The following is a 138,769-nucleotide window of genomic DNA, read 5'->3' as shown; positions in this document are numbered from 1 at the left end:
GGAAAATATTCCTTTGAAGGATGTTGAACTTGGTGAGTCTAAAGAATAGGTTGGCCCATTTTTGGCCAGCAAAGAGTCGATGAAAGGCTTTGTTTGTGGCTAGGGATTACAGGTATTTTTATGCGTTTCAATTCATTTTAGTTTGTATTTTATTATTATTATTATTTTTTGTTTTTTGGATCTGCCGACAATCATACAAATCCATCTTAGGAATTGCGTTATGTGCCCGTTATTTAATTTTCATGGTATTCTAAATTATTTCTTTTATTACTTGTATGTGCTAAGGTCGGGATAAAATGATTGGACAACTGAAATGTAAACTATATGTTAATTGAAAGCTCTTAATCTATCTATTTATTCATTATTATGTTTCTCTTTCCTGCGTTGAGTTTTGTACCATGTATCGTGGTGTGTGGCGAAGATGGGTTTTAGACCATGCTAACTGCCTAGAAGATTGGAATGGCGACAAGGGTGAGAGAGCATTCCCAATGGTTTATGCAAATTTATATGCAATATGGATAGTTAAAATTCACTTTATCTAGTTTAGTTAACCACTTTTCAATACTTTCTATACAACCGATTATCTAAATTTCTACATGCAAAATGTGGGAAGAATTTTGGAAAAAGAGAGCGGGGGAGATATATTAAAATAGTCATATCCATGTGTGAAACATGTAGCGGATATTGTTTATACATGTCCAAAAAAATGTATTTTACTGAAAGGGGCGAATACATAAGCTATTGTAAATGCTCGGCTTGCCCAAAAGAATTATTTCTGACTCTAGCCGATTTCTACGAAAGGAACTGAACCGAGTGGCCGCAACCTACCAGAAAGGTTCCTCTAGTTTGGGGACCTTTGGTTTCCTCCTGTTTCTAAAGAAGCCAAATCACCATCATTACACCGATTATTTCTAACGCTGGTGTCACTTTCTCTCTCTTGCTCTTTCTTGGTTTTATCCACAGCCCAGACGGTAAATTGTCTTATTCCTACAAAGACCATGAAGATCCCAACTCAGACCTCCAGACCAGATTCATACTCCGGCAGTAACCCACAGGTAAATATTGTTGCATTGCAGCCTGCAAAACTTCCGGATTCAAAGGACTCACTTTGTCAAAGATTCAATACAAATTGTTGTCCACTTGGCCAAAGAAAGAATGCAACTCATAACACTCATTGCGGTTGCGCCCATAAAGAAAATAATTCATAGTCAAAATCAAAGGCCTAAATCCATACGAATTTTCTTGGTAAAAGACTGAAATTCGAAAAGAAAAATTTACAAAGCCTGATTGAGTAGTCGAGATCTATATCTATCTCTGGGATAAATGGTGACTTAATTCACCATATTCGGAATTTTGATCAACCACTGAAGTGTATGATGTTTGATCACTATTCTCATCAAAAATTTTGCGAGGGAAACATGGGTGTATCCCTAAAAAAGTGTGTGCCACAAGCGTACAATTCAGGGGAAGCACTCACTACATTTGTATTATAACTAAAAAGGCTAGTTAAAATAACAATTTGAATTCCTTAGACTCACTTCTATAAACAAGTTGTACCTAGTATGTAACTAATGTGGGACTTGAAACATATATGTCTTCATAACCTGTTTGAAAATTTGACTTTCACAATTCAAGTATTACAATCTCTCCCACTATCCTCGCTAGGATCTATGTCATGCAACAGACGTGGCATTACTAGGTTGGCATTAATACCATCTATCACGACTAAAAGAAAAAATAAGCACATCCATGTTGTTGCCTCATAAGGATTAATTGAAGTTACAATTGGAGTTTCACAAATTCACTTAAATAAGCCACACATTTATGTTGTCTTCATAAAGTCACTTATATAACTTAGTTTCGTATAGTATACAAACAATGTAAGACTTGACATATACATGCTTTTATAATCTACGTACTGAATATGAAACTTAACTTTACACCCTAAAATATCTTAGTGAGAATTTGCAAATGTGGTCAAGTTGAGGTTCATGGTCTTTGTAGGAATAAAAGATTTTGTAATTTGGACCTGGCTTCTACGCGGTACTCCCAACAACTGCATATCTATAGTAGTTTAGTTCGAGGGCCCAGATTTAAGGGGGGTTTAACACAAAAAAACTAATAGTGTACTCCCAAAAAAATCACCAATTTCATCCGTTAACCCCAATCAATAGACCTCTCGATGTGTTTATGAGAAGTCTATTTCGGGTAGAAAAAATATCTGTGAACCCTAATCCAAAACAGAGAGTTGAAGAATAAGCAAAAACGAAAACTAAAAGAGAAATAAGCTTGGGAGAGAAAGAGAGAAAGCCAGAGATAAGCCCTCAGAGAGATTCATAAATCTCCATACTTGAAGATTCTCAACTAATATCAACTGAGTCTTCTTTAGTTATTCAAAGTAAACCAAAGCACATCAGGGAGAGGTACATGAATCTCCTTGATGTGCCGCTATTACTTCTACCAAGCGAGTATTGCTGAGTGAGTTAGAAAAAGAGAGAGTCTCAAATCTCATATGGGAACCCCACCAACATAGGAGCTTCTGAGGAAGATCCAAGAGCTTAAAGCCGGTCAAGCCGACCTCAGGCAAGAGATGTCAAAGCTCAAGCTCTCCAACGATGCCAAATCTGAGAAACAACATGCCCACAACACTCGACCTTGGCCGCCTCTAGTTCGCGAAGAAGAGGTGGCACCACTGGATTAGACCTACCATGAATTTTACTAATAAATAGTATTTGCATATTTTGTAGTCTATGGGACACCATTAGTTTTTGTGTTAAGAAATTGACGGCTTTTTTTTTTTTTTTTTTTTTTTTTTTGGGAGTATACCGTTAGTTTTTGGGTTAAAAGCCTCTTAAAAAATTTGGGTCCTCCAACCAAACTAAAAGAGAAATGTTTAGTTTTCATTTTTAGGCCATCTTTTGTCTATCTTTTTATAAGAGACTCACATTTTAAAAAAATAAAATAAAATAAACAAAAGATATGTAGAAAAATTACACTAAGCACATCTCTTACTCAAATGAACTCGTATAGGCTATTTGAGCCTTTGGGGGCATGACAATATATATATATATATATATTGTCATGCCCCCAAAGGCTCAAATAGCCTAAATTAGTCTTTTAACTTAAGGTTTAATTTAAATTTGTATCATATCGATTCGTGCAATTCCTTACATCAAATTAAAAAAACTAATTTAATTTAAATTTAAATTTATATAATTCTAAGTTCTAACCATAACTATAAAATTATAAAAAAACTAAAAAAGCCTCTAATATAAAATTACATCAAATTAAAAACAAATAAATAAATAACAAAATTAAAACAAAAAAGAGGGCATGAGGGGCGGCCGCCCTCTCAAATATATTTTTAACAGTCTGTTTTTCCCTAAACTAGAAACAGCTAGGAAACAGTTTCAAATTCAAATTTAATGGATCCATTGGAATATAGGACTTTTTCATATTGGATTTGATATGTTTTTGTTATTGAAGTATTTACCATAATTATGTGATGTAATCAAATTTCTAGCACTTGATTACATATCTTAATTGTATTCGTTACACTTACACCAACACCATTTCTTCTATAGATATATATGTAACTCAGAGACGGAGGGAGGGGAGGACCGGGGTAGGCCATGGTTCCCCCCAAAATAAGGAAAAAAAATATAAGTAAAAAAAAAAATATTGTAATGTTTTAATTTTAGTCATCCTCCCAAAAAAAATTTGGCCCTATTTTTAGATTTTTTGGCCATATCCAATAAAAACTTTTGGCCATATTCTTAATTTTTTGGGCCATGCCCATTAAGTTTTTTTATTTTTGGTCCTTACTTTCAAATGTCCATTTCTTTGCCCTTACTTTCAAATGCTCACTTTTTTTGACCCTTACGGTAATCTTTAGTTCATAAAAAATAACCAAAATAAATTTTGTTAATAAAAAAATTCTAAAGAACCGAAAAAAAAATTTTGGTTGGCCCCCTCCCATAAGATTTCCTAGCTCCATCCCTGTATATGTTCATTTGTAGCACCAATTTATTAAGTCAATATAAAAGTAAAATATAGTCCTAAAATAGATGTAGGAGGCGGAACCACCCAAAATTATTGTGTCCTTTCACTATTGATTCCACTGTTTTCTTCTATATTTTATAGTTTATTTCAAATTTCTATTTCTCCCTGCATCATTTGCACCTTTGATTAGCAATATCTCAGGCATCTTCAGCGTGTCTTAAGAGTACTTAAGTTAACGAAAAAGTAATATCTCAGGCATCTTCATCGATCCCTCATGAGGGATCGATGAAATATATATCCATGCCTTTCGATTCTTCATTTATCCATAATGCGAAAAGAGAAGCGAGCTTGTGTTTGTTTGCTCATAATTATCTTCCAAGTATTACATTACATGTCAAAGACCATAGCAAGAATGGAGGATGTTCAAGAAAGAATGCCATGGAAGCTACCTACAGAGTAGGAAAAAAAGGGAAAAGAAGAAACGAGAATGACAATGCATATGCATGGTGATTAAAAGAATTAAAGAAAAGGAGAAGAAAGAGAAAGAGAAAGCGAATATTTAATTAGTTATATAATGTAATTAAATGTGTGTAATCGGCAGGCGATAAATGTGTGGCGTTGGCACTATAGAAGTTGGAAACGAGATCGGGAAGTTGCATGTAATGGGCGGAGGGATTACAGATTACTAGTCTTGAGAAGTTGTAAAAGGTATTGGAAGAGATCGATCTCGCAGGCTATCCTCAGGGCTCCATCATAGGAATACCCGAACTCTTCCTCGGAGAGCCGAAGCAGGTTCTCAAACAGAGGGTGGTTGAGGTAATTGGCTTCCATCTCAAACTTGCAAACAATGTCGTCTTTACCAACAATATTCACGCGCACGAGACCTTCTGGGACAGCATCTGAGTCTGATGGGAAGCTTTTTGCTCCGCAGCACAACAGCTTCTTCACAATGCAACTCCTCATGTTTCTAATTCCTTTCTTATATATGCTTCTTGATCTTCTTCTTCAGCTATTAAATTGTACGTCTATTCGAATGAGAATTTCGTATCCTCTAGCTTGCTAATTAATTTCTCTCTAAGTGTGATGTACCTCGAGTCGATCGTGCTTCGCTTCGATATGCCTCTTATATATCTTTGCCAGATATATATATATATATATATATAGAGAGAGAGAGAGAGAGAGAGAGAGAGAGAGGAACAGGCAATTAAGCCACGGACGGTTGGCTGGCTGGCTTGGCCTTTCGGGGAAATGGGGACGGGAGGAAGCTGCTTATTAATTAATTAATTAATTAGAAACAAAGGAAACAACTAAGACTGGAAATGGCAGGGGAAGGAGCCGAGCTGATGGAGCGGCTGAACAGGCTGCGGCCTCAAGTGATGGAGCTAATCATTGTTCGCATAAGGAAGCAGATCCATGCATGATAAAAAAAAAAAAAAAATCAATTAACAAGTATTTTCGGGGAAGAAATGGGAAGGCCCAATGTGTGAACTCTTAAGTTCAGAGTTAGTTAAGGAACACAAGGTACAAGTCAATTAAGTCAGCTATAGAAACCGCGTGTTAAGGGCGAACCCCAATTATTATCACCGCAACCATCTCATCTTCACGCCACAAGGCGGTGAGAGCACATTGAGGCCCCCCAATCACCATTAGTATACTAATTAACAATGAGAAATGCTAAAGGCCCAACTTTTTTGCCCAACAAAAGTCCAATTTTTACCTTTTATTTTTTTTCTAAAAAAACCAAAATGAAAAATGGAAAAAATGTCTGAAGCAACCCTATCTATTTTTGGCATTTCTTTTATTTAGTGTTTTTTTAAAAATGAAAAATAGTATTTTTCTTCATAATAATGACATTTTCTTAAAAAAAAATGACATTATTATGAAAAAAATATCATTTTTCATTTTTAAAAAAATACCAAATAAAAGAAAGACAAAAAATAGATAGGGTTGCTTTAAACATTTTTTCCATTTTTTATTTTATTTTATTTTTAAAAAATAAATAAGGCAAAAGTTGAACTTTTGTTGGACAAAAAAGTTGAGTCCCTATCATTCCTTATTAACAATATATACTACTACTAGAGAGTAGAGAGCAGAGAGCGTATTAACTAATTAATAATTCCCCATTTCCCTGACCTCTCCCATATTGAATAGAAAATTAAAAAAAATAAAAATAATAAAATACTAGAGCGCGTATTAATGGATCTAATATACGGACGCGCGTATGCATTCATGTTTATATTTAGAACCTGTTTAGGATTGCATTTGAGAATTAGAGCTTTTAAGTAAAAAAAAAGCTTTTGGACAAAAACTTCATTTTTAAGCTTTTGCCAAAAGTGCGTTTTTACCATTTTTAAGCTTTTTTGGACCCTTAAAAGCACTTTTAATTTTTTTACCAAACGAATACTTTTTTCTTCAAACAAACTTTTTGAGTATTAAAAGCATTTTTAGGCTCCTCAAATGCAATCTCAAACAGATCCTTAATTCAATAGTTAGAAAAGCCATTATGATGACATCATCATCACCCATGTGATGCAGAGTCCTGGAACCATTAGAGTCAAAGAAAATCATTTTTTTTTTTTATTCTCAAATCATTTGTTTGATCCGTTAAAGCTGTCTTATTAATTTGTACATATTTTGTGGGAATACCATGACCATTACTCAATAATGAAACAGTCTGTTGATCTGCATCTATCACGCATGTGTATAACATGCACAGGAATTATTTAAATAGCAAATGTATATGACTGACTACTTAATTGGTCTGTTGGTCATACAAAATTGAACACACTGCAAAGTAAGTTTTTAGCGAAAAGTCAATTTTCCCCACAAGCAAGAGTTATAAAAAATATCCCAGGAGAAAAAAAAACACTTCTTCTTTCTTTTCTTTTTAAAGTAAAGAAAAAACACTTCTTCATTTCCTTGATTTTTGTGAACAAGGGTTCTCTTAATTTCACTTCATAAACCATTTATGGAGTAGACTATAGAGCCACTTCACTGATAAGTGAAATAGAGAGAAGTTATTTTATAGTCAATATTTTATTTTATTGTATTTAACATCTAAATAATGCCAAATAATTTTAAAAAAATTAAATATCATCATCACATGGTAACACATGCCTCACTAAATATGTGGAAAGGTGATATTGATTATAAAATAGCTCTTTTATATGAATTAGGCTTAGGTTTAGATATTGCCCAGTCCAAAACGAAGGTCAATAGCCCATTACAGGATTTGTAGTTGGGCCTAGAAATGCGGGGAGCAGAGAGCTTTGGGTATTGATTGTTTTAAGCTAGAAATTCAAAGGTGGCTGGGGGAAACAGCCTTCCACAATTCGGCCCTATTGTTCATAGTGGATTCCGTAGAAGAAGCGAGTGCTTTGCTTAGAGTTAAAAAAAAAAAAAAAAAAAAACAAAACAAAACAAAACAAAACAAAAAAAAAAAAAAAAGGCGATCTCTAACCCGAAATTCCAGAAAAATGGAGGAAAAGGGAAGAGATGTGGAGATGGATTCGCTGTTCGAGGGAATGGTACTCTTTGACCCTTCCCAATTGGCTGCAGACCAACAACACAAAGAAGAAGAAAAAGCGGGAGGAGGAGGAGAGGAAGAAGATGAAGAAAAAGAAGAAGAAGAAGAAGCAGAAGAAGAAGAAGAAGATCATCACGGTCCTCCGATTCCAATTGATGCTCCAAGTGCAGCATCGACGTCATCTTCATATTCGTCATCTCAGCCCCTTGATGAGAACCTCTTCTCTGACCTCACCATCGTTACTCCACTTGAAACCCAATCCCGATCCCATTCATCCCCGACTTCCTCTTCTTCTACTGCTATCGATGCTTCAATTCCAACAACAGCGTCGACGACACAAGTAATCCCCCTTCTCTCCCGACAGATTTCCAGAAAGAAAAAGCGAGCTGGCTTGAGAATCGGATATGCTAGGGATGCCCCTCCGCTTCCACTCTACAACGCTGTTGATGATCATATTCATACTAGTAATGGATCCCATGCCCATGATGCTTTGGTCGCTGAGGATGGAAAAACGTCAAAACACGATGATCATATTCAGCAACGACAACAACAGCAACAACAACAACAACAACAAGAGCAAGAAGAAGAAGAGGAGCAAGTTGTTGCCGTTGATGACCAAAAGTCTAGCCCTTCCTCAGAGTTAAGTTTCGAGCATGTTAATGCCCAAATCTCGGAGAAGCTCAACCACGCTCGAGAGTTGGTGGCCTCTGTATCTACAGCCAGAAAGGACTCCATTAGGAGGAGAAGAAAAGCCGCTGAGAATGTAAATCTTGCATCTATCAAGCACCGGGAACTGGAGAAGGATTTAGAAGAAGCCTGTGAGGCCGAAGATTTTGAGAAGGCAGAGCGGGTTAGCGAGAGCCTTGCCGCTGCCGAGAGAGAGAAACAAGCTTTTCTCATTGCCTTGAGAGATGCAGAAGCCGACTCTAATGATATTGATTCCGAGATGCACGAGGCTCTGCAGGCCCAGATAGCTGCTGAGGAACAATGCGTCTCACTGCTCGACCATTTCGCGAAGGTGAGTACCCATTGCTTCTTTCTTTTTTAAAGAATTTAAGAAAAGTTTGTGCATCATCTTCTCCTCCATTGTGAAATTGCTTGTGCGTAAGGAATACTATTTTCAGTCGTGTTGGCTGTCTTGGGTTGTGCTAGATGAGTAGCAGACTTGCTTGTTGAAAGGGATTATTTGGTAGTGTGTGGAAGATTTCTTGCCTTTTGTAGTGTTTTTGGAGGGAAAGAAATGATAGAAATTTTGAGGACCGCTAGAGGATAGAGGTGTAACGTTAATTATTTTTTCTTCAATACCTCTACCTTTGGACAGTTGCATTTGTCTTTCTTAATCTTAATGTGTTTAGTTTTCATGATTTTTTTTTTCTCCTTCTAGGTACATGTTTCTCTGGTATGCTTCATGTGTTGCGCTTTTCACTTTTTAATAATATTTTAATTCATTAATAAAAATAAAAAATAAAATAAAATAAAATAAAATAAAGGAAAAGAAATTAAGAATGTCATGTTTGTAAAGCATTCTACTGCTCTCCTAAAGTGAATTGATCGCAGGCTACAATTAAAATTATCAAGCAAGTAATCTATTTATATCATAAATGATTTTGGTTAAACCTTGTGTCAGCTCTCACCATTATTTTGTATTTGCTTATCTGTACCAATATCCATCTGTAACAATTGGCCTTTATTTATATGAGATGCTTCATAAATTATCAAATCCTAATTCGTTAAAACCTTAGTTTAGTATCTTCTTTGCAGGATGCTGCAAATAATGCAGATTTAGTCTTGAAGACAGCCCAAGTATCATCGTCCAAAGGGATGGACAACTGGCTTTCATCAACTGAAGCCTTGGAGGTCAGGAAGATGGAGTTAGAAATTGAATCATACATAATAAATGAAGCTCGACAAGTATTGAATGGTTCAATTGAGCATTCAATTGAAGATGACAGAAGGAAGAAAGAACTTCTATGTAGGAAAAAGGATGTATTAACCGATGAACTGGAAAAACTACTTGAACTAGTGAAACAAAAGGAAAAAGAGATTGCTGAAAATGACTCTAACATCCAAGCAGTTGACAAAAGGATTTCTGATGTGGTCTCTGGTTTTCAGGAGATGCAATCAAATGTTGATGCAAAGTATGATAACTTGCAATCATGTCTTTCTCAGATGGACTTGGAAAGTGAAGCTCTATCAGTGAAAAAGAAGGAAATTGATGAGTTTAGTACTCAGGAAGAAGAAAAGGGTGCACGGCTGAGGGAACTTGCCAGGGTTTCTGCAGAGGAAGCAAAAGCATACCAGGAAGCTGTTGGGCTGAGGAAAAGTCTAATGTCCTCCATTTTGAGGTCCAGTGAAAACAAACTGACGCTTGTAAAGACTGAGGAGAAGCTTTCTGAGGATGTCCAAATGCTCCAACAGGAAGTTTCCGCTGCAAGAGCTTCCCTACAGGTTAAATTTGCTGGCTAACTCTCTAATGAGTTTACTTTTAGGTTACTATAAAACCCTAGAAGATGTGGTTTCCTATTGAAATATCAATGGAAGACTTCTCACCATAAGAAACCTACAAGTTAATTAAGGTCTTCATAGATCTATGTGTTTTTTTAGACCAGCTAACATGTAAAACTCTGATCCCATACTCATTATTTTGGAATATGCTTTTTCTTGAATATGCAGAGTATTGAGAAACAACGTCTAATGGTCCTATGTTGTTGATCAGATCCCTAATAAACCCTAGAATTATTACATTTTTGTCATTGGTGTTTGTTTTTATTTGTGTTCATCCTTTCTTGCCTTCTTTGTTCTTATTCTCCGTCTTGTTTCGGCTGGAGATTGTGCTTGTGCATTTGCAAGAGCATCAGAAGCCATAGATATTCGTTTTCACTTGGTTATTAGCTTGCTGATAAATGAACATATGCTAATCCCCTTAACCCTTATTCTTTCGTTCTCTTTCACTCCCCATTTTCCCCTACTCAGCACGTCATTTGTTGAACAGATCTCTTTTGCTCTGTCTTTAGGAACTATCATCAAGAAAGTCAAACATCAAGCAAGATATAACATCCTTCAAGCAGCGGATTCTTTTCATAGACAAAAGAGTCCCAGAACTGGAAGCAGAAAAGAAAGTTGCTGCTGCTGCAAGAAATTTTAAGGAAGCTGCACGAATAGCTGCTGAGGCAAAGTCATCTAGTGTTGAAAAGGAAGGGATACAGATTGAGATGGAAAGAGCTATCTCGGGGCTTGAGAAGCTGGAGGAAGAGATTAAAGACACTGTTAACAGGTTGCAGGAGACAGAGAGCCTGATTTTATCCAAGGAAAAGGAGGTAGCAATGTCTAGATTCCAGAGGTTGCTTCTGATAGCTGGTGCTGCTACAGCAGAAAGAATTGCTGCTCTAGAGTTGGGTGACCTTGAAGAAGCTAACCTTCTACTTGCTGAGGCTGAAGCAGCAGATTCTGAAGCTAAAAAACTTCAACCAATATATAATTTCAAGGTGGAAGAGTTTGGAAATCTACCAAAGCACTTCATCTCCATGGAACTTGTATCTAATCTTGGCAGGAAGCAGTTAGCAGAACTGGCAGCAGATGTTTCTCCTTCACTACCATGACGATTGGAAGGAAGATAGTTGGATGTTTTGTTGATAATCAATTGAAGAGTTACGATAGTAATTGCCATCTTTTTTTTTCTTCTTTTTTTTTAATGTCGGGAAACCTCTCAAAGGCAGGGCCCTTCGGACCCACCTCTGCAGAGTAAACCCTGGTCCCGTGCACCACACCCTCGGAAGTTTTCCTACACGGAACTGGTTAAATTGCTGGCTTTTCACTAGGGGGTGTGGCCCTAAATAATTGTTTGCATCCATGAGGTGTTGAACTTTGAACCTTGAAGGGAATGATATCTCAAGACCAAGGCCTCCACCACTTGGGCCAACCCCTTGGAGTTTTGTCATCTTTTTTTTTTTTTTTTCTGTCATATATGATTTATCCAACCCTCAGATGCCTTGAAACGTGATATCTTGTGGATCGCTACAATTTTGATGATTACAGGTTTGGGATCTAGATCCTCTATATCCTCTATGTATTGTCATCTTTTGCTTCTTCTGTTTTTTTTTTATATTTCCTGGGCTATTGTCCTCTTTATTTTTGAATGATCTTGAGTTCTTACAATGTGATTTGTTCTTCATACAAAGTCATTTCTAACATGAAACATCTAAATTTATTTGGTGAATGCCATTGGCTAACCAGACAAGTTTGTGAATCTTAATTTATTCAAGTCAACTTGTATTTCCTTCTTTCTTTAATCTTTTCTAACAGTTCTTTTGCACACGTCTCACCTAATCCCTGGTTGAATTACTAGCTTTAAGGTGCATAAACGTGTTATCAAATTTTATAGCAATACCAGAATTTTAGTATTCTTTTGATTCAGCCAGAATTTTAATTTTGCAAGTGATGGTTCCTCAGGTCGGCTTCATCAGATCTGCATCATGAAATAGGAATCTCCACCCAGTAGTCTTGGTTAAGATATTAACTTATAATTAACCACTTCGTCAGATCTGCATGAACTAGGAATCTCCACCTTGTAGTCTTGGTTAAGATATTAACTTATAATTAACCACTCCTACAAGGTTTATTCCAATGTATTACCTATCCAGGAAAAAAAAAAAAAGGTTTATTCCAATGTATTGTAAGCTTTAGAACACAAGCACTGTCTTCTCTTTTTGAGATTCTTTCAAGCTGGCTAGATGGTGGTTTGTTTTTGTGTGCATGTCACCGCATTTGTACGTAACTAGCTTGTTATTTTTTTTATAAAAAAATCTTTTAAGAGCAATGCTATACTTTCACACTTTTATTCCTACTTTGCTAATGTGACACTCTTTGTAATCCTTGAATCTTTTTTTATTTTTTTGAAATAAGGGTTGATCCAAAAGCTGATTGGTAGTTTCACATTAGCAAGGTGAAATAAAAGTATAGTATTTCTCTTATTGTAATTTTTTGTTTCCTCGTATTATAATGTTATTAGGTGGGAGGAGAGCTGGACGATGTTGATGGTATTGAATCTTTTGAGACCAAGAGCTACTAGGGTCTATAGTGGTCAACAGTGACGATGGTGTTAAATTGTTAATAGCAACTACAACTATAATGGTCAGGGTTGGACGTGAACAAAGAGGAAAATGGGTGTGGTAAGTGATGAGAGAGTACATAATTCAGTGTTCTTGAAGATAATAACTTCAGTGTGGTCCTGCAAAACAGAAGGCTTTTTTGCTCACCATTCAAACCTTGCCACGTCAACTTGGAACAAAATAAACCTATACTAACAAAACACAGGATTATATGAGAAAACAAAACTTCAAAATTAATTAAAAAAAAAAAAAATTAGAAGGGGTGGCTGCCAACCTACAACTACCACAAGTGGGGTGGGGGTGGGTGGCCGCGTGCCACCCCTGGGCCCGAGGTGGCTCGCACAGCCACCCCAAATCTGGTCAAGGGTGGTCACGCGGCTGATATTGTTTTCAAGCGAAGAAAGTCCACCACAATTCCAGGAAAAACCGGTTCTTGGATGCTGATAATGATGAAAAAGACATTAGCCCGAGAAAAAGATGTGGGTTTTGGTTGTTTCTCTACTTCTCTTCTTCTTCTTCCACTTCTTCATCTTCTTCAAAGCCCAGTGCTCCCAAGGCTATGGACAAGAGCTTCAGAGAAAACACCCATATCAGAACTTTGACAGTAAATGGTACAGTGGGGAAGCAGAAGGAAAAGTGTCTGGGGTCCTCTTTGGGAAAGAAAACTTAAATTTAGGAAGAAGATGAAGATAGTCGCAATAGCCAAGGTGTCACCGCTTCAACCTCGTCTTTCAAGCGGAAGGTTTCAAGATCCAAATCTGTTGGGTGTGGAAGCAAGCCACCCCCAGCCCAGGGGTGGCTCGTGCGAGCCACCCTTCTAATTTGTTTTTTTGAAAAATTAATTTTTTAAGTTATTTTTTTCCTCAAACCTGGTATAACTCAGTGTAGTTGTGTTTATTTCCTAAACTTAAGTCTAGTAAGATTGGCATAGGTGTCACTTTTTGATTGGTAGCACAAAACCCCTCCTTCATGCCACGACCAAACAGAAAATGCTCTCGTTCTTGAATCTCAAATCAATAACAAAAGTTGTTGCATGAGCAAGCGAAAGCAGTCTTAGGCCGAGCAATGTAGGCCTACAACCGAAATGCACGCTAAAGAAAAGCCACTTCAAATAAGTTGAATTTGGGCCACATGAAGAACTTGCTATTATGAAGACCCAAATGGTTATATTTTTTTTGATAAGTAATAATCAAGTTTTATTAAAAGCATAAGGCGCCCCTACGTACACTAGAAAAAAGGAGCCGAACACCCAATTTAACCAGACAAGAACCCCAACAAACCCACCCAAAGCCCTTGGTTATATTTACAAGGGCAAAATTGTCTTTTCATATTTTTTGGACAATTTACCTTTCAAATAAAATTAACTGGATCCCTTCCAGTTCATTTGAATTGAAGAGGATCCAAATTCCCTGGTGGGAGCTGGTGTTGAGGAGGGAATAAAAATACAGTTTCTTTATTGTCAGCTTTGTGATAAAAGGGATTGAGTTTCGATACAATAGTTTTTATTTATATAAACTGTTGACTTAATTTGACAATTTAGATCGCGATAACACAAAAAAAAAAAAAAATGGGGCTGAAGCATCACCCTTGACCACAATGGTGGTTCCCTCTCCCTTTCCTAAAAAGCTGCTATGCCAACCAAATCCGTTATTGGGGTGGCTGAATTAATCCCTATGGCTAAATGGGTTGGTTATCCACCCTAACCGCCACCCCTTTTTTTTTTGATCGAAGAGTTATCGCAGTCAAGCAAGTAAAATGCAACTCAAATTTTTGCAATAGCAAAAATGGTTTTACCCCTACCCTTATTACAGTTGGTTGGGGTAGAGTCTAAAAAAAAAAAAACTTCAAAATCCAGAGAAGAACCAAATTGAGAAACCCGTAGCTACATACAACTTACAAGAGAAGCTTTTTTACAGACCAAGTAGTTCTTGAGTGGTTGAAATGCCACCACGGGGTGAGTTGACCCAAAAAAAAATAATAAGTAAAGGAAAGTGGGTCTTGAGACGAGGGAGATCCTAGTCTAAGAGAAAAAAGAAAGTTCAAGAGAGAGGGAAAAGAAACAGTGGAGAAGTGAGAAAAAGAGAGAAATCACAAGGAAGGAGCACGAAAGAAAGAAGCTGAGCGAGATAGAGAAAGTGTTGTAAGCACATAGAGAAGAAGAGGAAGAAAGAAGAAGGAGAAGAAGGAAGAAAAAGAGGAGGGTCAAGGCATAAGAAAACTGAAAAAACTACGAGGTGTAATTTTTTTCTAAGATTTTTGCAGGGGTAGGCGCCCCTGCTCGCCTCTACCTATATCCACCACCGACTAAGAGGGACTAACTACACATGCCATTTGAAAAGAGAACACGCACTGACTAAAATGGACTAACTACACATGCCATTTGAAAAGAGAACACATGCTCACCACAGGCCGAACCTAAGAACACCGCTTTCAAACGAGTGCATCTACACTTTGTTGCCCTTTTAATTGGGCTTGGTAAGTTGGTCATTTCAGAGCGTTAATGCTCTTCTCAATAAATTTGCTCTCCATTTAAGCTAAAAAAAATTATCTTTGACTATTTTAGCTACTCATTTTTTTCAAAAAACTTACATTCCACTTTTTATTTTAATTATTCACTTTCATTACTACGTTTAAATACTTTCTAAAAAAAAAAAAATTATTCTTTATTACAACTAGAGAATATTAGAGATTAAAAATGCTTTGTTTTTACATTAGTGAGTAAAAAGTGCTCACCAAATTTGGTGAGCATTATAACAACTCATCAATTGTTTTTCTAAATTGCTGAACTAAATGCAACTCCTTTTGCTCCCATTTTAACAACTCGACTAACCAAACTTTGGCTAGCCATATGAAAATGCTACCAAATCTAAAGCTGATGTGCCAAGTGATCAAAGAAAAGAACTAGTTATAATTGATTGAGCTCGGTCAGACATTGGGATCTGATCCAATCAAATTCGATTACCATTTCAATCTATATCTACTATGGCTGGACCGAATTCAGAGTAAGATAGATTCATATAAAAAATCAGTAAATAAACATATTACTTTCTAGAGAATGGTGGTAATGGTCATGAACCTATTTGTGGTGAAATCTATGCCAGAAAACAAAACAAAATAAAACGGTATTTCAATTGAACCCAAATGAAATTTTTTCAGTTTTTCTTATACCCTTTCGTACAATAAGATAGCTACATTTAGTGGCAAAAACAACATAAAGGGCAAACAATTAGCCCCAGCACTTGGTATGTCCCAGAAGTTTGCCTCTGCAGTTACAAGCAGCAGGACACAAGCCACTTTTATTGCGAATCAAATAGAGAGAGAGAGAGAGAGAGAGAGAGAGAGAGACCCGTGACAATAAATATTACACAGCAGCGGCAGTGTGAATTACCTACCTCCTCTTCCCCGTATGTATCATGCAGAAAAAGAATGAAAGAGAGCTCTGTTGCAGCTGCTCCCAACAGTCTCTCACCTCCGACAAAAGCTTACAAACAGCAGCCAGCTAGCTCATGTTTGAGACCCTTTGGAATTTCCCTCCACCAAAGCGACGAAACGAGGAGTCGAAAAGAGGTATCCACACCCATCACACGCAATTAATCTACAGTTGGCAGACCCCATCACACCAAACATATTTCTTGGTTGTATCATCAATCAAAAGATAAATATTCTATAATCTATCACCCGAATCTACTAGCCCAAGGAGTGAATGCGCTGCTAGTTACAGTCCAACCCACATTCTTCTAGAACCGGACCATTTGACTTGGCCAAGAATGGATCAATTCGAACCCACAAAAGGGAGAAGATGGAAGCAAGCAAAATTGACCAAACAATAATAATTGTGGGAGTCCTGTTCTGCCTGCCCAGCAGACCCTTTAGGAAAGGATAGAGGTGAACAATCACCCAGAAGGCGAAGAAGAGTTTACCAAACAGAGGCCCCCAGGACTCGTACCCATTATTTATTGCGTTGGACACTCCGGCGACCACACCAATGAGGTTTATTATTAGCAGTGTTGTTGGTGGGATGAGCAAAGTGGTCCACTTAAATGCGTATAGCTCTGAGAATTCTGCGTCATCCCCTGCTTTTGATGTCACAGTGAAGTTCGTATCGACACCAGCTAAAACCTTTAACAACCCCTGGAATACAGCAAATAAATGTGCTGAAACCCCTCCAATCACCCAAAACTGCTCATTTCTCCACCACTCATCGATTCCGACTCCACTCCATCTCATTTCCAGTATACTTGTCGCAAAGATACAAATGAAAAGAGACAGAAACCACAAGCTAGCAACATTGCTGAGCTGCAATATGAACAAAACTCTATTAAATCTACTACACGTATTTCTCAAGTAACATTATAATAAAAGCAAAATGTCCTGTCAACAATCAAACATATAAAACTCATACCTCAGGAGTGATGAATTTTCCAGTGAGCAAGCACACAGCAGGTAGAGTACAATAGGCAAGCAGAGGAATTGAAGTCCATGGATATATAGTAGCATTTATATAAGACAAGCGCTCTAACCACTTCAGGCCTCCTCCATATCCATACCAGAGAGGGCAGTGCCTGCTCAAAAATATTTCAACAGAACCAAGGGCCCACCTAAGGACTTGATGCAGACGATCAGAGAGATTAATGGGAGCAGATCCTTTAAATGCAGGCCTGTCAGGGATACAATATATTGATCGCCATCCATGGCAATGCATTTTAAAACCTGTCAGTATATCTTCCGTAACCGACCCATAGATCCAGCCAACCTGGGTTGCAACAAAATTTCGGTTGAGACAAATTCAAAGGCCAAAAGGATAATGTCAAGTGAAGATGTGAGGACATGACTCCAAACTTCGCAGTTACCTCTTTTCCCCATTCAGTTTTATCTTCGTAGCCACAGCTAATGACATGGATGGCTTCTTTAAGCAGGGATGCTGGGCTAGCACTTTTCAGTGTCCCTCCGTCCTCTAGCAGAGTAGACGCAACAAACACAGAAGATTGTCCAAACTTCTTTTCTAACTTCTGCTCAGACATCAGAGTATAATTTTCACCTTCGAATCCTGCATACAAGCTCTTCCAAGTTATATAACAAGATAATTAAGCCGGATGGACAATAACGTGGTAATTAATCTTTGAAGAACTTAGCTTAATTCACCTATTACTTAAAGAAAATGATACAGAACGTTTCAGTAAGCCTTCTGTAATCTTACCCTAACACATAAAGTAGGAGCTCTCACATGTCACTTTTCCAATACATCTATCCAACACCTTAGTTTCCCAAAAAAAAAAAAAAATGAAAATCCAAAAAGTTTTCTTTGCTTTGCACCTTGGAATCAGGTGAAGCATTTTTATAGAGCTTAAGCTAACCACTTGGTACTGTTCTTTATTGGGGTTCAAACTACACTATGCAGTAGGCACTGGGTGACAAAGTGAGACCTCATTTTAATAAGCTAAATTACCTTCAATCCCCTCTTCAATACCCTCCAAAGAGCACACAGGCGCAGATGCTCCCACGTCTCCTTTCCTAGAATTTCTCTTCTTTATCTCAGATTTAGGTTTGTTAGTCTTCTTCTTCCTCTTTCCAGAACAACAGCAGCCACAATAGCACCACTTCGGCAAACAGTTACACGTCCTGGTTGGTGGTTTCTTTGCTTTAGGAGCAGCATAACCGTAGAATGCCTGCCTTCTGAAGACACATCCAGTCCCAACATATATAGGTCCTTGGATGCCATCCAAACCTTTCATGTTAATCTGGAATGGAAAGCTTGCGTTTTAATTTTTGCATAAGTAGATGAACAAAGAATATGATGCATGTTTACATGTTAAACTGCATAAGAAATGCATTTGTATGAATGTTTATAAACATGCTTACATCAAAGAACACGGTGTTGCGGTTGGCGTATCGGTCATGCTTGTCAATACCATCAAACCTCTGCGGGAACTGGACATAGCACACCCTCTTTCCAAGCAGTGGATCCATCATGAAACACATTGCCTCTCTAAGAGCCTTACTATTATTGATGTAGTGATCACAATCCAAGTTCAACAGATAAGCAGCATTTGTCAGCACAGCGGAGACTCTAACCTGTTTCACAAAAATAAATATAGATCATGTTCAAGACACATAAGGTTTTGCCCAGAAAGTACATGGAGTAGAAAAAAAAAAGGCTTCTTTCAAATTACTTACCAAAGCATTCATAGCTCCAGCCTTTTTGTGGTGATTAAACCCAGGTCGCTTCTCTCTAGAAACATACACCAGGCGTGGTAATTCATTTCCATCCGTGTCATGCCCTCCACTTTGGCCAAGAAAAACCTATCAAGGATTGCACAAATGTCAGTCACAATGGGCCAATAATGAGAAATGCACAAAACGAAAAACTAAAATTAATGTACCTGAATCATCCCAGGATGATCCCTGACATTATTCCCAGGCCATGGAGTCCCGTCCTGCATTGTCCACCCTTCTTCTGGGACCTTTTGGGCCTTGGCAACCAAAGCATTGATTCGAACTTTAAACTCTTCATACTCTCTCTGCAATATGAATTGAGTAAAAAAATTTAAACATATGTTCGTCAAGGAGTAATAGGATAACTCAACGCATTGCAACTTATTACCTTCATTGCTCTCCGCTCCTTCACAAATGATGGCAGCACCTTATCTTTGAGGTAATCCATCTTTTGCGCAAAATAAAATTCAGGGGCCCGTGGCTCAATGTTGAACTTCTTACAGAAAGGGACCCACTTCTTTGCAAACTCAGATGTTTCAGACAGTGCCTCAAATGTCAGCATAGCAGCACCATCATCAGAAACATAACATGAAACCTTGTCAACAGGGTAGTCCACTGCAAGGATGGAAAGAACAGTGTTTGCAGTCACCAGAGGAGGTTCTTTCAATGGATCAACAGTACTCACAAATATGTCAACTGGACAAAGTTGAGAAGGTTGGCCTTCCTTCTCATACCTGACAAACAGGAAAAGACGCAAGGTGTGTAAACGTGCAAAATCTCTACCATAATCATGGTTGCATGAGTCAAAAGTGGTCAGATCCTTACCTCAGGGACAACCTGTCGAGATAAGTTTCCCTGTCAATAGGGAGCCACTTCGGGAATTGATCAAGAATCCATGAAATTGCAAACCAGATCTCACATATTACAGATATAAGCCACAGTGCATATGCATCATGTACAGGATGCATGACTCGATAATGGAAGAAGAATCCGAGAACCACAAGTCGAATTATGATGATCATCCGGTAAGGGTTGATTCGGCTTGATGGAATAGGCAACTTTCTAGAAAGTGGTTGTCTTGCCTCATCCATGCTGATCCACAAGAAAAAAATAATTGATTTCCCACAATTAGCATTACTCAGGTCTTCGCTATTTAAAACCATCAATTTGATTCAATTATTTGAAATATAGTGCAAGTCTAAAGGGGATTAACGGTAATGCAGTCATTTTAACCATCAGAAGTCAACTTTGAAAACATGTGTCTTAAAAGTTAGTGCAAGGCTCAGAGCCTATTAGAGTTTTAGCAGAAAGCTTGGTCCAAGCGATCATATCAGAAAAATACGGGAGAATAATTCCATTAACTGGATCAGAAAAAAGAAAAGTTTTGGGGGGCACATACAATGGTAGATCTGGGCCATCCCCATCATAGTCCCAATCTTTGCCAGAATTCTCCTTCTTCATCATCTGCAGCTTGTCTTGTTTCTGCTTCCAGCTCTCCATTCTTTCCTTCCAAGCGACACTGCCGTAGCCATAAGCAGCCAAGTCTTTGGAAGGATCCATGGATCTGGGTTGCACTGCCAATTGGGAAGACGACTAATGGTGAATATTCAAGTTTTGAGTCGATGGAAACACGCAACAAGCCAAGAACTAGCAGCTGATGGGAGCATTTGAACAAAAGCGAAAGGCATGGGAGAGCAAAGCTAAATGGGAATTACCAGGAAGGGTGGGATCTGAGAGAGGAAGGGGGTGGATCCTTTTGCCTCCACCAGCACCCCCCATGAATGAAGGGACCAAAGCATGTTGTTCAGGAGGAATATCATCAACCTGCACCAACACAACTCTAGAAGCATTAAAAGCAAAGAACGCAGAGCATACAAGGAAATCAATTAACTGATGAGTGATCAATTGAAGAAAGGCAAAAGGGTGAGAAGCAATTAAGAGTTAATATGGGAATAGCGGGTGGGGCTTACCATTTGACCGTTAGTAAGGAGAGGAACTTGGGGTGTAGAATGAAGGACATGAGGGAGATCGGAGTCGGAGGCACGGCCATAGTGAAGTATTGCGTCGGCGGCAAGAGCATGGTGCATACCCTGTTTAGTCCTCGCATCGAAATTGAATTCGTTCTCCAGGTCATCGATGTCATCTTCCTCTTCGTCCCCCTGCACTCTAGCACACCCTGCAATGTATGCCGTCCATAAGTATGAATTACATAATTTTACACACACCAAAAAAAAAAAAAAAAAAAGTCTCCGAGAGCGGACCCTTGAGACGCTTGAATCTGGTTTTGCACTGAGGACAGACTTGGTTTCCTTCTCTGCGCTCATACTCGTAGCAAGTTCTGCAGATGGGAAAGGCACACTCGTTGCAGGCCACGAACAGCTCTCCGTCCACGGTTAGTCCCACGTCGTCTCCGCATATCTGGCATATTTGTCCACTTAACTGCTGCAATGGCCTTGGCTGCACCACCACAAAATCTATCTAAGTATCTACCCATCTTTCTCTTGCAAAAAGTGTGTTACTATGTGTGTCGGTGGTTACATTTCATAGCTCATTAAACAGCATATACAGCCAAAGGAAATGGCATTTGTAGACAATAGTGAGAATCCAAAAGAAGAAAACGAAAAAGAAAGAAAGAGGGGCTTACGGCAGATTCACCGTCGCGGCGGATGACCACGAGTTCATTCCGGTTGTGAGAGCCTGCCACTAACCCCGCACTAGCTTCCATTGTTACTCTGACAAATCTCGAACCGCTTATTTATTTCCAGGACCTAGATCTGTCGACTCCAGGATCTGCTCTTCCAACTTTATAGTTGAGACTTGAGCGGAACGAAATCCATCAGAAAGGGAGTAATAGATGGCATTTCCGCCACAAAAAAGAAAAGTGCAAAAAATAGGCAGAGACAGTAGTAGTGAAGCTCTACTCCCTCATCTGCAACCTTCTAATTGATGGGCTACAGTAGAAGCTTTCTTTTCCTTTCTGGCTTTCTCTCTGATTTCCTCGCTACAAAAGAGTCACCTTCTTTTTCTTTTTTTGTGGCCCTCTCTCTCTCTCTCTCTCTCTCTTATCATTCCTTGCTTCTCATCTCAATATCAACAACAGCACCTAAAAACAGCGCCTAAAATATCAATCAGGATATTTCTTCTCCTTCCTCAGCTCCTCCAATAATTCAATCTTCCTTGCTTATTTTATTCGGTTGAATTTCGGTACTCTTTCCTAAAACCAATCGACTTCAATTATTATCACACCAGCAAGTTTTACTTAAACAATATGATAAATAATCAATAAATGACACTCCCAGTCCCAGCTCATTAATTATTACGCAGCTGATTTTCTCTCTCTGTCTGCAACTTTCTTTATACCACTCGTTTCTGTTTTCATCTTTTAAATTTTTCTTATCAAAAACATCTCCGCCGACACAGCTAATACGTCAATTAACCAATCCTAAGACATTACCATTGCGTTTAACGGTTAAAACTAACAAGTTAGAAGTCTGTTACGTATTTACTGCCAAGCAAAAAGTTTTTTAAAAAAAACAGTATAATTACAGGCTGGTCAGTACAATCTTTGGGAATATCTTCTTTATCAGTCAAAATAGGATCTTCCGATTTAAACTAGGGCTTAATAAGATTTATCAACAAAAAGAAAAGAAAAATACTGAATGAATTAGATTTCTTAGCGAAAAAGCAGGACTGAATCAGATTTAAATGGACAAAGACGAAGACGATCCACATAATCAACTTTCACTATAAAAAAATAAAAATGAAGCAAGAGTCATAAAGTATGACCCCGTTTAAAATAATAAATATACCAAATTTAATTAATTCAAACTGAACGAGGAGCCATTAACACATTAGTAAGTAATTGCAGTATATAATTAATAAGAGAAAAACAACGCTACACATGTGGATTTAGGCGGTCACGTCGCCAAACGGTCTGCTAGCTGTATTTCTCCGTCCCCACCCCACCACATGCCTCTCTGTCTCTCTCTCTCTCTCTCTACATCTGTTCTCTACTGTAGGTTTGGGTTTGGGCACTTGGGGACTGTTTTTGACTTTACTTTTTATTTTATTTACTATTTCCTCCCTTCTGTTCCGGTGAGAACGGCGATCTCCGATCTTAAAACCCGGTCATCTTTTAGTCAATTATTGCTTTTCATCGTAAACGTTTCTCATAAAATCTTATGTCAATTTTTTCTTTTGGCTAAATTACATTTTACTCCCAAATTTTCACTTCATTTGCATTTATACTTTGACTAATTGTAATTGACTCCTATAAATTATCATTTTGTTTTTAGTTGTATATGGATTAGATTTGGCTATTAATTTTAAGCTCCTGAGCAGCATGTGAGTTCAGGGACTGACCTATAAAGCTAATTTTAGAGGTTAGTTAGGCCTGGCAAAAAGGGTTGGTGGTCGGGTTCAAGTTGGTCTGCTTGACCCGTCACCCGTTTAGCCTCATTTCGAACACAACCCATTTAGAAAAAGTGGTCGAACCATAAAAATTGGGCATGGCACAGTAAATTATTGAATCAGTAACACGACCCATTTGACACGTTTAACTTACACGTCGTATCGGGTTAATATGATCTGTTTGAAGGAATAATATAAGCATAATAACCACCAACAATAGAATCAATATTTCTCATTTGGGGCCAAAAGTTAAATTTGATAAGGACAAATCTAATTTTAAACTTAAAATATATATATATATATATAACTTTAAAAAAATTGGAAAAAAATAAAAGAAGATGAAAATATTGATCAATATATATATATATATATATATATATATATGTCCGCACAAGAGCAGAGAATGATTCGAACTAGTGACTTCTATTTTGTAAGGCGTGATTTCCGGTCGATTGAGTTACCTTTTCGAGACATCTATCCCATATTCTATAACCAAATAAGAGTAACAAAAAGTTTTTTAAAAAAGGGAAAATTATAGTTTACCCTCCCAAAGTTGACAGCGTTTTCAATTCGAACAACAAAGTTTTAATTTTTGCAATCCACCCCCAAAAGTTTCAAATTTTTGCAATTTGACAAATTGTATCCAAAACTTTCCATATTGCCCCTAATTTTTATTTTTTATAAAAAAAAAAATTAAAAATTAAAAATTTGGGGTGGCTCTTTGCCCATCTGGCCATTTTTGCACCCTCAAATTTGTTTTTTTTTTTCATAAAAAAAAAATATAAATAAAAATAAAAATCAGAGGTAGTATGAAAATTTTGGGATAATATTGGTCGAATTGAAAAAAAAAATTGAAACTTTGTGGGGGTGGATAGCAAAAATTGAAATTTTGATGTTCGAATTGAAAAACTTTATCAACTTTAGGGGAGTAAACTATAATTTTCCCTTAAAAAAAATAAAAAATAAAAAAACAAAAAAGAGGGTTTGAAAATTTAGATTGAAGGAGGACAAATTTGTCAAAGATCGCAAAATAAATATGAGCTAAGTTTTATTTAAAAATGAAAAATAGAAAATAGAAAAGAAGTCAATTCTTTTTTCTATTTTTCTATTACCAAGAGGTGAAATGGCGAGCAGGGCAAAGGCAGCCACGATGAGCAACTTCGTGGCAGTGATAGAGAGTGAAGGTTGTAGTGTGCAGCGATGAAGAGTGAAGGCTAACGGGATACGGTTGGATCATATCTGGTCCAAACTTGGTTGCATCTATACCTTGGTTGGGTTCCGACACAGTCTCGGCAGGTCTTTGTGAGGTTCCAGTCAGGTCCCGATAGGTCTTGGTGTGTCCCGAGTGGGTCAAGGTCTCGGTTAAGTCTCGGCGTGGTACTAATTAGGTCTCGATCAAGTCCCAATAAAGTCTCGACTACGTCCCGACGACACTCTAGCTAGGTATGTTGATTTTAGAATGAGATAATTAAACTTGAAAAATAGTTTATGGTTTTAAAAAATGTAAACCATTTTATGAAAATGAAATAGATTTGTTCGGCTAAACCAAAAATATTTTCTGTTGACTATAATATTCTGTCGCACCAAACACAAAAAAATACAAAAAATAATTTATGTAAATCATTTTACGTCGAAACAAACGAAGCCTAAGTATTTATAAAAAGCAAAAATTTAGAAAATATTTTAAAATCATAAAGAAGCAAAACAAGAAAATCAAAAAAATAAGAGTGGGTTGAATAGAAAAAAAAACACACACACACAAAATACTCAGGGTGGTTGTGGGACTACCCTTGTTGGCCGTGTTGGGAGTGGATGCATGGGAACCTCCTCTCTTTTATTTGGTTGGCGTGAAGCTCTTTCTTTATTTTTTTAATTTTTATAAATGATAAATCAACTTTCATACATGAAAAAGTGAGCATATGCTTTCTGAAAAAAAATTATATGAAAGTTTTTGTTTTAAAAAAAAGTATTTGACGTTTTGTATTTTGTTGAGTTTTTTTTAAAATTTTTTTAAAAAGTATTTGACGTTTTATAATTTGTTGTTTGAAAAATATTTGCTTTTATAACATCTTTTTATTTTAATATTTTTTAAAAATGGTATTTTTGTGTTTTTTTTAAGAAAAAACTTCTGAAAGGCATTAAAAGAAAGGAAAAAAAAAAAAAAAAAGAAGTCGCAAGGGCATTGATGCACGGCAGTAGAATTTACTTCTTTTTGTTTTTTCAGGGCGACAGTGGAATTTACTCAACCTCGCTTTATTTGCTGTTTGGACCCCACAATCTGTCAATACTCATACTCAGTCCTGCAGCGTGTAAGATACAGTCGATGCCATTGACAAAGGTGGTTATCGTTTGCATTCCAGCTAGTTGTAAGTAGTCGGCAGAAAGAGGACAAAGGGACGGGTTGGTGGAATGTCCCTTGGAGTAGGCCCTTGGCTGGAAATTACTATTATATTTTTCTCCTTTTCTGTGCATGCGTAGCATCTTTTATTTTACTACTTCATTTGTCATTTTCTGAATATTTTTACGGAATATTACAATTTTTCAGTCGTTTTGACAACCCGAAAAATCAAAGGGCTGGCAATTTTGACACGACCCGCGAATCCGACACGAACACGACACGAAGTTAACAGGTATTAGGTTTGGGCTTATCGGGTTCGGGTCTTAATCGGGTCTACCTGATTAAGACACGATTCAATTCGTGTCTGACGGGTTGACCTGTCGGGTCCGCGGGTCGACCCGCCAGACACGTTTAATAAATGGGTCTGGCGGGTCTGTCGGGTCTGGCGGGGTCAACCGGGTCTAGCGGGTCAGCCGGGTCTCGGGTGACCCGCCAGACCCATTTAATTTTTTATTATTTTTATTATTATTATTATATTTTTTTTATAAAAAAACCTATGTCTAAATTCTAACTAAGTTAACCCTAACACTTACTGACTCACTCACGGCTTCATTTCACTCTTCACTTCACGACTTCACAGTTTTCACTTCACTGACATATTCCTTGTTTTTCCGTTACTTTTTATATGTGGGTCTATATATTAAAACATTATCTTTTAAATCATTATTTATATATTAAAACATTCTTTTTTAAAATTTTTTATTCTTCTTGGATGGTTAGGATAAATTTGACTAGTTCTTTGGCCTAAGAGATCCCTTTATTAAATTATTTTTTCCAATTTTGATTAAGGTTTTTTTTACGGGTCGGGTTGGGTCGTGTCTACCCGATATGACCCGGTTATGCTAAACGGGTTAAGCGGGTCGTGTCGGATTACCCGAATATTTTTCGTGTTATAATCGTGTCAAACCCGCTAACCCGTTTAGCTAAACGGGTCGTGTTCGTGTTTCGGGTAATCGGATCGCGGGTCTTAACGGGTCCTAATCGGGTCTACCCGATTACCCGTTTTGCCAGCCCTTCAAACAAAACCAGCATTATTAACAACGATTTGGTCGGTTGGGTGCGCTTGGTCAATTAATTGCTCTCTCTCTCTCTCTCTCTCTTTCTCTCTACGTACGTATATCACATCATATACTAACCTAATTAGATACATCAATCGCGGAAGCTTAGGATGCAGCCAACTACAACATGACAAGTGGATGGCCAAAACTTGCAGTATTTTGATGCAACGAAGCGTTTTGAAAGATGAAGATGAAGATTGTTTGCAACACCTTCCATCTTTTTTTTTTTTTTTTTTTTTTTCTACTAAAAAAAAATTGATAATATTGACAAATAATTTTTCTCATAAAAAATTTAAAACTACTTTCAATCTTCATGTCAAATTAAAATATTTTCTTTCAACTAAAACACAAAAACAACTCCTAAAACACGTTACCAAACACAACCAAAGTATGAACTTATTTGTCTTCCTCTCTGAAGAAAACGCTAACGTGAAAAGCCCTTTATGGTTTCCTCTTGAATCATCCAAACTTATAAATTGCTGAGGATCACGTTTGCAGCCAAACGAGGTTGAAAAGAGAACAAAATGTTACAAAGGTGTATTGAAGGTCCAGCAAAATACTTATGATATTTAAGTGAGGGTAGAAGGAAAACAAATTGACACGACTATAAGAGTATATGAATGCATGCTTTAGCCTTATATAAGATTCTTGTTCGCGCCTAGGTTTGGATTCACCAGCTCAAATGTTGTTAAAGGTTTTTGACTTGAGAGAGCCGTTATTTGACATCAAGAGAGAGAAAATTGACTGTGGTGCATCATATCCATCGGTATCAACTATCAAGGTATAGGTGCTAATTAATTAGAAAAAAAAAAAAAAAGAAGAGGTATAGGTGCTAATTCTAGAACAAGAATGATCTTCAGCCTGATTCCCCATGACCTTGGTGTCTGTTGATAAGCTGTTGGGCCCTTCGTCAGACAAACCTGATGGGCCAGAGGGGAGCCGGCCTAAAAAGCTTGCAGTGCATTATATCATCCATTCATCCTGATGTCAGGTTCTTTATCCGCATATCTCCCTATAGTATTTAGCAAGCAGGCGCGGACTCCAGGTTCTTTTTCTTCCCTCTTCTTCGGCCCAAGGCTTCTAATGTCTGAGGACCCTAGCAATTGCGTAGTAAGTTGGGCCCAAATAGGGAAATTCCTTTCCTTTCCCAAGCCCAAAATAAAAAGAGAGAAAAAGAAAATACAGAGATTATAGCAGAAACACAAAAAACCAAGAAGAAGTAAATTTCAAGTATATAAGTAGTACTAGTAATAAAGACCTTAAAAGGGCTCGTTTTTTGGCCGCGAGAGAGAGGGAGAGAAGAAACAATTCTCCGTCGTTGCATCCAGGTCAGGTAATAACTATCCATAACCCTAACCCTAACACCACTGGACCTTATCTTGTTACTGCAACGATTAGTAGATTTAATAGATCGCTGTAGTCCTCAATGTTTCTCAAATTACTTAATTTGAAAGCAGGTAAGATAGGGTTTCGACGTTTGACAATTGAAACAGATCAATATCAGAATTAGCTTTGTGAATCAGCCACCTTTTCTCTCTCAGCTAGCGCATTATCTCTGATCATATATGTGCGAATCACACGCACATACACTTTATATTTATTTGATCCTTTTATGAAGAATTTGTTGCAATAACATAGATTGGAATTAGTAGTCTTCTAATAGGGACTGATAGTCGATAGACCATTCCTCCAGTAAATTGTTTAATACATAAGGAAAGAAAAAAATTTCTAAAAAATCTGAATTTGCGTCGGAATATCTTTACTAGAGTGTTTGTATTTTCTGAGACAAAACCGAAAAATTAAAACAAAAAACAAGGAATAAACTTCTGCAATCTGCTCTCACTGAAACATTGCCTTGATGATTCATTTCTATCAGTTATATCCCGCATAATTTGCACATCATGTTTTTCTGTTTCTTGAGTTGAGCAATCTGCATAGGCAATTTATTTACCTCTCTCCTGCCCTCTATCTTCCCTTGGTTCAGGTTATTTCTTGAAGTCATGGTTTCTTCAACAGCCCTTCTTCACGAACTCGACTCTTCTTTTTTCTCCAGAAAAAGGCTAAAGGTTTCAAATTTTGAATACCAACATCAAGATTCACGTATATGTCTTGGCAATCATGATGATATTGCCTCATCCATGCAGCCTACTGCAGAAGGGTACTCTTCTCATGGGTATTATATACATTGCATGACTGCTTCGAATTCCTACCTATTTTACTGCTGTTGTAATCATATTGACAAAACTTCTTCAGGTGTCCGGATCTCGGTCATGTTTCTCCGACTTGCTGTAATTTGGATGAAAAATTTGTTTCAAGTTCTGCAATGGAGATGAACTGCCAGTCAAATGGAAATGGCAGTGAGATTCCACAGCCCTGTAGTTCAGGGGGGACTTCATACCAGGAGAAGAGTTATTCTACATTTGTACCGCCTGCTTTTGTGAGTGGCTGGATGTACCTTAATGAACAAGGGCAAATGTGTGGCCCCTATATTCAGCAGCAGTTGTACGAGGGTTTATCTACTGGTTTCTTGCCGGATGAGCTTCCTGTGTATCCTGTGGTAAATGGGTCGTTGATGAACCCTGTACCATTGAAGTACTTCAAGGAGTTTCCTGATCATGTTGCCACTGGTTTTGCATATCTGAGAATGGGAACCTCAAGCACAACCACTTCAACAAATTGTCTTACCTCTTGCCCTAGTGTTTATTCAGAGTTACAGTCAGTTTCCCAATTACCTGCCAACAGCAGTTATAGGTCAAATCGGCTGATGTTAAACTTTGATGCTGTTAATATTACATCGTATCAGCTACCGGTATTCTTTTGGGTTCTTTGAGCCATTTTTGTTTTGTTTTTCCAAGAAAGGCATTTTGATTTGTGTTCTACCAGATGAAGTACATCTTAATAATTTGCTGGTATATATATATATATATATATATATATATATATATATATATATATATTAATTTAGATCTTCTATTCCAGTCAGGTGATGAGTCTTGTTGGTTGTACGAGGATGATGAGGGGAAGAAACTTGGGCCACATTCTCTTTTAGAACTACATTCTTGGCATCACTATGGATATTTCCCGGATTCATTAATGGTAAAGTATGAATTCATTATATCATGATGTAAGGGGATTGCATTCACTGCAGAGGCCATTGGGTTTTCTATGATATAGTATTATTGCCCTTTGAATGGTTAATTAATGTAATCTAACTTGTTTGTTTGCAAGAATACCTGAAAAGTGAAACTGAACCGGTCGCTAATCTGGTTATATGTTATTGGGAGTGGAAAACCTTGAAGTGTTGATGATGTGTTTTATTGGAACTGAGTGCTTCCAACTGTTGTGTCTTATGCCAATTTGTTTTATGGCATGGATTATCTTTAAACAGCTCTGTCTCATGTCATATTCGGGATAGATTTCCTTTCAGGCCTAGCCTACTGCAATGCCTTTCATGAAAGGTTGGAGATTCTTATGGTGAAAAGTAAAAAGTGGTAAATTGTTATGGAAGGTTGTTATTTGATTGCCTAGAGTATGTGGATGAAGAGAAACATACTATACCTCTCTGCCTAATTGTGGCAACAAACATCCCTCACCTCCCTCCTACTATAAAAACCTTCTGCTTGACTTAATTAGTTAGATAATTCTACTAAAACGGAGAGAAAAAGAAGGGGTGGGGAGTAAAAAGAAAAAGAGTTGAATGCGTTACTCATTTTGTCAGTGATTTCTATCTTCTGGTGTATTGATGGTCTTTTGTTTGCTTGGATCTATTTTTTGCTACCTGTTTAGTATGCTTCTATTTGTTGCTTCTCACTATGGTACTTTGATGACTTCTTTTTGCAGATATATCATATTGAAAATAAGTTTAAACCCTTAACCTTGCTATCTATGATAAATGCATGGAATACTGGTGGACATGAAACTGTCTCCACATCTGTTGCAAAAACCAATGAGACTAGCCCTTCGCTATGCTTCATTTCTGAAATTTCTGAAGGAGTTTCTTCCCAACTGCATTCTGGCATTATGAAAGCGGCTCGTAGAGTTGTGCTAGATGAGATTATCAGCAACGTTATGGGAGAGTTTGTTACTATAAAGAAAGCTCAAAGACGTCTTAAGCTTGACTCGGTTAATCAGGCTGCCCAAACTTGCTCTTTGAATGGCACAATGGTAATGCATACAATTGCTGAAGAGAAAACTGATGCTGCAACTTATATTTTACCTGATAATTTAATATGTTTTGCTTTGGCAGTCTGAAATTGCTGGGGAAATGAAGGATTGTGCTTCGTCTGCATGTGAGGCTGCAGCCTCTATTTCTAATGCTTACCAGACACGAATTGATAAAACGTCAACAAAATGTCCAGCAAACACTAAATCTGTTGGAAGCGTTGAAAACTTTTGGGGTTCTTATACAGTTGTTCGTGGAATGCTCTTTGATTATTGCATGCAAGTCATGTGGAATGCTGTCTTTTATGATACTGTAGCAGAGTATACCTCTGCCTGGAGAAAGAGAAAAGTTTGGTCAGGCTATCCAAAATTTAAGATACCTGTTGGTGAATTTAGGGCTCGTGGCCAGAAGCCTGAAACACAAACTGATGAAGATGTAATTAGAATACTTGAGGTTCCTTTTCTTATTTTTGCAGTGCTTTTGTTGTGCATATTACAATTTTTTTTAATGGTTTTACAGTTGCTGCCCTGGAAAGAATCTGCCTGTGATGTTGATTGCCCTCCTGGTTTTGAACTGGCGGCAATGGTTACGGATGATCATGCCCAGTCAACAACCATCATGTCCTCGTCAGCTCTTGTAGGTGGAAGTTCAACTACAGAGAAATGCTCGTTATCCACTGATCATATATATTCAGACATGACATGTATCTTAAAATGTGTAGAAGATGAGCTTCATTTTTCTGCGAAGGTGTCTTTGGCAGAATATCTTGAAAGTTTTGTGGAGGAGGAAGTGAGGAAATCCTTCAACTCTCGAGAGGATGACAAACTGAATGAGGTACCTTGGCTTTTTCTTGTATTATTCGAACCCCCTCTGCCCCAATGTTGTTACAATTTTAATGGTAGTGGGTGTGTGTGTGTTGAGTTTGTGGTCATTTTCCTTGTATGATTGGGGAAATCCTTCAACTCTGGAGAGGATGACAAATTGAATGAGGTAACTTGGCTTTGTTTTCCCTTGTATTAATCGAACCCCCTCCACCTCAATGTTGTTACAATTTGAATGGTAGTGGGTGTGTGTGTGTGTTGCGTTTGTGGTCATCTTCCTTGTGTTGAAGGAACTTTCTTTTGCTGCAGAATACTGTTGATTCTCTCATTCAGTGCCTTGATACAAGTGAATATGGTTCTCCAGACATTTGTGATGAGTTAAGGACCGGTGGAACTGAAACATCTAACAATTATCTGTCACAAGCCGCAAAACCCATTAATCAGTCTTTATCTGAAAATTGTATGTCAAATTTGTTGGAAAAAGTGTTTAAGGATTTGTGCACACATCTTGATGATATAGTTGATCACAAAGACATTGATGAGCCACCAACCCCTGGATTTGAAGATAATCCAAAAACTCTTGTTCCATCGCATATATGTAAGTTTCGACCCTCGAAGTCGGATGAATGTATCCCCAAGATTGGAGAATATGTTGCAATGGCAATGTGTCGGCAGAAGTTGCATGACGATGTTCTTAGAGAATGGAAATCCTCGTTCATTGATACTTCTCTTCATCAGTGTCTTATATCATGGCATGCTTCAAAGAACCCCTGTGAACCTGATGGCAATGAGGTGACACTCATCAATCTAAGTTTTGTTTATAAGTTCTCCTACACATCTGTTCAACTACCTTTGTTGGTTCCCTCTCTCTATGCATGTTTATTTACTGGAAGTATCCTAATTTCTGTAACTTCGGACTGATGCTTGTACTTTATTTTAGGAAGGAGCATTCGATGCAAGTAAATCACATGCTGGTGATTCTCCTACTTTAATAGGCAAGCACATTCATGGTCCTGGCTCTTCGAAAGTTCCCCAGGTGATTGGAAAATATACATATTTCCGCAAGAAAAAGTTGCCAAGGAAAAAGTTGGGATCTTCTCAGCATCCAGTTCCACTTGATGCTGGAGCAAGGGGTCAATCTGCTGAAAAGTCTAGGAAACATGCTGCTGGTGACGTGTCTGAGACTGTAGAAGTTCAAATTGCTGTTGTGAGCCCTAAAAAGCTGGGACCAAATAAAAGCCGGACTGAATTATCTGTAAATGCTAAGTCCGCACGAGTCATTATTAAAAGTAGTCTGCCTGGTGATCGGTCATCAACCAAGAAGACAAGTGGTCAAAAAGGAATGAAGGTTGCTCGTACAGTTCAAAGTATGTCACTTTGTTTATTACTTATTTTGGTAGCCTCAAGTTTCTGACGATTATGAATTTATCTGATATTAACACTATTAACTATTTTATCAGATAATAAGGTCTCAAAAGATGCTGCTAAACCTAGCAGGGATAGAGCTTCGGCCTTATTTAAGAATTGTAATGATATTGAGAAGTTTGTTGATCGCAATGGCCATGACGTTGCAAGTCAGGAAGAGTTTAGTGGTAATTGCTCCAAAAATAAATATGCTGAAGTGTCAAGAGTGTTCTTATTTTCTATTTTTGTTCATCTTTATCTCGAGTACTGATATAAGGAGGACTAGAGTCCTCCCAAATATGACGTGACTTTTAAAATCACCATTGAATTTGAGATGATCATTGTTGAATTTTGATCTATTGGTGATTTTAAATGCTACATCACATTTGAGAGAATTCTAGTCATCCTTATATTATTACTCATTTGTCTGACTTGACATGCATGTTTCCCCATAAACTTAGAAGTTTATGCATAATCCTAGGCATTTTAAGGATTTCTGTTCATTTGTACAGCAACTAGAGTGTCAAAGATAAAAAGAAAGCATCTAATGGATAGTGTGCCATCGACGCGTCCCACTAAGGTTTCAAAAGCCGCTGAGGGAGCTGCCAAACAAGCAGCATGTAGAGAGGTTGCAGTACAAAAGACCAAGTCCAGTAAATCCAGGACATTAAAGCCCTGCCCTAGATCTGATGGTTGTGCTCGGTCATCAATTAATGGCTGGGAATGGCATAGATGGTCGCTGAGTGCAAGCCCTGCTGAAAGAGCTCGTGTGAGGGGAGTTCAGTCTGTTCATACCAAGTATTTTGGTCCTGAGGTGAACGCTTCTCAGTGGTCAAATGGTAAGGGTCTTTCAGCAAGAACAAACAGGGTGAAGCTGCGCAATCTTCTTGCTGCTGTGGAGGGTGCTGACCTTTTGAAATCCACTCAATTAAAGGTGATTTAAGAATTAATTTTCTTGGAATTTTTTACCACCTTTGATCATTATTAAGCGTCTGTTGTTGCTTGCCAGGCAAGGAAGAAGCGCCTACGGTTCCAGCGCAGCAAGATACATGATTGGGGTCTTGTTGCCCTAGAGGCAATTGAGGCAGATGACTTTGTCATTGAATATGTCGGAGAACTAATTCGTCCCAGGGTAGATTTGACATTATGTTTTCAATTACTATTCGCCTTACTTTTCTATAGAATGCCTTAAGCAATTTTTAACTTATTCACTGGCTAACCTAAGTTCCTTGATTTCGCAGATATCTGATATACGTGAACGTCATTATGAGAAGATGGGAATTGGCAGCAGTTATCTTTTTAGACTTGATGATGGTTATGTGGTTAGTATAGCAATAATGATTCTTGTGTTGAGCTCAATGTGCTTGTTTAGGGTACTTTATATATGGCACGCAGTAGCTGGAATTATTGTGCCAATGTGTGCCTTAAGCTTCTGATCCCCATGCTGAAAAAAAGAAGGAAAAAAAGTGTAAACAGCCTGCTAAAACACTTGCACAAAGAAACACAGGAAAAAAAAAAGGTGTTTTAGCTTCGAACAAACTAATTTTTTATCTTCAAAAGCTTTCAAGAAAGACCTCTCCATGGTCGGGGACCGTCTGTTGGTATATTTTGAGCTTTGCTTGCTGAGTATATGTTGACTTTATGACCTATTAAATTGAGGTGGTTGAGCCCATGGTTTAAATAAATGTTGCTGGCCCTGAACCTGTACGGATTATTTTTGACATGAAAGTACATGTTTAATTATGTAAAGATTTTCTAAAGCACCTTTTTTGCTGTTTTTTAATTGAATTATTATGTTACATTCTTTTATATTATTTGATATTATAATTTAAATGGGCTTGTGCGTTTGTGGCCTTTGTCTGATAAATTCTCTTTTAAACATGTCTAGGTTGATGCTACAAAGCGTGGCGGAATTGCTAGATTTATAAACCATTCTTGTGAGGTATCTTTTGTAAAATATCTGTGAATTTATTTTATCAAATAAAAAATGATTTATTTCCCTCATATTTTGAGTTATATGCTTTTCAGCCTAACTGCTACACCAAGGTCATAACTGTTGAAGGACAAAAAAAGATTTTCATTTATGCAAAACGGCATATAGCTGCTGGTGAAGAAATTACTTACAATTACAAGTTTCCTTTGGAGGAGAAAAAAATCCCCTGCAACTGCGGTTCTAGGAAGTATGATTTAATATTTTCTCTTATTGTGTGCTTTACTGTGCATCATTCTTGAAGGCTTTGGTTGCTACTAAACAAGGGTTACTGTAATGTAAATTTCTTCACAATATAAATCTTACAAGGCTATTGATGCCGATTGTAGTGAGATGTCAGAGAATCTAAAATTTGTAGTTATTTGGGCATACAACTCTTGTGCTGTACTTATTTTAAAAAATTTCTCTTTCTTTCAGGTGCCGTAGATCAATGAATTAGGAAATTGTTTGAGTTGCCAATCCTGGTATGTACTGTGCTTAATAGTTTCTTAAAGTAGGTTTTGTGCTAAGATTCATGGTTTTAACTCTTACCCGTGATTCAGTGATTTTGCAGGCCATTCTTTTGGATTTTGGTTCTGATAATGTTGAGTTGGCTATGATCTTGCCGTAGGTATGCTTTCGTAGTCCTCAATTTATTATCTATTCAAGTGCATCTTACTTCATTATGTGCTGCTGCATGTCATTTTAATCATTGGCCCTTATGTTTTAAAAGTTTAGTTGAGAAAATGTGTTTAGCAGTGAAGATGCTACATTTATGCCTCTGGAGAACTCTTGATACTTGAAATAATCTGACCATGTGCTGATTGGTGGCTGAATGCATCATTGCAGAAATTTCCTGCTGCGGAGAATTTGTATTGTTGGTTGCATGTTATGCATCATGGCATACACTTAAACAGACTCAGCTGGAATTTTAGTGCTCTAATGGGGCACAGAAAGTTCCCATGGTCATGTAGGCATCATGGCATGTACTCAGGAGATTCTTTTGGAATTTTATTGCCGTAGTGAGGCATAGAAGGTGTTTCTGGTGATGTTGGCTAGTTGCTTTTGCTACAAATTTGGGTGAGCTGACCCATGGCCCAAGTTCTTTGTTATATTTATACAAGTTGATGTAATTCTTCTTCTGTAAAATTTAGCGCTGAAGAATTAACTAATAGTAAGAGATAAGAAAGCTACTCATTCCAGCTAATTAGCAAATACATTGACCAAATAGCATGTGGCTACTTTGGGCCTTGAATGGGCCAGATTGTACCACCGTGTGCAATTTGTATATTTGTTATGGTTTGCCATAGCTGGTGAAAGGGAATGATGCAATAATTGAAATTCTGTTCAGTTGGTTTTTGTGCACAGTTACATTTTGTTGACCCTTTGAGATTCATTTTTGTAAATTCACGTACAGGAATTTCTTCTAATAATCTCTTATATGAATTAGAGGGATCTTTTAGGGGAAGATGATCTAATTATCCCTTTCATATATAGCTGAAAAATGTTCTGGCTTCTGAAGAGTTGTTAATATGTTATTTATGTGCAAGAAATATTTTTTTGGTTACTTTTTTCCCCTTTATTTTTAGTTGGATGAGCGAACACACTTTTTAATGGGCATGCAATTTTGTTCTTACTGTAGCTTGGCTCTCTTGGAGGTGTTGGGGTATTCGCCTGCTGTTAGTAGTTTCACACTAACATGATGAATGAGTTGGAGCAGAGTCCTTTGGTAGGGTTTATCATCAGTTGTATGTTTCCTCGTCACTACACTGTTTTAACAGAAGTTGAATATTATAATCTTTCAACTTATATCTTTTTGTACAATCTGTATCATCTTTTAAATATGGGGTTATAATTTTTGTACAATTTCTACCGTCTTTTACATATGGGTTTATACTTTGCATGTAAAGTTGTTTATTCACATAATTAAATGCTTCCATATATTCACCTCCTATTATCAGTCTTCCCCCTGTTATTCCATTCTTTTGGAGTTTATCCATTTGATATCTGTGTTTGACCTGTGTCAGCACCACATTGACTGTCTTCTATGTAATATAGTTCTTCACAAATTTGGAAAACGCTGGGTGCCAAACAATTTCAATTTGCATTGTGTTATATATGTTGTGTCCATGATAGTCGGTACCTTTCCACTTGTTCTACTGTTGCTGCGATAGCATTGCATCACTTTTGCAGTAAGACTAAGAGCGGTACCGTTAACTAGCTCCACCTCAAATTAGCAGTTTTGCCCGAGAGGTTAAGGGGGAAGACTTAAGATCTTCTGCATGTTAAATACTTATCAAAAAAAAAAAAAACTATGTCCACCTCATAAATCTAGTGGTTTACACCTTGAACAGCCAACTTGCCAAAGCTACCAAACTATGTGCACCAGCAGCCATTGAGTGGTATTATATCTTCTAGATGTGCTTTTCGATTATATGGCCACAGGTCTAATGTGTTTTTTTTTCTTCCTTTCTTTTAGATAATGTCTAAGTTTTTTTCTTCTTGGCTTGCCATCTAGGGATTATAAGCCAACCTCTGTTTTTTAATGAAATTACCATAAATCCAATTGAGCTAGCAAGCGGTCTTTTCTTCCCCCATGGACCATACTTATCTTTTGATGGAAGAAATTGGGTTTTCGACTGCTATTGGGCTTGTAAATTATCAAATTGCATGACTTGCGGGCACTGATGCAAGTGTTATGTTGTTTCAGGCGACACAGCTCATAGGTGTAAACAAAAGCTGGATAATGTGATTATGGTGGTCGTTATTGTTTAGACTTCTGCCTACTTGTCGAAGATGAATTACTGACCCATGTGCATTCTTGTAGATATCTCTCTGTTGCAGATGAGTTTCTCCCCTTAGAAACTGTAAATCAGTTTATTGTTTTCTTTGCCACATGACATTTTGGAATATCAATTTTTTGTACAAACATGCATTATTCTTTTTTCTTCCAATATATACAAAAAAAAAAAAATTGTCAAACATTGGAATACCAATGTTATGTTGGTTATTTATAGTTACTAGTAAAAACTGTTCTTTCCATGCAACTCAAAACTGTGTATTGACTTTGCCTCTTGTGTTATATGTTGAAAAAGAAAAAAGAAAAGAAAGGAATTAAACTGGAATTCGTTTCATGTCGATAGCTAATATTAATCACAGGAAGGGCTCAGGCAAAGCCACCGATTATTTGATGTGTTTGATGGTCAGGTTTGCATTTTGAGCAACAATCTCGATTGCTGGAATTGGTCATATTCTGTGTGGTTGATCTAATCCCAAGTCCAGCTTTCATTGAGATGACTATTAATGAAAGCCCTTCAAGCAATTGCGATTTTGTCGTAGCTTTTTGGATCAAATGAGAAAAGAAAAGGAAAAAAAAATAAAAATAAAAAAAATAAAATAAAAGCGTTTTACTTGCTACTGCTAGTTCCTTGGGCTAATGCCCATTTTATACCAGGTAATTGTGGTTTTAAAGATGAGTGGAAAACACACCAGGTGATTTTATGGTTTTAAGGCAGTGGAAGTGGCAGCAAATGAATGGGGTTAGTTATATTTCTTGCATGCAAAAACAACTTATTATCATTGCTAGAGTTTGAACTCTAGTGGTTTTTTTATGACAATCATGTAACCCCAAATCGCCAGTGGTGTTAAATGTGGTCAATTACTTATGCAACTCTAAACCGTTAGTTGGGGATTACGGTTAGCCAGGAGAAGCTGCATGGGAACATTTTGTCTTGTGCTATTTTTCTCTACGAAATCTATAGATTACACCCGAGCTCCCTGTCTTCTTTATTTAGTTTGTTTCCCTTTACGTTAGTTTTTGTGGTTGCAGGAGTAGATCAACTAGGAACACCACCTTACCTGCTGGGCGGAGGTCTGTTTGTGTCCTCTGGCTCTGGTATGTTTCCTTTCCCTTCCTATATCATCGTTGGTGCTGTATATTTCTTGCGACGCCCAAATTTTTTGACTTGAATAAACGATGAAGGTGGGATCCGAAATATTTTACCACATGGCAATTATCAAGCAAGATGCTGACGGTTGATGAAACGTTTTTTTTTTTTTTTTCTTTTTTGAAAAAAGGAAAAGACAGAATGAGTGGCCATTGTGCAGAGGCATTGGACTCGCAAACGAGAATACATTGAACAATATTTATACCTTTGAACCACTGGTCCAGCGTGGCTGTCCTAGACCAGCTTATTTTCCAGTCTCATTGAACTGACAAATATGATTTTGCAAAAAGCTTTAGTAACTGGTGATGACAACCATTAATCAAAAAAGAAAGAAAAAGCTAGCCATGAAAATCAGTTTAACCATAAATTGGTTCTTTACAGATCCTATTTGATGCGACGATTCAAATTTATATATATATATATATATATATATATATATATATATATATATATATTTGTTTATGGGAGCTCGCGACATTGTTCTGGGCTTTCGTGGAAAAACTGATTTTCACTTGGTTGAACTGGCAATATAAATTACCAACTTTTAAATACAGAACTCATTTATATATATATATATTCGTTTCAATTGGTTGAACTGGCACTATAACCTGCACACAATGGCTGTTTTCATATCATTTTTGGTTTTTAGTACCCAATGAACAATTTCCTCTTTTTGCGCATCAGCGTTATAGGATTATTTAACGCACCATCTTTTGAATTTGAATCCCTTGCCCAAAAAGAAGGGAGTGTGAATAATATAGGGGAATTGTAAGAAGGTTTTTTGTCCGAGTAAGAGAGCTCTCTTGCCTTTGCAAAGGGCCCCACAAGTGAGCTCTTTGCTCGGGCAAGGGAGCTTCTCTCACACACCCCTGCCCAAAGATGGAGGCGGATTCTCAATTGTAGGGATCCCTGGGATCCTGCCCCATGTTTTACACCTTCCTTTGCATATCACATTAGACGTGTGCAAGACGTATAACGTTGAAAAAAGAAAAGAAAGGAAAACTTGGTTAAGTGTGCTTAAATGAGGATAGTTTACAACCCCAAAAAATATTATCATTTTTTGGCCTATGAGTGTATTAATTTGGTTGCATGCATGTTACTTTGCTTGTAATAGTCCCTAGCTAAGTTGATTGAGTGAAATGGCTTGCATTGCACAAGTTCTTAATCTTGACATTGCTTAATCATCTTTTCTCAAATTAAGCGTATCAATCTGATGTGCCTCACAATTTTTCTAATTTTTATAAGTAACTCCGCCTGTGTTTTCTTTAATCTCTTGTATTTACACAGCCGGTCCCAAGCCCGGATAAAGGAGGAGGGTTGTGAAAGTTCGTAACACATATGAAAATTGTGTTCGTATATATGAATATAGATTCTAGGAGGCTTTTTGGATGGAATTGAATGTTAAAGAGGATTGGGGTTGGACTTTAGAGTAAGGCTTTGTCCTGTGTCATATGTCCCACCGGACGCAATTAGAAACGCATGGCACTTTCAAATTGTGTCCTTTGCGTATAGACGCATGACACAAACCAAAGCCTAGACTTGATTCTTGACAACCTATATGAGTGGGTGCAAACAATATGCTCAGCTAAAATTAAGATGGAATTCTATGCTTCAACAAAAATTTATAGGATTGAGACGGGTCCTTGTTAATATTGTGAACTTTCCATTTCCAAGATATACCAGAGAAGGAAATGGTTATTACCGGCAAGAAATTGGTGCTTCCAAATGGATTCAGTAGAGGATGTAGGGATACTGGCTTGGTACCAACTAACCTGCTGGAGGGGCAACCCTTTTATCCTCTCTCACTCTCTTAGACGCGCACACACCCACACATGGGGATTATCCATTTTCTTAATCGGGGATAAGGAAAAGCTAATATAATCTTGAGCTATATTTAATAGTTTCCTCGAGCTTTATGTAAGGTTCTATACATCAGCAAATTTAGTCTTTTTTTCTTTCTTTTTTTTTTTTTTTTAAATCCTTAACATAGAATTATGTTTGGTTTAAATTCAATAGATGTATCATGTATCTAGCCTATGCAGGCTTGCTCAAAGACCACCTTTTTGGTTCAAGATGAACTGCTTCTGCTCGTGTGTAACCCGTGCATGCAGGGGCAAGAGAATGGAGGCTTTCAAGTTTCAAGTGTTTTCTTCATGTAGAAAGGCACTGATTTTTTTTTTTTTTTTTTTTTGTTGTTGTTGTCTTTTATGATTGAACTAACTCATCGTCATGCGGTGCTTCATTGTTGTTGCCTTGCAACTGACTCAAATACAATAAGAGGCATGGTTAGAAGTTAGAACAAAGAGAGATATCATTTAACTAAAAGATTGTTAAACCCAAATAATTGATTTATCTTTTCATGTATAGATATGTTAGGATTGTTCTAATTTTCACTTGGTTAGTTATTTGTTTAGTCGCTCAAGATTCAAGAAAGAAGATTGCGATATACGGTAATCCTTAACAATTTATACTTAACTTTGGAGGAAACAAAATTTATTAATGCTATGATTAACATTATACTTTGTGCTTTATAAATGCTCATCCATGACATTTTATACTTATCGTGGAACAAAATTTATTTATGCTGCAACTAATATTGCAATTAGTGTTTTAGAGAATTCTACCTCTCGTTGAAGGGTCCCCATTCTCTTCTTGAGAGCTCTCCTCTCCTCTCCTCCTTTCTCTATTTGCATCTCTGTCTTTTTTTCCCTTTCTCTCCTCTTCTCCTCTCTTTTTCTCCCCCCATGTTTTGTTTTTTTGGCTCAGCTAACCCTTTTTCTTCTTCCCTGTACGCCCGTTCACCTGCCTTCCCCTCTTCCAACTCCCACCCTTCCCCACATATTTGGCTTTATGTGTATGCGTTGTAATTTTTTCAATGATTTAATTCTTAGTTTTTTATGAGAAAGAAAGAGAGTGAATTAAATTTAAACCGTTAAAAAAACTAGTTTTTCTTTACAGCTCCTTAACCAAATGGAGGCTACAAGCATGCCATTTGTTGGGCACCCCCCTTCCCTTATTGGACATTGCAATGACCTCCTCCTCCAATGAGCTCGTGTGGCTGTCTGTATCATGAATTATTTAAAATCATTTCTTTATAGGGTTGGAATATTAAAATTCTCAATTCCAGCGTGCACCATGCTTAACCATTTTTACTGGTAATTGATAGAAGTTTAGATAGATAAAAGATGAAATGAGATACTATACGATGCGATTCATGTGAATTTCATGAGAGACGGTTTAAAAGCAATATAAATATAAATGTCAAAAGTTTTCATATTCACTTTGTATTTTTGTATTTGCATATTTTATTTATAATATCATAGTATCAGCCCAATCCACCGAATAAAAGAGAGGAGTGCTCATTTATATGATGAGATACCATTATGAAACTCTTGTGTAGGGGCTTAACATGGCCCGATAAAATAAATACGAGTTTTTTTAAATTGGCCATGTGTAACTAGTTGGACCATATGAGCTTTTCAGCTCGGTTTGATATCTTTTTTTCTTTTTTTCTCTCTTAAAGTGATATCAAGAGAAAGTTAAAGCAAACATATTGAATAACTAGTTGAGATTATATCTGAAAATGAGATGTCTAAGATTTAATTCTATTAAATCATTATTGATTGGGGTAAGATAGTATTTAAATCCAAAAGCTACAGAAGAGAATGGCTGTTTGAGTAATTTTGAATTGGGATAATGTATTTATTATTAAACTGTTAGAATTTTATAGAAATTAGAGGGGTTTAAAAGATAAGTGGTATGGGGCCCAATTGTTCCAATAGATAAAGTGAATTTATCATTCATCCCTAATTCAGTATAATATAATTAAGTAGTAGTATTAGATTAGATTATTAGTAGGTGCGAATAATTAATTAAGGCAAGTGAAATGTGAAATGTGAATCGCGCAGGAAAAAAACTGTATAAAAGGAGCATCATCGGCTTTCCATCTTTCAGCTATCATCCGGTCGGTCCCACTCAAGGCCTTACCCGACCAGGACCAGCCCACCACCACCTCCTTAAAAGCTCTAACTTTAATGTAATGTAATGCCATATCTCTTTCCTATTTTTCTCTTCTAGTCTTGCTCATATATATATATATATATATAAGAAAGTTATTTATTGTACAGATAAATAAAAAACTGGAAAGAATTGCCAGTCCCTCACTCAGTCACTCTCTCTCTATAACACTCGCACAACACGCTGGGGTCATTTTCTTTTTCGCCTCTCTCCCATCTCCATCGCTTGAATCTTTTTCGCTTTTGTCTTTCCTTGTCCTGTAATTAGGAGTATTAATTATTTTTTATTAACACCCTTTTATCTTTTTCTTTTTCTTTTTATTACTGGTACTAACATTTAATCTATATAAATATATATTTTGATCCGTCTTTCTCTCCCTCTTTTCTTTCTCTTTCTCTTTCTTGAGAGCAAAATCTAAATGGTGTCAGCTTCTGGTTAAGGAAAGGAATGTGAGAATGGTTTTTGGGTGTTGGTTACTGGACCCTAACTAACAACGGAACCACATCAGACCACTATCTATAACTATTAAGAAGAGAAGCAGAAGAAGTAGTAGAAGAAGAAGATTACTCCCTCACTCACTGCTGTATGGGTTCCGAGCAGAACAGATTCCCTCAGCAGGAACGGGTAAAGCCTCTCTCTTCATTTCTCTTTTATTTTTCTTCTTTGTTCATTCTTTTGCTAGTATTTGGATCCGTTGGGGGGTGGGTTCGATTTGGCGTCAGATCTGGGTTGTTCTGAGCACAATTCCAAGTAGTGTTTGGGTTTTTACATTTCCCATTTCGTTTGGTTTTTCCACTCAAAAGGTCAAGCATGTTCTTGTCCAGATCTGGGGTGGCAGCCATTTGATTAATTTCTGAACGCTATTCTTTTGTTTTACTGGTACTAGTTAAAGACTAATGCTACTGGATTACACTTGGAAAGGCTTTACCCCTGCTCTCAATTTGCTTTACCATAATACAATGAATGCTTCAGTCTCTCAGAGTGGCCATCAGATCTGATGGACACTCTTCTTGGGCCAACAATCGTAAGATCAAGACAGTCCTACTCAATTTTTAATGTTTATTTACAAATTTAATTAGTTGTCGACGTCATTATTTTTTTAAGCTTTCTTCGAGTTCGATCTGCAAATTATACACGGAACCTTTCATCTTCTAAAGGGACTAATACAGCTGAAAGAATTACCCATTAATAACTATGATATTGTTTTAGATATCCATTTCTTCTTCTGCCTTTGTTAGATTGGGTTCTTTTTTAAACTGCTAATTGTGCCATCAATTTCCCTGTTGCCTTTATGACATTTTGCGTTTTAATATGCCAATATAAACTATTTTTTTCAGGAAAAATAGTATAATATCTTGTGTAGCTAAATTCATGCAGAAGGCTTTGCCAATAGGAATGTTAAATAGATTTTGATATAATGCTCAACTGTATTGACAGCGAAAGAGATGGGGAGGATGTTTGGGTGCATTGTCTTGTTTTGGCACACAGAAAGGTGGAAAGCGAATTGTTCCTGCATCTAGGATTCCTGAGGGAAATGTAGCAGCTGCCCAGATAAACGGTCCTCAAGCAGTTGGGTTGACTAATCAAGCTACCGGACTAGCTCCATCTCTTCTTGCTCCACCTTCATCACCAGCATCCTTTACGAATTCTGCACTCCCTTCAACAGCTCAGTCACCTAGCTGTTTCTTGTCATTATCTGCAAACTCACCTGGAGGTCCTTCATCCACTATGTTTGCCACCGGGCCATATGCCAATGAATTACAACGATTCGTTTCTCCTCCTGTTTTTTCAACCTTTACAACTGAGCCATCAACTGCTCCCCTCACTCCCCCACCAGAGTTGGCTCACCTTACTACTCCCTCGTCCCCAGATGTGCCTTTTGCTCAGTTCCTCTCATCTTCGGTGGATCTCAAAAGTACTGACAAGACCAATTACATTGCTGCAAATGATCTTCAAGCTACATATTCACTTTATCCTGGAAGTCCAGCTAGTAGTCTCAGATCACCAATTTCAAGGACCTCAGCTGACTGTTTATCATCATCTTTTCCCGAGCGCGAATTTACCTCACAATGGGATCCTTCAATATCTCACCAAAATGGCAAGTATCCAAGGAGTGGTTCTGGCAGGCTATTTGGGCTTGATGCAACCGGTGCCTCCATGGCATCTCAAGATTCTAATTTCTTCTGCCCTGCTACATTTGCTCAATTCTATCTGGATCATAATCCACCATTTCCTCATACTGGCGGGAGGTTAAGTGTGTCCAAGGATTCGGATGTTTACTCTTCTGGTGGAAATGGACATCAGAACAGGCAGAATAAGAGTCCCAAGCAAGATGTGGAAGAAATAGAAGCTTACAGAGCATCCTTTGGTTTCAGTGCAGATGAAATTATCAGTACCACTCAATATGTAGAGATTTCTGATGTAATGGAGGACTCATTTACCATGACTCCTTTTACCTCTAATAAACCGCCCATGGAAGAAAATATAGAACCTGCATCACTGATTGAGGGACTTAAAACTCACAGAACGCAGACAAACACGCCGAGTCAAAAAAGCCTTAAATCAGGGTCAGATATTATTGATGAGGGTGTATGCTGTGGTGTGCCGACATTATGCAATGGTCACGAAGGTGAAGTGTCATTACTTGATTTATAGTTACACTATTGCTCCACTGGTTGTCAAGAAATCATGGGAAATAAAACAAAAATAAGTTTAGAAAAAGAAGTGGACCTTTTTACAACTACCAATTGAACCTTAATCTGTCATTACCGTCCAGTTCTATGATTTCATGTCAATCAACTGGAGCATACCTGTGAAGTACCTGTTTTATGCTTTGACCCATCTTTATTTCTCATGAGATAAGCATCATCAAGTAAAATTTAGCATTTTGGGGCATCTTTGCTGTAATATATACAAACTTAATCATACTTCATAAACCAACATAGATGAACCCTTGTGGAGAAGTCAAAATTTTGAAGAGGCAACAATTAATGAACATTTTTCCTACTTATTTGTTTTTTTTTTTTTTGTTTCCTTTCCAATGCTGCCTTCCCCATCTTTGGAGGATAGTTTCTGTTAGGGAGGGACCTGGACCTTTATTTCAGATTTTATTGGGTCAATCTATGTTCTATATTTCTGTCTTCCTGCATTTGCTCGCAATAATGTTCCTTTCATGCATGACTCAGATAATAAATCGCGGAGACAACCTGGCAATGTCTCTGGATCCAGTACGCCTGTTAGTGACATTCTGACTGATGAAGAGGACATATTTTCGAAGATGGAGTTATCCAAAAGCAGCAGGAAATACCAGCTAGGTTTGTCAACCTCTGATGCAGAAATTGACTATAGGAGAGGAAGAAGCTTAAGAGAAGGCAGAGGAGGGTTTGCATGGCATCACTAAGAGTCGGTGCAAAAATAGATGGTCAGTTGTTTCCCATGTGAATTAGTTTGGAGGCTTCTTTTGTCATACACTTTTGTTTGGAGTTCTCTGTGATAGATGGAATGATCTAACCTATGATCTAACCTGCTCTCTCTCTCTCTCTCTCTCTCTCTCTCTGTGAGGTGTGTGACGTGATTGATCTTTCTGATTGATGAATGTATACCTACGTTCCTATTTCCCTTGTACGTTATATAGGTGGTGCATCTAATTATGTGTATTTGGCTAATGCTACTCCTTTATACTATGGAACAACTGTTGCAACATCAGTTTAGCTGTTGTTTGTAGTGTTTTCTGCACCATCTTCAGGGGTCGTATTTGTCGAAGTCGTTTTATTCAAATAGAGATGGGAGCTTGCATGTGCATCTGTCTGCCTGTCGCTCTCCTATGGTGTCTTTATTTAGAGTCATCATGTCTAGTTTAGGTGAATAGGTTGAACTACAAACTGGTCCATTTAAATGTGTTTTCACTTTGATGAATTTGATCACTAACTTTGCAGACCATGGTCAATGTTATCCTCCCGTCAGCCTATGTTGACAAGGCTGCTGTTGAGTGTTGAGTGGGAAGAACGGCACCGTTTTGATGCCAAATGAAATCCGTATGTTTTCAATTTTTTTTTTTTTTTTTTTTGTCGCTCTTGCTGAAAACAGAATTAGAGGATACGTGATAAAATGACCCTCCTGATGGGTGATGACCCACCAGCCGCGTAGCCAACCACAGAATCTCTCTCTCTCTCTCTCTCTCATCAGTCATCACCATCCACAGCCTGCAGGTGAAGAGCAGCTACTCCAAAAGCCTTGCTGCCTGTGGACTGTAACGATTTGGTCTGGTCATCTTCCAATCTTACTCGGAATGAAAGGCGGATCTTATCTTTGAGTTTTCAAGAATGTGAGGGATTTGGGATGGGGCTTTTGGTTTAAAAATAAAAATTGCTTGCTGAATAATAAACCGAAAAAATCTTACAGTGGCAATTGGTATTGCCAAGTCTATCCTCAACGTGAAGATTTGCTCATTGTTGGCTTAATGCAGCATGGTTTCCGGATCCCCAAGGAGGAGCGGCTGGTAACGATATCAACCGATTTGGGAAGGGTTTCCCTGTAGATAAGGGAAATAGGGTATCAATAATCACTAAAAATAATGTTACCATTTACACTTTTTTTTTTTTTTTTTAAAAAAAAAAAAAAAATTTCCAAATTTAAAAAAGGTTGGAGGGAGAGACCAATTGTGGTTATTTTACCTGAGTGTGACTATAGTAGCACCAACCTACAAGGAGCTACTCATGAGGAATTTAAACGGTAAAAACTGCAAGCGCACCATTAACTAGGGCTGGCAAAATGGGTCGATGGGTTGACCCATTTATGACCTACAATCTGTTTAGGGTAAACTCAAACACGACCCGTTTAGTTAACGGGTCAACCCCACCAAACTTAGACACAACACGACTATTTCACGAGTTACTCAAAACAACCTGCTTAACCTGTTTTAAATAATGGGTTGTGTTGGGTTGACACAACATGAACCGTATAAAGTAACGGGTCGTGTCGGGTTAACACGACCCGTTTAACCCATATAAAATAATTTGTCTTGTCAAGTTTACACAACCCGTTTAAACGACACCTTAATACTTATCTAACCACTTGAAAATTTTCTTAGACCATTAAACCACCACTCGTGATGTTACACATTTATTACACCTACATTTTAAGTAACTTTTCTTTTGTAATTTTTAAATAGTTAACATAAGAAACCTTTTAAAATATGAGGTGTAAAATAAGTGATAAATGGATGTAAAGAGCAGCATTACTCAATTAAACAGAAACTACTTAAAATATTCAACATATTCATAATAAAGAATAACATAATTCAATCAAGCACAAGCATTTGCGTATAGCCCTTTGCTTGGATTGGCCATGTTACGAATCGGAAAAAGATCATAACGGGTCCTCCAGCCATGCTCTGCTATGATTCTTCGGCCGAAAGTGAGTGGAATCAGCCTTCCAGCCACCTTCAAACTTATATCGTGCCAGTCATCTACTAGTTTGTTTTGTTGCGAATTCTCAACTTAACTAACTAAAAGAATTTAAAGGAAAAGAAAAAAGGGGTAAGGGAAGAAAATGGAATACTTAACATGCCCCCAGGTCCCAGTCGAACCTGCCTGGTTTACCACCTTATCCGTCAGAATTTAGTAAAGAAAAACAATAATAATAAAAATAAATAAATAAATAAATAAAAAGTGGTTGAAACCTTGGAATAGCAATCAGGATATCAAACCAAACCCACAAAATTCTTGCCCGACAAAGCAAATGGTATATGGCGTCATGATGGCTCAAACCCACTCCCAGGGACCAGGGTGCTCCCCAAGCCCCAACCTCGAAGTCAAACATATCATGCAATTGGTTCGTATAGGATCACATGCAGAAAATATACCAACGGGACGAAAACAGCCAAGAAAAGCCTCTTCCAACACCATCCAAGTGAAGTGAAGAAACAAAACACAAAAATAATTGATAATAGAGAACAGAAAAGTATTCCCTCCCCAACTCCCAACCTTCTAGAATTAAGCAACTCTTACCATCAACGATATCATGACCTATCTTATCTATTTAAAGTTTATCCAAAACTGCTATAGCACACTGCTGGCACCTGGCAGTCAATTTTTACAACCGTTGAGATATGCACAAAGATGGGGAGAACTAAGGGCTCATTGCTTCCGAGGACCATATAAATTATGAAGAGCAATATGGCAATGCTGTAAGTAAATCCACTAAAAGTACAAGTGGACATATATTGTATGTTGGGATGTTCGGCAAGCTCTGCTTATAAGTTCATCTCAATATGTTGATCAGATGGTTTGTTCGAGTCATTCTGCTCCACTTTGATGCATGGCTCATCTATTGCCATCATATTTGATACCTGAAAGCGACAAAAATATATAAGGGAGATGTTGACTCAATGGACTCTTTCTATGTAAGATAACTTTACCTTCACTAGGTCTAGAAGTCAACCTATACTCGCAAAACAGAATATTACACACTTTAGGGTGTGTAAAGCATAATGCTACAAGTTACACTACATAAATACAGAAAAAGAAAAAAAGATGATATCTTTTGTAAACTTCTAACTACCCCCAACTGGAGAACTTAAATGACATTTCACAGGTTCCCAATACAAAAGAAAAAGGGTCAAAAAGAAAACAAAAAGGACAATAGGGCACCTCTGACACACCATTTCTTCAAGTTTAACATCAGAGAGATAAATTACCACTTAATAAAACACCAATCCAGAAAAGACAAAAAGTTGGCTCAAGTTGCCTAACTATGAACTGTGAACAAAAAAATGGTAATTACAGAGCAAAACAGATAATAGAACTTAACATACTGGATCTTTACATTCGGGTTCAATATATTCTCTCTTCACTCGACTTGGCAAAGGCTTACTGTACAACAGAGAAAGATACAATTGTTAGCAGCCTCAATAGAAGGAACACCAACAGAGAGAGAGAGAGAGATAGAGGAAACTTTGGATACCGGTCATCATCAGACTCCATGTCAGAATCAGGTTCCCATCTTTTATCTCCATCATTTTGATCTTCATCCGCCTGAATACAAGACACTTTCAGCCATTAACTTACATACCAAGTCTACATATGCAGTAATGGAGCCACAGGGTCACCAGGATGGCCATGGGTGGTTCATTTAATTTAGTTTTTTTTTTTTTTTTTTTCAAGGGTATAAGAGACATTTCACATATTTGCCGTTTGATTTAACCCTAAACTCTAACAGTAAGGGTAAAATTAAATGGCACTGAAACATGGGATTGCAAAAATTAAAAGTTCGAGGTTAAGATTGCAAAAACGCTGATACTTCAAGAAAAAGAGGGGTGGGATATATATATCAGCCTCCCCAAAGTAATTTTTTGCCTCTGCCATTGTACACATGCATATTGAAATTTGGGCAATGACAAAAACATAGTATAAGCAATCTACTACCTGTCCAATCATGTAAAAAAAAAAAAATGACAACTAACATGAGATCTTCAAAAGTGTCACACGTTATGGGGGGAAGAGCACATGAATCTGGGTAAGCTGTTCTAATCGAACTTTCTAGAGACTCACACTAGTCTATGACCATTTCATAAATTCCTTCCCCCCGCACTACACTATATAATAAGGGTGGCACAAACCATGCACCCCAAGCTACCAACTTCAAGGTTGCAGAAGAAATTTAAAATGACTAGCCACATTAAAGCACACAGCAGAAGGCCTTAGTTGATCAAATACTCTTATGGGTTTGAACATGGGGATTTTTGGGACTACTACTCATGCTAACAAACAAGGAATTTCGCTCTATACTGAAGCAAAATTTCCTGCACCTAATATCCAACACAAGTTCCAAAGCACTTGGTCCCTGTTATCCACAAAAGTTCAGGTAATTTCTACTTCTTTCCTAATTAACAGCAAAACCTGCAGATTAAGCTACAAGTATACTTCACCAAATGAAAAATTGCCAACTCAAATTCAACATCCACAGTTTTAGAATCAGACCGTATCACAATAAAAGATAGAGAACTTGGACAAGTACACCAATTTCTGATCCAACATGCACAATCATAGAATAGACAATTGGAAGAACATAGCGAGTTACATAATTATTGATTTCAAGATTTAAGCTCTGTAAGAGTACCTTTCATCCTTCTTTCCTTTTAGTTCATTATGTCATGGATAGATATTAATATTGTATTAGTTTTTAATAAGCATCAGATTAATGAAACAAGGATATAATAGTTTAGTGTTCATAATAGAAATTTGTTACAGTTAAGGCAAAAGAAGAAAACAAGGAAGTCAACACCATGGCACTTAATGATAATAAGAGATGTAAAAACGCACCTCTGGAAGCTCTGTATCAGGCGGTCGCTCTTGGAACTGGACACTTGGAGCATGTTGCAGCTTTGATAGATTCTCAAGAAGTTTTGCTCTTATCTCTTCCAATAACTGACGGGAGTTTTTATTTTCCATGTTACTTGGAGCCACATGAAGAGTATAATCTGGACCAAAGTACTCATAATATTCATGTTGCGGCATCTTATCATCAAGTTCGATCCCAAGTGCAACACCCGTCTGCTCAACAAATAAGGAGAATTCTATCAAGTGGAAAGAAGGGATTTATAAAAACTATCCATTATGGGGAGAAAAAGGCCTACATATGAGCCCCAAATTGGCAGTAAGATATTTTTGTTATTTTAATGGTCAGAATTCAATAAATAAAATTTCTAGCTCTTGCTTATTCCAATGTCAAGATTCGATATTATTCATTTTCCACTCAAAATATCCAGTGCATAACAAGAGAAACATCGGTCTAATGAAAAAAAAAATCTATCCAAGAATGATTCTTAAGGGCCAAATCAAACTCAGAAACACTGAGAAATGCAACACTCAGAAAATCAAACTTTCAACAGATTTCAACCAAACAAATATTTTTATACAAAATAAGTTAACATGTCGTAGGACCATAACTTTTGCAATTTTTTCATTATATTTTCTAATAAGCTCGTCAGTTTTAGGATAGTTGTGAATTATAGTGCACACATTTTGTTACAAATCGATTTCTTACTATTTATTATTATCCAAGTGTTTCCAAAATTCATGCCATCTTCTGGCATTTCCTAAAGTACTGTTAAAGATACTAATCCAACAGCAGCCAAAACTAAACAATTAAAATTAAGCATCTATATCAACCAATTATAAAGGTTAATCTAAATGACACTTCATCATTGCACTGAAAATATACAATACCTCATAACACCAGCAACGAGCGACATTTCGTATTGTATAACCACCTCCACCCACCAATAGAAGTGGAACATTGAAAGATCTCATAAATCTAAGACACTCTGCGTGACCCTTAATTGATAGATTGAAACACCCTAATCTATCACCTGACAAAGAGTCTGCACCACACTGTAGGATCACAGCACCGGGCCTGAAAATTTCCATCACTTTCCCTATTATTGGTTTAAACAAGGATTGGTAGCTCTCATCATCAATACCATCATCAAGGGGTACATTGAGAGAATAGTATTTCCCTTTACCATATCCAATGTCACGAATATCACCTGTACCAGGGAAATAATCTCCAAATTTATGAAATGAAACAGTCATGACTCTATCAGTTGTGTAGAAAGCCTCCTCTACACCGTCGCCATGGTGGATATCAATGTCCACATATAAAACACGCTGCATTGATATGAAATGAACAATTATATTCCAAACCATTTACATCAATCAGTAGATAATATTGCATGCCAATAGAAAAATAGTTTATCATTTGCCACACAAATGAGAGAATGTTTTTCAACTAGTCCAAATCTTAGAGTTTGCCAAATGAAAACAACAAAACTAATGATGACCATGATTATTAAGTTAGTTGGTGTCCGTAATCATTGGCGGTCACACAAGGTTACACATAAGCAACATTTTGTGCCTTATTCCATGAAATGATTTGTCATTAATTAAATCAGTTCAAGAACTACTTGAACTCAAACATGGCTGAAAAAAGAAATTTGGCTATGAGAATGACTGGCTATGCAAACGCAAAAGCCAACCTAATAATTGGTTAGTTCCAAGAACTACTGTCACACTCCAACCCCCAAATTCAAAAGCAACTATCAGACTTGTAAAGGCTTGTAAAAATTTGGGTTTTTTAAAAAAAAAATTATAATTATCATTTTAGAAGGCATCCAATAATATTGAAGTAATACTAATCAAAAGATCATTTTTGAAGGCATCCTAAGAAATCAATCCACTTGCTACATTGATACCAGTAATGCTATCATTTTTGTTAATCACTTGTATTTATGAAAATGCAAAACTTGATGATAAATCCCTAGAAAAAGGTTTGTGATTTTTGAAAAAGTGATATTAAAGGCAAAAGTAGCTGAAAGAGCAACCTAAATTTTTCTGTAGAGTAACCATAAATATCAACATAATACCACCATTAGTTGCATAATAAGTGTGTTGCACACAGATTATATCATGCTTTACTCAACATTGATGAGTAGATTCTAACTAGACATTCACCAAGAAAAAAGATTGCTTACTCGTCTCAAAATAAATAAATAAATAAAAAGTGAATAAATAGGGAGTCTGATAGGGAAAAATCACCAGAAAAAAAGGCCTTCCGCTCTTCTAAACCATAATAAATGCCTTCAGCCATGAATAACAACAAATACGTGGATTCACAACACACAGACACACAAAACAAAGTAATGACCTTAAAAGACAAAATATATAAACATGTTTATCCATTCTATGTAAAAGCTACACATCTTGTAATTATCTTCTCATCTGCAAAGAACCAGAATTCAAAATCTAACAAATAGAAAGCAAGCTTCTTCCAATTATCTAAACAAAAACAATAATAACAATAATAATGATATGAAAATCTGCCTTGCAGATTCATAAATTCAGTTCAAAACATTCAAGAATTAGAGGCTATGAGCTGTAGCTCAAATGGCATTGCCTTGACCTGTAAGAACAGGGTGGAGAATGAGGTCGTAGGTTCATGACCCCAAGAGAGGCCTTATATAACTCACCAAATAAAATAAAATATATTGAAGAATTAGTTCCATTCTCATGCATCAAAATAAACAATACTCCATAAAAATAAGAAAAGTTGACCAACCTCATGTACTTTGAGAAGTTCCAGAATTGCCAATACAATGTCATTCACGTAGCAAAATCCAGAAGCCTCGCACTTTTTGGCATGGTGCAGCCCACCAGCCCAGTTAATTGCAATATCACTACCTCCTTGGTTCAATTTGAGTGCACCAGCAACTGAACCCCCGGCATAAGTCTGACAGAATGAGTAAAGACCATCAAATACGGGACAGTCTTCACCAACGTTAAACCTCTTTAGCTGCCTCAGTTGATCTTGCTGTGTTTCCGGGGTGATGGCCCTCAGAAAGTTGACATAATCATCAGCATGGAACTTGCAAAGATCCCTATCTCTGGCAGGAGTGGGCTTCAGGACCTGCATATGTTGAAGCAATCCATAGTGGGCTAAGAGAGCATGTGTCATTCGAATCCTATGGGGCTTCATCGGGTGACCCTGTCCATAATAATAATTCCCAACCTCAGGGTCATAGAAATAGGAAACTTTTCTCTTCACCCCATCTGGCCCAGATGGAAGGGAATTGCCTCCGCTTTCCATTACGTGATCTGCAAAGAGGTGAGTGATAAAGTTAATCAAAGGATTTCCTATATGTGGGAGAATGCTTGGGGAAGGCAAATAAATCAGGACCAACAATTTATTCCAACTCTCCTCGCAAGCAAACTAGCTGCAATTGGTTCCCTTTGGAATCCCTTTTGCGGATTTGAGATAAATGAGTCAATTAATAAATTTGATTTCGAAAGTAAAGCGTGGGAAAGGCATTGAAGGTACTGAGAAACAAATGTACATCCACATATAATAGAAAGGTTAGAAGTTACTCAGTGAAAGCACATGGATCATTAGTCCTAGGTTATCCATCAGGCAATTAAAACTGACCCTGCAACCTACATCACTCACTCCAAGAAAGAAGAGGAAGACGAAGAAGAAGAAGAAGAAGGATACGAGTCGACCTAAAGCGCAGATAAAGCCAAAAACACAGCAGATTGTGCACTCATATATAAAATAATTGATATTGAAAAGGAAAGGATCATAATTACTCTACCATCTATAAAAAGAAAATAGGGAAAAACAAAAAAAAAATCAAAAGTTAAAGAGTGCCCTAATGGCCAAACAAAAAGCAATTTGAAGAAGATTATAGAAACTCATATAAGAACCTAAAAACACTACAAAAAGAAAACTAGACACAAACAAGCACGCCAAGAGGCGAAGTTGAGAAAGAAAGACCTTTGCGGCTGCGGAGAAGGAAAGAGAAGACTGGAGAAGCGCTCGACTTCCACCGCCGATTCTCTTCTCTTTTCTTTTACTAGCTTCTTTCTACTAGCGTTGGAGTATTTGTTTTGTAAAAAACCTGTTTATTTATTTAAGTTACCAAGCGACTTCCAAAACGCAAGTAACTCAAGGCTTATTATGAATCAATTCGTCCCTAAGGTATTGCCGCCACTCTGATTGTAGTCGACCTCTCACTTGACATTTATTTATTTATTTATTTATTTTGGCTAATTCATTGTAAAAACTAAAGTGATTGTAAGTCTGGGTTTAATTGTTAAATTTGGACTTGATTTTGTGCTTAAAGTTGAAAAACATAAGCTGTCCCTCCCTAACTGATCGATAATAATTTTCAAGTGTTTTAAAAGAACTGAGATTTGAGAGTTTCAATTATAGTCTCAATCACAAAACAAACATTTTCATATTTCAAAAGTTCAAGTTCCTGAGAAAGTAAGTCGCAATGGCGGTTGGATCAAGTTTGAACAAGGAAGAAGTTAAGTAATTTACAAGTTTATCTAAGAGTCTTAGTCGCAAGTCTGTTTGAATAAACTCTATTTGAATTGAAGTGTTTCACAAGAGCTCCAAGAAAGCTTGGTCGCAAGCCATTCGAAGAAGGTTGGTATAGATTTGAGAGCCATGATCGAAACTCTAATCGTACAATGTTCGAATGCCAGCAGCTAGAAAATTGTGTTATCCTAGCATGCGTTGGAACGTGCTACTCGCCCATTCGAACGCAACTTTCTTTGATTGTTTTTAACCAACTTTCACCTAAACTTCGGTTTTTTGCAAAGCCTATATAAGCATCATTATGCACTATTTTTAAGAGACCCTTAAGCCAATATTTTGTGAGCTAAGGGATAACCCTTGCATCCTTATGTTTTCAATTCCTTATCTCTCTTCAAGTTTCTTTAAACCACACAAATTCATAAAACCTTCAAGAAAATAGAGTCCCAAGTGTGGAGGAGACAGAACAAAAGATTTACTAGAGTTCTATAGTTATTGTGGTAGAAAGACAAACAAGTCAATCATTAGGTACAAGTTAAGTTTTTATTGCAAACGTTTTTGTAAGTATAAACTGATTGTAAATTTTAAATAGTATATAGTAAATTGATTTATTGGGTTTAGCTATCAGAGTTTTTCAAAAGGTTTTCACTTTTTATCAAAATTGTTGTGTTTAATGTTTGCGGTTAACTTGCCTACCACCAGGCATCCATCAACCTCATCCTAAGACCCTCCCCACACCCAAAAATAAAAAATAAAAAAACTCACAATTGGTCCGTACCCCCCGCACCCGCACTGCAGTCCCTTTGACAACTTATCCTCTTTGCGATCTTCCTTCCCAAAAAAACCATTAACAATAAAATAAACTCCCTTTGTCCTGTCAGGATCCCCCCTCCTGCTCGGGTTTTTATGGGATTTTTTTTTTTTTTTTTCTCTCTAATTGTTGGCACAACAATACTTGACTTTTGTCAAGCAATTTGAAGCGGTGTTCAATTGCAGAAGGAAAATATTTTTCGTAGCACCCAAAAAATATAAAATATTTTAATATTAATTTTAGATATAAACAAATTATTACCAAAAAAAAAAAAAAAAAAAAATCCTCTAGAAATATTTCAACCAAAAACATGTTCCCTCAAAAAATCATTTTACGATCTCAACCTCGGTTGAAATATTCAACTCCAGTAGCGTTTCATTCAATAAACAGATCGGGGAAAAAAGCAATAATCTGTCAAAAGATATGAAACTTCCTTGAAACAAAAAGCATTAAAGCTGCAAAGACAAATGCCCTAACTACGGAACGATGGATAATTCACTAGTTATTCCTGATGCTCACCATTGGCAGTGAACAGTTGCTCTCAAGGCCCATTATTGTAGATGTTTCTTCACAATAATTATGATGGGGAAATGTCATATTTACTCCGGTGCCATAGTAGATAAACTTGAAGGTGAAGGGGAAAGAAAAATCACTTTAGGCTTTGTTGATTTACTACGTGATTATATTGAAAAGGATCGAAGCCATGTGATGTGAACTTCCAATTTCAGGCTGCTGCTGCTATACGAGGAAGATTGCCTATGAAACCGACAATACTTAAGAGGATGGGCGTGAGACAACTCTCACTCTAAGACCCACATACCTCTCAAGCAGCAAAGGCCCCTTTCCTTCGCACTTGGTAAGCACTTCGCTGTAGCCAGGCTTATCGCTGCCATATCGGCTAGAGCCTCCTCCTGTATACTATAACACTAAAAAGCCACACTTTTCCTTTTTCCAACAATTACATTGTATCAATAATTGATCAACATCCATGGCTTTCTTCTGATAATTATATAAAATAAAATAAAAAAAGAATTGTGTACGATGAGAACCAATTTGGCGTGTAACCATCAAGCCACTTGATGAATTGGTTAGGTTATACTCTGGACTGTTTGAATGTCCCAAGTCCCCAGTCGACGAGCTATACAACTCTGGAAATAGGGTCTTCACATCAAGCCATGTGAGCTTCCAACCATGCCCATCCGACAAATACTTCTTTTTTCAAGTAAACCTGATAAATACAAAAATGTGTTTGCCCCGTTACCCACAGCTACACTCAAAAGGGGGAATGCAATACTGATATTCTTTGTATAACACGTATACATGCAATCAAAACTAATAATCAAGCCTCTGGTACGTAGCTTATACACATGCAAGGGTTGAAAACAAATCATTCCCATTTATGGTGCTGACAGGCTACATAGCATACAAAACTGTCAATATATAAACTATAAACTACAGCTTAATTTATTTCAAAAATGTGGTGAAGCTTTGATCATTTAACAAACTATACCACAAAATTAATCAATTTCTGGCCTAGACTAATTAACAAAAAGAAAAAGGACTAGACTGCAGCACTCAGGGTAGTTGCTCAACGCTGCAATTTTAGCTGTAATGCTTTTCTTATTCGTTTCAGGTAAGGATGCAGCCAACAGTTTACAAACTGCTTTCTATGATCATCTTATTTTGTTTCTGAGATCTTTATTAGAGCATCTCAATGTAAGCAGGCAAACATAGAACCCCATAGCTCCTTCACAACAAAACTTTTAAACAAGGAATCCCTACTGCTCATCATAATCATCTTCTTGTCTTCTGCTTCAGATCACAAGATATCGTTGTGGCAAGAAGCTGGTGGATTATCAGGTTTCGGTAATTGGAATAAATCAGAGTATCCAGTCTGCTGGCCTACAAAATTTGCAAGCAGTTCCTTGTAAAAGTACTGCTAATATTATAGCCTATGTTATAGTTGTAATGCACCATTTCCTACAGAGTATGTCTGGAAGATAAATTCACATGCATACATGCTGTCTCTCTCTCTCTCTCTCTCTCTCTCTCAACAAAAACAAAAAAAAAAAAAACCTTCTTTCTTCCTTGTTATATGATAATCATAATCCCGTAAAATCTTCTTGTGTCTGTGTGTGCGCGCACATGCTAGGAAAAAACCCAAGCTTGTGAAGCAAAAGCCAAATTATACACACACTTACATAAACAGGTAGTTATTGACACGCGTTTTACACAGAATTAATTACATGCAACCAAGAAACATACCTTCAAGGTTAATATCTATTCACTACAAGACGGCAGAAAGTGTGATCCAGGGAGCTCATGTTGTAGGCCGCGTCATTGTAGACAAACCACGTCCCACAGGAATAACTCCAGGGAGACCTTCATCTGATTCATCCTCACCTGTAATTTCGTCACCAGCCTGAGCCCCAGCAACTCCAATGCATGAATATAAAGAATTCTCATCTACTTTCAACTGATCATAGGCAAGGTATATGTCATCGATGCTGGCAGCTTCATATAGTGATGTGAGATCCTTGATGCACGAAATGTCCTGAGCCAAGATCATCGGAAAAGGCATATATTAACACACCATTGACTGGAAGAAATTTGAAGGAATAGTCAAAATGCCTTTGCCAAAAATGGAAACTATAATCTATTTTTGCTTTCAACAGCAAAATATCCACTTGATCTCAATCATTTATTTATATTTTCTCAAGGATGGGAGATTGAACTTTCAGATATTTCTACTTTACCTTCCTTGGAACAGAAGAAGCTTGCAAGTGGGCTAACAATCCAAGCCAATAGGCATTTGACTTGATTTCAGCTTCATGTCTCATGAGAAGGGTCCGCTTCGCCTGCAAATGTGAAAGTCGCAAGGAATGGACAAACTATTAGCAGTAATATATTTATTATTTTAAAAAAACAAACTCAAGGATACATGATGTGGGGGAGGGGATTGGAAGTGGACAAACATCGAACACTAACCCAATCTTACAAAGAATGGGACATCTAGCTGGCATTATCATGTTTGCTAAATTTAAGTTTATTAATTAATAAGAAAGCTGTCATAAGAAGCAACATGAAGAGTTCTAGCAGTAACTAACCCTATCCAACTCCCTTTGGGTAATCTTGTTGCCATGCAAACCTCTGAGAACGTTCTTGCATGCCTCAACAGCTTTATGTACCTGGATATTCAGTAGACCCAAACAAATAAAAATCTTGAAATGACAGGAGAGCATTTTCTATGACTCAATTGAAATTGAACCCGCACCTTGCCTGGAGTTGATGTTACTGATATTACATACCATCCAAGTTTAAGCCTATCAAATAAGTTCAATTCGAATGATACATCATACGTCAGCCCAAGAGAATCCCTCACCGTCGTAAAAAGCCTGTACAAAGCACAAGGAAAGCTTCACACTTCCAGTAATGGTAACTAGAAAAGTCCTGAATATCAGAAAGTCCTTGAGAAACATCTCCGATCATCACATCTAATGTTTGATTACATACCTTACAGCTAAAACTCCTGCTATGCAATTTCAAAGTTGGGAAAGCTATATAATCACATTTGATATGAATTTATGACAATAAATAATCCATAGCAAAATTAACATTTGATGAGAATATAAGTATATTTTACTTGGATCTTATTCGGAGACATAACAGAAAATTTAGTGGAAATATACAGTTGTGCAGGAAGAACAACCTAGAGTTTATGATCTCGGCCAGCAGCCCCATAGTGATGCCAAAGAAAAGTGGATGACCACGAAGTTTTCTTTGAAGATCCTTCTGCACATCCTTCCCCTCCATGTGCAGTTCTACAGATGTTGACTGTGCACCTGCAGAAGACAATGCTCAGCAATGACACAAGAAGAGCTAGTTCTGGATATATAAAGCACATTCACCCCCCGTCAGTGGCAAAGCCAGGATTGTTCTCTTGGGGGCAGGGGCAATTGATAAAATAATATTATATTCTTCCTCAGTAAATTATTTTATCTCATGCAATGATATAACTTACTCTTCCTGTAAGTTGACAGAAGTCTATGCACAAGTTAAACAAAAAAAAATACAAACTTACCTAGATGTCAGAACTTTTTCTTTGACAAACAACTGAACATGTAACCAATTCATTGTTTTGTTTTGCCAAAACAAAATGAAATCGATGGATTTATTCACCGTACTTTTAATTGTTAAATAAAGCTATGAAAAAACTGGAGTAACGCGGAATGACTTTTCCTATTGCTGTGGGCTGTAGATTTTTTTGGAATTTTTTTGGGGGCCAGCCCACGTACTTTCTTTTTTTTGGGCCCATGGCCCCCTTTTCTCCACCATTGTCCCTAGTTATAGATTTTAGCCAGCAAGAACTCACCCTCAATAGTTGAAATATTACTAATCGACTCTAGCAGGTCTTCACCATCAACTGTAAGACCCCAGCGGTTGGGTGCCGGGCCTGCAATATATGCACATGCTCTCTCATCGGTGTCCTTCAAGAATACCTGTGAACAAAATAATAAATAGAAGTACTCACACAGTTGAGGTATAAATTACAGCCACCTGCTGTTAAAGAAAAGTGACAAAACAAAAGGTGTGTGTTAGTGGGGATTGGGGGGGGGGGCAACCAAACAGTACTCCGGTTGCATCACAGACATCACAATGTCCAAAGCATCAACAAATGCAAGTAATCAAGTAAACTAGCTTTATTTCTCACTTGTTGAAACTGCAAATCAGATGGAGATGGTCGAAAGAAGATTGGGCTGGATTCATGTGCTCTCTCAGAATTTCTTGTTGCTCTAACTGTGCCCAGGTAATCAAGAATACAAGACTCAATCTCCTCCTCCGAGAAGTCCCCAACAATACTGACCTGTACAATGAACACATGCAACCCTTACAGGATAAGAAATGCAGCATTTATATGCAGTTCGTCCTCCACTGATGTTCATAAAAAAAATAAAAACAAAAATAAATAAATAAAAAAGAAAAAAAGATCTAGTGGTAGGTAACTATGCACCTCCATGTTTCTGCCAACAAACTGGTTCATCACTGCATTTTTCACAGATTGCAATGTCAAATTTTGTAGTGACTTTGGTGTAGGCTCAACAAATCGCTCATCTCCATCCAGCATAGCTAACATGAGTTTGTGAGCAGTTGAGCGCTCCAAGCTTTTTGGAATGGACCGGTAATATGACATATATAACTGTCTTGCTCTATCAAATGCATCATCAAGCCAGACACTATGCTGCACACCCACAAAAACCACCATTAGCCATTTGACTGAATAAACACATTGACAACCCTTGCAAGGGCAACGGAAGAGGGAGGATGCCTAAAGGGGCAATTGCAGTCCCCACCCATCACTACCCTGGGAGTTACGTAAATTATACAAAATCCTTGAGATCGGAAAAAGCACTGCCTTTCGACTATTAATGGCAACTATTTTAATGTAAAGTCATCTCAGTTTGACAAAATAAAATGAAAATACAAACTGTAATTTCAGGATACATTAGATAAATCCTGTGCTTCTTTGTTCCTTTTGGTTCACTTCAACTTAAAGTACGAATCAAAGTTGTAGATTAAGATGACAATGAATATAAATTCACAATCAATAAAACTCTTTTCGTTTTGTAGTAACCTTTGTTTGTTTTCTGGCCAAGCGATAGAAGAACTCAAATACAAATTATACAATGATTGGCATTTGCATGAGTTTAAGAGGATTGAGGCAAGTTCTCATTCGTCTTCTGCTCGAGAAAAAAGTTAAGCCCAAAACCAACAAAACATTATTGACTAAAACCATGAGTACAGTTGATCATGGGCTTACCTCCAGGACCATATGGAGTAACTGGAAAGCTGCACGCATCCCATTATCTCTTAATGTAAAACGGAACTCCATAGAAATAAACTCCTCTGTAGACTCCAAAGAGCAATTTATCAGATGATTCACACAGAAAAGTTCTACCTGTACAAGCACATTAAACATATGAGACAATCAGCATAACAGGCGGAGGTGGTCTTATCCTCATCAAATAAATCAACAAACGCCAAATCACTCATTTCCATGGTCCAATTCAATTACACCAGCAGGGAGAGGGAACAGCAGGTGTATTTATAATAACAGATATGTGTTGCTCCTTATTTTTCTAGCTATCATTCACATTATACAAAGTTGATTTAGAAATTATTGATGACTCAAAAATATGATCAACCAAGAAAAATCTAGGCTCTGCCAATGATTAATGAAAGAATTTACTAAAAGAAAAAGTACAAACAGAATACAGAAATCCCCCCATAACACCTTTTAAATGAAAAATCCTTAAGTGCGGAACATTATCTAACAATTTTGGGAGAAATATCATTTAGCTTTACATCCCCACTAATGGCCTTATAGCCTAGTGGTATCTCTTCCTTTTAAGAGTAGGGTATGGGTTTAAGTTTGACTTATTAATGGGTCTGGCCGACTGGGAGCACAGAATTAATGATTATTTTCATTTGATTGAACAAGGGAAAGAAATAAGCTTTAATACCTGCTCCCTTGAAAAGTTGCCAACACGACCTCCCTCACTAAGAGTTCGTACACCCACAACAACAGCTCCTTTTGATTCGGAGCTTTCAGCTGCTCGTCCCCCACCAACTATAAGCCTCATAACACCTCCCTGGGCTTCAGTATTTGAAATCTGTATAAGAACAAAAGGTATAGATGGTAAACAATGCACATAGAGAGAGAGAAATGGATAGCTTGCAAAACTATCTAACTAAGCCACTCTATTTTTCAATCTTCCGGCATTTCATGAGGAAAAATTAAAATTTACACTCACGAGAAATACAAAACATCTTACAAGAAAAACCTTATCCAAAACCAAGGTTCCATTCTTCTAGAAACATCTCTAACCACATACATGTGCACCAGTATGCCAGATCCAATCACATCAAGATACATTGAGATACTGGAAGGAATTTCAATGTAAACGCTCCATTAGCAACTGAATACAAACATCTCCAAAACATACCTTGTAATTTATGGGAATTCCATTTGAAAGACGGCATTGAGTGATCCCTGTTTCCTTGTCATGCACTTTCGTAACATTTGTTTCTGAACTTAAAGGAATAAAGGATGGTCTGCAATGCAGCCACAACTCCTGTAACTGTGACGAAGATATCAATTCTTTTGGCACCTCAAGCTGCTCATGTAAGCAAAAAAAAACAAAATCAGCAATATAATCTACTTCAAAGGATAACTTCCACCAAACAACTCCTAGACTTTAAATTGAACAGGAAGCAAGGTTGATAATAAAGGAAACCTCAGGCTCAGCCTCGATGGGTTCCTTTAATCCGGCTTTTATAGCATCTGTAATCTCAGTTGGGTGTATCTTGAACTCAGTTTCACCTATCCCATCAACATGCACTTTCTTTGGAACACATGCAAGAATCGCTGCAGGACGGGGTGCAGTGGCTTTTCCAAAATCAGCAATATACTCCAACACTTCGGCACCAATAGCATTAACCTGTATCACAGAATGATTATCTTGGAATTGAAAAAACATAATGCAAGATGACAATGGAGATAAAATAATAATAATAATAATAAAAAAAAAACAAACAAACAAAACAAAATAAAACAGTTAATGAAAACGAATTCAATTATAGCTCCAAAGACTAACATATTGATCTGATCATATGCATCAGTACTACCTTCACAAGATATCCCTTAACAATAAGCTTGCCACTGGATTATTCTCCCAATATTTTCAAAAAAAAAAAAATCATGAAATTTTTCAGGGTAATCAAGGCATTTGGTACGAAGTAACTTTTTTTAAGTGTTGTAAACACTGGTACAATCACATTAGTCTAAGATACAAGAATTGGTTGGTGCTTACCAAACAAACATACATATTGATTAGCTAAGACCATAAGTAGAGCTTAATATAAGATTAAGGTAACAAAACATATAGTGAACCTGGTTTCTCTTTTAAATTGCACAAAGATGGACATAAGGAATTTATATTTCAAAGAATATAGCACCAAAATACAGGATGCCAAACCTCACCTTAAGCAATTAGTCCCTCTAAGTTTAGGTTTGGTATCAATTTGGCCTCTGAAATTCAAATTTGATCAATTTGATCCATAAAGTTTCAAATAAATTGTGCCATTAACTGACAAGCCACCCTGTTTTAGTAAAATAAAATTTGAAAGAAATTTTAAAAAGAAGGCAACATGGAACTACAACAACCCCTTAACCATGTGAATTGCCTTTCCATCATCACCCTAATGTTGGCCTTCTCTCTCCTAGTTGTCCTCGGCCTTGTCTCCACCTCACTTGTCCTCTACCTATTTGGACCTAATCCTGGCATTCACTCACTTCACCTAATTAGGTTTGTATAGGCCAATATTTCAAGGTGAAGTGACTCGGAAGGCAATTTGTCCTCGAACATGGTGAGGAGTCAATCATTAAAGTATAATACCCCTGTGAGTCCAAAAGTCTAAAATGGTGATCGAGTCAAGTTCCCGCTACTGGACGAGTCCAAAAGTGCATATCCAACTGATTGTTCTGGTACTGGAGCGAAGTATCCAACAATTTAAACTTGTGGCAGTTTTCAAAAACATGTATTAGCACTCTCATGCCAAACCAACACGCCTTCCGCCGCAGCCTTGGACATGGCTACAGCTCTTTTTGGTATATTCCACCATGGAGGTTAATTGATCTAGGGTTGAAGATATGTTTCAACTTCAATAATCACTGGTTCTTTTTTTTTTTTTTTTTTTTTTGCAGAATAATAATTTATGAAAAAAGCAGGCTCTCATACACAAAAAGTATACGAGAGAAAACAACCTCCTTTATGGTGATTGAAGTCTAAAAGTGAACAAAATCTACAAGAATTGAAGAGGAAAAATTAAGAACAAAAACTCCAGCCCAATTTAAGAGAGAACTCAAGGAGGAGGATTTTGAACAAAGTACATTAGACTTGAGGTAGTTTCTTTCTCTCTAAATGCTCTACATTAATAGTGTAGGAATGATTTTCCAGAAGAGTCTTCCAACAATGTAGCAGCTCTAAAATATTGCTAGGCATGACCCACGAGACTCCGAAATAAATTTAGAACCAGGTGCCAAAGACCGAAGGTAAACTCACAATTGAGGAGGGGCTGATTTATAGTCTGCTCATTCCTTTTACAAAGGCAACAACAATGGAGTGAGACCCCGTCTTCTCAAATTATTAATCGTAAGGATCTTACAATGAGTTGTCATCCAACCGAATGAGTTGCACTCCATTCGGTTTTAATGGTCAATTAACATATTTGGACGGAAGGACCACAAGTCAGTAAATTAGAGCTTCATGGACCAAATTAACCACATTTAAACTTCGGGGATCAAGAACACAAACCTAAACTTAGAAGGACTAAAACGTACTTTAGCCTAAATACTAACTAAAAAGATATGCCTCAAAAAGTCTTAACATACTTATCTTAGCAAAAAACTAATGAACAATATTGGAACTTAAATTTCTGTGGATTTAAAATGGAAAGAAAAAGAAAAAGAACATGTATCGGTGCAACAACTACTAATGAGTAGGATCATCATTCAACAAAATTACCTCTTCAAGCGTAACTGTTCCAGCAACAGCAACCAAGCTCTCGTGTCCTTGTCTCTGATCCATCACTGTATGGCCTAGTGCATCACTCTCCATAATAAAATCCAAATTATCCACAGATGACACATTATCTATCATAGCTGCTAGATGTTCACTATCTTTTAACAGTGCATCCAAATAGCGTGTTAATTCACCCTTGGTGACACCAAACTCTTTCAGCCTTCGAACCTGCACCAGTTAAAATTCAGATACTTAGAGGAAAAACAATGGAGAAAAGTTAGACCACCATTTTAGGAACTCAGTGGCATCAATGCAGATACAAAATTCATTCAACTAGAAAAGGTATGCATAGCCAACTACAGTAGAAAATGAACATTAAATTAAAGTGGCCACTGATGATGTCTAGTTGTATTAAATAATATATTCATTGGTGCGACATATTTAGCAAATAAAGGGGAAAAAATAAATAGGTTCAATCACAGCATCATGATGACAAGAACTCATCATTGGATGGTGTCAGATTAGGGCTGGGCTTCAGCCGTGTCTCTAGATTCTTCGAGCAGATCCCTGCTACCTGGCCTAGTTTTTGAGACCATGCTCGGTCCTAGAAGAAAAATGCTAGTCAGGCCTGCCTACCTTGGCCCAAGAACAAACTTTTTTTTCCTAGAAAACACATTGAGCCTCCTCTTGGATCAGAGGGCAATGCTTCTTCTAATGAGTTTGAGACCCGCACAATCATGCAGTGCCAAGCACATCTGTGCTGCACATTCTCACAAGGAGTGGCTGGTTGGTATTCATGATTGAATGGTTTAGGACCATGACGCGCTTGACTCTGTTGTCAGTGATCTCAAACTCCTGGCAATATGTCTTGGCATCAGCCATGCAAGAAGGTAAAGGATTAGGTTTAAGGGCTGGGAGTTTTACATATTATTCGGTTGAATCATCTTCAATAATATAATTTCTGACAAAATAAACATAATTTTCCAACCCAAGCCTGCGAAGAAATGTCCAATTAAGCCCAGTCCTGCCTTGAAAAAAAATTGGGCCTTGAATTTGAGCTAGCTGGTCCAATGGGCCTCAAATTTTTATCCAAGCCAGCCCAAATGCAAGCCAAGTCTGTCTGTCGTGGGGGCTGCCAGTCCATGATCATGTTTAATGATGACAACCAAAGAAAATAGTGGAGAATATAATATAGCTAACACTAAAAATCAATGCGTCAAATAGTAAAATGAGAACATCAAAAAAAAGTACGCACCTCTTGGACAGCAACTTTAATTGCACTTTGCCAATTCTTCGGCTCTGCAGTTACTGTAAGAGTAGTGACGGTGCATCCTTCCCTACCAGAATCGCTATGATCCAATTCAACTGAAGTGAATGGTGGATTTGAACTCTGAAAATTTATATCCGTTAGTTACACTTTTAGAGGGATACAGTCTTTCGAAAGTACACAACAGGGTTGTTGGATAAATACACAGACATATAATGATTATAAGCTTGATAGGAAGTTCCAAATGTATGATTGCAACGCTCCTAACTGGTTATATATCATTGTTTCTTTTAGTGGGCAAATATAGCTCACACCCATAAGGGATTGAACCCATGGCTATCAAATGGTAAACTGCCCTAGTTGTTTATAACTTTATTATCTACGTGAAGCTTTCCCCATGATGAGTTGCATCATGTAGTCATACTCAAGAAACAATCTTTACTTGGATAAGCTGAAGAAGATAAAACAAAACCCACTCAAACAAAAAGGAAAGCAACACAATGAAAATCATACTTCCAATAGAAGAATGATCACTTGCAAACTCAATACAACTTGGACAGAATAATAATGTCCTGAACTCAACTGATTCATAATAGTGACAGGAAATAGTACGTAATAAGTCCAACCCACCTTGTATCTTGTATTAATCCGGAAATGCAAGGCAGAAAGGAATATTCTCTTCATCAAAACATTTCGCAAGTCACCATATGTTCCAACCTTGTTAACTGGGATCTGCAGGAAATTTAACAGAAGAGCGCCCCAAAAAGAAACAAAAAGAGAAACATGATCATCAAATCCACTTGTTGAAGGCTACAAACATAAAAGATGCATCATAAAAACCTGAAGACCACTATATGCTTTAGATGGTAGCCACAGATTGCTTTATTTACTCTAATTTGCAGGATTTTTTTGGAGCTTTTACTTTAGATGTTAACTTGAGTTGTGCTTTTTCCTGTTACTTTTGCACACTCCCCTTGTAATAGGTGGCTCCCCTTATTTGTGCTGTTAAATATATTATTTTTCTGATAAGTGATCGAAATATCATTAAAAAGCACAAAAGGCGCAACCCAGGTACAAAAGAAGTGGACGAGAGAAACACCTAGCTAAAAAGAGAAAAAAGATCAAGAAAATCATGAAAACCAAGCACATTAAGAAAGTCTAAAGCATTTGTCCAGAGGTAAAGAATATAGAAAAAGAAAGACTTAAGTTCAACCACCACCCTCCCACGATCCTCAAAATATCTATAATTCCTTCAATGCCAAAGACACCACAAAAGGCAAGACAACACCATCTTCCAGACTACTACACTCCAAGTTCTGCCAAATACACCTCTCCAACAGCAAACAAGCCCATTACGTGTCTAGGCATAACCCAAATCAGCCCAACTTGACTGAAAATAGCACTCCATGGCCAGGATCTTCCCAAGAGCGGCCAACCAAGTAAAGGCGGCTGCTCTCAAGGGACATTACTCTACCAAAAACTCTTCCAAGGGAAATGGGTGCCATCATGAGGAACAAGGATGTTGTAGGAACATCTAACATTGAACAACTCTCTCTTGAATGGGGCTCAGCTGAGCTTATCTTCACCTTCCCGTTTCAATCTAAAGGAGTACAATAAACTAAAAAATAAAACAAAGACATCAACCTCCCAGTCATGCGCCACTCTAAAAAAGCAAACGTTCCACTAAAAGGAACCATTAGAAAGCACTAAATGATCTGCTACATAAGTATCCTTAACATGAGAAGTGCTATATAAATCCGAAAAAGCTTCCCATAGAGCTTAATCCCCCCATCATAGGTCATGCCAGAATCTAATCATAGCACCATCTCCCACCCCAAATCTGATATGACTTGAAAACTCCCCCCCTTCTTGATATATTTTCAAAGTCCCACCCCATACGACCTATAAATCTCATTTAGAACACCATCCACCCCACGAGCTGCCACATTTAGAATCCACTACGACTCTCCATGAAGCCTCTCTTATGCATATAGCGCCAAAAGTCACTTCCCCATAAGAACACGATTGAACAGTAGCAAGTTCCGAACCCCTAACCCTCCCTTCCACACTAGGGAACAAACCTTAGATTAGCTTACCACGTGAAATTTGAATTCTTCAACTAGCCCACCTCATAAAAAGTCTTGTTGTAATTTCTCTATACGATTGGCAACACCCATTGGGAAGGGGAAAGAATGCCACAGTAAAATCACTCGGGTCTGGCACCTTTTCATTGTTCATACCTTTCACCACCTCAAGGACCTCACTCTCCTCAAACGGTCTCTCTAACCTCCTCCTCATCAATGGATTCAAAAGCAAGGTCATCCAGCTTGAGCCTAAAAAAAACTATTTAGTAATCAATCTATCATGGAAGTTCACAATGCAATCCATGATTACTAAGCCATTAACCAACAGCGACTCAATGGAGTTGTTTCTCCTATTCGAGTTGGCCATTCAATGGAAAAAATTCGTGCACTTGTCACCCTCTTTTAACCATAGAGCCCTCAACTTCTTCCTCCAATAATGTAGCCTCTCCAAATTACTAATAACTTTTACTTTCCTCAATTTCTCTTCGTCATGTAAAGCTCTCTCTTCCTCCAAACCATCAAGAACACATAATTCATCCAAGAGAATCTTTTTATGGATCTCCACACAAATGCATATCTATCCATTTAATGTCCCAGGTATATCTTATTCTATTTTTCAAGAATTATAGTATTGTCGTATCTGTAAATATCACATGCATTTTATGTCAATATCGGTGCTTCTTAGGAACCGATACCCCATTTATCTATTAGAATACTACTTAAATTATTAAATCCAACATTTCCTATTAACTTAAACTTTTACGATAATTAGTTATTTAACATGATAACAAAACAGAGATCCTGAGTTTGAACCTTAAGTCCAAATTATATCTCCCATTTAAGTTCAAATATTCTACATATTGAGCCCCACTTATTGAGAAAGTGTTTGGGCTCACACGTGAGAGAAAGTGTTAGAATAATACTTTAATGATTAAATTTACTATTCTCTATCAACTTAAGCTTTTAAGAAAATTGACAATTTAACATTATCCACTGATGTGAAGCATCTACTAAATAAAGCATCCCACTAACATTTTTCTTCATATTCCCTCAATAACTCTTCAATTTTACCCTTGACATTAAGGTATTGTTTAAGTGGAAAGTTTTAAGGTACAAAGTAGCGACCAAACCACAAGGAACCATCCAAACAAGATAAGGATGTCTTAATATAAGCCCGATACTTATCAAAAAATATAAGCCCGATATTAATGAAGCATGAAAAAAAGGCCATTCATACCTTGCAGAACATATTAATTGAAAAGTTTTGAAGAAGCTCATGCTGGAATATCTGTGGAAGCTTCACATCTGTGCTGCTTCCAGGGAGTGACCAATTATGCTTCACTGGAGGACGAACTGCATGCCTCTCTTTCTTTAAGATTTTAGATTGATCTACAGAATTAGATGATTTTTCATTTGATAAACTTCCAGCAAACCCAGCTGAGAGCTTAGGAACAAGAAAACTAGCCATTGCACCAAATGCACTAGGACTAGGTGCAGAAACTGCCTCATTCTCTATGCCAGCCTGACCAAAGACAGCCTGCATGGAAGAACTAATTATAGTCAAAATTCAAAAGTAAATTGAAAAAATTCCCCATCCAAAGTCGAATTTTACAAATGATATATCACTAAATTTGTGGCATACTTCAATCTGGTGCACTGTCTTTGAGATGTTATCAATATCCCCCACTATGTATAAGGTTGCATTTGCAGGGAAATACCAACGCTCGTGAAATTTTCTTATTTTATCTGCATCCCACTTCTTAATCTGCTCTTCTAATCCAATTGGAAACCTTTTGCTCAGCTTATTTTCAGAATGCAGATGTTGTAACAACTGTGTCCAAAAGAAAAAGGAATGAAAATTATGAAATTGGCCACCAATGTGAGAATATCAACCACCTAAACATGAAAATATCGTTAGACCATACCTGGCAATCAACACGATACTCTATTGTATTCATCATCTGTAATTCCGAAAGTATAGCACGCCGTTCCTTTTCAACTCGAGAAGCAAGAAATTTCGGGTGGAACGCTATCTTTATGCATGTATGAGATACCGTTGATCAGGCAGAGGGTTATGACACTCATTACATAAGACACTGCCACTTAAGCTAAGAAATTATTTTTGAAAAAGAAAGGGAGTGGTTTGAAAGAAGGAAAAAAAACCATGTCCTAGCTAATATCATGCTCAACTTACCAATGAATTATTTTTCTACATCAAGGAATGAATTTTAAATGTATGGCAGAACCCAATTACTCTTACCTCATTCAGTGCATCCAGTACAGATGGAAGCAGATCTCCATCAGAGTCCTGTCATGAACCACCAAACAACAGTCAGTAAAAGACTAAGACATAGATTGTAACTTGTAAGGAAGAAACTTTAACTTGTTCATCTTAAGACAGCAAAACGAGAAACAAGTCAGTTATCCTCAAGAAGTACACACGAAATTCTACTTGTTACTAACTTGACCTCACAAAACCCCCCCCCCCAAAAAAAAAAAAAACAAAAACAAAAATCAGATTAAAAAATATCTCAAATAACACATACAAGTAAAGCATAACTTATGCTGGTATGCAGACAAATAAAAAACAGTGCAATAAAATCAGTATTCAATGTCTATAAAAATTGTACAAAAAGATGAAAACAAAGAGAACTAAAGGAAGATACCTTTGTACTAATTGGTGAATGAATGTGGAACACAGTATGGTGGAAATCAGTGTAAGCATTAGATCGAGCTCCTGTCCCAAGAAGTTTCTCACGTTTCTTACTTCCAAGGAAAGCAACATGTTCAATCATATGGGCAATTCCCTGCTCATCATCTTCCTCATCAATTGATCCAACATGAACTTCCATGTGTGCTTCAAACCTATAAAACAAAAAATTTCTACATAAGAGAGCAAGAGGAAAAGAGAGATTCATTTGCATGGTATTTTTTGTTCGTAAGAATGACAATCTATATAAAGCATACACAAACATAAATCCTTGCATTATGCTCTTCACATAATTTTTTTATTTATAAGTAATTGAAATATTATTAAAAGCATAAGGAGCACCCAGGTACACAGGAAGTATACAATAGAAAACACCTACCTAGCTAGAAGAAGAAAAAAGAACAAGAAAATCATAATAACAAACCACCAAAGGATAAAAAAGGCATCAAATGGCACATAAGCAAAGAAGAAGACTAGTCGCTATACAACCATGGTACTTGAAGCATTTTATTTACTAGTCCTACATTAATACAGAACCAAGTGCTAATCACATAACGAATCACGAAAGAAAAAATGGCAAAACTCCAATGTTAGGATTAGTTCCTATCAACATCACATATTAAACACTGACGTAGAGTTATACGAACTCCTACATTACCGTAGAGATCAGTCCTCATCTTGAGCCCACTCTAGACAAGCATACTTGGAGCCAACCAATTCCTTAAAAGGAATGTTACCAAATCAGGAAAAAAAATGTTGGAGTGATGGACATATCTTGGAAATGACCTTCAACCTTCCACTGACAAATCTTATAACAAGATTACTGTGCAACACATGATAATTGTGGGAAGGGGTATAAAAAATGAAAACCAATCAATATTTGCACAAATGTTGAGAAATCTATGTACAAATCCAAGATGTTTTGTTAACTGATTTTTTTTTTTTTTTTTTTTTTTAATTAGATGCATATTAAACTTTTGGCTTGTAATTATCATGTATGATCCTATCTTTATATGTAACCCTAAAAGTGTAAGCCATTTAGGTGCAGATGAACCATACCTACTTGGCGGTACTTTATTCGGTAAAATAAGATAACGCATTCCATTTTTCAGTTGTCCTCGATACAACTTTGGGTGAGACAGAAGTTCAGAACTTAAGAACCCCTCTAATTCTGTTCGTTCTAATTCAGGATAAGATATATCTAAATCTTGTTTCTCAATAACATCTGGCCAGGCTGTATTAGCTGCATGTGGCTCATCTGGACCAACAGTTGCTCGAGGAACATGATCATGCTTCACCTGAAAATATAAAGAGCATAACAAATTAGACAAACATGGTCTTGAAAGCAGGAGGAAGGGAAATTGGGGTTCAAAATCAAATCGTCTTATATAAGCTTTTTCTGTTATTGGTAGTTACATATGCACTGAATGGATCTTGAACCCATAACCTCATCCTACGTTCTGCTCTTTAGAAGGGAGGAGTTGCCATTCCAACCGTACCTTCTTAACATACAACGGAAGACTTTCTGTTTCTAGAAGAAGTCTTTCACATTGTAATGCATGCATCCCAAATGCAGACCAACCCCCCACCCACCCACTCAAAAAAAAAAAAAAAAAAACTCCAATGCCAGCTTAACCAAAAGAATACTGTTTTGCAATTTATGCAGATATCACAGCATAAGACTGAATACAAGGCATATGTCATGCTATTCACATAACAAAGCATACAGTTGTTCCCAGGCAACAAAATGACCCTACTTCTTGCAAAATTTATGAGCAAATAATTTATCCAGTTACTATAAGTAACTTGTTTCTTACTTTCTTAAACTTTCTGAGCTGAACCAGAAAAGTTAAGGCACTAATAAGAAGTTTACGAAAGTTAGAACAAGTTACTTCTAATAACTACATAAATTATTTTGCAAGCTAAGTAAATTAAATTCGACAATTTGATGACCGGAGCAACTTGGAGCAATCCTGGTCAGCAAAAAATTCATACTTCTACCAATCTGGTCTGGTTAGAAAACCCGCAATAACTTTTCTTGAGTGATTCTTCAGAAGGTTGAAGAAAAACAAAAGAAAGAAAGCTTGTATCCAGTCATCAATCCATCATGAAAATGGTATCCATGATAAAACCCTTACTAATAAAATAATTATTCTGTCAAGTTAATATTATGTGATACAGCACCATTAAAATCAGAAGCTCCCTGGCGCACTTACAGAAGTATTGCCAATATCACGCTTGGATATATGAAAAGTAGATTTATCAAGAAAGGCCCTTGGTATGGATCTTCTGAGAGTGGGACGAGTTATTCTGCGGTTGAGAGAACAAGAAAAGCAGGCACTCTGTCCAGAAAAAGGTGCTTCACTCCCTGGTTCACCAAGCATGGAAGCATACTGTTTGCAGGTATTATTCTTCTTACTCCGAAACCCTGATTTGCCATTACCAAGTTCGTGCGGGTACCTTATGCACGCAAGAACACGAAAAAAAAATTGAAAATGAATATCATTTCCACCCAGTAATATAAGTGGTAGTGAAGAAGTTGTCATACTGAAAATACAAGCAGGCAAGCATATGAGACACTGAAGGCCGATTATAAAGGCAAAATAGGACTTTCCACGAACCAAATTACAAGGTTTTTGGCTCTGTTTGAGACAGAGAATTAGTTGAGATGTATCTCCTGTTACTTCAGAACGGTTTCAATTAAACACTTGGGTTCGGATTACGTGCGTACTCCGACGGACACAACATGCTAAGAAGTAATTCTGGTGAATTCAATGTGCCTGGATGGCTACCAAACCAGTTTGTATGATTGAGAAATAACAATATTGAAAAGGAACAGAAGAGTGAAGCAGATGAACCCTAATAATGAACTAGAATTCGATAAACCGGGGAAAAAAAAATCAATAGAGAAGGAATATATAATACTACCTGCACCTGGTCCTGGTGGGAGGAAATATGGAGAGATGGCTGCTATGGAGTCGGGTCAAAGAGGTGGGAATAGGGGAACGACGAGGCAGGGAGAGCACCGAATGGTTAACCCGCCTTTGTCCCTGTTTTGAACTCCACCACGGACCGATTTGAGGGACGCTGTTTCCCACCACTGAGCTTAACGCAGCCATTGCCGGAATGAATACACAAACAGAGCCTTTGAATTGATTTTATTGTGCCTTTTGCCTTCTATCATAAGTTGTACAAAAAGAGCAGGGTAAAACGATTGGTCAGCTTGGATCTACGGGGCCCTGTGAGTTCCTGTAATCCCCCCAAACAAACGGCACCGTTGGACCTTCTTCCAAAGAAATTTGTAAATTTTCTTTCCATAAGGAGACCGATTAATAATTTAATATCTCTGGGTGAGAATCTGATTTGTGAACCGTATCACTTCTCACGCTCACGCAATCGCACGACATACCGCCATACGGAGCCGGCCCTATCGGCTATCGTTGATCTCACGTGTATCTTTCTTTTCCTTTCTTTTCTCGCAAAGATACTTAACACATGGTTTTTTTTTTTTTTTTTTTTTTTAACACATGGTGTACGTACTTTAGTCGGAGGGGACATCCAGTAGCCCGGCCATGTTATATATATATATATACTCTTTTTTTTTTTTCTAATTCATGTCACAACTAATTTTTCCAATTGACACATGATATAACTAATGATTTTGTTATAAAACTACAACTTTATCTCAAAGATAAAAATCTCCCTGACCAGGTGGTAGTAGCCTCCCCTCAACTCATAGAGAGGCGACCTCCACTCACAGAAATTTTAAGTAATTGGGTGGAAGTAGATTCATGTATCCATCTAATGACATTTGTCAAAAACTGGTAGGAATTATTTTGAACACATAACTTATCCCATTAATATTTTGCATACTTTTAATACTCATAAATCAATTTAGTATAACTATAAACCCCGATAACTAAATATTATTTTAAAAAAATATCAATAGTCAAATGCAATAGGACATAATTATTGACAAAGCGATTGGCTACTGGTTATTTTGCATGCTGGGATTTAATATGTTTCATATTTTATTTGATACTTATTTATTTTAGTTTCTATTACAATTTTGGTGGCTCAGCTCACAAAGTTCACAAGCTCATCCAACGCCGAGCCCAAACGCAGCCTCAAAGGATTAGTGAGCTCACAAAAACTTAACCTTACTTGAAGCATACATCCAAAAGAGAAATTGAATATCAGGCAACCATCTTCTATGGAAAACAATGAATGCACCTACTTAAGAAAGATAATTCACTAAAAGAAAGTGAACCAAAATCACCCGCGCAATCGAATGCCAAATTAATGGCTGCTTGACAATAATTTCCTTACGAGCGAACAACATAAAATGGTATTTAACCTAGCTAATAGCTATATAAGGCTAGTAGAAGGCGACACTTATGTGGCCTATCATCCCTTAATATTCATATATCTCTTCAATTTTCACCACATTGCTTTACTAATTTAAGTATTGGAGGTGGCATCATCGCCCCCCTCCCCTTTACGGTATGTCACTCTAACGTAATGATTAGACGCGAGTGATTACATGTTGATTTTCTACATAAAAAAATTAACCATGAATTCAATAATGTTTCTATTGTAAGTATAGTCGTTTTCTATTTAATTGGTATAGAATAATATAAATTTGCCTTAGGCATTTGAAAGTTTGATCTCTTTAAGGTGTTTGGTTGGAGGCTTGATCACCACAAAGCAGGGCAGACCCATTTTACACCATGGGAGGCTTATGTCCTCCCAAATTTTCAAAATTTCCTCAAATTTTCTATTTTTTATAAAGTAAACTCCTAAATATTTATTTTGTCTCCCCCATTTTTTTGTTTATAGTTTTACCCCCAAATCAACATTTAAGGTTCCGCCACTACCTTAAAGCAATAGAATTATCCTTTTTGTTTCTCCTCAATGATTTTCTTTGCATGGGTTATAACTCGTCAGCATAACTACGCAAACCAATGGTACCACTGAATGGCATTATTTTTTTCTTTGAATATGTATAATAATCTACTTTTTTATTATTATTATTATTTACTATAATAATCTACTTAATACATATTAGAAAAAAAAAAAAAAAATGAAAGGTTTATATTAAAAGCGGAAGTATCTCTGTCCCTTTTCATATTCTCTTTTCTCGAATCTCTCCTCGTTCTTAGTCCAAACATACAGTATACATCAAAGTAATAATAATTTGCAAAAAAAATTCCACTTATAATTGGGTTGATGACAAGGCTCCCCCCACGTATGCACTTGCGCGTTTAGAAAGTTCAAAAGAGAAAATTCCCGAAGTGCCCAGAAGGAAAATTCCCGAAGTGCCCAGAAGGAAAAGAATCATCCCCCTCTGAAAGCAGGAAACTTCCGTCACGCGCTGCGACTCTGAATCTTATCAGAAGAGTGCAATTTTATATAAACAATTGGCCGTCGGTAGAATCAGGGCATACGCGATACGTGGTAGCTAAAAACCGCGTTCTTCCAACCATATCCACCCGAAACTTTATAAAAGCTTCCCACGTCTGTAACACAACATCATTAAATTTGTACTTATCCTCGATCGGCGCGTCCTTTCCCTTTTGTGTTCCAACTTGCTATAGTCTCTCCCTATATATACAAGTCCTTTCCCCTTCGTGCTTCCAACTCCTTGTTATAGTAGGTGAAAGAGCGAACCTATAAATATTTATATATATACATTCAACCAATTTCAGGTTCAGGTCTACAACCCGGTCGAGAGTTCTTTGCTTTAGCAACGACATGCCAGGCTTCATCATGAAAGCTAAACACGATGCAGCGTCTTCTTCTTCTTCTTCTTCAATTGTAATGGATGATCAAAAGCCTAGTTCAACCTCTCCAAAGTCAGTTTTGGGAAGATTACGGCGCAAACTGTCTCCAAGAAAGAGGGAAAACCCTTCTCTTTCAACTGATTCCGAGGCAATTAGCAAACACTGCAGCGAGCTCCAAAGGGTGTTCGATTACTTTGACGAAGATGGAGATGGTAAAATATCTCCAGCCGAGTTGGAAAGCTGCGTGAGGACTACTGGGGGCAAACTGTCCATGGATGATGCAGAAGCAGCCGTGAGCTCGTCTGATTTGAACGGGGATGGGCTGCTTGACTTCGAGGAATTCCAGAAGCTAATGGAGGCAAGCAGAGACGAGGAGAAGAATGAGGAGCTCAGACTGGCTTTTGGGATGTATGAGATGGAGGGGTCCGGGTGCATCACCCCCACCAGCTTGAAGAGGATGCTCAGTCGACTCGGCGACTCCAAGTCCATCGAAGATTGTAAAGCCATGATTCGAAAGTTTGATCTCAATGGAGACGGCGTTCTCAGCTTTGAAGAGTTCAGCTGTATGATGCGCTAATCCATATACCCATTGCCCATTACTCATTAGCTTGGAATCTTTTTCCGTTGTCATTATTTTATTCCATATTTGTCAATGAAAGATTTCCATGCTCTTGTAAAAATTTCAGCATATTTTAGATTCAATTTGTTCATGGAAAGTACTATCTATATATCAGCACTATTAATTTCCTCCAAGATAAAATAAATTATCATTCGGAAAATCCTAATATCTTCTACCTTCAGGTCCGACCAAAGGAAATTTGGAATAATGATTATATAGTAAAGTAAATCCCGGCTGCCTGGTGCCCTTAAAGATAAATCTTCCATTATTTATGAGTTTCAGATGTAAGGGTCTGCAATCTATTGAAATCACTGGATTCAACAAGAGCAAAACAGATTATACATAATACACCCCCAACGTAGGCAGGATGCCAAACCTTGCTCGCTGGCAAGTGGCAACACATATTGCTTGTTAACGTGTTTTAGAGTTATTTGTAGTTTTAGTATAAAATAGTGTTCTGACAGAATATAATAGTGAAAACTGCTTATAAAATTTTAACACGGCACAGCACTAAGAACCCATTACCAACACGAATACACGATAGACAAACATGTGGTCATGATTACACAATTAAGTACATTGTTGTTTACGTACACATAAAACTCAATGAAACAGAAATCTCTGGAGTTTAGAGCCTTATATTCCATTGAGGGTAACCACAACTTTACTTAATTGTTGTTTACGTAAACATAAAACTAAATGAAACAGAAATCTCTGGAGCTTAGAGCCTCTTATATTCCATTGAGGGTAACCACAACTTTGCGCGGAGTGGCGTCGTCGCGGTGCTCACACAGCCATATCCCCTGAAGCACAATAGCAGAAGGAACTATAACACACACTGAAATAGCAGTATAGCAGACAAAAGTTGAACAGATTATGAAGCTGATCAATAGAGACGCTATAGACATGACCCGAAACATGTACCATATATGTGTGCACATGTGCATGAATGATGCGAGGATTTCTTTCAAAAAAAAAAAAAAATGTGAGGATAATCAGATTGAAACATGACCCTACAACTCTAGTTTACTTCAGGAGAGAGAGAGAGAGAGAGGAGAAGCCAGTTAGTCCAAAGACTATAGCATGACCTGTTATATTGATATTTAATACACTTGATGAAGTTAAGACCTACACAACTAGGTCCAAAAAAATGCCTAATTCTGCCATGACACCATTAGAACCATCTATCTAGTGTTAAACTATTCAGGGAAATTTGACCATTATGCTGCTTTTATATACCTGCCAGGTTCCCATGTTAAGCTGTCCATTTGTAATTGGAACCCTGCGCAAGAATGAAGCGAGTTAATTAGGAACAATATAATAAAACTTCAGAGCAAATAAACAGTTCTAACTATGAGTATGAGATCATCGCACGTCAGCGTGCAGCCAAACATCGACGATTTGATATGTGCTGGCATGTCATCCGGGCCTGCAGAAAGTACACAACTCAACATCAACCCTTGTGTACAGGGGAATATAAGAGAAGACGGAGTATCCATAGAACTAAAAATGAGAACCTTAAGTAAGAGAAGACAGAGTATCCATAGAATTAAAAATCAGAACCTAACCCTAATTCAAACATATGAATGCATGCTAACCTTCAATTGTATGCTTCCAAGGCGCAGATCTTCCCTGAAAATAAATATCCAAATACCACATGAGATCTTTTCTTAGATGACATAGGCTGCTATATGAAATAGTAAACCAGACAAACAAACCTCTGGAACTATCCTGTTGAGGAATGTCTCGGTATCATCCCGAACATCAGAGTCATAATTCTCATTGATAGTAAGAGAAGCACTAGTGTGCTGCACTAAAATTTTTAAAATAGAAGATGAATTCCAATAAACAAAACCACATTGAACATGAGGGAGAAATTATTAGACCGATCTCATATCACTTACAGAAGAGATGGGCAAGGCCACACCTGAACTCTGACAGATCTTGCCCAATTTCCTTCACTATCTGATATTTTAAAAACAACAATTGTTATCAATATAAGAGTAATACAAAAAATAGTCTATAAGATATGCTGTTGTCAAGTGGAGGTGCATACTGTTTTGCATGGTATGAGTCCCTGTTGTGGCCTTTGATCATTGCTTCATATAAACTAACCATGCCACCAAATTTTTTTTGATAAATTAACCATACCACCAATACAACAAAGATAATCATATTCATAATTGGAGATACTTTGTAAAATGATTTCAAGCCCAGAGCTTATTCTCACATGAAGAAGTAGAATAAGTTGACAGTTGCCACAACTCCTACCCGTGAAGTGGCCCTTTAATGCTTACACAGGTGAATAATAGTAGGCCTACAACAATGAAAGGTTCATAATTATCCAGCTCGAGTGGGATGATGGCACTGGTAATTTATGATTCCCTCTGGAGTGCTGTGCTCTATTTGAGCTGTAGCTATGAGAAGCGTCTTAATGCTTTTAACCAAGATGATTTGCCCTTTGGATTCTGAGTGTCTAATATGCGTTTAAATATACAAGAAGTGAGTTTTTCACCTGTTGTCTATTAAAAATCTGAAAATCGAGTAGAATCCAACACAATATTTTACTTGAAAATCTCTATATTCTGACAAACAATAAAACTTTACAACAAGGGATGATAGGCTGTTTTGGTTATCTTGGAGTTGCCAGGGCGAGGAAACACAGAACAGTAAATGTAATAGGTCCATGGATGTTAAAGTTAATATTATTAACAACATGAGTCAAGTTCTAAACAGCTGAAACATATCAAAATAGGTTATTGACGGACAGAAAAACCATAATCTGTTCGACTGATGCAGAAATCTGGTCCCCGAAGAGCAGAAAAACCAAATGTATAAAGAGAGATTGGTTGGGAAAGGCTGGGTATGTTTGAGTGGGTGTTTACTGCTCACCGGAATTACTAACTTGAAACAAAATATTTCATTTCCGCATAGATAAAAATGAAACGCAATCCCAAGTAGCAGTTACATCGTCCTTCAAGACAACAAGTAGCATCCGGTGGAGTATTTATGCGAAACATATATGAAATTGCGAGGAATAGTTGGGGGATGAATCGAGTGGGGGAAAATACCTTAGGGGTGATGAGATGGCAGCCCCTCCTCTGGGGAGGCAGAGTTATGGTCTTCTGAGCCCACTTAGGAGCAGCCGCTGCCATGGAATTCGGATCGTTAGCGGTGCTGGGTGTCCGACTTGTGTACAGCGACCTCACGCGAATCGGAGCCGAGGCAGGCTTCGCAGCTAAGAATACTGAGGAGGTTTGCATGGGTTCTAAGCCCGCCCAATTCCAACTAAGCCCAACAAAGTTCCAGATGTGGTGTGCGACCATCAGGCTTATAAGGAGCCAGAGCGATACATTTGCTCCACCTCTGCCGCACATTATTGTGCGTGTCAGCGTGTGGTTTGCAACAGTTGACGTTGGCCTTGCTTCTTGCAGGGATTCCAACTAGTTTTTTTTTTTTTTTAGCATAATTAATACTGAAAAATCATATTTTCATTTTTCAATTATATATTAGTGTTAATGTTAATGTGACCGCATCACCGATCCCTCATCCACCACCTAGCTCATGCCACTGTTGGCCACCATCCGAACTGGACTGTTGTTAGGGGTGGAACCAAAATTTTTAGTTTGAGGACAAACTTATATAAACATATTGATACTTATAATTTTTCTATATATGTGCGTATTTATGTAAAATAAAAGCGAAGAAGACTTAAATTTAATTTTATAGTAAGTCATAAATCATTAATGCATACAAAAGTTACATGTCTATAAAATCATTTTCAAGGAAATCAAGATAACTTTTCTTTCAGAATACACAAACTAGTTTTTTATTTTGCTAGACATGTACAAAAAAAGACTTAAAAAAAAAAAAAAAAAAACACTTAGCATCTTCTTTTAATGGAATATAATTCATCAATTATCATATCTGAAGTGACATTCTTAGCAATTTATTTATCAATATAAACTATTAAATGGTCTGCAAGAAACTCATCTTCCATTCTAGTACGTAATCTAATTTTAACAAGCTTCATGACAGAAAAAGCTCCTTTAAAATCCTAATCCTATGGCATAACAAACACACAATATCATAAATTATTAGCAATGTAAACTAAGTACAATTTATAGGGTTTAAGAAAAATGGTACCTTTGAGTGTGAACTATGTCTCTTAACAAGATCCCTTGAAGCCCCCAATAACAATAATGCTGAGAGTCGAGCCAAAACAATGATGTAATAATAAAGATAAGCCAAATGTTAGTTTTAATCTTTAGCCTGATCCACAGGGCCCACACTCACTAACGTGACTAACCCAATTTTATTTTATTTTATTTTTTTTCACTTAGCCACAAACCTACACCCACTTTGACTTTGCAACGAACCTCTTTATGCAAGATTGCAAGTGTATCTTATGATCAATTTAAAACCAAAAAAAAAAAATCTAACAATGCAATATTTAATTAGCCACTACCTACTAGGCATTAAGCCAGTGCCATACGGGCCACAACCCCCACCCATATGCTAGCTGTCCACAAGACCACAACTCCACATTGTTATCCACTGAAACCACAAGACAGATATTGAAAATGAGATGTTCTATTAATAAAAAATGATAAAGATCTCTTCTTTCTTAGTTACTGTCTTAACTTTTATTTTTTATTGAAACTTTTGTTTGCCCCTAAACTTTCAATCCATTTGACAAGACCCTCTTAACCTTTAAATCATTTACTTTGGACTACTGAACTTTGATTTGCTCACTTTGGACCCCTATAATAGTTTTTAATATTAAACTCAAATGGTTTGACTTTTTATGCTCATTATATCCTCAATCAGCCAATTAAAATTCTAAAATTGTCCACAACTACAATACCCATCCCTAGCCCAAAAACGACGCCGTTTTGGGATAGACAAAATTAGATTTTTTTTTTTTTTTTTTAAAAAAAAAAGAGAAGTGGCTCCCCTTGCCCAAAATGGGGTGCCTGGATCACCTCATTTTGGTTAAAGGGGTGGCTAGAGCCACTCTCATGGCCAGTACGGGGGTAGGGGAACCACCCTCATGGCCAATGGCCACCCCCAAAACACCCGATCCCTCTCCCCCCCCTCCCCCCCCCCCCCTCCCTTTTTTTTTTGGGCCTTTTAGGGGTGGCCGGACCGAAACCACCCCCATACCGGCCATGGGAGTGGTTGGAGCCACCCCCTTGGCCAAAACGGGTTGGTCCGGTCACCCCATTTTAGGCAAAGGGTGACTCCTTTTTTTTTTTTTTTTTTTTTTTTTTTTTCATTTTTTAAAAATAAAAAATAAAAAAAATTGTCTAGCCCAAAACGGGGTCGTTTTGGGTTGGGGTGGGTGTTGTAGTTTTCAAGGCCAAAACGATGTAGTTTCGAGTGATGGTATATTGGGAATAAAAATAAATTTAATGGTGTAACTAACATAGGGTTCAAAGTGAGAGCAAATCAAAGTTTAGAAGTCCAAAATGAAATATTTAAAAGTTGAGGAAGGTCTTATCAAATCGGCTGAAAGTTGAAGGAGGGAGGCAAACTGAAGTTCCCCTTTTTCTTTTTTTCTTTTTTAATTTTTTATTTTCAATCTCCGCCCAACGATGAATCACATATTCACAAGACCTCTCGACTCTTGCACGATCCAATAGCACATGCTGCCACAAAGCCAACAACCCACAAAGGAAACCTTCAAATTCTGCAGAAAGGAAACCTAAGTTCAAATGATGCACTAAGCCACGATCCACAGGACCAAAGCCACACGGTCTGGCGGCACATGCTGCACAATTCTTTGTTGAGAAATAAGATGAACGGCAAGACTCTTTCTCGTTCTTCTTTTAGATTTGTATTTTGTGGGTCTTCCTATTTTTCTCTTTTGGTTTGCTTCTATCTTCTCATCTGGTCTGAGAGAGAGAGAGATTAAGAGAAAGAGAAAGTATTTTGCAGAGAATAAGCATCATAGATTTAAAATGAGAGGCTGATTTTTTATGTGACGCTGTACGTTTGCTGGTTATAAGCGAAGTGTATCAAGTGATATTTTATGCTTTGACATTATTATTATTATTATTATTTTTATCTCAAACCAAATTGAATTTTGCTGGTTAGAAGCGAACTGGAGTCTTTAAGTATGGAGAAAATTAAATGAATTGGATAGTTTTGGTTTTTTATGTTAGAAGAGGGGTAAAACTAAAAAAATAAAATTAAAAGGAAGTAAAATTTTTATTTTTTCATGATTTACTTTTGGGTTGTTGAAACTTGAAGGCCAAATCCAACTGTGTTTTTCTCAACCCAAACCCGATTGGGTTACCCAAATTCAGAACTCTCAACCCGAATAAAGAAGCCTTTGAGCCTTCGTTTTTCTTCTTCCGCCGAACCCCCGAACGCCTCATCACTCCCTCTTCTTCTTCATCTTATTCTTCTTCTTCCTCTGCTCTCTCTGTCTGCGGGTGTGAAGTGAAAAATGTCCCTTGGCAATCTCTTCCTCCGGTGTCTCTCTAAGCATAAGACGACGTATCTCTTTCCCCCAATACCCACTTCCCTCTCCTCCCATTTGCACCAGCACCATTACCAATACCATCACCCACATTTCACTCAGTGTCTCACTCTCTCTAAGACCTTCTCTTCTTCTTCTTCAGCTTCCAGTAGCACCTCCTCATCCACGCCACAAGAACCAGATTCCATTTCGCTCACGCTCTCCTCGGAGCTTTTGAAAGACCCAAACTCAGACCCACTCCCAATCTCCCAAAGGCTCCACCTTTGCTTCTCCCACATTAACCCGACCCCTTCTCTCGTTCTCTCCACCCTCAATCTCTCCCCCGACGCCGGCCGTACGGTCCTGGGGTTTAACCACTGGCTCATCTCCAACCCTAGTTTCACCCACTCCGACGAAACGCTGTCGTATTTCGTAGATTACTTCGGTCGCCGGAAGGATTTCAAGGCCACCCAGCAGGTCCTCGCCGATGTGGTCGGAGTCGCTGGGCCTAAAACCCTAGAGTCCGCCGTCGACAGGCTTGTCCGAGCCGGGAGGCCGACTGATGCGGTGTCGTTTTTCGAGAGGATGGAGAGGGAGTACGGGCTCAAGCGGGACCGAGAGTCGCTCAGAGTGGTTGTTGAGAAGCTCTGCGCGAATGGGTATGCGAGTCACGCCGAGAGAATGGTGAAGAAGCTGGCGAACGAGTTCTTTCCCGACGAGGGGATTTGCGACTTGCTGGTGAAAGGTTGGTGCGTGGATGGGAAGCTCGACGATGCCAAGAGATTGGCGGAGGAGATGTATAGGGGAGGGTTTGAGATTGGGACGGTGGCGTACAATGCAATTCTGGATTGTGTCTGTAAGCTTTGTAGGGAGAAGGAGCCGTTCCGGCTTCATTCGGAGGCTGAGAATGTGTTGGTCCAAATGGATGTTCGTGGGGTTCCAAGAAACGTGGACACTTTCAACGTGTTGATCACTAATTTGTGTAAGATTAGGAAGACCCAGGACGCGATGAACTTGTTCTATAGGATGGGAGAGTGGGGTTGTTATCCGGATGAGACTACGTTTCTTGTTTTGATTAGGAGTTTGTATCAGGCGGCTAGGGTGGGAGAAGGGGATGAAATGATTGATAGAATGAGGTCTGCTGGCCACGGTAGCAAGCTTGATAAGAAGGCGTATTATGGGTTCTTGAAGATTTTGTGTGGGATTGAGAGAGTTGATCATGCTTTGAGTGTGTTTAAGAAGATGAAGGAGGACGGGTGTGAGCCAGGGATCAAGACTTATGATTTGTTGATGGAGAAGTTGTGTGCTCATAATCGGCTTGATAGGGCAAATGTGCTGTTTAATGAGGGGAGGAAGAGAGGGGTGCCTGTGGAGCTCAAAGCATATGTGGTGGATCCGAGATATGTGAAGAAGAAGGTGAAGGTTGTGAAGAGTGAGAAGAAGAGGGAGACATTGCCGGAGAAGATGGCAAGGAAGAGGAGCCGACTTAAGCAGATTAGATTGAGTTTTGTTAAGAAACCAAAACGAATGATGCGGCGGGCCTACTGATCTCGATTGTGTTTTTAGTACAACATGTTGGAACTGTCAAGTGGTATGAAATTGGTAATCAGAGATTCTGTTTTTGAGCTGTGTCGCATGTTTTTTATGATTTATGTTGGTTTAATTTTCTCTTGCTGTTATAATTCCATGGTAAGCAACACTAGAAATAAAAGTTTTTGCAACATGGGGCAAGCAATCATAATTTTGTTGTAAGCATAATAAGCTTACTCGAATTTTGACTTCTTTCTCTGAGCTATCTGTACTTCATTTGTAGAATCTATCACTTAATTATAGCACCTATATATGCACTATTTTGGTTGATCTTATATGCAGTTTGGAAGAAACCGTTGTATTCCTGACTATGGCCGAATACTGGTATTTCTTGAGAAATTTTTGGTTGCAAGTTAATTGATAGCAATTGCCTTGGGTGTTTCAAATTAGAGATTGGGTGAAATTGGGGATTTATTTGTGGGGCTATGATTTTCATTTGGGATGACAGAATTAGAGATTGTATTGTTTATGAATTTCTGACAATAAGTTCATTTTCTTTTGAGTACATCTTTCTTTTCGTGTCAAATAGTAGAAAGTTCTTATTTACATCCATGACAGTCTTATATACTCTCAAGCATATAATTTGTAGTTCTCTTCAACTATTATGACTTTCTTAACTCCCTATAATTTTTCAAATGTGGATTGGGGTGAAATCCACTAAGAACACTAATGAATCGGTAATTTGGTTTCCCAAAGCAAATCCCAAGCATAGTTGAGTAGCTTGGGAATATGGTGGTGATTGTTCTTGTATTTATTCTACAGCTACCACTGAAAGTACAGACCATCTCTATTAAGATTGTTACTATTCAAGAAGAATCTCAGTAAAGATCCTGAATCTTTGTGGAATGAGTAACGCTGGGCTTCACTCTGGTGTGAAGCCCGGGAATCACACCACTGATGTGGCACCGGCCATGTGGCAGCCACTTGATTAAAAAAAAAAAAAAAATTGTAAACTGCGGCTTTGTCAAAACAGTAGCCCTCCCAAATTTCATTCCTGAAACCCCCCCCCCCCCCCCCCCCCCCCTCCCAAATTCTGCCAGGAAGCCGATGTGATGCTGAATTGTTCCACCAAGCCATCATTGGGGGGAGGGGGGGGGGGGGGGGGGGGGGGGGGTTAAGTTATTGCATCACCTAAAAAACCCTCGTTGAAGACCACTGAAACCCAATCCCTCTCTCTCTCTCTCACGCTCTCTTTTTCTGTCGGTCTCTAAAGCTTTAGAAAAAATAGAAGTTTTTGGGTTAACAATTTAGAAAAATAAAAATGGGAAGAGAGGTAAAGTAGCTGGTGGTGGTGAATCCTTTCAATCTGGACATCCTTTCTGATCTGGAGAACTATGTGAACAAGTAGGTACCTACGCTAATCTTTGAATTATGCAATTGTCTTCTGGCTTTGAATGAAACTAACATAGAAGATAATAAAAAGACGCATCTTTTTGTTTGGTTTACCAGGTACCATCTTAAACATACAGCCTTGATGCAAATCTCTGTCTTCTTCGCCTTTATCAGGTAGCTTTATTCTCACATTAGTCTACTCATTCATTCATACACGTATAACTGGTTTGGTAGAGCTCTCTGTTGTTTTGGTTTCTTTGTTAAGTACTTTAAAAAAAGAAAGTTTTTCCTTTTCATGTATTGGGTTGTTGCAGTTTAAGCCAGAGCGAATGAGCACCCAAGTTGTGTCGTGCATCTTGGTTAAGGTCCTTGCTTGATGCCCCTTTGCCTTCAATAGATAGATAAAATCTCTCTCTCTCTCTCTTTTTTATTTTATTTTATTTTATTTTATATATATTTTATTTTAATGAAATATCCCAGTTATAGGCCTTGCAATATAGCCTTACCTTTTGTTCTATAAATTTGTTGACAGAATGAGGGTGAGGCTATTCTGTCAGTTCAAGAAATTACGAGCAAAAGTTATTTATTCCCTAGATTTAGAAATTTAGATTAATTTGTAAGTCTAAAAAAATTTGTAATGATCCTTATTTACATTTTGAAAGTCGGCCTGCTATTTAAGTAGTCTAGCTGCAATATGCAATCCTCAGTGTCCAGTCTAGATCCGTCATTCTGATTTTTATTCTTGTCCATTTTCTTTTTGGCCTCTATTCTCGTCCATGTTAGTTAACATCAACTACGTTAACCGTTGGTTAGTAAGCCTTGCTTCCCAAAGGCCATGGCTTGTGTTATGATCTAATCTCTACTCTAATTCAGGTTATCTCTTCATCTCCTCTGTTTTTCCTGTTCTTCAATTGCAGTTGTTGTTTCCTGTTTTTTTGGCAGTTTAAGGAAACTTAAGGTTTTCTTGTGGAATTTTTCTTGCTGACAGAACATCTATTCCCAGCGAGAATGCTAGCTCTGTTTGTTCACAAGGTTGCAGCAACAGAGGTGAGGCTTGTGTTAGGGCAGAAACAGATGGAAAGGGAGTTTGCTTATTTCCACAACTAGGTATTTCACTTGCATATAAATACTAATTTATAATGGGCAGTGTAGAGCCTGCATAAACATGCTTGGTTAAATTTAGGATATCAGTGACACATTTTTTGTTGTTGAAGAGTACTTACTCTAGCCTGGGTAGCCCCTATGGGGTATTAACTTGTCTTGACTTTGACGTGTAAGCCTGCAATGATAGTGATTGTCCTATCTTTTGAGTCATGTACTAGTTATCATGGCAAGGTTCATAGCGTTTTAGTGTTGATCATATTCAAATGTTAAAAAGTTTGTGGGCTCATCAAGCGGATTGTGGGCTTGATAAGACTGTTAAACCAAGCTCAAGCTCAGGTTTTAGAGCTCAAAACGATCTCAATTGGAGTTCAAGCTTGCATAATTTTTAACAAGCCAAGCTTGAACATGGCAAAGCTTGGTTCGGCTTGGCTCATTTGCAGCGCTATTAGATTCATCTCTTGTGTTGATGGGTTTATGGTGAAATCAAAAAATTTAATGGAAACCCTAAGCAAGCCTGTACTGGACCCAACCTTTGGTTGAATATGTCAATTTGATAGTCTCTACCCCTTTTATTATTGTACTGACCCTATCCAATGAATTTTAACGAAAAAGGGTAACCAGTACTCAACTAACTGGTTTTGCTAATAGGGTTACCCAGATCAAACTGAACTTTTTACATCTCTAGTCTCTAGATGACGTCATAAATACTTAGCTGTTGATTAATTTACAGATATGTACAGTTTCCCATTTTTGCGCAGCTACCATGCACTTTGTGCTTTACTGCCCTCATTGCCTGTGTAAAGGGCAGCGTGGCCTGATTGAAGTTTTTCATTTTGTAATTGGATGAACATGATGAATTTGCAAGTGACTTGCAATACTTCAGACTTCAGTGTTACGATTATGTGTTATTAAAGACTGAAGAGTAATTTTCTCAAAGTTGTTAAGGCTTATGTTGATGATTACAGGTATGTTCCAGCATATTCAACACGGTTAAAGTATGGATCTGGAACTTGGATCATCTTGCTGCCTAATTCCTCCGACCTAGTGGAGAAGTTGGATGCTGTCTGGATGGAGAGCTATTGGGCCCCGGGTCTATACTGTCCAGTTAGCTGGCTTATGACCGTCTTGGTCTTGGGTTGCTTGGTGGAATCACCGTCACAGTCGTGGCTTATCTTGCATTAGTTTTTACAAGAGCCATCATCACAAAGACCTTGACAAGGATTAATTAGGGCGAGGTTTTGAAACGTACATGGGATGGACAAGGTAGAAATATGATGGTAAATACCTATTGTGTAATTTATTATAGGTTGTATGTATTTGAGGGGATGTTGTATTTTTTAGCTTCGTCCTTGTGCCATTTGAATTTTGCTGGAAGTTAGTTACACTGAAACATTGAAACTTGTATTGCTGCTATCTTACACATTTTGGAATATTGAATGGAGCTAAAAGAGAAAATCTGGAGGCTTGTAATTTTTCAAACGTTGGCAGCATCTTCTTATTTCCCGCATGCAATTATCAGTCTGAATATATTTTGAGTAATGTTACGCTTCACCCGTATTTATAAAATTCGTGTCATACTATATTGATTGACATGTCGTGTTTTAAGTTGCTTATAATATTAATAGGTTGCTTGCTTATAATAATAATAATATCAATAGGTGTGAAATTTAGAAAGGACAGAGATCGTTTACTGAGACATCAGTCGGAACGACCAGTACTAGCAAATCGTTACAGTATCAGAAAAATCGGGTGCGAGTTGTGATCAAACTGAAATATGTTAACGTCACTGTGGATGAATGCCAACTTGTTCAACCAAAGCTTCTGCGAAGAAAAGATGAGCAAAGGAAACGAGAAACCAGCTCTAGTAGTAGTAGCAAGAATTTCGGAGTAAACAATTGATACCGTTTAACTCCTATAGCCTTTGAGCCTTTATATATAATAGAGCACCGCAGAATTCCGAAGCTCATCGACGCCAACTCATATGCTTTTGTTATCGGTCAGAAATCGGAAAGAATTTGGTTGAGTCGATGAGAAAGAAGGTTTGCGTGAATGGGCTTTTATAGTTGGTAATTTTGACGAGGCTCTGGCTCACAATACCAAAGCCCAGTCTAGAAATACGAGGGGGTCAAAATCATTCCTATGCGGAAGCGCTCCACGCCTAGCATTTCTCTTTCACTTTTCTCGTGATCACTCATCAGTTCTCTGTCGATCTTCTTCTCGCAGAATCCAAATTATATTGACTCTAATTTGTGTTAGAATGGAGAAAACCATATAGCTACGTTTTGACTCTGGCAAGAATATTCATAATTAAGAAACGCATCAATGGGGAGCGGACGGTGGTGGGGTTTGGTTGTAATAGGAGCGGTGGTGGCGGTGGTTGCAAGCGGCGCTTCCCAAAAGAAGCATGACCCTCTGGTCTCTCGAATTGCCTTTGGATCATGCTCCGACCAAAGCCATCCTCAGGTTTTCTTTTTCTTTCTTCTCTTTCTACTTTCCCTTCCACAGTCCAACCTTTTTACTCCTCGTGCTAGTATAGTACCTTTTATTCTTTGTTTGATTGTTGGTCATTTTTCCAACCTGACTCTATTTTGTGTTCCTGTTACTGCACTAGTTAGTAGATTTAATTTCCTTCTTCGGTAGATAAGGCCTATTCTAACAATTACTCTACCTAGTAACATAGCATCTTCGAGCTGTTTGTCAGAATAATTGACATTGCTTCTTTCTGTGACTTACTTTGAGGTGTCATACAAACCTTAGCTTTAAAACCTGCTTGCAAGGAAAGTGCCGAGGAGCTTATATATTGTGCTTAAGCTATGTAGGACACTTAGGTTTGTACGCTTCCAAAACCGACATTTACGACAGTACACTCTATCTCAATCGACCCTACATGACTTGACCCATTTTGTGGTGTTTAGCTCTTATACTAAATAATATAAACCTTAGGTAGAATTTGCCATTGAAAATCGGGTATCAAAGAACTTATCTAAACCATGGTTAAGATTGCACTTAAGTCATGTGAGACACTTAAGATCATAACAAGGTGCCACTCTAATAAAAATCTCATCCTTTAGTTTGTGCTTGTCGGGTTAAGAGTATAGTTAACAGATGGCACACATTTGACAATTTAACCACGCCAACACTAACTCCATGCTAGGTGTTTCAAACAGCAAATATTCTGACAATTGGATTTTCAACTAGATAACTCGAAACTTGTGTTTTTGAATGCAGCCCATCTGGAATGCACTTATCAACTTTGATCCCCAAGTTTTTATTTGGCTTGGAGATAACATTTATGGAGACATTAAGCGCCCTTTTAAAGTATTTGGAAAGGAAAGAACATTCGGACCATGGAAGAATGCTCCAAGGTTTGTTCCTTCCTCCAGCCAGGAAATGGAATTCAAATACAAGAAAGCTAGGACTAATCCTGGTTATTCTCGTCTTCGGGAGAGAACTAAGGTGCTTCACTCAAGACCTTCTTGTAATATAATATTGTGAGCCTTTTTAATGAGATGATATACTTAACAAGTTTCAGGATGAATATTGCAGAACTTGTGCTATTAGTTTATTCTTAAATTCAATGGTAATGTGTGGATGTTGTAGGTAATCGGCACATGGGATGACCATGATTATGGATTAAACGATGCAGGAAAAGAATTTTCTGGGAAAATCAATAACCAAAGGCTTCTCCTTGATTTTCTAGACGAACCTCAGGATAGTCCACGGTGAGGATTATTTCTATATCATGACGTATTTTTTTACTCAATTTTGTTTTTTATTTTTTATTATTTATTTATTTATTTTTGTTTTTTTGTTTTAATTTTTTATTTCCTCAATGTACTGGTTAAGATTTTGGTTCTCTTCTCTTTGCCTAATGAAAGCTCATCAAAATTTGAATAAATCAAATTCTGTCTAAGCGGTAGTTATAAGGGTGATTTGAATTAATGGACAAATTTTTTAAGTACATTAGTTGGAAGATTGGTGCTATCAAAGATTCAAAAAAATTCACCATGGCTTCAATATTACAGGCGCAAGCAGGATGGTGTTTATGCATCGTATACATTTGGCCCTGTGGGCAGACAAGTCAAGGTATCAAAAGTGAATGCCTTCAATTAGTTCTTTGGTACTTCCTTTTACATAGAATTTGGATAGTCTATGGTGGGATGAGATAGGTTAATTACATTATTTGATATTCTTTTTGGTACTATGCAACAAATATCCAGCATGGTTCTTTGTGTGTGTCTTTCATTTGCTAATGATGCGCTAAGAATTTGTCAGGTTATCCTCTTAGATACCAGATACCACAGAGATCCTCTTTTAAGTGATGGAACTATCCTGGGTAATTCACAATGGACATGGTTAGAAAAAGAATTGAATGGTCAAGCATCAGCCATTACCATAATTGGATCTTCTATTCAGGTATATCAGAAATCTATTTCCGTATATTGAGGCTTTTTGTTTGAATGGTTACATATCATCTGTTTATTGTCATATGAGGAGCTGTTGGCTTTTAAATCATATGACATGTGCGTCTCTTTTTTTCAGATATTCTTGTGTGTTCATTCTGTAGAATCCAGAAGTCTCCTGATCACTTTGCATTAGACTTTGACTCTCTCTCTCTCTCTCTCTCTCTCTCTCTCTCGCATTGCGAATCGTACACATCAAACGGTGAAATACTCTTCAGAAAACTGTATTTCATGTGTTTTTCTGAAGAGTGCACTAATCGTATGCATCAATTGGCAAATCAGTTATGATTCCAATTTTGGTGTAAATGGTGGAATGATCTTGTGTGTTTTCTTCTTTTCATTTTTCCTCTGCTTTCTACCACCACATGAGTATGTTAGTGAACCTTGCCTTTCCTGACATTAATTTTGGTGTATAATTCTTATTGCATTGTTACTTTGTTTGATGGTCTACCATGCTATATGAGCCTGAGTAAATAGTGCCCGGTGATGCCATTTTTACAGATCTCTTCTTGGTTGAGCCATTCTACTGTTTGGGTCCACATATCTGTTAGCAGGCTTTTTATTCAATTGTACTTGGCATAATTGTTTCCGGGCAATTCAGGTGATATCAAATCTTTCGGCAGCCACTGGCCCATTGTTTTCTTTTGAGTCTTGGGGACGTTTCCCTAAGGAGAGAGATCATCTTTTCAAATTGATAGCAGATAGCAAGGTGATAATCTTTAACCTGTGCTCGCCCAGTTGAACTGAACTATATTCAATTGCGATGTTATGTTTCTTGACAAGACCAGCTGGTTCCTTTGGCAGGATTTCTGTTGTATACATATAATAAAAAAGCTTTAGATGATTTTTATTTTATTCCTTCCCGTTGCTTGACTATATAACAACTTTCCACTTTAAGAATCTGTTCTTCTTGTCTAGAGAGATGGAGTCTTCTTCATAAGCGGTGATGTTCATTTTGGAGAAATCACACGGTATGACTGCGCTACTGGATATCCACTTTATGACATAACATCAAGTGGGCTTACAAAAGCAGTAGAGGAGACAGTCCCACCTGCATTACATCGCATAATCAGGTTTGTGGCACGCTTGACACCTAGTCCACTGAGAGTCATGGACCAAAACTGCAGATACAGCTCATGCACATACGGTATGCAGCTATGCATGTCATCTGCATTTTTCCTACAATATAAATATGGATTTTTGGGTGAAGAAATATGATTAGCTCTTCCAGTGTTTAAATATCTTTGAACTGTGGATTTTTTTAGGCCAACCAAATTTTGGAGCAATTGAGATAGACTGGGATGCAACTCCAATGACCTTGAAAATAGAAGTCAGGGATGTCAATGGGCTTACTGTGAGTGGTGTCAAGATGTCATTATTGGAACTACAAGTGGGAAGCTTGGACCCCGTTGCTACTGCCAAAGCAGGAGAACATAGGAGGCACTGTTCTCTTGAAGTAGATCTTCCGTGGCTTGTCAGATATCGCCTGGCTATTCTGTTCTATAGTGCTGTTGCTAGTATGTTGCTTTTGATACTTGCAAAATTACCTGTTTCATGAAAAATGCATACCAACACCAACCCAATTGCTGCAAAAAAAAAAAAAAAAAGAAGCCTTAATTAAATGCGTGCAAATTTTCTTCGTAGTATATGGAGATAAAAATGGAGGACTACAGTAGACAAAATGTTATATGGGAGTTTATTGCAAGTTTAGAGACTTCATAGTGACATCATCTAACAAAGAAACCTTTTGTTTTCTTTTTCTTGGGAATGTAATTCACTTCCAAGTAATCTATTCAATAATCTTTTTCTGATTGCTTTCCTAATTGCGATATTTTTATCTCTTTTGCAGTCTGTCTTCTAGCTTTGATTGGATTCACTTATGCTGCTATATCAATCGTCGGGCGATGCCTTCGTAAACACAAGTATGATTGATCGTCAGTCGTGGTCACTTATTAGGTGCAGGCATTTTCATTAGCCAGAAGTCAATTTCTGGATTACTGATAATTAGAATGTATTAACCTCAAAGGTCTTTGTAGGCTTTTCGATCTGCTAGATGTAAAATCATGTTCTATTCCATGTATTGTCTGGGCTGGCTTTATGCAATTATAGTAGAAATTGCCTTCAGGTGTCTTGGTATATGCAATTTGTACAGCACTGTTACTACTGTAGATCTTCAAATTCTGCCATGAATCCACATCTTCTAAAGCTCAAGTCATACTAAATCAACCAATGATGTATAATGTTGAAATCATGCACGTGGATATATAAAATAACCAGGATTTCTTTGCAAGTAAAAAGGATTAGAAGCTGGTGTCCTGGACTATTTATTTGCTCGTTGTTTATCCCTTTCCTATAGCTGCCCCGTTCACCACCGCGGGGGTGGGGAGCTTGAGCAAAAATCATATAGAAAAGAAACCTAAATAAAATGTTCTCATTTTGCCATTTTGGTTTTAAAATGTCAGGTGGGGTAGTATTCTGTACATTAGACTTTAAGCGAAGAATAAAGGTTTGGGCCAGGCCTACCGCGTAAATATTTGTATGGGCTGCCGTCACTATTGCTTTTAATGGAAAATGGCGGATACCCCACCCCGTATCCTACGTTACGTGCTTGACTAGTTGACTGATTATTTGTGCATTTGAGTCAACACGCATTTATATGCAAATTCTACACAGAAAATGATGCTTTGATTTCCACAGACAGTTGAGAGTCTCCTTAAAAACGTTGAACACTAAAGACGCCTTATATGAAAGAAAATTCTACAAACGATGAGAGTGGACAGACAAAAAGAGTCGATCAAACTAAAGACGCGTTGATTTCCGCTGACTTGACTTGAGAGAGAGAGAGAGTCTCCTTAAAAACCTTAAATTTAAGACATCCCCAGCCCCAAAAGTTCCTCCACACATCACTAGTCATTACCCACTGAAGCTCAGCTCTGCTTTGCTCTGTTCTCTGTGTGTGTGGATGTATGTTAGGTTCATCTCCAATTGAGGCCCCGGTCCCCAGAATAGAATAGGATAGAATAACAATCCCCTTTTGAGTTTTGACTCTTGAGTTGAGAAAAAGGTTGTTAGAAGAATGAAAATGTGTGAAAAACTGTACTGCATTTGGGCCGTGTTGTTGGTTGTGTTGCTGCTCGAACCCGATATCACAAACACAGTTCAAGGTCAACAAATTTACTTGAACAACAAACAGCTCGACTGCTATAACGATCGCAACTTCACGGATGGGTATGCGTGCAACGGCGTCCAAACTTCCTGCCAAGCATTCCTCACCTTCCGATCCATTCCTCCTTTCAATTCTCCCTCATCCATCGGCTTCCTCTTGGGTTCCAAACCCACCCTCATTGCCGACGCCAACAACATGTCCAACTTCGACACCATCCCCGCAGACACCCAGGTCATCATCCCGATCAACAATTGCACATGTTCCGGTCCTTACTACCAGTACAACGCCTCCTACAGGCTCAGCAGTGAATCTGACACCTACTTCACCGTCGCCAACGACACCTACCAGGGGCTCACCACCTGCCAGGCCCTGATGGCTCAGAACCCTTACGCTGACGTCAATCTCACGGTGGGCCTCAATCTGGAGGTGCCCCTCAGGTGTGCCTGCCCGACTTCCAAACAGACGGCGGCTGGGGTCAACTTCTTGCTAACTTATATGCCCACCGAGGACGACGACACTTCCACTATTGCGGATCGATTCGGTGTAGAGGAGCAGAGCATTTGGGACGCAAACGAGTTGTCTGAGGAAAGCATTACATTCCCTTTCACACCCATTCTAGTTCCCCTTAAGACCAAGCTTAAGCCCTCTCAAATTCACCCACCGCAACCGCTCTCTCCGCCTCCAGCACCGTCTCCCCAATCAACCATTACCCTCAAACCCGGCTCTGGGAAATCCAACAAACGCTGGGTATTCGTGGGTGTTGCGGTCGGAGCTACTGCTTTGCTTGTCCTCTCCGCTTTTCTGCTTTGCTTCTTCTGTCGTCGCCGCCACTCTCAAAACAAGGCACCCAACCCACTCCGACCTCTGTCCCCACCACCCACCAAGAAGGAAAATTATTCCTGGTCTCAAGGGGTTCGTTATGCCGTGGAATCCTTGACCCTATACAAGTTTGAAGACTTACAGAAGGCTACCGGGTTCTTTTCGGAGGCCAACAGAATTAAAGGCTCAGTCTACAGGGGATCCTTTATGGGTGATGATTCAGCTGTTAAGGTCTTGAAAGGGGACGTCTCCAGCGAGATCAACATGTTGAAGATGATCAACCACACCAACATCATCAGGCTCTCTGGTTTCTGCGTACACGGGGGGAACACCTACCTCGTTTACGAGCACGCAGAGAATGGGTCTCTCACCGATTGGCTTCACCGTCACGACAACAAGTCTTCCCCACTGGCGTGGAAGCAGAGAGTTCAGATTGCCTATGATGTGGCCGATGCCCTCAACTACCTCCACAACCATACCAACCCTCCCTACATCCACAAGAACTTGAAGACCAGTAACATTCTTTTGGATTCCAGCTTCAGAGCCAAGATTTCCAATTTCGGTTTGGCAAGAACGCTGGAGAATCAAGAGGATGGATTCCAACTCACCAGACACGTGGTTGGCACTCATGGTTACATGGCCCCCGAGTACATGGAGGATGGAGTGATTACTCCAAAGCTAGATGTGTTCGCTTTTGGGGTTGTCATATTGGAACTCTTATCCGGAAGAGAAGCCATTAATGACAAGCATGGAGGAGATCATGAGGAGGATTTGCTGTCTGCATCCATAAGACGGGTGCTTGAAGGAGACAATGTGAGAGAGAAACTGCGAGGCTTCGTTGATCCTTCTCTTAGACATGAGTACCCTCTGGACATAGCCTTCTCCATGGCCCAGCTAGCTAAAAACTGCGTTGCTCATCACCTAAACTCTCGTCCAGCAATGCCAGAAGTTTTCATGACTCTGTCCAAGATTCATTCCTCTTCGTTAAACTGGGATCCATCTGACGACCTTAAACGTTCCGGCTCACTTGGTCATACGCATGGCAGATAGATGATGATGATGATGATGCTGCAGATTGTGAGATGCATGCATAATAAGAGTGATATCACTGTTAAGTGGCGTTAACGTAGTGCGTTTATAGTAGGAAGGGAAACCTATTATGTAAAATAATTATTTATAGGGGAAAAATGGAAAATGCAGTTTATCTCATGAAGTTTCAGGAATTTTTCAATTTTAATCCTAAAGTTTAAAAATTGACAATCTACCCTCCTGAAGTTTAAAAAATTGACAATTTAAACTCTCCGTTTAATTTTTCCGTTAAAATTGACGGAAATCTATGAAATTACATCATTACCTTAGGCTTTTTTAAAAAAAATTCCATCCAATTTAACGGAAAAATTAAACGGAAGGTTTAAATTGACAATTTTTGAAACTTCAGGGGGTAGATTGCCAATTTTTGAACTTTGAGGTTAAAATTGAAAAACCCTTAAAATTTTAAGCGACAAACTGCATTTTCCCCTTATTTATAAGAATAATAAAAATGAGGGAATGTAACAAAATAATAGAGAGGAAGGGATATCGGAGATGTTTACGTCTATCCTACACAATGCCCAATAGATTCCTCGTACTATAAGAATAGAGATTTTAGCTTTATTTTTGTGTTTGAGTTGATCGTTAATGTTTTGTTTTTGAGAAGAGAAAAAGAGAAAACAAAAGAATAAAACTGCCATTGCATTTATTATGATGATCTTATAAACTTCATTCATGAAAAGAGTAATTGAACAACCAAAAAAAAAAAAAAAAAAGGAAAGGAGAAAACCATGAGTGCTATTGTGCCACGGGATCTAGTATGGCTATACTTGAGCTCGAGTTCGAGCTGAGTTATGAAATGTGTTTTCAAGCTCAGCTCGTTTAAATATCAAGCGAGTTTGAGCTCAAGCTCGAGTTCGTTAAGAATGCTATTTGAGCAGGGTCGAGCTTAATTCGAGCTTGAGCTAGATTATTAAATTCTTTAATGTATGATCCGAGCAAACTTAAGTCCAAATTTTAAAACAACTTTTAGACATTTATCTATAGTATAAATATATAATACATAACTATATAAGACATATTATACAATATAGCATATAAAGGTAGCAAATTAACAATTTATTATTATATATAACTAGATAATAGAACCAAAATCAGGAACCGAATGACTCAATGAGAGAGAGAGAGAGAGGTGATGACCTGGGAATTCCAGGATCTGGATCATATGCCACGGTAGAAGACCTAAATTCTAACGTAACGTAAGAACACCATGGTGGGGCTGAGATTGACATTCCCAATTCCCAATTCCCAATTGCGAGTATGTGTATATATTTGATGGATTCGGCTTACATGTTATTAAAATAAAACATGTATGATGTAGTTTAATCAACAGTCAAAATTGAATCTTAAAGTTGACTTATTTTTAAAAACTTTTAATAAGAGAAAAAATAAAAATAAAAAATTTTAAAAAATTTAATCTTGACTGTTAATTAAATTACAGCATATATATATATATATATATATATATATATATGCTGTTATTTTAATAATAAGTCGAATCCGTATTTGATGGGCTGCCAATGCTATATATATATATATATATAAATAAAATAAAAAAATAACACGGAAAATTTAAATGGCTGCGACCCTCCTTAGTCCTTCCTAATTTCCTACGTTACGTGCTTGACCGGCATTAGTTGTGCATTCACATGCAATGCTGACGAAAGATGAGGAGATAAAGAGGACAGCGGTAGGAGTCAGGAGTGGCATTTGAACGAACAAGCCAAATTAAATTTAAAAATAGCATTTGCCTTAAATTCAACACGCAATCACAGTCCAGGGCTGAAAAGTCCAACTTACTACGCCCCACTCTTCACTGCTCCCTCTCTCTCTCTCTCTTGGCCTTGGGTTACGATAATAACCCCTTTCCAGTTTGATGAACTTGAGTCCATGAGAATGAAGATGTTTCAATTCTACTGCTTTTTCTCCCTGCTCTTGTTGGCTCTCTCAGTCTCACTTGAAGCCCAACAAATTTATGTCAATAACAAGCAGCTCGACTGCTACAACGACCTCAACTTCACCGATGGGTATGCCTGCAACGGCGTCCAAACCTCCTGCCAAGCCTACCTCACCTTCAGATCCAATCCTCCTTACAATTCTCCGGCAACCATCGGCTTGCTCTTGGGCTCCGAACCGAACCTTGTTGCCGAAGCCAACAACATGTCCAGCTTCGACACCATTCCGGCAGACACCCAGATCCTCATCCCGATCAATAATTGTTCATGTTCCGGTCCTTTCTACCAGCACAATACCTCCTACAAGTTGAGCAGCAAGTCCGAGACTTATTTCCTCGTCGCCAACGACACCTACCAGGGCCTCACCACCTGCCAGGCCTTGATGGCTCAGAACCCTTACGGTGACCGCAATCTGACGGTGGGGCTCAATCTGGAGGTGCCCCTCAGGTGTGCTTGCCCGACTCGAAACCAGATAGCTGCTGAAGTCAAGTACTTGCTCACATATATGATCACCTGGAATGACGACATTTCTTCTATTGCCCAACTATTCGGCGTGGACAAGCAGAGCGTACTCGACGCAAACGAGCTGACCGAACAAACTATCATATTCCCTTTCACCCCCATTCTGGTTCCCCTTAAGACCAAGCCCGCTCTAATTCAGAAACCAGTTTCTCCGTCTCCAACGCCTCCTCCACCACCCACCACCACCATCAACACTGGCTCCAGGAACAACAACAAAAGGTGGGTATTCGTGGGTGTTGCCGTCGGAGCTTCTGCTTTGCTTGTTCTCTCCGCTTTTCTGCTTTGGTTCTTCTGTCGCCGCCGCGGCCGCCACTCTCACAAGGAGGCACCCAAGCCAATCCCACCAGCTTTGTCCCTACCGACCAACAAGCCCTCACCTTCGCATTCCCAAAATTCCTGGACTTTTTCTACCCAAGAGGTTCGTTATGCCGTGGAATCCTTGACCCTATACAAGTTTGATGACTTGCAGAAGGCTACTGGGTTCTTCGGGGAGGCCAACAGAATTAAAGGGTCAGTCTACCGGGGATCCTTTATGGGTGATGATGCCGCTGTTAAGGTCATGAAAGGGGATGTCTCCAGCGAGATCAACTTGTTGAAGCGGATCAACCACAGCAACATCATCAGGCTCTCTGGTTTCTGCGTACACGGTGGGAACACCTATCTCGTTTACGAGTACACAGAGAATGGGTCTCTCACCGATTGGCTTGGCAACAAGTATCCAGGCTCTTCCCCACTGGCATGGAAGCAGAGAGTTCAGGTTGCCTATGATGTGGCCGATGCCCTCAACTACCTCCACAACTATACCAACCCTCCCTACATCCACAAGAACTTGAAGACCAGTAACATCCTTTTGGATTCCAGCTTTAGAGCCAAGATTTCCAACTTCGGGTTGGCAAGAACACTGGAGAATCAAGAGGATGGATTCCAACTCACCAGACATGTTGTTGGCACTCAGGGTTATATGGCCCCCGAGTACATCGAGAATGGAGTGATTACTCCTAAACTAGATGTGTTTGCATTTGGGGTTGTCATGTTGGAGCTCTTATCCGGAAGAGAAGCAACTGCTGCTGACAAGCATGGAGGAGATGATGAGGAGGACTTGCTGTATCCATCCATAAGACCGGTGCTTGAAGGAAACAATGTCAGAGAGAAACTGCGACGCTTCGTTGATCCTTCTCTCAGGCACGAGTACCCTCTGGATTTAGCCTTTTCCATGGCCCAGCTAGCTAAAAGCTGTGTTGCTCATGATCTAAACTCTCGCCCAGCAATGCCAGAAGTTTTAATGACTCTGTCCAAGATTCTTTCCTCCTCATTGGACTGGGATCCATCTGATGAGCTTGAACGTTCCAGATCAGTTGGTCATACTAATGGCAGATAGATGGCATAACATATCATGTTTCGAGATTGTAAGATGCACAATGAACTGATACAATCAAGTCTAGTAATGCCGCAATGGGAACCTATTATGTAATAAGGCGAATAATGGGAGCCAATTATTTGTTCTCTCCCTGGGGTTATCTTACGCATGCAATTCTACTCAAATACAGTATCAGACTGCACAAAAATGTTAAATGAGATTATTGTACTTCAAATTCATGTCCGTCCTTCCAAATACACGATTCAGTTGCATGCAACTGGTTAGACAATTACATTCGGCACAGGTATTGTTGCCTGCTATGGTAAAAAAATACTATTACATAATTCACAACCATTTGCGAACAGCATAATGACATAATTAATCTACAGACAATTAGAGTAACGACCCCCTCCAGTGCAATTGCATGCCAAAATGAGTCGATCAAGTACGAGATTTTGAATTAGAGCATGATGCTGAAGTACGTTATACCCTAACTTCTCTGAATCAAGTCAAACCTTCCCAAAACCTTCCAATATCTGGTACAAGAAGGGTTTGTATGGATTGCCCGAAGAATCCATCTCTGTGGACTCTGACACAACTCCACATTGGATGAAGAGATGGAGACCGATTTCGATTGTCTTGCAAGCAAATGCATTTGAAAGAAGAGTTCTGCAGGCCTCATTTCTGTGAAATATACAAATCTCATCAGAAAAGTTTAACAACAAAATATCTATAACAGTAGACATAATTTGTATCAACGCTATATTGAACATTGATGCCTCCCTTTAGATGGCCTTCTTTTTCTTAATATATAGGCTCTATATTGTTCATTTTTCTCTTTTAGCATTTCCTGAAGTTCTATAATCAACTTTGTTCATCAGATACTTCATTTTTACACCTTTTCAAATTTTCTGCAATAATGGAAGTCTTTATTTTATACCATCACATTATTATTCAAATTTTGAATTCGTATAACCATCATAGACAGCAATTACGTGAATGCTTGTGTGACCTACCTTCAAGCACTTTTCAGAAAATAAGTACTCTTTTTCTATTGTAGCGTAGATAAAAACAAAACTTAAACCAGAAATGAGTTCGTTTAGAGGACCAATAAATAGTGCCCCAGCAGACCAATTTGACAAACACCCCCAAGATACGTGTCATTTGTTGGTTCATTACTCATTAGTGATACAGTAAAAATGCAGTAATACAATTAAAGGTGGGGAAGAGCTAATGTCATAAAATCTCCATAATATTGCTATTGTGCCTACATCTAAAAAGGGTCCACCGAATCACTGTAAACAATCGCACCACACTTACCCACGCACATCAAACAAATATCATACCTGGTGGCCAAGAAAACCATTCAAGACGGATGTTTTTCTCCCACTTTTCTTTAGAATTGAGGCTTCCCTCTGCCTGAGCCAGCAATGCCGAGACAATAGGTAATGGAATGACAGAGGTTTCTTGTGCTTTAGTGAGACTCTTTACAGCAAGCAACAAGAACTTTGAATCACACAACTTCCTGGCAAGCTCCATGCAGGTGGCACCTGCACACAAGAGTTTCAAGATAGAACGAAGCAATAGAAAAACTTTCAGGAAGAAGAGACGTGGGGGAGTGCCAATCATCTTTAAGAGACAATTGCCGGCAAACAAGTACACTAACACAGGGTGAGAATACAGTACAACATAATTGCATATATTTTATTTTTGTTGAATATCAGCCTAACACATAATTCATGGTCAACTTATCTTTCCAGTAGAGTATTTTATTTGAGTTTAGAACAAAGCAGTAAATATGAAAAATAATTTTCAGTAGAACAGATTACAGTAAAAAAGTACTCAAAAACCCAATCTGCAATAGATAGATACCATGACATAAAAGGAGGCAGCTCTCAGCACCAGCCAAAGAACAAGCTTGTGCAAGAAACTCTTCTGCAGAAAGGAAATCTTCGTTCCGTAGAGAGATCAGACCCCACACCAGATTAAACACAGCCATCCCCATATTCCATGAATAATTCCTCTCTTTTGAGGATTCTTTGAAGCTCAATTCTAAGATGTTAGTATCATTTTGCACATTATATCGTAATTCTATAAATTTAAGACATATCCAACCAATATGATAATCTGTCTTGAGCTCCAAGCATCTTATATACTCTTTCTGAAGATTTAAACTATCACTTTCTGCAGCATAGGCACGGCACAATTGTAAGTGCGAAAAGAAGAGATAATCATCAGGAAGCAAAAGTGTAGAAGCATTTTTGGCATGGTTGATGCAGCCAATGTTATCCTCACTCTGCAAGCTGATCTCAGAAGCACAAAGTAAAAGTTGGAATTTTTGATAAGACATGTCTGTCTTTGTGTACAAATCACTGGAAAGAGCTACAGATATTAGCCGCTTGAGTACAACACAGAGATTATGAGGAAATCTTTCTTCACGCGCCTTTTGTATAAAATTGAGTATAAGCAAGTACCGAAAATTATGATTCCATGGTTCTTGACGTAAGCATCTGCATATGAAAGAAAGAGCAATATATATATAAAAAAACATTCTTATTGGAAGAGCAAAAAGTTCTTCTATTAAGAAACAGAGAAAGATAACTCAAAAATAAAGCCAGAACCTGCTAGCTGAAGCCTTCTATGCAAAAAGCACTTTTGGAAAATAGTAATTAGGAAAAACGTAAAAGGAAATCTGGGTGCAAAACTATATTCTTGCAAGAAAGAAAAGAATCTACTGAACTTGTTAAGCCAATCATCTCATTTGCAAATTTCCAAAGCAGTATAACATCTTCAATACAGTAGCCACAAGATATTAATTTTGAAACACATAAAAACATGTTGCTTCTTTCTTTTTCTTTTTTTGTAAAAAAATCGTTAAGAAGAACGACAAATTGCAACAAAAAATTCATATTTAAAGGCAGAACAGAAAGGTATGGTACTTCTGCAGCTGTTGGATAGCTCCAGGTTCTTTCAGGCACTGGTATGTACATGTTGGAAAAGAAAACTTTCGATTCTTATTGCCAATGGCATAGCAAGCAACAGCTCCAGCACCAAGGATTTCGCTTGCTGATTTTAAACCTACTTTATTTGCAGAGTCAGAAGCATCTATATTGCAACACCTGGTTGCAACATGAGTATCATTCCATTCCTTACTTGATAACAAAAGATAACCAAGTAGATTCCTGTTACCAGCAAGTTCGTCAGAGGATACTCTAAAATGAGGATATAATCATTAAGATAATCATAAAGTTTTCAAAACAACATTATGCACCACAACACAAAATCCTAGGCAGTTAGAAGACATGTTGATGAAACAAAAATAAACCATAGCTGATATATATCACAGAAGTTCCTTGGAAACAGAAACAAAAAAGAAGAATGAAAAGCCAAAAAAAAGAAAAAAAGAGAGGATAAAAACATGTATTAGATTTTCACCTATACAAAGATAAAAGAAGCTCCCATCAAGCTGCTGCCGTGAATGACTTCGAACGCCAATCAATTTTGTTTTGAGATGCACTTTATTTTTTCTTTTATCTTTAATTCTTACAATAATTCTCCAGAAGTACCAAGCAATTAATGCTAGATGAAATTTCTTTATTTTATATGAACAAATAAAAAATGTCTAGATTGTGGAATCCATTAACTGGGCAATGGCCTTTGTATGTAAATTTCACAGTAATCCATAATTTCATTTGATTCATTAGTAGGGCTAAAAAATAAGACCAGCATAAATTGTGATAATTGATTCAAAATCAAGAGGAGTTTTCTCTAAAGCTAGCTTCTAAATTAAGTGCTGGAATGATGTGTGTGTGGGGGTACATTATGCTAGTTTAGTGCAAGAAGTTGTTGAATTGAGATCACAATTCATGAATATAAGCATTCTATAAGTTGGATTTCTTTGAGCTGTCACTAGCTCTTCTTTTTTACAAGTGTGATCAATTGATCAACATTTCAGCCATCATGTGGCAGACGTATGGGTGTGGACTTAATAAGAACTAGACCAAGATGATGCCTAGCAAAGAAAGAGAGAGGTACTCAGATGGCAGTCCCTAAACCCAGGATAGACTGAAAATTAATGCACCTTTCTCTTGAATATTAGATGTACCTCATCAAACTGCTGTTAGGGAACATGTGAAGAGCTTTTCTAAGATGAGCAATTCCACTCTGAACTCCAAGGCAGAATTCTGTTCCTTGTTTGACCTGCATAACCCAAAGGCATAACAATATCCAATCTTATCGACAATCACACCCAATGACTTACAAAAAAAAATATATATAAAGCCCAAGTTTGGTTGAGGGGTTCAAATTCCAAAAGCTGGAATAAGAAACTTACAAGTTTACTAAGTGCTATCAAGAAGTGCATTCCAGCAACCTCTACGGGAGATTGAACAAACGATCGACTGCTTGAAACAACTGACTCAAGCCGATTACTTTGATCAAGAGCATGAATAGCAGACACTATAAAACTAACTCTTGAATTCTGAAAAAGTTTCTCGGGCATTTTCAGAATACTATTAATTGCTGAATCCAGACCAGGGATGCAATACAGCATTCTACAAATGAAACTAACAGAGGCCACAACAAATTTTTGTTCCATAGTAGAAACACTCGCAGCCAGATTTCTCACAAAAGAAAGAGCCAAGTCCTGTTTGCCAAGTTGCCATAAAGAGAAAGCATATATTTGCAAACCTTCCGCATCAAGCATACCTTACACGTTAATTATATGATATATCAGCCAAGTGAAACAGATACAGTAGATACTACATCTCCCCATATACATTTAAAAAAAATATGTTCAAACCTTCTTTCTTTAAATCTTCACATTCCAGCAAAGCATCTGTAGCATTCCCTGCCTGCACCACGTGAAAGTGTTTGCTAAAGAACCGCAAACAGAGATGGAAACAACATATGTACTATGTACGGCAATATAAGATTTTGAGTTTAATATATTCATCCCTAAAGAAAAAACAAACCACAAAACAAGGTCCAATATGTTTACCTTACTAAGAGATCTTGCCAAATTAAGAGATATATCTCTGGTATAAGATTTTGAGATACTGGCTGAACAACTGCTGATTGCGCAGCGTGCCCGCCGATAAGCAGCAGCAGCAGATTGATAATCAAATCGTGACTCACAAACCAGCCCATTTAAATTATGTGATTCAGGGGAGTGAGGTGCATGCTGCACAGCCTGCAGGATAGCTCCATGAACCTGTCATGATAATTGGAATCAGTATGAAATTGACACCTTTCAAGCATGTACCTTGTTAGCTCTTGTTTTACAAAAAAAAAAAAGAAACAACATTGCTACTCCTACAGCCGATTAATCAGAGATGGCCAAACCCGTGAAGATGAGAGATGTCCTGAGAGCAGAGCAAGCTTTGCAAGACCAATTTGGAATTCTGCAAGCTGCACAAGGATCAAATTTTTAAGTACAGGAGTAAAACACTCATGTTTCATTCTAACTTCCTTCTTATAAAGAAGTGGATAAATGAACAAATCAATTACAGGTAATATCTGCACAGCTCTTAAGCAGCTCTCAAAAGCCTCATCTGGTGCAAGATTCCTAAAGAATGACAAGCATCTTATTGTTAGTAAAAACTGTTCAGAAAATAAATTTACATCAATCATGCATTTTTCATGCCAATGATCACGAACCAAGCAAGAAGATAACATGCAAACACACCATATGAAATTAAGAATACCTAGCATGAAAATCAGCTGACATGCCTGCCCATGGTAATGAAAGCGAAGGATCTATACTTCTAGCACAATCAAATGCTTGCTTTGCCAATTGTTTTGCACCCTCTTTTCGATAAAGCTGTAAAAAGCGAAACATTTATACACATTAAAAAATACAGCACTTCCTAAGCTGCAGCCGTGATGCTTTATATTATATGATGCACCAAGCAATAGCAATCTTACAATGTCTAGTAATACCAAGTAAGTTTACATTAGCTGCACATTTTTCCTTTAATGAAAATTGAAAGCAGTCTCATCACTATCTAGTAGGCTAGAAGTCAAGAAAGTAAAAGCCAATTCAAGGTCATAAACCCACAGCTCATAAGACCTCAACCCAAGCCATGCCCACCTGTTCTCAGTTCATAGACCTTCAGCAGTTCTTAGCCCACTGTATGGACAAACTTCAAGGCAAGTTGGACCAGCTTGGTTTTGACAGCCTGCTTATGAGGTTACCATAAAATAGCAATCAAGCAAGGAATTGCATAACTAAGTAAAAGGTTGACCTAAAGGCTTGTGCAGCTTGCTTCTTGCCTCTAACCATCTACTTTACGAAGTTTTCAGAGAAAGTATTAGCCTTCCTTTCATAGAAGACACAGAACAATGAACTGAAATGGAACAATTGATTTTTTTTTTGATAAGTAAAAAAAAAAAAAAAATCAATTGACCCATATAAATTGAACCTATGCGTAGCCCCATCACTTATGTGAATGACTGCATTGGCACCTCATCACCCATGTATCTAGAATAAATTGATTCTACAGCCAATTGAACCTTGTTGAAGGGATACATGAACATTGGTTAGGTTACGTATAACCTCCCTCAATTGATTTTGACGTGAAATTTTGAATGCTATTCAGTTTGGTTGGGATCTTTATTTTAATTGGGGTGTGGTGTATGTGTCAAAGCTGCTCACATGGCATCCAAGTGGATATGACAACAGAATGACATCATGTGCATGACAGCACAAATTCTTCTCAAGTAAATGAAATTTTTGTCGTAAAAAGAATTCAAGGCATTACATATCTTTCAGTCTTAGTTGCTTGTGATTTTTTTTTTCTAAAAAAAAAAAGAAGTAACAACACATAAATGCAGACAAAACATAATAAAAACTAAAAGAACATAAGAATCAGAATAGAGACAGTACCTTCCCAAGGTATGCCCAACCAACAGCTAGAGAAACATCCAGTTGTAATCCCCTGATTAAGGCATGTTGTTTCAATGCATTATGGTCTGACAAGCATCCCAAGGCCACCCAAAACTCATTATTGTCACCCTCAAGTAACAAGGCCCCCAAAGCCATCTTCGCTGATAGCTGCCTGATAAAAAGGATGTAAAGTTAAGAAATCAAATATATTGCAATATGAAATGATCTGTATAAGAGCAAATTACACCAAGATCATACCAAGCATTTAAGTTGTTTCCATAACTCTTGTTCAAAGAGGATATAAGATCTGAAGCTATTGCAATGTCTGTATAAATATTAGCTTGCCATGGGGCCAAGTGCAAAGCCCGCTGATAAGAACGTTTGGCAGATACGGCAGCTATACAGCAGGTCTGCTTCCAGTAGAGGATGGAAGCATTAAAAGCTTCTGCATCAAATTCTAAACCCTGGCCTTGCTCCGTCCATGGAAAACACTTTGCATATGCAAGCTATCAAAGAGCATATAAATAAGTCATGCCTTAAGTATATAAATGGTACCAAGGGTGGAAAGGATATCCAAGTATCAAACATTGAATTGATTAAACCTGAATATCACCATGCAACTTCCAAATACATGATATATTTCCAGCCAAATGAGTACCCGCTTTTGCAACACTAGATGCCTCCTGCAATCAATTTGAATATGATCGTCTTTCAATGTTGTGAAATTGGTAATTTTGATAAGAATTTAAAGACAACTAACCTCTAATAATGAAGCCCCCCATCTGAAAGCTCCCAAATTAATGCATTCCTCAGCCAAACCAAGTAGCCCTGATGCAAGCCCATATTGTGCAGACACACTCTGAGGTGAAATATCTAGAGCTTGCAGAAATTGCTCAACCCCCTTAATGCATAGAGACCACATATATGAAATTTCACATACTATGTTGACAAAAAAGAAGCAATTGAACTTCACAGGAAAGCATCTGTACACATCTACTCAATATCCTATTTCATGAAACGTGGGCATCAATTTCACATTGCACATCATTAGATCAGTTATGTATAATACGATACTATTTAAATCCTACCAATTACCAAGACCATATCTTGTGCTTTAAGTTATCAACTCATGTTAGGTTGCTTAATTTCTTTTTGTTCACTTTAAATTTTGGAATCAGTTGAAATTTGCTATTGTAGTCTTTTATCTTAAGGAGTTCTTGTTAATACACTTTGATTAGTTTTGATGCAGAGACAAATTTATCGATTAGCGTTTATTTAAACATTGGAATATGTTGCTGAATTTTTAGTTGCTCTGTCTGTATTGTATTAATTTGGACAATGTAATAATTTTAGTTGTTACTTACCATGCCATTTGGGGTTTGGGGCGAGACACTATCCTCAACCTTTTTTTTTTTTTTTATGACGGGGAACCTCGGGAAGGCAAAGGCAAGTCCCTTTGGACCCACCTCAGCAGAGTAAATCTCGAACCCGTGTACCGCACCCTCAGAAGTTTTCCTACACGGATCAGGATAAATCACTGGCTTTTACACCGGGGGAGTGTGGCCCCAAGGGGGAGTTTGCACTTAGCAAGTCTCGAACTTGGGATCTATGGGGTGATGCTCCCTAAGACCACAAGCTTCAACTACTAGGCCAACCCCTGGGAGGAACTTCTGAGGGTACGGTGCACGAGTCCAAAAGTTTTCCTGCTCTCAAACCTATCTTAAAAGCCCAAGTTTGTTGATTTCAGGAAATTTCCAATATCCAGTTTTCTCTAAAACCACAACCCACCACCTATTATCACGCAAGACAGCTATAAACTGAATAATACAATAGGTGTCCTACTTCAAAACTGGCATAATATTGATAGATAATTAGATCCTAGCATAGTTTCATTTCAGGAGGGGTAAATGTTAATTACAGACTGAACAGACCAAGTTGTCATGCACAGTGTAAACTACAAAGACAGATGAAAACCACTAGCATAGCGCTAAAATCAGCACAATGAATAAATGAGACAGAAATTGGAGAACTATAGTCAATTATGACGAATAAGACCTCAACCCACAAAGGAATCTTACCTTTTTAAAGGAACCAAGCATCAAAAAGATGTTTCCGCTTTCAACCAATGCAAATACATCTGTATCATCCAATTCGATGGCTCGCCCATAAGACTGTTGGAACCCCCAATAAGTTTGACATATAATGATTGAAGTAGTAGTTAAAAGAAACCGAACAGGATGATAAAAAAAAGACACAGAAACCACTGGAAAAGTATCAAGCTTACACTTGGGCACAAAGAATCATACTTTCCAAACACGAAATTCTTAAGTTACTGGTCTACATGTTATATGACTCAATTATCGCATTGATTTAAAGATAAAAAGTTTAAAAAAAAAAAACCAAAGTTACACAAACCTTCACAGCGGCAGTAAACCTGCCCAAACGCTGGTAGGCAAGACCCAGAGCCTAAGTCAAGAAAAAGAACGAACCATTAACATTGTAAAGCAAAACCAAGAACAATGACATATAAGAGAGGAAGAAAGAGTAGAAGAGCACATACTTGCCATAAATCAGCAGATGTAGGATAGCCCCGAATGGCATGTTGAAGACTCTGTACAGCTTCAGACCACTTGTTTTGATGAAGCTGCAAGAAACCCAATCTCCGAAAAGCCCAAAAAGCCTTAGGTGACTTTGCAGAAGCTTCTCTGCACAGCGACGCTTCCAAGCTCTCCTTTCCTTGTTGGTCCAACAAATCACACAGCGCCTCCTATGTTGTTGTTCAATTTTGGAATTCATCAAGGGGAAGGAAAATGAGATTACTAAATGGAATACCGAAAAAGAATGAGTCGTGTACCCCAGAATGGGAATCATCGGGATTGAGGGAGACAGCTCTCTGATAACACTTGAGAGCACGCTGGGTATCAGCGGAAACTTGGGCGTAATAAAGCCCCAAATATCTGAACGCGGCACCATTTTGAGGATGCAGTTTGGCCGATATTACGAAGTGCTCCGCCGCTTTTTCCTTCTCCGATTTTCCTCCTTTCTCCCACAACAGGACTCCCTTGTATTTCACACAATTTATACAAATTAGCGCACAAAAGCACGTAAAAAGAAGAATAATAATACTCGAACGAAATTAAGAGGAGGAGTACAAGATCAAAATGAAGAGAGGGGTCATCGGGACACGCGTTCACCGACTCCTCCAACCGTTTCAGAACCGCTTCTTCGCTTTCTTCTTCCTGAAACAAATAACCACATTATTCGCTGAAAATTCAAACCAAGAAAAGAAATTCAGTTCCGGATGGAGCGCGTAAAGAAACCAAAAAAAGAGACCGTTTTTTCCATTTGGGATTGGGTGACTCCGCTACTTTGCTAAAACCCTAAACCGCGCCTTTTCTTGCTTGGGGTTGCTTGGGGGATTGGAGCGCGAATATTAGACCTCAATTGAACGACAATGGAGACGACATGTTAATTAAACGCTTCGCCACTTTATACTCTGCACTCTTTTGAACGACATGCTTTATGTGCTCATTCCGACAAAATTTAAAGGTTTATGTTAATTACAAAAGAGAAATGCTATTTTATTAGAATGAGTAATCCTATTCCTATTCATCCCACTTTATCTAACGCTAACGCATAGCCATTATTCCTATTTTATTATTTTTTAAGAGTATCCTCTTAAAATTATAATTATTTTTATTATAAATAATTATTAAACTTTGATTTAATAGTAATTTTAAAAGTCATATAATCTTAGAAAATGAAAAAAAACAAAAACAAAAAAAAGACAACCAATAAAGTATAAATAGCGATAACATCCCATTGCTCCACTTTTAGTTTTCCTTCCAAATGGGTTTCTCCCAATAAACAATAAACGTTTCACTCAACTAAAGATAAATGAGAATAACAACTTCTATAAGATATTGACATAAGCTAAGCTTTTTGTGTCCTTCAACTAGAGATTGACCCTTCAACTTAATGGAGACAAAACACTGCATCATATCAAATTTATCGCTCATTGTCTTCTAAAAACCACTGCCCAAAATCCGGATACTGATATAAGCAGATTCATTAATGCACCTGTGTCTGTGTATGGCGAAAAATGTTGTATTTATTCATGATTGGTTGGACATGCATAGTCATTCTGTTAATGAATTGAGCCCCATTTGTGAACATTTGAGAAAGTCTGTTCTCTATATAAAAAGAGTTGGGCCCGGCCCATTAAATTCCATTGTCACCACTTGTAAATTTAGGATAGAAAGTAGCAAGCCACTCCCACACAAAAACAACACAACACTACACAATTAATGTTCTTGTTCAAGCAACGATCCAATGGAGGGTTCATCTTCAAACAGTGGAGACACGTGTTTTCTCGACAATTAATTTACACATGCTGTGAACAAAATGAGAGAGAGAACATTGTTGCTTAAATCTAACAAAAAAAATATATTTAGTTTTGTCTTTCTAATTACCCCTGTACAGCTTCACATTTATTCCTTATTTGTTTAAAACAAAAAAAAAAAAAAACAAACAAACAAACAAACGCTTTAAGATCCCTCCTACATACACTGATACGGAGCAAGTACCGATCAGCTGGCTGTTGTTCTCCCTTTGGCTAATTCTCCATGTATCACATATCGAAATGTTGAACTCTGTGGTAACCAATGGATGAACTTATCCACCCTTCCTTTCATGCATTTTTTTATAGCCTTCTGTTGAACTTCTGATAGATTCTCATTTATTACCTCCAAAAGCCCGTGCATGCTTAGTGTCATATCCTTTGCAAAGTAGTCAAGGATTTTTGGCAGGAAAATCTTCGTTTCCTTGTGGATATGGACACTAGTTTGAATGAACTCTTCTTTAGCAACTCTGAGATCCTGAAATACATTCTTCGCTGTGTACGCTCGAACCTACATCCAACAAGAAATCACAAAACATCAGACTATACTAAATGCATGTGCATTTAAAAGAATCCAAAAGTATTCTTTCACACTCTCATTATGGACCTAGAAATTGTTACCACTCATAGCTTTGAAGAAAAAACATTCATACCGCAGGGTCGGAGTATGCCCCTGAACATAGCGCAAAATGAACTAGTGGCTCAGGGTATTCTAACGCGTATACATGCCTGACGCTCGCTGTCTTCAATTTTCTTCCTGGATAAAACAGTGTATGCAGCCACTGCATTCACATTGTGTTCAGGAAAGCATTAAATATATGAATTGTGATTGTAATAAGTACATGTCTTGCTTTATGCAGAATGGGGATCTATTTAGCTTGAACTTATGTTAAATCAACATAATATGACTTCAATATCCTTAACCCCAACTGAAATATTAAGGCACCTCTGCAACTGTGGACGGCTGAATGATCTTCAGCATGTGCACCATAGAGTTGACATGTATATGAGAATAACAAAATACACCTAAAGGAGAACCAAACATTCGTTGTGATATTCCCTCATCGAACACAGAGAACCACCCCTTAAGATGAAGGGCCAGGCAACTTCAAGTCTCTAGGGAAACTAGTCCTCAAAGGTGCTGAATAAAAGCATTAATCCAAAAGCAAAAGGCCTACTTAGGTCAATGGCAAGGGCCAAGAACCTTTAGACCTCTTGGAATGAGGTTTAAACCTCCTGGGACTTGGTAATTCCAACCCCACTTCATAACACATATTGACCTACCCACTCTTGCTCTCTCTAGATGCCTTACTCATCCGATCAAGCCGAGGCACTCCAACCATGCTTCAATTTTCAAGTGCTTTTACCAATTTTAACAACCACACGGGCACTGAGAGACACAGTGAAAGAAACAAAACTAGGAAACTTCCACAGGTTGGGATGGAGGTCATATATGCCTTCATGCATAAATAGTGAATATCTATAAAAGGAATCATATATGTTATGAGTGCATGAATGATATCTGAGGGATTTTAGAGTAAAAGGCATACTGGAGCTGAGTGGTGTGATCGAATTCCTAAAATGGAGCTTTGTATGTCATGGGCATTAATGCAGTGCCCGCCCACATTGTATGCTGCCTGAAGATGAATTTCATTCAAGTGAGAGTACATTTACTTAAAATATATTGCAAACACCAACAATAAATTTATGGTAAATTTTTTACCTTTAAAATGGAGGAACCTTTTGTACGATTACAAATTCCGTATGCCAAATATGCCTGCAATCAGAACATCGTAAGCCTCACCAGATGTCTTTACTACTGTAGCCAATAGCACATGAATTTATTATAGAAAACAAGCACTAGATAGATCAACTGAAAAAAAGAATTATGTATCCCAAAAGGAAATATTTTAGAACTATAGTACAATCAACATGAAGCATTGTTAGAGGTCTGATCACGTGGCACATGGGCAGGGAGTTTAGTGTACAAGTTTTACAGAGGTGTTTAATAAACATAATGGATGACTGGAACCATCTGGTCTGAAATTAGAGCTACAAACTATTTGCAATTGGTTTTAGTTTGCCTTAATAATACTGTTCTACATGATTAGCAAAAATCATACACCTGGGATGACATTGATGTAAATAATTCAAGAGGGATTCCTTGTTAGCTCGTTGCTAGCATTTCCACTTTATGACATAATTTTTTGTCTGTTTCAGAGTGCCAGATTTTGCTGTAAGCTAAAGCTAAAAAAGTTCAACGGAGAGCCATACATGCATCACTAAGGCATTGTGAATATTGATCCAGAAAGCAAGCTTCTCCTCGCGTTTCAACTTTCTCGGGTCAACCTTCTCGAGAATTCGAACCAATGACCTAGACAGCATTCAAAGAAATGAGAGCATTAAATGAAATGATAAAAACTTTTGAAAGTACAATTTCTCTTAACATAAGTCCTGAGATCTCCAGTTCTGCTTTTCCTCCCTTTTTTGAATCTTAGAAGGATGGGACTAAACAGACCAAAGTTCAGGGCTACCATATTCATCTAATGTATATGTCCAATCATGCTAGTTGACAATGATGAAGAATATTTGGACCACCTGAAATTTTGTAGCATTTTAGCAGCAAAATTGAAACTGTCGTCGTCTAAACATATCTTCAGAACTTCCACCATGGCAGAATACGGTCCACTATCTTCTTTTAATACTTGAAATTGAGGGTACAATGAAGCATCTTCATTGTAATGTGGACTCCAACTATCACATGGATTCTTAGAAGAAAATATACTCGAGGAGGACAAGGAAGAACTAGGAGAAGTCGACAAGCCTGAATGGGTATGAGGGTGGTTCGCAAGTTTGCAGTATATAGAAGATATGCATCTCACAATGTCTTCAGAAAGTCTATCTGGAGTGTAAAGGTTGTTATCAAAGCAAGAAGCAGCAAGGTGATCTGCTAGGCTACGATGACCAGAACCAACATTTTTCCGGTCCTGCAAATTCTCACCATAGAAAAATTTGTAACTATAAATTTATGTCGAAGATATGCATCTCACAATGCATTACAACATAGAGCATCTAAGAACACATTCACAAATTTATAAAGAGTTGTAAGCCTGTATGGAAAAATGGTTCTATTAACCAAATGTAGATCAGAGAAGGGAGGCATGTTACCCTACTAGATGTTGGTTTTAAATTTGCAGAACAACTCTGATTATCTGAACTGGCCCAACCATGTGCAGGAGACATTTTATCATGATGGATTAAACCACCTCTGGACACATATTGCTCCTTTTTGTGATGTAATTGATTTGATAGAACTAGTGGTGATGATTCAATTTTGTATTGTAAGTAGGGACCAGGAGTATCTGATAAGGAGGTTACGTGCCCTTCGAAAGCTGTCCGATAGAGTGAAAGAAGATAACGCTCCAAATGCATAATTTCACCCTCAAGGGTAGCAATCTCCTCCCTCAACTCCGCAGAAGACTGTATTTCAAAGTCCAAATAAAATGTTAGAATAAATACAACAGAATGCTAGATAATGGCTTTATCTGGTGATTGAACATGAATGATTCTTGAAGATGGTAAAACACCATCAGTAGTTTGACTAGTTGTGTAGAGTATGAAAAGGTTATTTCAACAAGATCAGATATTTGAAGCCCACATCCGCAGACATGCATAGGAAGTTCTGGAGAATTCCTTGGTTAACATCATCAGTTTTATAGTTGGTAATAAAGGTGTGTAAAATGTACAAACCTTCAGAGTTGGAGTGCCATCGGAAGGAATAGAGTTGAAGGAACAAGTCACTGCCTTTTTCGAATCCCAGCACAGGGAAGCCTGGTCGGATAATATTCTTTCCGACTGTACAAACTGTGTCAAAAGTTACAGAGGGTAATTGCATGAAGATACCCAGCAAAGAAAAGACAAAAAAAAAAGCGCATGAAGACTGGTCCTGAAATCAAGGCCTTTTGTAAATGAGTCATTATGCAGGGGAAGGTCATGATTTTTCAAGTCAGGATATCATGAAACATGGTATGATGATACGTTACTAGTTTGATACAACAGATAATGAAAATTTTAGTCTCTCATCAACTACTTGACAGATAATCTGATTAAAATAAGGACCGGGTGTTTGGCTGGATCTGGGGCCAAAATTCGATCTAAACACTTGGCCATAAATTACAAAACTCAATTCCGGAAACAGTGTGCTTTTTATTTTTTATTTTTTTTTCTCGACTAAGCAAGCAAGAAAGTGTAGTGTTTTTTATGCCATTAAACAAGTTATGTTATGTATATGTATGTTTCAAATGAAAAAATAGCTGGTTTCTTCTATGTGGTAATCATAGTGATTTATCGATTCCCCAATCCTCAAGATTTAAGCTTCCATTTAGTGCTGCAAATAAACAGGGGCTTGTTTTGGGTTTGGCGCATTTCATTTCACAGGTTTGTACTCTCCTTGACTATGTGTGCCTAATCCTTATGATTAATTGGAAGTTTACAATCCATAAATCCGACGTGGGGTATAGAAGGTTTTTGATCCGTCTATTCCATGAGCAATAGCTCTTATCATATTGCAGCAGGGATTTTCAGCATATTAACTATGTGGTATGGTTCAGTAATGTCTATACAAAAAATTACTTGAGGGAATATTGAAACTGTCCCACCCAGTAGTATTCCTGCCATTCTTTTCACTCACTTTTTTCTTATTTCTTTTTTCTCCACTTTTGTTCTTGGCGGAACTATGTGGTATGGTTCAGCAGCTACCCTATTGAATTATTTAGTCCCACTCCCTATCAATTGGACCGTGGATACTTCCAGCAAGAAATACATCCAGGAGTTGACAATATTGGTTTGGTGTACAATTCATTAATCTATATTTTCCCATAAACAGAGCCTGAGCCGAAGGAGGGGAACTCACTTGAACCACTTAACAGCCCCACTAATATGTTAAACAATGTTAGGAAAATGAATCTCAAGCATCAGATGTAAAGAAAATGTCAAGACCACTTGATAAGCAACTGGGCAAAAATGTCAGGATGCTTACACGATTAAAATAGGATGATATTCTGGGACTGGGTGACATATTTAGTACACTTCCGAGAAGTCCATTCTCAGGCGCACTGCAAATAAACCAAAATGACAACAGTGGAGAAGAAGTTACTAATTGCATACAATTGAAGCAACGGCATTGGAGCAACTGCAGTAGCAAAACTGTTGAATCTTCTAAAGCTTACCTTGCGAAATTCAGGTGAGGAGGAGAGGGGCAAGAAGAGGAGGAGGAGCGGCAATTCACACTCAACATCCTCTCTTTTTCTGAAACCTCTGATAGATCATTATCAACAGTGAGCATTAGGAAAGGCAAAACACCAGCAAATGCTTGAACCAGAAAAGGGAAACAGCGTTACCTAGTCAAATGCTGGGCATATCCAAAGCCCCGCCGCCACCTCTCGTCATAACCTAAAAGACAACTATCTGTATACTGGGAGAGAAAGCTTCAACGCATACATATATCACCAGCTAATGCCTAATAGCAAGGAAAAGAAGGAGAAGAAAATGAAAAAGAAGTCAAAGAGGTTGACATTGCCGGTGACAGTACGAAACAGGTACCTATAAACACAATCAGACAAAGCACCAGCAAATGCTATCCGAACAACAAAACCAAAACCACCCAAGTGCTTTAAAAACCATTAATTAGGCCAAATACATCACACATTATAGGAAATGGAGTGGGTATAAACAACTTCCTAATTCCTATGAGCAAAGAACCATAAAAAAAGAATATTATGAGACATGAGTAACAGGCTTTCAATCAAACAATATCTTTGAAAGCAGAGACGACCCACCAAAATGTGCTGAGTTGGGCATTAAAAACAACAATTATGCGTCATTGAGGAAGAGCAACTGTCTTTGTCTACGAAAATCATAATTAAAGAGGAAAAAAAAAAACCCAGAAATCATCATTAGATTAGGTGGAGGAAAGTAAACAGTTATGATTACAAATAGCAAAAAAGGGTGCAGGTGTATGGTTCTGCCTACCCCATCCCCACTGCATCAATTAAATCCCCGCATGCATCCCACTTCATTTCCATCGCATAAATATACATATTGATATTGCAATCAGAGAATAGAAAGCTTACCAGATAATATTCACTCATTGAACTATTCTGAAAAGCAGCTTTTTTTTGTGTGTCAAAGAATCTAATGCATGAGCAGATAGAGAGAGTGTTAGAGATGGCCAAAGCTTGTTGGAAAACATAAACATAAACAGTAATGGAATTGGAAGTACATCCAAATTACAGCTGTTTCTGCAATGAATAGAGGGACCCATCGGGATTACTTTGAAACCCCACCTCTCTTCTCAGTTTTCTGGGTTGAATTCTCAGTTACACTAGTCTGTTGGCTTAGTTGGTACTAATAAACATGCTTATAGCGATAACCTCTGAAGATGGTGTAATTACGTTAGTATTATTTTATTGGAAATAAGAAAGATCACAACCCCCCTTGCCTTTTGGATGAATGGTTGGGATCGCATCAGTAAGAGACAGCTAACATGCGGAACCCAGGATTTTGTTTAAAGCTTTCTATCGTCAAAGGAAAGCGGAAGGAGGAAGAGAAATTGAAGATTAATTATTTATTGAAGTTGGAGCCAGCAACTAAACTAATTACATGCAGTACTCCCCAGAGCATTTATTGGACCTTCTCTAGGTCAATCGTGCACCTTTTTTAACAAGTTGAAGTTAATGTCCACAGCCACTGGTAAAATGGCCGGATAATTATCTGGCGGGAACTTCCGTCACCTGACATCAAGGGCGGGAAGATTTACCGTATTAGTGATAATTTTTAAGTTGGGAATATATTAAAAAATAGTTGGCTACTTCAATACATTGCTGACAAATTGGAAAAGAAAATGGACAGCCATGCTCTTCTCGAGGCAGCCTCGAGAGTCGCAACCGGTAGAGTAAAAATATTGCTACCAAGTTGATCAGATTCAATATTCTTTATTAGGAAGGCAGGAGGAAATTAATCCACCTTTTGTGCTTCTAAAGATTCGTTGCTGTACATTTCAGGTTGATTACAAACACACTCTTTCTAATTTTTAAACGGTAGTTGAATCGATTGGAGATTACGCTTTATGAAGTAAAAATTATTAGTTTGAATCTCTCATTTTTTTTTTTTGTACGACAATATAAAAAAAATAAAAAAACAAACAAACAAACAAATACACCCTCTCTCTCATGATTCATATCCTACAATTTAGTATTATATATATACTGTAATTTTATTTTTAAGAGAAGGAGACAAGAAATAATAACACGAGAGTGAGAAGGGAATTTACTCAGCCCACAAGAAGAGTCTCACGGGTGAGTTAACTTATGTGCTTGAGCAGAATTTCCCTATTCGATATTCTTGCTCAAAAAGAAAATATGAGAAACGTAGCTGTGTAGAAGAAGGTCTTTGGTGGAGAGGTCTTGTGTAGAAGAATGAGAGAACTCCTTAACCAGTGTGTCGAGTGAAATATACAAGAAATAGGATAGAGTGAGGATAGACAAAGAGAGAGACTAGCAAATTCAAGAGGGAGAGAGATGTGGCTGTATGTAGGTCTTTGGTGGAGAGGCCTTTTGTGGAAGAATAGGAGAACCCCTTCTTCCCCCCTTTTTTTTTCCTATTTAAGAGAGTCAAAGTGAGATATATATATATATATATATATATATATATATATGTGTGTGTGTGATTAGGTGAGTGGGTAGTAGCATATTATAAATATGTGTAAAATAAAATGGAACCCGCTAGGAGATATTTTTCCCTAACAATAATAATTATGAGACACAAGGATTTTGTTATAATTAGTTGCTAAGAGGTGAGGAAAGGATGAATTAGTGTGTGTGGTTAAGACTAAAAAACTCCAAGGCTTCTACATAAATTAGAGAAATGAAGGAGAATGTGATGTCATTGTAAGACTTGGTTGCTTGCTTTTAATTCTCTTGGACTATCCGTTGTTGAGACAAGTCTGATATCGTCCAGTGGTCCAAGTGGTTGAAGGAAGGCCCATTATGTGTAGGCGGCCCACCACGTCATAAATGCGAACATTCTCCGACTATGAAAGGGCCCATGTAAACCCATCACAAGCCACATACATACATACATCTGATCTGCATTTCAACAGAAAAAATGAAATCTTGTATCACATATTGTTAATAAAAGTCGTGAAATTAAGATGGCATTATAAATTTGTTGTACTTGTTTACAAGTTTAGAAGGCTAGGAATTAAAACACACACACACAGAATCACTTTAATTTATTTTCCAACATCTTACGATCCATGTGCCATGTGTGGAGGAGTAGGTAAGGTGGTCCTCGATCTGATCATGTACAAACGGAAGCAGCACGCACCACGACCTCAGGCACACGCTGGATACAAAGAGGGACAAAAGGCAGAGAGTCCAACTTCTGAATTGGGCCCGGAGCCTGGAGCCCGGAGCCCAGAGCCCGGAGGGTGGAGGGTGGTCCACTGGTCCTCCATTTTATATCACTCCCCAAAAGCTCTTGCTGGTGGATATATAGTTGATGATGCTCCAGCCTCCAGGATCCAGCCCTTTACTGACAAACGTGCGCGGCAGTGCCTCTCGTTCTCGTTGCATACGCTACTCAAGGGTTTGCCTCCAATTTTATTTTAGTTTTGTTTAAAACAATATGACTTTTAGCATTTCTCTTTTCTAAAATGAATTCTCAATTAATAATTCTTTTAATATTTCTGATATTTTTGTTTTTCCAATACATAATATCATTCAAAAACGACTTCACAATAACACGGGGATGATGTTCTTGCAAATTATATATTTACTTTTCTACATTGAGAAATTAATTATTGATAATTATATCACATCACACAAATATTGATAAATGATTGTGATAGTGTCCCATCCCACGCCCTTAATGTTCCTTCAAAGTTGCTCAATGATATCGATCTCCTACACTATCTTAGTGTAGTGGGTAGCAGCTTTCTACGTGGGTACGTACGTAGTAATCAAGTTATATTATGGGTAGTACTTACGTTACGTGTGATCAATATGTGTATATAGTTGGTAGTTAGTGGTGTGTTGTAGGTGGTTTCTTGTTAAATATTACATGTCACGTGGTGTACGTGAATAAGTCTAAGTATAAAGACAAGGGTCAAGGTATTAGAAAGGGTATTGAATTTGTAATCTGATTTGTGTTTTTGTTCGTCTCCAACCCTTAAGTAAAGTTTATTATCTACCCATTTCATATTACTATATATTCTCTAAATATCATCCAATCACATTAGTTTAAAGCAAATAATTGAAATTTGTGTTATTTTTTGTATATAATTATATTCAAGTTGAGTGATTAATTATCTCCTAATTACATATTTCTTAACGTGATTATGAAAATTCATCTAAAATTTAATAGCAATTTTTACTGTTATATCATAAATTATAAAGTTAAAAGTGGATATGAGGTAGCATTTTTTTCTTCTAATATGTTAAAAAAAGTATGATTTGAAGTCATTAGTTGTTTGATAAAATATTTGGACGTCCCTTTAAGTAATAGTATTTGATTAGTTTGATACCCAAAAGAAAAATCGGGAAGAGGAAGGGGTTAGAAATGGGAAAGTAAGTGGAGCCCTTGTCGTGGTGATTGGGCCTGAAATGAGGCCTCTCGTGTGCATGTCCATATCTGTATATCTTATCCACTGTTCCATTTTTCCTCCCACGTAAACGAGCTGTCTTCAAGCGAACACAAAGAGATATTGGGGACTCTTTTGCAGGGGACACAAAACAAATCAATCACACCCCTCGCTGGAACTCACTATATGCATAATACATGTTGTAACAACAACAGCCCTTCTAAAGCAACCAATAATTAAAAAGCTCCAGTCAACAGTCAACACCATAACCATGGCCTCCGATGCTGATGCTGATGCCGATGCCTCCGTTAATGGATGCGCATGCCAAGAACGAGAGAAGACCCAACAACAAAGCTATAGTATCGCAGCTCGCAGGTGACACGACATCTCAGCTTGCGAAAATGATCAATTCAAGAGGCGTAAATATAATTAAATTTTTCCTTAATTCACCCTTCTAATTTTCTATGACACGACCATTTTTAGAGTGGAACTGACTATTTTTAATACAATTGGTGAATTGAATATAAATTGACCATAAAATTAATAGTTAGTGTGTTAAAATTTAAAGATCTAACCAAAATTGTTGGATTAAAATTGACATTTATAATATATCTTATATTTATCCTTCAACAAAACTCGAACCCGACACGGTTAGAGTTTAGGGAATGAGTATATAATTAGAAGAGTTGGGCGTAAAGTGAGGATAAAATACTTGAGCACATCTGAAATTAAAAATGATAAATTATAATACATATATAGCCAGTTACATATATAGCTACATGCCATAAGATGAAGAACTAACATTCCTAATACATGAAGATAGGTTGGGATCCAGTGACATAATAACTAAATATATATAAGAACAATTCATTCGGTCAACGGCTTTGGCAGCTGTCACGACCTGAGAAGAAAGATGCTGAGCTCCTGGCCGGAACTCCCAACGGGGTTAATCATGTGAAAGGACTCGGAGTCGGGCGAGCCAATGACTCGCTCGAAGCTGGCTCGTAGGTACATGAGGTCACCCCCATCCCCATCCACCTCGGATTTGTGCGGCGCAACAGGGAGAACACCCGCCCCGACAGAGACAGTCTGCATCTGCTTCAGGACCGCCACGTCGCTCACCGTCATCTGACGCCGTATGGCGAAGCCAACCTTCCTGCCGTTGCAGTACATGGACCAGACGGGGACGTTGAAGAGGGAGCAGGTGGAGGAGCTGATGGACCGGATATCCTTTTGTCTGTCACACTCGAGCGCGATTCTGAGCAAGCCGTACTGCATCTCTCTTGCCAGGTAGGCGGTGGGGACGGCGAACTCCAGAAGCAGAAGAGGCGAGCTACGGGTGTCGTCTTGTAGGCAGAAGCTGACTCGGCCTTTCCTGTAACCGAAGAAGGTACCGGTGACGGTAGTACTAGTGGAGTAAGAGCCGTGAGTTGAGTCGGTGTCGGTGGAGAGGGAGTCGGATGGTTGGAAGCCACAACATGGGACCATGCACTCCACCAGGGAGCGAAAGGATCGGCGGAACCTCACTTCTCTGCCACAGTCTACGGAGGTTGCAGTGTCGATAATATGTAGGGGGCCTCTTTGGCTTCCCAAGTCTATCATCCTCATTTTCTCTCTAGATGTGAACTTTTGTTGATAATCAGCCTAGTAGCTATAGGAGTTTATGTGAGAGAAAGAGAGAGACTGAGAGTGTATACCGGGTATCTCTAGTAGGAGATCGAAGAGGAAACAAAGGTATAGACTCAAAGAGTATGGAGTATGGAGAGGAGTGTGACCTAAAAAGCCAATAAATAAGCAAGAAAGAGGAGCAAAGTGACGGAAAGGCATAGGGGAATGAATGAATGAGAGGTGGGCCGAGGAATCGTGGGCAATAATTCTGCCCACGAGGGCGTGTGGGGGCCCCAATCTTGGAACTACTTGCAGGTGGGTGGCGTGCCTGATGCTGAAAGCTTTCTCGAATTTATCCGATATTCATTGCCAAAATTTACCAGCATCAAAATCCACAAATCCCTCTACTTTGTAAATTGTAATCTATATATATATACACTTATGGATGGCTGCAGGGTACTCATGGGGGGAGATTCTTAAGACTGATCAACCCCAACTTTTATTCATGAAGGAAAATTACATTAGTATTTAATTTGCAGGCAGTTTAGTTCATGTTTTGATATATGCATGCAGGTGATCTCTGATCTCCTTAATCACGTCCATATTTCAGCATAACTACTTCAGCTAGTTTACATAGAACTCATTAATAGAGATGGTTTCAAATTTCAAATTTTATTAATCTCGATCTGGAGTAGCAATTCTGGAGATCCCAGTCGGAGACAAAAACCAATTAGAATATGTAATTGGCGAAGGCCATATCTTTTTGTGGGCGTGTGTTTTAGCAACGTTGACTCTGATCTCGTACCACGAAATTAACTATCCACCAACCCTTTTACCAATTAAAAGTAAAAAAAGAAAGAAGAAGGGTGAAAAAACAAAACAAGAATAACAACCTGCCCACAAGAAGCAGCAGCGGCAGGGCGAGAAGTTTAACCTGAGTAAGGCTTCCCCAGGCGTAAAGCAAAAAGTCAGAAACAAAAAAGGAAGAAAGGTTGAATAAAGTGGATGGGATGGCATGCATGAGTATATGAGCAAGAAGCATGCCCGAGGCAATGATTAGACCCAATTAGTCCCGTCTGTCCCACAATCCTGCAACCCAAAAGATACTGCTATTTAATTAAAACTTTATCCCATCACAAAATTACTACTCCACTAGATTGATTAATTAAAAATGCCTCAAATACCGACTAAAATCTCATCTTCTTCTCAGATTCTCAACTTTTACCGCAACATTGAGGAAAGTTTAGTCAATTACGTCGATACAGTATGAGAAAAAGGTCGGTAGCGCAAGTCTAAAAGCTGAAATAATTTTGATAGGTTTAGTTAATTAAGTCAGATGAGGCCGACTCCATTAAGCATAAACCTTAAGGGCACGTGTAGCATGAGAAAGGGCTATTTTATTATGAAAATTACTGGTTGTTAATTATTGAGAATAAAAATATATATATATATTGAATGAAATGTTTATTCTTATTTCTTAGTTTGATGATAACACATGTTTTTTTATAAAATTGTATCAAAAATATAAATATATGTAATAAAATAAAAAATTGTATTAAAAGAAAACCTGAATATATATATATATATATATATATTAGGGGCGATGACGGGCCACCATTTATCTCCATTTTTAGAGTTCTTATTCTTAGGAGTAAGAATAGCTATTAATAGGAAGATAAATGATTCATCTGTAAATTCATCATTGAGTTTGCATTATTCTTTCACTAAATGTTTATCTTAGGGTTGGCTATTTTACCAGCCAAGTTGGTAATGTATATATAGTTAATTAATCTTAAAAAAATGACATATTTGTGAAAAAAGAAAAAGATTAAGACCCTAATTAATTATGGTACATGATCATTTTGAAAAGAAAAAAAAAAAAAAAAAAACGCACATATATGAACACAATTATGGGGCATTATTGCTCTAAAAAAATTAGCCAATGCATAATAGGACTCTATTCTCTCTATATGACAGTGGATTGTATGCTAGTATGAAATAAGAGTGATAATTGAATGTTGTTGAGTAGCATTATTCAAATACAAATACAAATACATTTAAAGAGCTAGCTAGCTAGTCACGGCCACAGGAGTTGATGGTTTAAGTAAACATCAAATATGTAGGAAGTAGTCATAGAAATTATGAAAGAAATGGATAGTAAAGCTAGTAATGATCAAAGGAGTAAAAGAAGAGGGAGAGAAGCTCTATCCTCCTCTCCTCTCATTCTCAAAATATTCTTAATTAATTAATAGGAAAAGGAAAGGAGAGAAATTACAAAATCAGAGAGCATGCATCCACCCCATGGCCTATATATATATATAGGCTCGATCTTGGCCCACCGGCCGCGTTAGTGAATGAGAGAGAACTAGGTTTTTGCACGCTTGTTTCTACCTTATGATTCAATCATTCATGCTTCCCATTGCCTATCTCTTGAAAAGCTTCCCGTTTTCATTTATTTTAGTGTGCTGTGCAGCACCTCTTGAATCGGTGGTCCTCCAATTGGACCGACCTATGTGGTCTCTGTAGGAAAAGCCATGTACAACTTTGTTGTCGACTCGTTTCAGGAAGAAAACAAAATATTAGGATCACCCACATCCTCTTTTCTTTATATAAAGCGAAGCTTGCCCCTTTGGTTTTTAATAATGATCGGTCGCAATCGTGTCAAGCCCTGAGACGAGTTTTCTTGTGCCTGATATGAAGGCACGACAATCCACACTTTGATGCCTCATCGGTCGTATTCACATTTGTATTGCTCTAAACAACCATTCACAAGCACACAGTTAAACCATAATTCTGGATATCCAATTAACTTGCTAGCTATCTAGTTGAGAGTACATTTTATGAACAAATAAGTTACCATATTAATTAATTGTGGGATCAATGCTATATTGGTCCACGGGGGTTTGCAGTTTTAAGCTACTAATTAATACTTCCTCCAGTAAACAACGCAAACAAATCTTCTTCTTTTTTCTCACTTGCCCTAAAGCATTTAGTCATTTTTTAAAATCTCAGTTCTTTAATGGTTTAGCTATATATACTAAATTAATATTAATTCCCAGTACAAAAATAAAATAACATTAATATTAGGTAGCTACCTTTTTTCCCTTTGGGAATAATGGAACGTCTTTTGCATTTTCTATATCGATCGTACCTTTTTATTCCATTACAGATTATCCTATACTAGTTTTTAATCACCTTTATGATTTATATTGTTATATGTGATTAAGACAAAATCCAGGTGCTTCATGCTTGAGCCCTATATTATTAGTGGGCGAGGGAAGATATTATACTTTAAATATTTTCTCCCCACTAAATACTAATGTGTCCAAACCAACATTATTTAATTAACCAGGGCAACGTACATAGAATTGAATTAATAGAGTGGTTAATTAATTTGTTGTGTTTGATTATGGTGAAGAAAAGATTAATTAAAGAATAAATTAGCGAAATAGAGAATAGGCATGGGGTAGCAGACCAAGCTAGGTGGGCGTCATGACAACGTATGAGACAAGCACAGAAACATTGATGTTGAGGGTGACACACGTACTTTTTGATACAGCCATGAGTGAGGGGACAAGAATAGTTACTGCTGTTAAAGTAGGAGGCCTTATAACATTTTCACGTACTAAGTAGGAGGAAGTGGGAAACCGGTGGGGGCATGTGGACTGTGGGCATCCAGTGTATATGGCTAAAACAAATAAGGTTCAAAGCTTAAAGATAAAGATCCATTCAACTTTACTCTATATATAATTATCTCCATACATATTACCAATTTGGAAGGTTTCACTCATTCATACTACACTAATCTGGAAAAATAAAAAAAAAACAAAATAAATTACCATGACTTTCTTTCTTATGATTGGACTGGACAAATTATATAACCCAATATTTTAATATTCACGAATTTGTTGTTTGGAAGTCACTTAATTTTAATTTTTAAAATTGGTTGCTCACAAATCAAGGTTTATTGATAGCTTTTGTTTTTTTGTAATGATCGTAAAATGTATGTTGAAGATAAATAATGTCACGCGTATATAATTTATATCATAAGGTCCCTCAAGAGGGGATCGTGCGTTTATCATCATAAATAAATAAAAAGTAAATTCAGAAATCAAGGATTACCGATTGCTTCTATTTTTGTAATGATTGCTTTAGTTGACAATTTTTTTGTTTCTCATCAAAATGAAAGCATTAACCAACAATTCAAAGTATAAATTACTCAATAAAAGGAGTCTGTATTTGTTCTTTCTCTCCCTGTATATAGAAAAATAATTGAAAGCTTTGTAAATGAAATGCCCAACATTTTCATACAACAAATGCATATATATCAAGTATCAACCCCAAAGGTGGCATTGAGCTTATTTCACTACTAGGCCCATTTGTCTTTCTCTCTACTCGTTTTTTTGGGGTGTGGTGGTGGTTATGCCCGGTCTGAAGGGGCCTTACAATGGCATAAGAATATTTGGTGGGCTCCTGTCAAGGCCCGGTCCAGCAAGGACAATAAGAAGTGGGGTGAGAACGCAATGATAGGGGGATACGGACGTCAACAAAGGAATTACTGCTGTTGACTTTCATTGCATCAAATGGAAACAGGACCGGCCAATCAGGGAAAGGCAACGTGCAAAATCAGACATGGGAAGCAACTTCCCAAACTCGGGTAAAGCAAATTTAGGCGATACGCGTGAAAAGGAATGTGTATGGAAGCACGTTTGAGCGCTTTTTGGCCGCCGCCAGCCCATTTAGAACTATTCCGAAGTCTGCGTTTCCATACACGCTCGCTTGCATTCTCATTTCTCAACAACAAAAAAACCTGATCAAGCATTGAATATTTTGTTTCATATTTATCTCCTTAATAGGAACGCCAACTTAGCACGATGGCCGCTTCAAACAAATTTTCTAACAACATTTCCACTAGGAGATAGCCTATCGCCATTGTAATCTTGTTTGTGCTCTCCGAATACCTCTTATTGTTCCAAATTTAAGGCCTGGTATTTCTTGATTAATTATTAAAATGCTAAAAAAAAAACAAAAAAAACAAACAAACAAATGAAATTAAGAGAAGAAAGGTATAGCGATGAGAAGCATGAAAATTTTCACAGGAAAAATCCCCATATCAAGATGAATGATTCAGAGGGGTGGTGAATCAAGCTACAAAAACTACACACTCAATCCCATCCTCTTTTTACATAGGGAGAGTATGTCACAAAAAAGAAAAGAAAAAAAAAAAAAAAATAGAGAAATTTTCTCTGGCCTGACGTAGTTACAGAGAGAAGAAAGACCTAGAGAACATCGCCTTCGTAAATGGTGCTCAACCTGATTCTAAAGGATCGAACCGCCATCTTAGCCCTTTTAGAAGTGTATCTCTGCAACTTTCTCACAGACCCAGCTCGAGATAATCCACCGGCTGCAACACCCCCCGGCTTCCCATTTACACCGGGAGATTTCTTTGGCCATTTGGGTGCATACCCATCATCCATACCATGGTAACCATAATTAACTTTGTTACTTTGTAAGGAAGTTGACTGATTCACCACAAGAACCGGAGATATACGGGCCTTGTTGCGGCGATGACCACCCTTGCTCGACGCATTCTGAAGAGCAACGCTGGCTTTAACGGCCAAGGCGGCCATATCGGAGGCGGTTAGGCGCTGCCGAAGCTTAGAAGCGGGAAGCACGAAGTAGATCTGGTTGGCCTGAAGTTGATCGTCCAGATCCAACACTGGAATGTAATCATCATAATACAAACGATCAGAATTGCAGACAAAGGACGGTGAAGACGAGGAAGAAGAAGAAGAAGAAGACGATGAACGCTCGGCCTCAAGGACTTGGGAGACAGTGACTGGAACAGGATATTCGCGGAGGGTACCGTTGACGGAGATGATCTTGGCAGTGGGCTGAGAAGACCGAGAGTCGTCTCTCACGGAGGAGAAGCAAGCACCCATTAGTTTCCAGATTCAAAACTCGGCAAGTGCGTGTGAAAGAGAGGAGGAGAGAAGTACGAGTAGCCGTACAGTCGTAGTGGGGGGAGATCGAGTTGGGATCCGAGAAGAGAATGTGGGAAATGAATGAAGTGGGAAGGTGTGATATAAATTTGGTTGTATTTGGGGGAGGCGATGACGCACTCGAGGCCGTCATCAACGAATTCCGTTGAAGAATTAATCAAAAACAATAATTCGTCGCTGTCTTAAGTCATAAGCGATGACGCGTACGCGGCCCATTTTCTACAACCCCGCGTCATCTCGAACGTCCATCGGATTCTCTTGTCCTTAAATCTTGGCATGCAAGCAAACCAATGCCGTGTTTCCTTTACCTTTTTAAGCTTGGTAATTTTTTTTTTAGAATGAATAAAGAAGAATGACAAATAAAAGTTATTTAAAAATAGTTTTAAGTTTTTGGGAATATTTTAAAGAAAAAACTGTTTGTTAATGTCTGGATTGTTCAGAAGAGGGAAAAAAAAAATTGGGAAAGAAAAAGGATTTGCCCGTATTTATTGTGCTATTTTTATTTTTACTTTTCCCGTGTTGGCTAAGAAAACAACCGATTCACTCTTCTCGCGTACGCTGTTTGACTCGCCAACCGTACCGGAAATAGGCTGTTGTCCGTCAATGGCCGTTGCAGTACAGCAGTCCTGTATTCTGTACTTGTCTCGCCTGGTTGCTCCCTTTTATTGAATAATCACACATTGACTTCCTCAAAGTCCATTATTATTAAATCAAAATCCTTCGTCAGAGCGCTGTTCATAGACTCATAAATGATGTATGTAGTTAATGACTTTTACCAGTCAGAGCCTGCTACAGCCTACATGCAGTCAAAAACAACCAACTTTTATAAATTTATTGTTTAATAATATAATATCATTTCTCAACTACAATTATGATAAATTATGCAAACGAAAAGGGAAGCAGGCCTTAACGTGCAATTCTTATTCCACACATAGATATACTGGGCCTGTGCTTCAGCGGGAGAGGCCTAAAAGTTCTGTCCTACTGTCCTAGATTGTTTACGTAGCCAAACATATAGACAGCCTATATACATATTTTGAAGCCCACACCAAAACCCCAGAAAGGCAAAACCCAAAATCCTCTGCCACTTCCTTATTTGGCACACGGTTTGGCACATACTCGGACAACGAGGCCCACATGAGCTTGAACTGAAATGGCAATGACACTGTTTTTCTTAAAATTGGGCTGTAAAAATTTAATGCAAATCCCGTCTTGTTATGCATTTTTATTAAAACTATTAAAAATATATGTGCTTCTCATATGCTCAAGAGACTTGTAATAATTTTAAAGTAATGCCATTCTACACATTACATGTTCACACTGGCTGATTTGTTGTGTTTTATAAGTAGCTTTTCAAGTCGGCCACTTGAAAATAACGAAAGTGTTAGCCATTGAAAACATAATACAATAGTTGGTGTGAAAATATAGTGTGAAGAATAGCATTAGATGAAATTTCTCCAATTCAATTCAAAAGAAAACTTTGTCCAGTGATAAATTGGCTATAAAATTGTTATTTTTATTTACTTAGAATATTGGCGCATGAAATATCAATATTAAAATCTATGAAATTTCCTTTTATGTTGATATACGAAGAAGTTGTAAGAAATAATGTGTATATTTTGGAGGAACTTGAGGTGATAGGGAAAGTTGGTATACCCATGCATGCTTTGGTATCACCCCAACCCAAATTATTGGGTTGGGGTGATATTTCTTCCCCTTTTCCTCTGGCTTTAGGTGTTTGATACCAATTTGGATTTGACGAGTGGTACTATTTTTGTGTTGAAGTCGTTTAGTCAATTATTTGAGAAAGAGGATTTGAGAGCGACGTTGCGTCTTGATCTAATTTGGTAGGGACTGGTATTGGTAGTTAGCTCTCACTTATTCTAAGCTTTCCCCTTTGGTAGGAGGATTTAGGTATTGTTAGTTGGAGCCGATGGATATCATCATTCGGCTAACATTTGTTTTAAGCCTAGGTATACTCGGTCGTAATACACATCATCATCATAAATCCCCTCACACCCCCTATTATTGAAGCTTGCATTAATTTCCTTCATTCAAACCGATATTTTTGTTAGACATGCGGTTCTTTTCTGTTTTTCCAATATTTTTTTTCAAAAATTTACAACCTTGAATGAGATAGTTAGCAATCATGAAAAGGACAAAAGTTTTATGCCAAACAAAATCGATGAAAAAAAATTTAAGCTAATTTATTAAATTTATGTGTATTTTTAGAGCATGTAATTCTTATAAATATGATTGGTTAATCTTATTTTAAAAAATCTCCAATTCATATGGACAAAAACTTTATTGACTATTTTAATTAAGATATTATCCAAACACATATTTTGTTAGTAGTTAATTGTGTTCCCATGTTTTTTTTTTTTTTTTTTTTATCCCTATTGGCACGAGGGGTTCCTTTTGGGGAAATGTGTCAAGTCAATGAGCAGGAACGCCACATGTGGAAGGTCCTGTTTTCATTACTATATGCATCTGAGTCTTTTCTACTACTGACTTTTTAACACACGGCAATCCGCAGACAGTTCCACCTATAGATAATCGCAGTACACGTGCAGCTTTGCTTCCATCTATACTTGTTCTCCTCTGTTTTTCCTCACTCCGCGGAAACTTATCTTCAACTTGAAGCCGCATGGTGTCAAGAATTCCTGCAGGTCATGAGGTTCCATTTGTGTATTGGATTCCGGTAATTTGACGATAAAATTGCAAGCGCGCAATTTAAACTAGAGATAATGGTAATCTAAAACTTGTTTTTGACAAATTATTCGAATTATTAATCATTCAACAATAAAATTGTTGAAATTTGTTTTTTTTCGATATTTGTTTAGTAACAAGGATTGAAAAGATGAGATAATCATGAACAAGTAATAAAGAAGGGGTGGTTGGGTAACTGGGTAAGCTCCATGTAGATAGATGATTAGGTCATCAAAGGAGGAGTGATGACACTGCAGATGAGTAATGCCAAACCAGCAGCAGAGGCAACCTTATCATCAACACTGTAGTGGAAACGATAAAGGCACAAAACCATCAAGTAAATTTAATAGTTGTTGTTGATGAGTCAGTAAATAAAGGTATATACGAAATTTAATATGGAACGTAGAAATGATAGAAAATGGAGAAAAGAGGGAATAAAAGATGCCCATTAATTAATCCAGCACAGTGCATGGCACCCCACCCACCGTATCCCACTACTAGGCGCCAAATCTCATCACTTCAATCTTTCTAGTTTCTATATATATATATATATATATATATATATATATGTATATGTATAAGGCGTAACAGTGACATGGTTCTCGAAACACAAGGGCAGGGGATAAGAACGCACCTATTCCAGAATATTAGAAGGGCGATGAAACGTGTACGGCCAAGAATAGAGATGGAGTATACGTGGCAGCCCATCAGAGGAGAGTGAGTCATGTAAGCACCTAAGAAGCTGACAAAGCAGCCCTCATCCACCTCCTTTTTGGTTTTGCTTGGTTTTTTAATTTAATTTATTTGTGAAGTTGTACATCGGAAACGTCACCCACCCCACCCCCATCCATTCTCAGTTTAAAGAGGAGCTAGCAGATGTCGTCCTCTGTTTTGGCCCCCAATAATTCATTAAATAAATTAAGCAATCATCGTCCTTTACTATGAGAAAGATAAGAAAGGGAAAGCTGGGAAATGGATGGAGAATGGAGTCACACGCAGCCCTTCAGATTCTTCACGACTCTCATAATCCACTTGCTTTATTATTTTTCTATACATATATTCAAAAGATACATCAATAAACAAGAAATAAAAAATAGATGGGGTAGCATCTGATGAAGAAGTACTTGTCCTCGTCTTTGTCAATTGTGGGGTTAACGTGTTTCCCAAGCTTTACTTGATATAAACTTCCCTCGTCTTGTCTAGGCTTATATGAGGTTCCAAACATTTTGCTTATTATAGCATTCTACTCGCACCAATTGTGTGATTTCTAACAATTTGTTGTTTACAATGCTAATAATTTAAATACTAATTGCAAAAAAGTTCATATGAAATTTGCCACATGAATAAGTGTCACAGCAAATAAAAAATTACGGCAAGAAAATTTATTTTGAGCATGTATCTTTTATACGACCTCTATGTTGAAATTACCCAAAATTTGAAAAATTAAAATAAGGGAAAAAATCACTTTATCTCCTGAAATTTTAAGAGTTTTTTAATTTAAACCCTAAAGTTTAAAAATTAGTAATATACCCTTCTAATGTTTTAAAAATTTTTAAATGGGTAAAATAGATTTTCTCCTTCTAATAATAATATTCGATCTCACATCAAACCAAAGCTCTACGTGACCGCAAAGCTACATTGTCCCATTGAATTGTATCAATCAAGAACCACTTGTTAATGAAAAGACCCTTTTTCTTTCAAAGCACACCACTTCGGTGGACCGATGGGTTGAGGCACCTTGAATTGACCACAAGATTATGGTGTTATTTATTAGTGCAACAAAAGTAATCGGCATCTATCAACTGTGAGCATCACTAATCGTTCTTATCTACAAAAATAATATACTAGTTTTAAATGGCTACCACATGGTTTGAATTAGACCATAAAGGGGCCCTCCCATGCTTGAAATATGAGGCCTAACTTGGAAAACGCACAATTATATCTCAAGCTACAGAACATTTCCAAACATGAACCAAAAGTTGTCGGCTTTATAACCAAGAATGTGAATCACAATGGAAATAACGGCTCTGTCGATTAAAATTTTTATTAACTAATAACTCAAAATGCAAATTATTTCTTAAAAAAAAAAAAAAAAAAAAAAACTCGTTTCATCATCATTGCATTCATTATAAATTCATGTATGAAGATCTTCTCATGGTACAATATTAAACTCTGCCATCTTGTGAATTTAGTGTAGCATTCACAAAATTTAATGTACCACAGAGCACGACATGCCTAAAAAATATGCAACTGCCAGCTCATATTTCCACTCATTTCTTTCTTCTTTTTTTTTTTTTTTTTCCCCTCATGCTTTCTCACATGATCGAACTCCACATTAAAAGCTTAAAGAATACAAAAAGAGAACCCACTCGTGCAGTTACTTTAATGTACTTTCTAATATTGGTTCCAAATATACGATCATCTGTCAGATAAGTTCGTAACGAAATACCCAACAAGGACATGCCTCACAAGGCATATATGGGATAAACCACGAATCAAACTCACAACAGTATAATTTTTTTTTTTTTCTTTTTTCATTTTACCAAAAAAAAAAAAACACTGTCAATATGCACAAAATATGTTCTCTGTACATATGCCAGCATGATGCCATTCCATTATGATATCTTTCCAACAACCCAAAGCCCAGATATGTAATTATCTGTACAAGGATAGGCTATTATTTATATCCTAAAATTTCTAACTCAGACATAAATCCCAACAGTAATTACCATATATATATGAGAGACCACCTCATACTTCAGACCCTAGTAAAAAACCACACTCTATTTGTCTTTCTAGTATTTACAAAGCTAAGTCTGTGCATTTCCTTTCCCACATTTTGTTCTTTTTTTTTTTTTTAATCTTTTTTCTATTTAATTTATCGATTAGTTTTTTTATAAAGTCTATCACTTCAATTCACCATATAGCTATAACTTCACAGTACGTATATCATAGATTCATCTCAAAATGGAGCTCGATGGGGTATACCCTTTCTTCTCCGGGCATTGTGGTGGTTGAAAATCGGAGGCGTTGCGGGTGAAAAGCGTGAAATGTTTGTAGTGGCCTCATCCCCGGAACTGGGAGACCTCTCTCCACCGTAATTGTTGTGGCCATCAGATGAAATTGCAGGGCTATCCATCATCATGCGGTTGAAAATGTTCGTCCTCCGAATCTTCTTAGGGGTTGATGACTCATCTGATTCTGACCCACCATGGAACCCGTCCCTGGTGTGCTTCATTCTCAGTGTAAACGTGAGGTCTGGCTCACCCCGCTTCATAGCCCCCAGCTGATGACAATGACACAAATGGGAAGGGCAATTTAGTCAGGAAAAGAGGAAGAAGAAATAAGAAGCAGCGAGAAATAAACAGAGTAGGTGAGAGAACGGGGCATAAAACAGGGTAAGCAAACAAAATGTTATTCAAAGTAGTCGCCAAGAAAACTTCTAACACGAAAGTAACCACCAAACCAAAGATCACGGGAAGGAAAATCGACATCAACAAGAAATCGGAACCTCCTAAATATTTGAGTAAAAAAATGTAAAAAAAAAAAAAAGAAAAAAAAAAAGAAGATAAAAATTAGGTTGATGAAAAAGTACAACCCACAAAGAAGCAAAGTCAAATAAGGCAGAGACACGAGTAGGAACACAAGAATGGTGTGAAATCAGAGAGTGACATTGAGAAAGAAAATCACCTTGCAACCCAAAGAGCAAAATCTGAAGGAATCAAGGAGGCTTCTGCAGCAAATCTCACATGTATTAGTAACCCCCTTTCCAGGCCTAGGCTGTGGCCGCTCATTCAAGAACACAATCTTTGCGCTATTGATAATGTATGTCTGAACACCAGAAATGTCGAGGTACTTCTGAATCTCATTAACCCTAACAACGTTGTGGTACGAGGATCGTCTTATCTGCACCAACCCAAGCCAATACAATTTTAATAACACATTTCCTCATATAACAAGATTAAAAGGGAAACAAGAGAATAGAAATAAATATCAAAACCTGCACAACGCGGTGATCTTTGTGATTGATCAAACAGTAGGAGCATAGAGCATGTCCCATACAGTCCAAACAGAACAGATTGCATTCGCTTTTATTGGAATCTCCATGAATGGAGCAGGGGATGAAGTAATTAGCTCTCAGCAGTGGCTTTAGCCATGGGGGACCCAATTCATCGTTCCCCATTCGGCCTACAGGACTCACCTGATTATCGAAAATGGTATTTATTAGGAAAAGAATGCAAACAGAAAAGAAACAATGAAGCAGAGGAGTGCACTGTGAAAAAAAAAAGCGAGGGAGAAAGGAAAAAAATACCATGACTTTGTGGTGATTGGCCTTGACAAATCCAGTATTATTCTGCCGCTGCTGTTGATTATCGATAGCCAGACTGTCCAGTTCCGTAAGAACAAATGAAAACCTTCCAAGATTGAATATGGATACACAAGAAAACAAAAACCATACACCAAAGTCAGCCAAACATATAATGAAAGCTGTAAATCCACCAGTATAAAAGAACAAATATCGAAAATCAGAGATAAAGAATCATTAGCAGAGCCTCAACCTCGGAATCGTTTGGGGAGGACGACTGAAGAGAAATCGCCGCCGAAGCTTGCTAGGGTAAAAGAGAGTGTTTCTGATGAGAGGCAGGGGAATGGACTGGGAAGAGAAAAGCTCCCAAGGCTGCAAAAATACCTTCATTTTTATAAGGCGGTCACTAAAAACAAAAACTATAAAAATATAAATGTGTATAAAATATAATAAAAATAAAAAAATAAAGAAACGTGCCCACATATGACGAAGGCAGCCGAATTTTATCATCGGGTTTCAGTGGAGACAGCAATGACGAGATTCTACCTTCTTTATTACCGTCCGATGAAATCTCCTTTTTCCCTCCCTCCCCA

At 37.8% G+C, this 138,769-nt stretch overlaps 18 protein-coding genes and 1 pseudogene across 27 annotated transcripts in view; 9 read left to right on the top strand and 10 right to left on the bottom strand.

The window, feature by feature from the left end:
- Window positions 1-367, top strand: part of LOC132189005 (UDP-rhamnose/UDP-galactose transporter 2) — a 3,464-nt gene extending 3,097 nt beyond the window's left edge. Inside the window, exon 5 of the mRNA XM_059603470.2 lies at window positions 1-367. This exon is cut by the window's left edge and continues 311 nt beyond it. Within this exon, the coding sequence (XP_059459453.1) occupies window positions 1-49 (49 nt within the window). The 3' untranslated portion in view covers window positions 50-367.
- Window positions 368-4,565: 4,198 nt separating this feature from the next.
- On the bottom strand, window positions 4,566-4,965 carry LOC148583937 (SAUR-like auxin-responsive protein family). The gene is given in 2 exon segments (XM_088510834.1): window positions 4,566-4,685; window positions 4,687-4,965. Coding segments are annotated over 2 exon segments (399 nt in total).
- Window positions 4,966-7,434: 2,469 nt separating this feature from the next.
- Window positions 7,435-11,586, top strand: LOC132189949 (neurofilament light protein). The gene is made up of 3 exons (XM_059604806.2): window positions 7,435-8,546; window positions 9,290-9,976; window positions 10,543-11,586. Exons 1-3 carry the CDS (start codon window positions 7,479-7,481, stop codon window positions 11,125-11,127), a joined length of 2,340 nt encoding a protein of 779 aa, XP_059460789.2. The 5' UTR covers window positions 7,435-7,478; the 3' UTR covers window positions 11,128-11,586.
- Window positions 11,587-15,767: 4,181 nt separating this feature from the next.
- LOC132190416 (putative cellulose synthase A catalytic subunit 5 [UDP-forming]) lies at window positions 15,768-22,186 on the bottom strand. The gene is made up of 14 exons (XM_059605406.2): window positions 21,494-22,186; window positions 21,111-21,306; window positions 20,820-21,025; window positions 20,565-20,673; window positions 20,249-20,423; window positions 19,675-19,941; window positions 19,238-19,583; window positions 19,017-19,154; window positions 18,811-18,936; window positions 18,496-18,708; window positions 18,083-18,374; window positions 17,487-17,683; window positions 17,039-17,389; window positions 15,768-16,932 (listed from the first exon to the last, which is right to left on the bottom strand). The coding sequence occupies exons 1-14, from the start codon at window positions 21,572-21,574 to the stop codon at window positions 16,348-16,350; spliced, it is 3,282 nt and encodes a 1,093-aa protein (XP_059461389.1). The 5' UTR covers window positions 21,575-22,186; the 3' UTR covers window positions 15,768-16,347.
- Window positions 22,187-27,991: 5,805 nt separating this feature from the next.
- SDG25 (SET domain protein 25) lies at window positions 27,992-38,196 on the top strand. Of its 6 annotated transcripts, none has more exons than XM_059603614.2 (20): window positions 27,992-28,048; window positions 28,700-28,873; window positions 28,969-29,524; window positions 29,695-29,811; window positions 30,556-30,879; window positions 30,962-31,312; window positions 31,397-31,711; window positions 32,008-32,490; window positions 32,639-33,065; window positions 33,159-33,290; window positions 33,615-34,036; window positions 34,112-34,234; window positions 34,344-34,424; window positions 34,991-35,044; window positions 35,131-35,282; window positions 35,510-35,556; window positions 35,635-35,702; window positions 35,921-36,151; window positions 36,714-36,800; window positions 37,782-38,196. In XM_059603614.2, the coding sequence occupies exons 2-16, from the start codon at window positions 28,716-28,718 to the stop codon at window positions 35,529-35,531; spliced, it is 3,717 nt and encodes a 1,238-aa protein (XP_059459597.2). In that variant the 5' UTR covers window positions 27,992-28,048; window positions 28,700-28,715; the 3' UTR covers window positions 35,532-35,556; window positions 35,635-35,702; window positions 35,921-36,151; window positions 36,714-36,800; window positions 37,782-38,196. The 6 variants fall into 6 exon arrangements, with proteins under 6 accessions (XP_059459597.2, XP_059459594.2, XP_059459591.2 ...); XM_059603611.2 differs by having other exon boundaries at window positions 28,700-28,888; window positions 35,646-35,702; XM_059603608.2 differs by having other exon boundaries at window positions 28,700-28,888.
- Window positions 38,197-43,187: 4,991 nt separating this feature from the next.
- LOC132189783 (hydroxyproline-rich glycoprotein family protein) lies at window positions 43,188-46,750 on the top strand. Its single transcript, XM_059604572.2, has 3 exons — window positions 43,188-43,659; window positions 44,473-45,664; window positions 46,221-46,750. Exons 1-3 carry the CDS (start codon window positions 43,621-43,623, stop codon window positions 46,433-46,435), a joined length of 1,446 nt encoding a protein of 481 aa, XP_059460555.1. The 5' UTR covers window positions 43,188-43,620; the 3' UTR covers window positions 46,436-46,750.
- A 2,196-nt stretch (window positions 46,751-48,946) lies between these two features.
- LOC132189374 (histone deacetylase 19) lies at window positions 48,947-55,506 on the bottom strand. The gene is made up of 7 exons (XM_059604098.2): window positions 55,363-55,506; window positions 54,151-54,686; window positions 52,263-52,703; window positions 51,357-51,587; window positions 49,999-50,069; window positions 49,850-49,907; window positions 48,947-49,384 (listed from the first exon to the last, which is right to left on the bottom strand). The coding sequence occupies exons 2-7, from the start codon at window positions 54,676-54,678 to the stop codon at window positions 49,289-49,291; spliced, it is 1,425 nt and encodes a 474-aa protein (XP_059460081.1). The 5' UTR covers window positions 54,679-54,686; window positions 55,363-55,506; the 3' UTR covers window positions 48,947-49,288.
- A 2,134-nt stretch (window positions 55,507-57,640) lies between these two features.
- On the bottom strand, window positions 57,641-75,774 carry LOC132189088 (Insulinase (Peptidase family M16) family protein). 2 transcript variants are annotated; one of them, XM_059603595.2, is made up of 24 exons: window positions 75,290-75,774; window positions 74,578-74,821; window positions 73,421-73,659; window positions 72,318-72,516; window positions 71,912-71,959; window positions 71,577-71,684; window positions 71,294-71,482; window positions 70,889-71,188; window positions 68,198-68,299; window positions 67,556-67,690; window positions 66,304-66,528; window positions 64,015-64,218; window positions 63,724-63,894; window positions 63,241-63,390; window positions 62,538-62,675; window positions 61,731-61,958; window positions 61,431-61,583; window positions 61,092-61,218; window positions 60,429-60,561; window positions 59,994-60,114; window positions 59,827-59,907; window positions 59,476-59,577; window positions 58,985-59,273; window positions 57,641-57,947 (listed from the first exon to the last, which is right to left on the bottom strand). In XM_059603595.2, the coding sequence occupies exons 1-23, from the start codon at window positions 75,478-75,480 to the stop codon at window positions 59,040-59,042; spliced, it is 3,822 nt and encodes a 1,273-aa protein (XP_059459578.1). In that variant the 5' UTR covers window positions 75,481-75,774; the 3' UTR covers window positions 57,641-57,947; window positions 58,985-59,039. The 2 variants fall into 2 exon arrangements, with proteins under 2 accessions (XP_059459578.1, XP_059459577.1); XM_059603594.2 differs by lacking the exon at window positions 57,641-57,947 and adding an exon at window positions 58,094-58,621.
- A 2,111-nt stretch (window positions 75,775-77,885) lies between these two features.
- On the top strand, window positions 77,886-78,846 carry CML37 (calmodulin like 37). Its single transcript, XM_059605020.2, has one exon. It carries the CDS (start codon window positions 78,116-78,118, stop codon window positions 78,719-78,721), a length of 606 nt encoding a protein of 201 aa, XP_059461003.1. The 5' UTR covers window positions 77,886-78,115; the 3' UTR covers window positions 78,722-78,846.
- A 458-nt stretch (window positions 78,847-79,304) lies between these two features.
- On the bottom strand, window positions 79,305-82,136 carry LOC132189605 (secondary thiamine-phosphate synthase enzyme). Its single transcript, XM_059604352.2, has 7 exons — window positions 81,835-82,136; window positions 80,668-80,728; window positions 80,482-80,576; window positions 80,362-80,395; window positions 80,138-80,192; window positions 80,003-80,045; window positions 79,305-79,566 (listed from the first exon to the last, which is right to left on the bottom strand). Exons 1-7 carry the CDS (start codon window positions 82,087-82,089, stop codon window positions 79,495-79,497), a joined length of 615 nt encoding a protein of 204 aa, XP_059460335.2. The 5' UTR covers window positions 82,090-82,136; the 3' UTR covers window positions 79,305-79,494.
- A 2,854-nt stretch (window positions 82,137-84,990) lies between these two features.
- PNM1 (Pentatricopeptide repeat (PPR) superfamily protein) lies at window positions 84,991-86,856 on the top strand. The gene has a single exon (XM_059604963.2). It carries the CDS (start codon window positions 85,218-85,220, stop codon window positions 86,775-86,777), a length of 1,560 nt encoding a protein of 519 aa, XP_059460946.2. The 5' UTR covers window positions 84,991-85,217; the 3' UTR covers window positions 86,778-86,856.
- A 4,272-nt stretch (window positions 86,857-91,128) lies between these two features.
- LOC132189046 (Calcineurin-like metallo-phosphoesterase superfamily protein) lies at window positions 91,129-95,944 on the top strand. The gene is made up of 9 exons (XM_059603522.2): window positions 91,129-91,718; window positions 92,484-92,711; window positions 92,856-92,977; window positions 93,281-93,341; window positions 93,531-93,671; window positions 94,320-94,427; window positions 94,637-94,865; window positions 94,984-95,235; window positions 95,568-95,944. Exons 1-9 carry the CDS (start codon window positions 91,578-91,580, stop codon window positions 95,648-95,650), a joined length of 1,365 nt encoding a protein of 454 aa, XP_059459505.1. The 5' UTR covers window positions 91,129-91,577; the 3' UTR covers window positions 95,651-95,944.
- Window positions 95,945-96,643: 699 nt separating this feature from the next.
- Window positions 96,644-99,010, top strand: LOC132189045 (protein LYK5 pseudogene; annotated as a pseudogene).
- A 1,520-nt stretch (window positions 99,011-100,530) lies between these two features.
- LOC132189044 (protein LYK5-like) lies at window positions 100,531-102,775 on the top strand. Its single transcript, XM_059603520.2, has one exon. It carries the CDS (start codon window positions 100,683-100,685, stop codon window positions 102,645-102,647), a length of 1,965 nt encoding a protein of 654 aa, XP_059459503.1. The 5' UTR covers window positions 100,531-100,682; the 3' UTR covers window positions 102,648-102,775.
- Window positions 102,776-102,824: 49 nt separating this feature from the next.
- LOC132189043 (Tetratricopeptide repeat (TPR)-like superfamily protein) lies at window positions 102,825-113,007 on the bottom strand. The gene is made up of 21 exons (XM_059603519.1): window positions 112,846-113,007; window positions 112,665-112,751; window positions 112,367-112,573; window positions 112,073-112,279; window positions 111,928-111,978; window positions 111,591-111,683; window positions 110,273-110,413; window positions 110,115-110,195; window positions 109,771-110,018; window positions 109,513-109,684; window positions 108,332-108,447; window positions 108,135-108,192; window positions 107,970-108,035; window positions 107,626-107,838; window positions 107,428-107,479; window positions 106,960-107,333; window positions 106,732-106,826; window positions 105,566-105,808; window positions 104,499-105,136; window positions 103,973-104,176; window positions 102,825-103,310 (listed from the first exon to the last, which is right to left on the bottom strand). Exons 1-21 carry the CDS (start codon window positions 112,855-112,857, stop codon window positions 103,117-103,119), a joined length of 3,552 nt encoding a protein of 1,183 aa, XP_059459502.1. The 5' UTR covers window positions 112,858-113,007; the 3' UTR covers window positions 102,825-103,116.
- Window positions 113,008-113,809: 802 nt separating this feature from the next.
- LOC132191118 (uncharacterized) lies at window positions 113,810-120,508 on the bottom strand. Of its 4 annotated transcripts, XM_059606128.2 has the most exons (14): window positions 120,192-120,508; window positions 120,043-120,103; window positions 119,749-119,816; window positions 119,311-119,429; window positions 119,140-119,227; window positions 118,950-119,025; window positions 117,662-117,775; window positions 117,080-117,391; window positions 116,510-116,898; window positions 116,186-116,285; window positions 115,635-115,688; window positions 115,462-115,548; window positions 114,565-114,693; window positions 113,810-114,422 (listed from the first exon to the last, which is right to left on the bottom strand). In XM_059606128.2, exons 5-14 carry the CDS (start codon window positions 119,205-119,207, stop codon window positions 114,102-114,104), a joined length of 1,650 nt encoding a protein of 549 aa, XP_059462111.2. In that variant the 5' UTR covers window positions 119,208-119,227; window positions 119,311-119,429; window positions 119,749-119,816; window positions 120,043-120,103; window positions 120,192-120,508; the 3' UTR covers window positions 113,810-114,101. The 4 variants fall into 4 exon arrangements, with proteins under 4 accessions (XP_059462111.2, XP_059462109.2, XP_059462110.2 ...); XM_059606126.2 differs by lacking the exon at window positions 119,749-119,816; XM_059606127.2 differs by lacking the exons at window positions 119,749-119,816; window positions 120,192-120,508 and having other exon boundaries at window positions 120,043-120,119.
- A 3,741-nt stretch (window positions 120,509-124,249) lies between these two features.
- Window positions 124,250-125,361, bottom strand: LOC132189943 (MIZU-KUSSEI-like protein (Protein of unknown function, DUF617)). Its single transcript, XM_059604800.2, has one exon. It carries the CDS (start codon window positions 125,157-125,159, stop codon window positions 124,446-124,448), a length of 714 nt encoding a protein of 237 aa, XP_059460783.1. The 5' UTR covers window positions 125,160-125,361; the 3' UTR covers window positions 124,250-124,445.
- A 4,865-nt stretch (window positions 125,362-130,226) lies between these two features.
- On the bottom strand, window positions 130,227-131,208 carry LOC132190260 (uncharacterized). Its single transcript, XM_059605198.2, has one exon. The coding sequence runs from the start codon at window positions 131,099-131,101 to the stop codon at window positions 130,439-130,441; it is 663 nt and encodes a 220-aa protein (XP_059461181.1). The 5' UTR covers window positions 131,102-131,208; the 3' UTR covers window positions 130,227-130,438.
- A 5,159-nt stretch (window positions 131,209-136,367) lies between these two features.
- On the bottom strand, window positions 136,368-138,556 carry LOC132189756 (protein RGF1 INDUCIBLE TRANSCRIPTION FACTOR 1). Its single transcript, XM_059604540.2, has 5 exons — window positions 138,430-138,556; window positions 138,183-138,285; window positions 137,871-138,071; window positions 137,561-137,776; window positions 136,368-137,156 (listed from the first exon to the last, which is right to left on the bottom strand). The coding sequence occupies exons 2-5, from the start codon at window positions 138,183-138,185 to the stop codon at window positions 136,833-136,835; spliced, it is 744 nt and encodes a 247-aa protein (XP_059460523.2). The 5' UTR covers window positions 138,186-138,285; window positions 138,430-138,556; the 3' UTR covers window positions 136,368-136,832.
- Between the last annotated feature and the right edge of the window lie 213 nt (window positions 138,557-138,769).

The sequence above is a fragment of the Corylus avellana genome, chromosome 9 (assembly GCF_965113065.1).
Source record: "Corylus avellana chromosome 9, dhCorAvel1.hap1.2, whole genome shotgun sequence".
NCBI classification, from domain to species: Eukaryota; Viridiplantae; Streptophyta; class Magnoliopsida; order Fagales; family Betulaceae; genus Corylus; species Corylus avellana.
The sequence above is the reverse complement of the archived record's forward strand: the minus strand, read 5'-3'. Positions and strand labels throughout refer to the sequence as shown.

Excerpts from the sequence above, each read along its gene's own strand:
- LOC132189943 (XM_059604800.2), bottom strand. The coding sequence starts at position 125,159 with ATGAGGATGATAGACTTGGGAAGCCAAAGAGGCCCCCTACATATTATC.
- LOC132191118 (XM_059606128.2), bottom strand. The coding sequence starts at position 119,207 with ATGTTGAGTGTGAATTGCCGCTCCTCCTCCTCTTCTTGCCCCTCTCCT. Across the intron at positions 119,026-119,139 it reads CCTCACCTGAATTTCGCAAG|TGCGCCTGAGAATGGACTTC; the intron begins GTAAGCTTTAGA and ends GTTTATTTGCAG. Across the intron at positions 115,549-115,634 it reads AAGGTTCCTCCATTTTAAAG|GCAGCATACAATGTGGGCGG; the intron begins GTAAAAAATTTA and ends ATTCATCTTCAG.
- LOC132190260 (XM_059605198.2), bottom strand. The coding sequence starts at position 131,101 with ATGGGTGCTTGCTTCTCCTCCGTGAGAGACGACTCTCGGTCTTCTCAG.
- PNM1 (XM_059604963.2), top strand. The coding sequence starts at position 85,218 with ATGTCCCTTGGCAATCTCTTCCTCCGGTGTCTCTCTAAGCATAAGACG.
- LOC132189046 (XM_059603522.2), top strand. The coding sequence starts at position 91,578 with ATGGGGAGCGGACGGTGGTGGGGTTTGGTTGTAATAGGAGCGGTGGTG. Across the intron at positions 93,342-93,530 it reads CTGTGGGCAGACAAGTCAAG|GTTATCCTCTTAGATACCAG; the intron begins GTATCAAAAGTG and ends AGAATTTGTCAG. Across the intron at positions 94,866-94,983 it reads ATACAGCTCATGCACATACG|GCCAACCAAATTTTGGAGCA; the intron begins GTATGCAGCTAT and ends GGATTTTTTTAG.
- LOC132189374 (XM_059604098.2), bottom strand. The coding sequence starts at position 54,678 with ATGGAAAGCGGAGGCAATTCCCTTCCATCTGGGCCAGATGGGGTGAAG. Across the intron at positions 50,070-51,356 it reads CTGATACAGAGCTTCCAGAG|GCGGATGAAGATCAAAATGA; the intron begins GTGCGTTTTTAC and ends TCTTGTATTCAG. Across the intron at positions 49,385-49,849 it reads AACCCGAATGTAAAGATCCA|GTATCAAATATGATGGCAAT; the intron begins GTATGTTAAGTT and ends TGTCGCTTTCAG.
- LOC132189783 (XM_059604572.2), top strand. The coding sequence starts at position 43,621 with ATGGGTTCCGAGCAGAACAGATTCCCTCAGCAGGAACGG. Across the intron at positions 43,660-44,472 it reads GATTCCCTCAGCAGGAACGG|CGAAAGAGATGGGGAGGATG; the intron begins GTAAAGCCTCTC and ends CTGTATTGACAG. Across the intron at positions 45,665-46,220 it reads ATTATGCAATGGTCACGAAG|ATAATAAATCGCGGAGACAA; the intron begins GTGAAGTGTCAT and ends TGCATGACTCAG.
- LOC132189088 (XM_059603595.2), bottom strand. The coding sequence starts at position 75,480 with ATGGCTGCGTTAAGCTCAGTGGTGGGAAACAGCGTCCCTCAAATCGGT. Across the intron at positions 71,685-71,911 it reads TACTGGATGCACTGAATGAG|ATAGCGTTCCACCCGAAATT; the intron begins GTAAGAGTAATT and ends ACATGCATAAAG. Across the intron at positions 67,691-68,197 it reads GGATTAATACAAGATACAAG|AGTTCAAATCCACCATTCAC; the intron begins GTGGGTTGGACT and ends ATAAATTTTCAG.
- LOC132189043 (XM_059603519.1), bottom strand. Across the intron at positions 110,019-110,114 it reads AGTTGCATGGTGATATTCAG|CTTGCATATGCAAAGTGTTT; the intron begins GTTTAATCAATT and ends GCTCTTTGATAG. Across the intron at positions 109,685-109,770 it reads GGAAACAACTTAAATGCTTG|GCAGCTATCAGCGAAGATGG; the intron begins GTATGATCTTGG and ends CCTTTTTATCAG.
- CML37 (XM_059605020.2), top strand. The coding sequence starts at position 78,116 with ATGCCAGGCTTCATCATGAAAGCTAAACACGATGCAGCGTCTTCTTCT.
- LOC132190416 (XM_059605406.2), bottom strand. The coding sequence starts at position 21,574 with ATGGAAGCTAGTGCGGGGTTAGTGGCAGGCTCTCACAACCGGAATGAA. Across the intron at positions 18,375-18,495 it reads GCAACACCGTGTTCTTTGAT|ATTAACATGAAAGGTTTGGA; the intron begins GTAAGCATGTTT and ends TTTCCATTCCAG. Across the intron at positions 17,390-17,486 it reads AAACTGAATGGGGAAAAGAG|GTTGGCTGGATCTATGGGTC; the intron begins GTAACTGCGAAG and ends GTTGCAACCCAG.
- LOC132189756 (XM_059604540.2), bottom strand. Across the intron at positions 137,777-137,870 it reads AAGATCACCGCGTTGTGCAG|ATAAGACGATCCTCGTACCA; the intron begins GTTTTGATATTT and ends GGGTTGGTGCAG. Across the intron at positions 137,157-137,560 it reads TTTGCTCTTTGGGTTGCAAG|CTGGGGGCTATGAAGCGGGG; the intron begins GTGATTTTCTTT and ends CATTGTCATCAG.
- LOC132189605 (XM_059604352.2), bottom strand. The coding sequence starts at position 82,089 with ATGGTCGCACACCACATCTGGAACTTTGTTGGGCTTAGTTGGAATTGG. Across the intron at positions 80,729-81,834 it reads GCCATCTCATCACCCCTAAG|ATAGTGAAGGAAATTGGGCA; the intron begins GTATTTTCCCCC and ends TTAAAATATCAG. Across the intron at positions 79,567-80,002 it reads TTAACATGGGAACCTGGCAG|GGGATATGGCTGTGTGAGCA; the intron begins GTATATAAAAGC and ends ATTGTGCTTCAG.
- LOC132189044 (XM_059603520.2), top strand. The coding sequence starts at position 100,683 with ATGAGAATGAAGATGTTTCAATTCTACTGCTTTTTCTCCCTGCTCTTG.
- LOC132189949 (XM_059604806.2), top strand. The coding sequence starts at position 7,479 with ATGGAGGAAAAGGGAAGAGATGTGGAGATGGATTCGCTGTTCGAGGGA. Across the intron at positions 8,547-9,289 it reads TGCTCGACCATTTCGCGAAG|GATGCTGCAAATAATGCAGA; the intron begins GTGAGTACCCAT and ends TCTTCTTTGCAG. Across the intron at positions 9,977-10,542 it reads CTGCAAGAGCTTCCCTACAG|GAACTATCATCAAGAAAGTC; the intron begins GTTAAATTTGCT and ends CTCTGTCTTTAG.
- SDG25 (XM_059603613.2), top strand. The coding sequence starts at position 28,716 with ATGGTTTCTTCAACAGCCCTTCTTCACGAACTCGACTCTTCTTTTTTC. Across the intron at positions 28,889-28,968 it reads GAAGGGTACTCTTCTCATGG|GTGTCCGGATCTCGGTCATG; the intron begins GTATTATATACA and ends AAACTTCTTCAG. Across the intron at positions 33,291-33,614 it reads AAGTCAGGAAGAGTTTAGTG|CAACTAGAGTGTCAAAGATA; the intron begins GTAATTGCTCCA and ends TCATTTGTACAG.